The following is a 144,179-nucleotide window of genomic DNA, read 5'->3' on the forward strand; positions in this document are numbered from 1 at the left end:
TCTTGTTGGGGTAGTTTTCTTCCTGGAATATTCTGCTTTTCCTCTGACCTGCTTTTATTTGGTATTTCCATCCCGCATTTCCAACCCCTCTGAGCATGCTGCCTTTCTGTGTGAATTCACTCATTTAGACCCACTTGAACACTTGAATGTGCCAAAGAAAATCCCAAGGGACAATACCATTACTAAATGTGCCCCAGCACTGCATCTTCCCCCCTTTCTTTCTGTTTCTTTTTATGAGCTCATTTCTGGATTCACTGGGCTATTCTTGCTGTAGCTGTTTTAACCAACTTTAGAAATACATTTGAAAGCAATAGAGCTATTTACAAAGTGGATGAAGAAACAGAATGGGCTAAAGAATATACTATGTATGTGAACTTTTGCTTCTATCACTTGGCAAAGGTTGCAACAATGTTAGTTAGAAATAAAAACATTAACGGTGTTATAAGCTGCAAGTATAAACTGATACAGTGTTTCTGGAGGGTACTTTGGAAATATGAATCAAAGACCTTAAGAGCATTTAGTACATGCAATTCTATCTTTATGAATTTATCTGGAAGAAATAACTAAGCAAGTATACAAAGACTGATGTTAAAGCAGGTTTATTGCAATATTATTTGAGTAAAAATGGAAATAAACAGAATGTTCAACAATGGAATTACTTCAATAAAATAAGGCTCTATGTACATATGGAAATATATACAGATGTTAAAGGTATTGACTTAAAATTGTGTTTACAGTAATGGAACACACTGTTGTTATGATATTAAATAAAAAGGGCAGGTTTCAGAGTCACTCAGTGTAGGATGTTCCCTTCTAGGTAATAAAGACATCTGCATGTGTGTGCCAGGGCAGGAAACGTGTATTCCATGTTTGATGGCATGCCTGCTCAGTGTCCGAGAAAAGGGAACTTGGGAGAAGTGTGAGGGACAATAGTAGAAAAGGAACAGGAAGAAGCAGGAACTAAAACCTTAACCATCCCTTGTTGGGCTTAGCTGTTGGCTTTGAGTCAATGTCCTGAACGGGATGGGAATGAGACACAGTACACTGCATTTACACCCGTGGAAGGACTGCTCTGGAGTCAGCACGCTGCTTGCTTGCCTACCAAGGGACCGAAATAGCATTACAGCAGACAGCTAGTTGCAGAAAGAGAAACCTCTTATGAAATTCATACACAAAAAAGGCATGGCTTCTCTGACCTGTTGATAAAATAACTCACATGGCTACCCAGCAGGAATAGGTCAACTGACATGGGTATGAGGCAAATAAAGTGATTTGGAGTAAGATGTGGACTTAGGATAGGGTAAAAACTTCAGGACCATTTTTGTAATTTATTGATGAAGAACATCCTTCAGCCAATGGCCAAGGGGCTGGACAAGGGTGGGCGTGGCCTTGGGTACCAAAAAGGTACGCAATGGCACCCCTTCTCTTTCTCCTCTCTCACCTGGATGCTGGATTCGATTCCTGTTCCCCGTTCGTGCAGAGGACTGTGATCTGTGAATCGCTCTTTAATAAAGAACCCAATTATTATACTTAATTCTGAATAAGTGTGGAATTAATTTATTTGCGTTCCCCTTCAATCTATCACTTTCATTTTCTTAGGTTTTGGATAATAACCTCAGAACAGTGCCTTTATGATCAGAAAGGGAGAGTACAGCAGACTAGCGGGCTAATGGTCCCCAAGGAAGCAAGTCTCTCAGTGTTCATGCCTGTATTGTTTATCTATAACTTTTGAAACAGAGTCCTTCAAATTGATCTTAAAGCAAACAAACAACCAACCAAACATTCTCTTGCAGTCCTGAGGGCTATCAGTGTGAAATAAAAGGGGTTGGAAAGGCCAGGCTCCCAGGCGGGATCTACTTCTGTCCACTTCTGGGTGTTCCAGGTGTCCCTGCTGTGGCAGTGTACTCTTCCCTGTTCTAATAAGGTCATACTTAGGAGCCTGCTTCACTCCAGTACAGTGACACCTTGGCTAGATTATATCTGAAAAGTCATTATTACCAAATAAAGCAGTGGGCTGACCCAGGAAAGGCCCGTAGGCCTTGAGTCCTGGGCCCTTGCGCTGGAGTGCTTTCCCTGGCACATGAAGAGGTTTGGATGGAAGTCAACTGAGACAATAAACTCATAGGTCAAAAGGTTGTTCGGGTTCTGGAGATCCCAGTCCATGATCAATCAGTTGGCCTAATTGCTTTGGGTCTGTGGTGAGAGCCCAGCATTCTGAGAACAAGCAGCAGAGGCGGAGAAGTGAGAAAGGGACTGGAACCTCACAATATCCTTTGAGGATACACCCCAATCATCTAAAACTTCCCAGCTCTCTCAATACTAGAGCACTGCAGACCAAGCCCACACACATCCCTAAAGAGGAGAGGTAAGCTCCAACCTGTAACCGCAAATGTAGCTTAGAAAGAACTACAAAATTAGTGAGGCCACTCCACCACGGGTGGTCCAGCTGGGCAACCCTCAAGCCCATCCTTATACTGATTCTACTCATCTGACACTACCTCCGTGAAGCCACGCTGCTTCCCAGGCAAACCACAGCGCTGTAAGAAGCTGCATAGTCTTGCTTCTAGGGGGTAATGCATTCGGAGATAGCAGTATCAGAAATCGAGTGGGTGTTGGTTTTCCCAAGGTAGAAACACAATTAGGATTGAGGTTCTTCCGCCTGCCATTCCGGAACCATGGATGTAACTAGAATTGAAAAGAACCTTAGAGATAACACAGCCTGATATCACCATCTCACAGACAAGAAAACCGAAACACTCAAATTCAGAGTGCCACAGGAGAGGCAGGAGAGGCTGATTCTATGTTGTCCCAAGTCACATGATCTAATATGAGGCTACTGATGTACTGTGGAGCTGGTTCGTGGTCACACAGTTACTTGGTGTCACTGTCAGGGCTGGAAATCAGCTGTCCTACATCCTCATCTACAATTCTCTTTCTTTAGAGAGGGTGACGAATGTACAGCGTGGGTCACTTATTCACACATTCGCTGAGTATCATCCCAGGAAGTGTTCTTTGACCCGGAGTGGGGTCCCTTTTCTTTCTGAGCTGTGAAGTCTCTTTTTCTTTTATCCTTTCCTTCCCTAAATCCCCTAGCCCTGGAAATATGAGTAAGAACTCCTACCCCTCCCCACCAGCCACTTCATGTAAGATGGATTAATGAGGTTATGTCTCCAAAGAACTTCGAGTTCCTTGGAAGAAAGGCATCAACATGCGGAGTGGTTGTTATTGCGATTACTTCACTGAGTAGGGTTTCACAGCTGTCCTGACGGAAAAGGGGCCAACAAAACAAAATGCCAGCTTCCCCCAACAGAGGAGCAGCTGGGGTGGATTATAAACGAGACCTGTGTGCCCGGTTCCCTTTTCTTGTCCAAGCCCATCAGACTTTCTCAATGCCCAGCTCTCCCCTTGACAGCCCAGCAAGCTCCCTGAGCCAGACAGGTGTGGGCAAAGACAGCCTCTGAGCTCCGTGTGCAGGAGCCTACTTGGCAGGGCCAGAAAAACCTTATATTCTGAACCAGGGCCAACCCATTACCAGTGCTCAGTAATGCGATGGATTTCTCCAGCAGTGACTTGGGGTAAGTAAAACACTCTCGTTGCTCAAACTTCCCTCCACTTTATGGGGCAGGAGGGACAGGGGAGGGAGAGGAAGAGTGTGTGCAAGCTCAGAGAAAGGTTATGCTGCCAGGGCTGCTGCACCTCTGCTCACCTCTCCTCTTCCTTCATTTCATCCCTCACCCTCCATCCTTCCCTTTCTCCTTTTCATTTTCCTCCTTCCCTCCCTCCCTCCCTTCCCTTTCAGTTAGCACACTTGTATTGAATATTATGTCAGGCACCATGTGAGAGTCTCAGGAAACACAGACAAACAAGATGTGGTCCTTGCTCTCTGGAAAAGGAGCAGTAGAGAATGGAGCAGAAACAGATAAATAGACAGAAACTGTCATTCCACACACCACACCCTGAGCCACACTGCTATGGCAAGTACATGGTACACAGAGACACATAACAGAGATACTTACCAGGTTTTGAGAGGGTCTTGGGAGGCCTTTAAGAGGCCAACTGTCAGATTCAGTGTAGGGAAAAGGGCAGATTAAGCAGCCATCCCTCCATTGGTTCTAAAATAGCATAAAACCGGCTTGTGTGTATAGAAAAGTAAAACAGACTGGTAGCTTTGTAATAGTATTGGCTGCTCTGACCTATTGTTATTCTTCTGCGTACATACAGTCTCGTGTCAAGCACAATTGAAAACTTTAAACATAATTGCTTGTTCAAGCCTCAGCAACAATTTTATAAAGAAGATTTTATTACTAAGCTAATTTTGCTGAAGATGAAACTGGGGCCCAGGTAGGTAACGTGACTTGGTTAAAGCCACAGCATTTGCAAATAAGGGCTTCATGTTTGTCCCCACACAGCTTAACCACAGAATACATACCTGGAACCCAACCGGGAAACCCATCAGCCTAAGACCCACCCACAAGTACCTCCACATATGTGGACTCTGGGATGATTTGACTGTCCCTAAAGGTCTCTGCTAGCAAGGACGGCACTAAGAGCAAGTCCCAGAAAATGCTTACTAGCCAAAAACAACATTTCCCCATATCCAGGAAACAGGGCTTTCCTAGTTTCTTGGGAAGAGCAGGTGTGCACACCACACATTTTCTTCAGATCTGATGACTCCTTCATGAGACAGTGCCCTTGCTTTAAAAGTCAAAGCTTTGTCAACCTATTTTTTTAAGATTTTGCTAAAGTATAACATAGAATTATGAATATTTAAAAGTTACAACATAGCATTTTGATATACAAAGATATTACAACATGGTTACAATACTCTCAAACTGATTAACATAGTTATTGCCCCACACAATTACATTTTGTGCATCTCCGTGTGTGTGTGTGTGTGTGTGTGTGTGTGTGTGTGTGTGAAAGAAAGAAGGGGAATCTTACACAGAATTAAATTCACAAATACGTTGGAAAAAAACAGTGTCATTCAAGAAGAAAGTTAAGTGCCTAGAGAGAACTTGACTCTTTTATATTCTAACTTCTCTTTGTTCTCAAACTTCCTCTAACCTTGTCTTGTCTCGCTAGCTAGATTACAAGGTCCTGGAGACCCACAATCTGTTTGACTCTTTTTCTGTCCTCAACAGCACCCAATCCCAACCTCTTCTTGTGCTCCAAGGATTGTTCTATGTCTTTAATAAAGAGTTCGGCCCAGCACCCGTGAAGACATCTAAGGAGACCACACAGATTTTTGGCGAATGCTTTTTGGTCTGAAAACAGAAGACTCTTGACCAAAACTCAGGGTTGGTTGATAAATGAAATCCAAGTCAGAGGTTTCCAACCAGTTTCTAAGACATTGCTTCAAAACCCTGTGTGTTTTGCCCGTTCAACTCTCAGTGCCCATCTCTTTCAGCAAAAAATTTATCTTCGGTCTCCTTGGCCATGGTGCTATCTTCCTCTAGAGTTTACTAATCATAAGACTTTGCGCCCCAAGTACCAGTATTTTGCTGTGTGCTATATTTTGGGGGCATGTGCGTCTGTTTTCATGAATTCCAGACATTGTCTTTAATGTACTCCAGTAATCTGGCTTGATTATTGTCTTTAGTGCTTCCTACTTAAGCAGACGTCCTTTGTTGATACACAGGATAAAAATTTATTTATCATAAAAACCAATGATTTGAGAGCCTTTCGTTCTCATATGGTACTGGCCCCAGTGTTTTGAATATAGCATTCAAATGAACTCAGCAATACTTCTATAGAACAGAACTTATTCTCCTGTCCGCACCACAGTGAGGGATGATGCTAGGGCTCGAGTGAGCCTTCCTCCCTGTTAGTTTATAGGATGCACCCTTCTGTTCACACATATTTTACCTAAAATGTCTGATTGTCCAGAGTCGTTCTCATTTAGTTCCCACAGACACAGGGAAATGGCGGGCACACACAAATGATGTGCCTACAGGCCCAGGCACCATGAGCACGGGCTCTGGTTTGTTGGCGACTGTACTCATCCTTTCTGGTTTGAATACTGCAGTTAGAGAAGGAAAGATGGGGCTGTTCCTGGCTGCTTTGCTGCGTACATCACACCCCAGTGACAGAAGTGAGCAGGCATCTAAGAATGTTTGAATGTCATTACCCTGCCTTTGTCAACCTCCAAGATCACCCCAGTGACATGATGCAGGATAAGAGGCTGACTCGCCTGCCACAGAGCTCACAGCCGTCAGTGGTGACTTCATAGTGTACTCAGGCGTGTGTAACCCAGTTGTCACTCCCGAGACCTTTCTTCTTCACGTGGCATTTCCTCTAAAGCAAGTACTGGAGGACAGGGACCTGGAAAGCTGCCCTGCTGGCATTCAAGCCCACAAACAAGGAGACACAGCTCTGGGACTTGGCATCTAGTTGAAGAAAATGCCTCTGCCAGATTTTTCCAGGTTCTGAGGCATGACTGTCCACAACGGGAGCATTAATCCCTCAACCCCTAGCCATCTGCACGTGGCCTGGCTTTGAAGTCCCTGATGGCGACTGACTTCATGTGCTGATTGTTTTCTATGGTGTCTGATGTGAAAAGAACCATGGAAGCTGACACCCAGAAATAGTCCAACTTGCCATGGCTACCATGTGTCTAAGGACTCTCCCAATCAAGCCTTCTGGCTGTCGTGTGCCTGCTTATTGCTCCCTGTACGCCTCACCCCGTCCATTGCTCTTGCTCCTCCCTCAGCCTGGAAACAAACAGAAAGAGAACAAACTGAGCATCTCAAGGCATCCTTTTCCTCCTGTAGTCTCACGGAGCATCTGACATTTGAACAAAATGCACAGCTGTCCATGCCTTCCTGGTGCCCATTATGCCAGCATCCGACTCTGGAGGATGAATTGAGCCTCAGAGCTCAACTCTATTCCTGTCATAGAGAGTTCTGTGTCCCTTACAATCTAAGACCCTTTGAAGAAGAAAACACATCTCATCTTAGGCTTCCCCAGAACCTAGCAAAGTCCCTGATGTATAGTAAATAGTAAAGATACATTGGCCTTGAAAAGGCCAATGAATAAACAAGGCTTAATTAAATCTCGTTCTTCATAAATCCAGGAAGAGGACATGAAAATCAATTATTTCCACCAGTTTGAACTGTTCTGGATAAATGGCTCTGGAAGCGAGGCTCACATCCTTAGCTAAAATATTCTTGGCAGACTGGCTTGGTCTCATCCTCCTCGTTTCTGGGCCATGAAGCACTTGGCTCACTAAGGGCTTAGGAAATATCTGACAAATGGAGGAGAGATCAAAGGGTTTCACTTTGAGCTGCAGGAGCTTGGTGGCACCCTGGGAGAAGGTAACTCTCCGATCCAGAGCCTGGATAGGCAATGACAGATAATTCTGGAAGAATTGGGAGCCCCAAAGCCTCAATGCCCATCAGAGGCATTAGCCCTTCGGATGTTCCACTGTGAAAGGAGCTTAGGTAGGGACATCTCTATCCTCTCATAAAGACTCTGGTGATTCAGTGAGTATAATATTTCTTATCATGCCATACCATATTACCATCACATTTGAAATAATGCTAATACGTTTTGCTATTTATTTCTATATCCATGATAAGTTTTCTAGTAAATTTATAGTAATATTATTATAGCATAATAGGAAAATAAAGGGAAATCACTACTGGGTTAAAATAATTTTAATTTATTTTATTATTTTATGTGTATGGGCATTTGGCCAGCAGTAAGGCTGTGTGCCATGTGCATGCCTGGTGCCTGTGGGGGCCATAAGAGGGCATTAAATCCCCTAAACTGAAGTTACAGATAGTTGCAAACCAAAGTGTAGGGGCTGGAAATTGAACCAAGTCCTATGGAAAAGCAGCCAGTGAGTGCTTTCAACCTCCAAGCCATTTCTCCAGACTCCATTACCAGGTTTTGACATTTAAGAGGATTTAGAGGTCCGGAAAGATGACTCAGTAAATAAAGAGCTTAGCGGGCAAACATAAGGAACAGAGTTCAACACCCCCCAACACCCCATATGAAAAGTAAACGTGTGGAACATATCTATAATTCCAGTGTGGGGGAAGTGGACACAAGAGGTTCCCTGGGGCTTGTGCCAACAAATCAGTAAGACCCAGGTTCTGTGAGAGACCCTGTCCTAAGAAATAGCATGGAAAGAAATAGAGACTTATAGCCAGTGCACATTTGTGCACTCACACAAATGTGTATGCACATGTGCTACAATACACAAAACACACACACACACTTTGCAGCAAGGCAATAGTTTTGAAAGCTAGCATGCTAAGAACGAATTCCTTGAATTGTGTTACTGTCTATTTAATATGTTAAGAGTAGTCTCAAAGGAATACATGCAATTTTACACAAATTAAAAAGGGGAACATAATGGTGAAGAAAAGAGGATGAGCAGAGGACCAAGAGAGGCTCCTAAAATACCTGAGTATGTCTTCTCTGGGTCTCCAAAGCCCCTAGAGTGACAAGAAACAGTCAATGGGTAGGGACTAGGGGGAGCACAGGAGCTGTTGGACCTCCTCTTTGGTTAGGACAACGGGACCTGGAAACCCACAGAAGTCTGTGAAGCTCAGCACTGGTGCAGACACCAAGACAGGATAGGTTTCTGTACCGGAATCCTCCTTGCACTTTGGCAGTATGGACGCTGCTGTGAGGAGTCTTGGCCACCAACTTCGAGGACGGTCACCCTCCAAACCAGGGCAGAAATCTAGTGCTCAAAGTTTCAGAAATGGCAAAGGTTTGCAGGCACGTGTGGGGAGGGGTGGTGTTGGGGGGTCTTCCCCACAAGAGTGGGTTGGGAGAGTGGGCAAGTCTTTAGGGAGGAGCCCCTGGATAGAGCGAGCCAAGCAGAAATAGACCGAAAGTACATCAGCCACAGATGTCAGCTGCAGGCGCCAGCTGTGGACGCCAGCCATAGGGTGGTGCCAGGCATTCCTCCGCAGACACCAGGCACCTCACACCCAAGCACAAGTGCACGTCCAGGACGTCCAGGGGCTCCCTTCCCCCAACCCCACAGACCGTAGGACCAGGAAAGAGGGGCGAGGAAAGAAGTGGGCCCCGAAGCACTGAGCTGAGAAATCAGTGAACCCAAAGATTCTAAATGAAAGATTGGGTTTGCAATTTTAAGTTGATTTTAAACTGAAGTAGACTAAGTAGTTACTGCTTCTTTTTATTTTTATTTATTTTATTTTTTTTCTTAAATCAAGTGGAGGGCTAATGTGGGGAGAAAAAGACCAGATCAAATATATAAAGTAGCTAACTGTCCTCATGTGTTGTGTGAGAGATTTGGGGATGCTGCACTCCTAGGCCATGGGGCTCAGTAAGGCTATGGCGGACAAATGAAGGGAGTTGGAAGTCCACCCGAGATCATGCCAATGCATGCGCATTTCTAGACTCAGCCTTCTTTTCTGCTTGTCCTTTCTCCGTCTCTTTTCTCTTGCTTGAGGCTTCTCTCCCCGCTATTCTTTTTTTCTTTCTTGCTTCTTGACTCCTTTTCTCACCTCTTCGAAGACAAAAAATGCCTCAGATGGGCACCCTGGCTCAGAACAGCTTTCATGTGAGCCCTTTGGCAGGTAGAAGGAAAAAACCGAACAGAACTGCCTGAGAGCGCAGCAAACATCTCTGTGAAAAAGTTACAGGTGTCCCGAAAGGACCTGACAGTATTACACATCAGACAAGTCATTTACACTTTAGAATAATTAAGGAACCTGAAGGGGGGAGACGAAGCTTGGAGGAGGCCTTTGCAGTGCGTGGATGACTATGCTGGTGAGTGGCAGAAACCCGTAGGAGCTGAGCGAGTGGAACATTCCTGGTGCAGTACGTTAACTCGAGTAACCTAATATAATAACCGTAAGGAAAAAGCAAGTCATGCTCCCCAGAGACCATCTATAGTCACAGAGAGAAGATGTGGAACTTGAAGTAAATAGCTAATTGGAATGATCTGAAGTGTTTGTACGAATCATAAGGGCTCCATTTGGAAATATGAACTATCCTTGCTTTGAGATTTTTCACACACACAAAAATAATCCTGCTTCAGTGACATTTCTGAGCATTTAGTAATGGATAAAGTCTTGGAAAATAGGAAGAGAGGTTCAAACCGAGCCAGTTCAGGGTCCATATGCAGGGCATGGACTAGCAGGTTGTGCCATGCCCTGCCCTGCGTCATCTGTGGCTTTTCTTAGCCTGATGAAATTTTAACTCGGAATAGTTAACGTTTTACAATGAATTCAGTTTGACACAATTACAAGCCGCAGGGATGTGTGCGGATGGAAGTCTTTGAATCTAACGGGTGTCTTCTCTTAGAAAGGGTTCTTTGAACGCCATAATCCACCGGTTGATGACAGGAATGCATGAGTTGAGCTCCTACTATGTGGCAGACACGCCACTAATAATTCTATGTGGATTAGGTCATTTAATATTTACTAGAATTCTGAGTCTCAAAATACCTTCAGTTTACAGATAAGGGATCATTTAGTCGAGCTCCTTGAGAGACTTCCTCAACTACGAAGTGCGATACCTCTTCTCTCTGAATTTCTAGGTAGAGAAGCCCCACCCACGCCCTAGCATGGCCCATCTCAGCGGAGCTCCTTGGTAGACTGTATTTCTTTTCTTTTCCTTTGTGTGTATAGTGTGTGCACACATGTATGTGGGGGGATGCATGCTGTGTTTGCATGAGTTAGAGGCCAAAAGAACCTGGCACTTCCCCGACCCTTGAGACAGGGTTTCTCACCGAACCTGGAGCTAGGTTGGCTGTAATCAAGCACAACACACGGAACCTTGCCTGGCTTTTTACCCTGGCGCTAGGGGTTCCAGTTCATGCCTCTGCACCAAGTTCTCTTGCCCCCTCCGAAAGACATTGAACTTACATTTCCGTGTACAGCCCAAGTCTTTGTTAGAGTTACAGTCTGCTGGTGAATGAACCATGCGTGAATCTTCTGTCCAACCCAGGTGAGAAGGCAGCATCAGACAGAGAGAGATAAAAGGATAACAGACGCTGCGTAGGGCTGGGACACTGAGTTTTGCCCTACAGGTATGAAACGCAGGGAGAGTTCCCCTCATATTACACAGTAGCCACCCACCTCTTCCTGTGCCATTGCTCTCTGCTACTGCGCGCTAGCCCGAGGGCTCTAAATTATAACCTGACCACGACTCTCCGCTCTGACCTGGGGGAGTCATCTAAATTCTCTGAATCCTAGGTGCTATGTGTCACCGACAGCACTGATTCTCCAGGTAGAGAGAAGCTTACACGGTGTTCATTTACGGGAATCTCGCAGCATGATGCACACACAGCACCGAGTAGGCATGGGATAACCATGTCCAGTGGAACATCACAGGCATGCCAGACATGAGGAAATTTCTGTCTGAGATGTGAAGCTACCAGCTGCTGAGGCGGGTTCCAGAATTCACATTCTTATTAGTTCTTTCTCTGAGTTAATGGCAGGACTTCAGGCGTAGAGTTTACGGAATAAGCGCTTGGTCAAAGTTTGTTGATTTTTTTAATAGGATTTTTTTTTCTTCTGTTTATATATTCTTTATGGAATGATCAAAGCTACTCCAAATAAATACTCCGGAACTAATAGTGATTTATTATATAATCTTCAGACATGGAAAATAAATGCTACCTTTGTAATGGAAGTTGAACAAGCCTACATTTGGTGGAATGACCCCTTAAGGGGGTCCTACCTGACTCGGCTCTGAGGGGGTGAGGAGCTGATGCAATGCGGGAAAGCCAGGACAGAGAAGCATGGCTGTCTAAGGAGTGCCCCGCCATCCTACTTGCTGTGGTTGAAAAGCAAGACTCAGAGTCCCAGCTTCCGACTGCCAAGATCCTGTCACTCTTAATGTGCTCACTTCCAGCTGCGGCCCGCAATGCCTCCTCAGACAAATTATCCTGCAATGATCGATCGTGTCCTGCTCCCTTTAGAGGGCCTATAACTACATTTGAGGGCTGGACAGAAATGCTGACTGACAGATTATACTTGTTGGGGCCAGAAGACTTGAAATGCAACATCTCCCAGACGACTTGCCAGTGCCGAATGTGCACAGGGCCCACACCTAACAACCGTGTCAGTGTGCCTGGACACTCAGCAGCCTCGCAACTGTCTGCAGCCTCTAAGCTTCAGGCAAAAGTCCCCTCTGGGTCTTCATTTCTAAAACACCACACACAACCCTCACACAAGCCAAGCACGTGGCTAATTATTTGTCCCTATTTAGCTGGAGGACATGCTCCACAGGACAAGGAAGGGGTGTCTGTTCCTGTAAATGCAGCTCCACCCTATGTGTGCCCTTGGCCTATGACAAGTGCTTAATTTATATTTGTCAAATGAATTGGGCAACAATATAATGTGGTTTCTCCTCAGTCTTTCTCAAGGGAGAAGGAGTCCTAATAGAAATGATCAGGTGATAACTGAAACTCCAGAATATATGATTACATGTCCATCAGAAGTAAGAGAAGGCTAGAGAGAGGGGTTATCCAGAAGAGCACTTGCTGTTCAGGTGTGAGGGTCAAAATCTGGAACAGCAGAACCCATGCAAACCCGGGTGTACGGTGGCCTACACAGAACACAGGTGAAGACGGAAGCTGCTTAGAGCACTTCACAACTTAGACGAGCCAAGTTGGTGAGCTCTGTGCTCAAGAAGAAACCCTGATTCAGTATCAAATTCTCTTGATAGAGAATGATCGAGAAAGACACAAGGAAACCTCAGGCTTCCAGAATCACATGTATGCACACATACAGACAAGCACATGCGTGAAATAAAAAAAATAGTAAATATACCTCATGTGTAAGTTTTCCTTAAGGAAATATGAGGCACATGGAGATGCTTGTCTTACCAATATAAAAAAGTGTTCTTTACTCTAAGGTTAGGTTGTAGTACAGTAATTTATTATCTTTATCCAGTTATAAAATATCATTAGAGATAAAGAATAATGTGCTTTTTTCTCTGTTTAATTTTGCTAATTGTATCCACTGACTGATTTGGAGAAGCCACATGAGCCACTTTAGTAACTGATATGTCAAAAAATGTGGTTTAATCTCACAAAATCCAAAAGATTACTGTTTATATTTTGAAACATGGAAGTGATTTGATGAAGATTCTAGAAATATTTTGCCTCAGATCTTGACCAAACTAGTTTAAGCATTCTTCCTCATTACACTAGAAGCTTTCCTTGCTACAACGTGTAGCCATGAACAATATGAAGCATATGACCATGCTAAAAGCCTATAATGTTTCCTAGTGGCACGGGTGTGGGTTTGTTGTTTGTTTGTTAAACTGTTTGATACCCATGTCTCTTGGATAGATTGCAAGCAGGAGTTGTCAGTTTGATTCACGTTGCACACCCAGTGCCCAGAACAGTTCCGGAATGTGATGAGTGTTTAGTAAGTATTTGATAAACGGATGAACTGATTGAAGTCACGTCACAGATCATAATGACCGTGCAAACACAACTTAAAGAGGAAGGCATGTTAAAGATGGTTGGTGTCCAGGACATAACCCTTCATAAAAGAGAGGTCTGGAAACGGACAGGCTTAGGAACAATCCAAGTCCACTCTTTCCTGGACATATTGACCTTCCCAACCCTGAACCATCGAACATGGCCGAGCATCTTCAAGGTTCACTTTTGGCATGTGGAAAGTGGAAACGGTAATCACCTCATAGATAATTACAGCAAGGTCAAGAGATAAAGGTTGTAAAGGGATTTGTGAAGTCTCTAAGAAGAACCAGACTACACTGGATGTGGGGCACGCAGGCCTGCTAATGACATAGAGATTAAGGTGCACTGAGCCCTAAGCTTGCTCTGTCTGCTGAAGAGTCCCTGAATAGATGCTCATGGTCACAGAGCTGTAAACACTTCTGAGAGCAGGGGGCTCATCACCTTCTAATAGGGAGTTTTTAAACTGTATACTCAACTATAATGAGCAATAGTGATGGTTTAAAATTATCTGTCTCCCTTAGAAAAAAAACCCTGCCATATATGTCTTCCTTTCCTGTAGACAGAGGTTAGTCCTCTCTCCCAAAAACACTGGGTGTGCCCAGGGATTTGCCTTAGTCAATGAAGTCTAAGTGGATATGATGCATGACACATCGGTGTAGAAACCCGAGATGCATTGGCATGGTTTGGCCTGGCATCCCTGAAGCTTCTGCCCTCAGTTATGGGAACGGCATGCCCTACTTATATATACTCCTCAACCCGGGGTTCTGGGATGAAAGTACACATGCCTCCAGGTCAAGCCCAGGCAAGCCCAGCAGAGCTACCACAGACCGCAGCCTTCACAAAATGTGAGCACAAGTGTTTGTACAAGCTGCTGAGAAGCACAGGTGGTATGCCAGTTCAGCACAAATATGCCAGGAGCCACGTCTTCCCACGTACTTTGAGACTGAAGCATCTGTCTTCCCTCAACTCTTGGGGTGCTCCCGATAACGTCATGTTTGGGAGCCACTCTGCTGCAGCATCAACACTCCCTTCCCTCCTTCCTGCCACCTGTCTGTAAGGACAGGGTCTGAATAATGCTCGCACTATAACTCAGCTAATAGCATTCCTGCCTGTCAGCTAGGAGGAGAAGAAGAGACAACCCTCTGCTCTGGAGACGGTGACAGCGTGAGGAGCTGCAGAGACTGGATTGAATCGGAGGCTTTGGGGCCACCTGACCTTGGCTCTCCAGCGCTTTATTGGGAATGTGATAGAATAATTTATGGCTGAAGAAGCGAGATAAAGCTATGGAAGAGCATACTCCATTACAGGCCAGATGGTTTGAATTTGTGTATGGTGATTTTTCGAGTTTCTGACAGAGCCTAATAAGTCTGTCTGTGTTAGCTGTTAAATTATTATTGGCTAATCAATGCCCAGCACTCTGGCTGATGACAAAGTCTAGAGGCACCGCAAGGAGCTGGAACACTCTTCATGGTCACTAGTAAATGCCATGCCTCTGGCTCTAGGGGACAATTTACTTTTTCCTCACTAGCAATGCAGTGACAAAGCCAGAGCTAGCACGCTTCAGTTCTGGAGAACAATGAATGGCCTCTGGACACTTGGTCTGAGGTCACATTCAAGGTTAACATGATTTTACGTAAATAAAAGAAAAATCCTTAAAATTAGTTGGACCATGCCATAACTGCAATTATCTCAACATAAATGAAAGGCCAGATCTACTTCAATAAAGATGTCACATCTAACTTGATATTTTACATTTGTGTCTTATTGAAATCAGTTTGCAAATATGATGGCATATATTCAAGCTGTATAGCGTATGTTGTTATATGTGCATGTAAACGTCTCTAGAGGGTTACCATTATTGGGCTAACTTACGTATTTATCACCTCACATAGGTAGCACTGTTGAATGAGAACATTTAAAAGTTGCTCTCATACCAAATGTTATAACATGGTATCGCTTAGTTGACGCACTCTGTCTTAGACCTTCTGAACTTATTCGGTGTCACTACCATAGTGTGTCTTTAATGTCTTTCCATTCCCCCCCCCCCCCCCCCGAGCTCTAGTAACCATTCTTCTCCACGCTGTGAGTTGAACCTTTTCCGGTTTTATAGGTGAAAAGATCATGATTTTTTTCTGTGCCTGGAGTGTTTCACTTAGCACAGTGCTCTATAGCCTCATGCACGGTTTCACAGAACTGTGTCCCTCTTCTGCAAGACTAACATTCCGCCCTAAGTATAAACACCGCCCCCAGTGGACACTTGGGTTGCCTCCGGATCTCGGCTGCTGTGAGCAGCACGACACTGATGATGGAATGGTCGGATCGGTTTTATTTCCTTTGGGTATATTCCCAAAAAAAAAAAGGATTGCTAGATCATAGGATCGTTGTATTTTTAATTTTATGAGAACCTCTGTACAATTTTTCATAATATAAACTTACATTCTCATCAGCTGAGTGTGGCTTGGTGGTGTGTGTTTATAAAGGAAAAAAAGGATAGGAAAATCATTTCATGATTATTATTTATGACAGAAAATTTGTTCCTCTTCTGTCTTTCTGGGGTTGGTTATACTAAGATGTTGGTGGATATTGTCTTTGTAGTATAAAAACAAAATCCTGAGAACTTCAACATCATAGTCAATAGTGCAGAAGCAACCACATTTATGTATTCGATTGGACCTTTTGAAAAGCTTAGCGTTACAGAACTTAATCAACTGGAATCAATGTGCTTTTCTTCCACTGTTCCACTGTCAGCAGATCCAGAGGTGCAAGCACTCATCTCAGGCAACAGATGTGCAGTAGGTTTCTCGGACACTCGCTTCATCAGCACAAGGAACTTGGGACTATTCCGTACACTCACACACAATGAGATAGTGATATTCAAAGCCCAAAGTGTGACTCCCAATCTCTCTTGAAAGGAGAGGTCTACAGTCCTGGAGGTAGCCGTGCTTAACTCCATCCCCACAACTCCCAGACAGACGTATAAAATGGGTAAGTATCCAGTTACCCTTTGCAAAGAGACACAACAAGCATGGCTCACAGCGGCTTCCCTTGCTCTCTGTGATAGTGCAGCTGTCTTAAACATGGCTTAGAGACTAAACTCCCCACCCCTTGTAGAAGGGTGCAGAGTATTCTGGCTGACGGTCATTTATGCTTTGATACAGTCCCTGCTGTAGATGTCGTAGAAAGGTCATTTGCACTGTTGAATCTGACATCTCGTTGGATAAAACCTAGAAATAATTTTCCCAACCTTGCTTTTTCTTATCAAAATAAAGACCAAAAACTCTTGATTACTAGTTTTTTAAAATTATTTAATATTCTATTATTCTCTTTTAAAGTAAATGCAATTCTCCTTTTTAAAAACACTATCAAACATACAAGAGTTTACTGAAAATCGAACTCTTTCTCCCCCAGAAATATAAATATCAAGGTTCTGGGACCCTGGATTGTTAAATTTCAAACCTGGGGCAAATAGCTGAATTGGCTACTTAACTTATCAGAGTGGACCTGATCTCCAGGTTCTCCCTGCATCCCTTAGTCCCCACCTGTTACAGGGTATGGGTGGCTACCCTGCCGCTATGCTACCCTGAACTCTGCAGCCCAGGGGCTGGGCTGCCCTTTCTCTCAGAGGCTCTTTCCTATATCCTCCAGACATTTTGGTTTCCCGCCCCTTTAGTGCCTTTGACCTCTTGGCTGCTGCACGTGATTCCCCTCTGTCCCCTTCCCTTCCCCTCTCCCCACTTGGCCCAGCTCAAGTGGTCATGTCTGCTCTGGACCCTCCCAGATGGCTCTGCGGTTACAAACTTTCTCCCACAGACCCAGGAGCAACCGTGGCCTCTCCTTTTCTAATCCTTTCCTTCATCTGCGGATAAAGGCTCCCAGGGCATGAAAATGAAACGGTGTGAAAATCTAAACTGCTATTGCAGTTTAATGCTTAGAGCCATTGCACTTAAAACTTGAAGTTTCCTCACTAAAACTGTGACTATGGTAAGGATGTCGCTGTTAACCTCTCCTTTCCCACATTGTACTGAAGCCATAGTTAGTTCAATGAAATATGCAATCCAGAGATGACACGACCCTCTGCGGAAAACCAGAAAGAACAAGAGAAATGCCTGAAGCAACAAGGAAGCTAGCACGAGTTTGCAGGGCAGGTGGTTGTCCTAGTCAGGATGACGATTGCTGATGGAACTCCATGACCAAAAGCCAGTTGAGGAGGAGAGGGCTGTTTGGTTTACGTACCCAGAGCCACAGTCCATTGAGGACTCCAAGGACTCAAGCAGGACTGGAACCTGGAAGCAGGACCTCAGGCAGAGGCCATGGAGGCGGCGGCTTACTGACTTGCTCCCCATGGCTTGCTCAGCCTGCTTTGTTATATAACCTAGGACCACCAGTCCAGGGGTGGACCTACCCGTGGTGGACTGGGCCCTTCCCATCAATTGATAATTAAGAAGGCATTTTCTCAGTTTTGTTTTCTCGTGTCTCATTTGACAGACTCTAGCAGTGCCAGGTTAAAACAGAGTCGCCAGTGTAGTGGTTAACAGATAACCACTTCCAATTTCCAAAGCAAGGTGTGGCCTTCCTCTCTGCTAGCAACACGAAGGTGGGTTTGAATGTTAAAGCAACACCATTTATATGATTCCCCAAATGAAATACATGGGCAGAATTTCTGGTTTTCTTTTCATTGAAAAAATTTCTTCAATTTTATTATGACCATGTTTTCCCCTCTTCGGACTCCCAACCTCATGCCCTTTCTATCTCTTAAAAAAAAAAAAAATAAGCAGAAAAAACCTGGAAAAGCCATGGGGTATTTAGGACTGGGTGGGCTGTTTTGTGGGAGTCTGAAGGGGGGAGGCTGAGAGCAGGTGTGAACAATGGAGACCTAGCTAGGGAAGTTTGAAAGTTCCTTGAATTATCTAGGTTGGAATGCTGAATATTGTCATAATACCATTAGCATAACTTGATACCTTAATACCATTAGCTTGAGGACGAAACGAAAAATACATAGAACAATTCTTAGTTGGGTCATTGTTTTATTGATTCTTTGTGTTTTTGAGTTCCTTGTATATTCTGGATATCAATCCTCTATCAGATGTATAGCTGGCAAAGAGTCTTTTCCACTCTACGGGCCTTCTCTTCACCTGATTGTTTTCTTAGCTACACAGAAGCTTTTTTAATTTCATGAGATCCCACTTGTCAAATAGATTTTTATTCAGAAAGTCTTTTCCCTATAACTGTATCTTGTAGGGTACTGCCTATATTTTCTTATGCAATTTTCCATGTTTCAGCTATTTCATTTCAGGTCTTTTTGGTTCATTTGAAGTGGATTTTTTTTTGTGCAGAGTGATAGACAGGGTTCTAATTTGATTCGTTCACATGTAGCATCTTTAAAAAGATGTCCAACATCTTCAGCAAATATGAAAATGTGAGCTGAAACTACGTGAGCTTTTATCTTACCCCAGCCAGAATGGCTAAGATCAAGAAAACAACTGACAGTAAGTGCTGGCAAGGATGTGGGGAACCGGGACCCCCATTCTCTGTTGATAGGAAGTCAAGTGGATACAGCCACTATGGAAATCAACATGGGTAATGCTTAAAAAGCTACACAGACATTTATCACGTGACCCAGCAATAACACTCTTTGGTTTATGGTCAAAGGACTTGTACCATACTCTATGTATTTGAACAATTCCCTTGTCATGTTTGGAACGTCCTTTCTATTCTGAGTTTCCATGATGGGAAGATATTGGTCTGGAGGTGTTTCCTTCGGTTGAATTCTCTTTTTTCCTAATAATGGTTTGTGTTACATCGGTTCCCTTTCTGTTGCCGACTCGAGCACAAATCTCATGCAGGCATGGTGGGTAATCCTTACAATGTGCTGTTAGACTTGATTTGCTAGTGTTTTTCAAAGTGAGGGCTTTCAAATTTAATTTCATTTACTTTTAAAAGAAAATTACAGCTGTGAGCAAGGCATTATGGGCTTGTATTTCGGCAAGGTTATTAAATAGTCACTGGAAGGAAAACTGATTAGTGGAGTCAAATTAACACTAAGGAGGTTCTCAGCAGTACGCTCCTATGCCCTGGAGTTCTGACTGGCTTTCCTAGACATGCTTATGAATGAAGAAGACATGCTTGCCACACTTTCTGTTGAGAGGCCTTGGAGACATCTAATGTTTGAAGAACAGAATAAAAATTCCAAAATAATGATGATTCATCCTTTCAACTCCAGCAGTTGGGAGGCAGGGTCAAGTTCAAGGTCAGCCTCAACCACCTGGTGATTCCAGGCTAGTCTATGCAACATGAGACCTTTTCTCAAAAAGAAAAATGAAAAAAAAAAGTTCTGTCAGCCTGCAATAATCAGGCCATGCTAACAAGATATGGTTACGACTTGGGATTCGTAGAGATATTTATGGAAGGAAGAGGGGACAGGATTAGCAGTCATTCCCTCAAAAAGAGAGGGGTGGGCCGACTACAAACCCGACATCCAGAGGAGGACGATAAGCGGACGTGTACGGACTCTGCAGCGTCCTTGGTGCACATGTGCACACATGTGTAGGGTGTGAGGCTTGCTTAGTGCTGCTCTTGGCTCTGTGGACCAGTCAACATCTGGAACGTTTATTGCTTGCAGCTCTGGATGCCAATTTTTAAGTGACATCCTGGAGCTCGTCCAGAGAGAGTGACCAGGACAAAGAAAGGGCTCAAAATCATGTCAGGCCAGGAAGTGTTGAAGGAACCAGGGCTGTTTAGCCCGGAGGAGAGGAGATTAAGTGAAGGGATTTTATAGTGGTTTAGAATCAGGCTAAAGTAAAAGTTGTCATGCCTGCATGCTTCTAGAGCAGGGCAAACACCCTGGAGGTGGAAATTAAACAAAAGGAGAGGTCAGCTCTGTGTTAAGGAGATAACGTCTGTAACCCTGGTGGGCAAAAACCTAAAAGGGGGCTTTTTGCCACCTCAGTTCCCCATTTCTGGGGCATGATTTCCCATACTTCCACGGTTAGCATAGGAATGCTGGGGCTTACACCTGACACTAATCAGACCAATGATTCTCCTCCTGGGATTTGGGGGCTTGGGGATGAAGAAGAGCTAGGCTGCCTAGAGCTGGAGCACTAAGAGACAGAATTAAGGAAGAGGTTTTTTTTTTCCTTTTAACACAAGCAGAAGAAACATAAAACTAGAATATAAAAGGAAAAGAGAAAAGGACGGGGGGTTAGGAGGGAGAGGAGGAGAGCTGAGAGGAGGGGAGGATAGACAGAGGGAGAGGAAAGGGAAGAGGAGAGGAGAAAGGGAAGCAGAGGGAGAGCGGGGAAGAATGTGGGATAGCCCTGTGCTTCAATCTTCCCTCCCACGATCCTTCCCTGGACTCTGCACTATCACTGGATTGATCCACTGACTGGCTAGTATCCCCTCGCTTTCACTAGAGTTGAAGGTTTTCTTTTTTTAAGATTTATAATTTATTATGTATACAGCACTCCTTCCATGTCTGCCTGCATGCCAGAAGAGGACATCAGATCTCATTATAGATAGCTGTAAGCCACCATGTGGTTGCTGGGAATTGAACTCAGGACCTCTGGAAGAGCAGTCAGTGCTCTTAACCTCTGAGCCATCTATCTCTCCAGCCCCTGAGGGTTTTTATTTTTTATTTTTTTTTAAAGTAATTAACTTAGTGTGAGATTTGGGTTTTGCTTCTACCGCATGGGCTCTGGGCATGGAACTCAGATGGTTAGATTTGGCAGCAAGTGTCTTAACCCTCTGAGCCATCTCACTCACCCGAGAGCAACTCTCTTGGATGGCAAGGAGCTCTTCATCTCTGGAGATGCTGGAGAGAAGCAGGGCTGCCGCCTCTCACCAAGAAATCTGTGAAAAGAAGGGAATAAAAATAAAATTAGACATCATGATTTGATGATTTTTTAAACTAAATGTGTTATCATAGTTTGGATGTGGTGGGAAATACCCAAGGAAAACAGGTTAAATGAAGAAATGGTGCATTTCAGCTCAGGGCTTCAGAAGTTCGGAAGCTTCGGTCTGTCATATCCAAGAGGGTACGGCAACACACACACACACGAGAGAGAGAGAGAGAGAGAGAGAGAGAGAGAGAGAGAGAGAGAGAGTCTGGAGACAGAGAGCAACAGAGACAGAAACACACAGACAGACAGACAGACAGACAGACAGACAGACTGCCCTTGTACTTCTTCCTCCCTGCCCCCTCCCGATTCTGCCAGGTACCACCCAATTTCGAGGTCTCCTCTAATTAGCTAATCCTGTCTGAAACCCTCTTCACAGACACACCCAGGGTTGAGCTTTTCCAATTTTCTTGCCACTTCCCAAGCCAATCAAATGACAATCAGAATTAACTGCCACACTGGGTTAATTTTGCCCTATATCTTATTTTCTCTGCTTTAAAATACATTTTGCGCATTTAACATTTTAACTCAAAAAATGGTAGGAAAAGGATTCTAGTACAGAAAGAAGTTAGACTAAATCAGTAGGTCTCGAAAATCTGGATAGATTTAGAAAATAAGACTCAAAGGTCATGACCTTGAATATTTGGATCCAGTTCATAGTAGAAGGAAGCTCGAATTTTGACACCTATTCAAAGTCCTCTAGATGTTGGGCTAGATGGCAGAAGGCAAATCCCCAAGAATGGACATCCTCAAGAGAACCACGGCTGAAATCGAGCAACGCCTTCACTTCCACATCGTGGAAACTGGCAAGCTTAGTTAAGTGGCAACAGAGAGAAATCTACAATGCAGGCAAGGTCACATTCTTGTTCTCACTGATTTTTATAAATTACAAAATTTTTCTTAATAAAAAAGTGATAAAAACAATAGTCAAGTGTGGTTCTAGACTGCTTGGCTCAAGTCTTGATTCACACACTAAACTGTTTCTCTGTTTCCTTATCTGTGTGCAGTGTGCAATTAAATAAATCAATGTATGTACAGTAGTTTAGACAGCGGTGAGTGTCTAATGGCCAAGGCTTTGCTGGTGTTCTAGTTTTCCCCTGCATTATATTTGTGAGGACACAGTTGCTGCAGACTTACAGGAAGACTTCAGATGGTGACTAAGTTTCGGCAATCAAGACCAGGGATGGAGTTCTTCCCACTCCCATGAGTCTGCTTGGGCCTCAAACCGCGATGTTCAAGACTGAAGTCACAATGTCATCCCTGGTGGGCCACCCTGGATACATGCTCAACAAGCAACGTTTTGGTAAGAGAATCCTGAAGATCAATTAACCTTTGTAGGCAGAAAAGTGCTTGCACACTTGCTTACTTAATGAGAAGATGGGGGCCAGGAGGGAAGGGGCCTCGCTCCGCTACTCACTGACCTTTCCTTGAGGATTTTCATCAAGTATATGTTAAGGAGCAGACCTTTCAAGGAATGTCTCAGGACATGGAGAGATGAATGGGTCAATTGGTGCTCCAAGTGTAAATTTACATCTAGTAATCCCTTTCAAGATACAACTCTTGAAAATTTTATATTAAAAAATATAAACAGAAAAATTGGAGCTAGCCACAAAAGCAGACGTCATGTTTTCTGTGGACTAGAGAGCTACTTCCGATCTGGCAGGGGGAGGTTTCAAGGGTGAGCACAGGAGGACAGTGCACAGTGGGCAGACAGGGCGCTCAGCACTCCGGAGCTTTCTTTTCCTCTTCCCTGCTTCAGCATCATTGTTAGCTTCCCCCAGCCTCCTTCCTCTCTCATTTTTGAAAGGGCAATTTGCCTCTCTTTTGCCCTCCATTTTCTTCCCTTTCCTCTCTTCTCCCCCTCATCTGGTTTGCCTCCTCCTCCTCCTCCTCCTCCTCCTCCTCCTCCTCCTCCTCCTCCTCCTCCTCCTCCTCCTCCTTCTTCTTCTTCTTCTTCTTCTTCTTCTTCTTCTTCTTTTCTTCTTCTTCTTTTTCTTCTTCTTCTTCAATTCAATCTTTTTCTTTCTCCTATTCCTTCTTTAGCCCAGTCCTTTTTTTTGGTGGAGGAATAGTTTGGAGGCTAAAGTATTAATCAATTAGTTAGTTAATTAAGTTTAGTAATATTTAGGAACTTCACACTATGTACCAAGCACATAGTACCAAGCCTTCCTCTCCAAAGTCAATTGCTATTTTGACCTCCAGAATTTTTCACTATTGTGACAAAATTTTTGATAAATCTTAAACTTCATTGTGATTAAGAATCCTCTAAGTATTCTTCATATCTAAGTTTTTTGTTCAATATTATGTTTCATACTTTGTGAGAGTCACCTACGCTGCTGTGTGTAGCAGGTACTATTGTGTCAAATGAAGTTTTTTATCTTAAGGAGGAATAATTTTTCCCTTCAATAATTATTAACCAAATTAGGCTGTCTTCTGTAGAAGGTCAGTTCAAGGTGGTCCATCTACCCACAACTGACATGTGGCAATTTCATGTGGGCGAGCCAACACTACTTAGTGAGGATAAAGAAGTTTCCTGGGCTGTATCCTTCCGCCTGTTGACTGAGCTAGGAAGGTGTAGATTGAGGGGGAGGGGTTGGAGATGGAGGGGAAAAGGTTGTAGATGGAGCTAGGGGTGTTATAGGTTGCCGGAGGTAGGAGTTACAGATAGAACTTGGTGAGGTTTGTAGCATGGGGTTCTTTAGAGTGGGCTCTCACAAATTACCCACATTGCTGTCCCTACTCATTTTTTTCTGGTCAGATAGCTCTACCACTGAGCCATTGAGGACCAGTGAACCTCTTAGGAATTCACTGGTCATACTCCACAATTCTTCTTGCTAATTCTTTCCTACCACTAGAGGTCAGGGTTCAGTTATTACTATTGAGGACGGACTAAGTATGAGGGGGCAATTAGCAACAGACCTCTGTGAGGATGAACTGAGCTGTGAGTCAATTGGAGAGCAAGAATGGAAGGCTTGAGCTACCCAGACAAATGGGTCGCCAGAAAAAGACATTCAAGATTCACCGCCACCAGCAATTGCTTTTTTTTAATCTACATGCTTTGTTATTTTAATTGGCATAGCCATTGTGTGTAACCACAGAATAGGCATTTTGATTTATTTCTTTTAGGTCCAAGAATGTTTGAATTGTAGGCATTTTCACTTAGAAGTTCCAGAGATTCTTGGATCCCAGAGTTAACTGTAATAGTAACAATATCAACAACAATAATCTGATCAGGGAGCCAAGGGAGAGATCTTAAGCAAGATTCTCCCAACAACTGAAAGTGTTTTGTATGTAAATAGTAACTATCACTATTTTATAGACCACACTTGGGTACTCTGAAGCTTACTTCTTAGATATCCATTTATTAAATCCCATAACTCTTTATTCCATTGCCCCCAAATTATCCAGAGCAGTACCAGCAAACTACAAGGCTTATTACAGAAAAGCAAAATTTGGAGATAATACGGGTCAGTCATTTTCAGAGAAATGTTTAAGTCTCTAAGCCCTGGGTTTTGTTAAGCCTAGCCCAGTAGCTCTGGGTATTAATTGATAAGAAGTAGATTTCCTCTGGGCAAGTTAGACCACAGCTTCTGCCAATCCTCTCACCAGATTCCTGTTGACTGGACACTATGGGTGTACTTGTAACTGACTGAAGCTCCAGGAACACTGTGGGGAGTTCACTAGTTCCCACACCCCTCATGGCACCCATGAGAAAACTGAGAATCATCTAGTTCTGTCCACTTCTTACACACACACACACACAGCTAAAATGAGTGAAAGTTGGTTTACTGGGACCAGGTGCTTGATTGCCAAAACACTGACCCTGCCATACCCGGATTTAATGGGTTAGATTGTTTCCACCTAAATTTAAAATGGCACTTAAGCAGGAGATTTGCTCTCCTCCAGGAAGAGAACAGTTTTCTATCTTTCACGATGAAGAGTCTGTTGCTATGGACACCACATGTTTATTCCACATGCCGGCGAGCCGTAGGACAGTGTCCTCAGTAAACAAGAAGGAGCCGTTTCTGTGCGGTGAGAAGTGAACTACCAGTCATGGTGCTGAGGGGAGAAGGCATTGCCTGGTGCTGTAGAAGACAGTAAGTGATCTAGGAGCGGAGGCTTTGCCGAGGAGAGTAAGAACTGCAGTCTCCTGGGCAGTCACAGGAGTACCTTGTTCAGATGTCCCTGAGGGAAGGAGAGCAAGGAGAGCTTTGGGACTGCTTTCTGGCCCCAGTTGTTCTGACATCTTTCAGGTCTGCCCAGGTAGTTCAGTTATTTGAAAGACTTTAACTAAATGAATGACGGTATCCTTAAGTTCAGGAAAAACCAGGCAATTGCTACCAGAACAGGCTCACCTAGATAGCAAAGAGGACCCTGAGAGAGACATGCATGGATCTACATAGGAAGGAGAAGAAGACAAGATCTCTTGAGTAAATTAGGAGTGTGGGGATCGTGGGAGAGGGTAGAAGGAAAGGTAGAAGAAGGGAGGGAAGCAGAGAAAAAAAAACGGATAGCTCAATAAAAACAATAAAGTTTTTTTTTAAAAAAAATACCTTAAGTTTTTAATAACTGAAAAAAAGTTAATTCTACCTAAATACTTTAATTTTTAGGTCTTGCTCCATATTACACTTTAAATTAAGGCTCTTCTTTTAATAGCTCTGTTTTATATTTTAAAATATTCTTAGAGTATCAGAAGCAAAAAGATCTACTATCATGTTTCTGTGGCTCTAATAAACACAGAGTCTATTTTTGCAGTAGCGACTACAGAGCGACTTTTGGAAATGTGTGTGGTTTCAGCTCTTGGGTCTGGAAAAGACTAAGTCCTTGCACAGCTGAACAATGGGATGAATTGTCTCGTATCCATCCAATTCATGAATGAAATGTGAGAAGACTTGAGGATTGTGGTAGTGTGTCTTCAGATAAGTTGTAACTTTTGGGTTTTGACTCACCTGAGTGGGAAACGTTGATATGTGCGTAGTGTGACTAATGACCGGGTCACATGACCCCTGTCCATTACATCAGTTGACACTAGGCAAAGGTTTGAGGACGTAGATGTTCCTTTAAGGTTGTGTGTCCTTTGTGTAAGTATCACCTTAAAGTCATTGAGTCATTTACGTGGATCTGTTGTTTGACATGTGGCATGAAGGATGGAGATTGTTGCCATGCAATGGAGATATTAGCTGCAAGTGCTTAAATCCCAACATTTTATTGAGAGAGAGAGTCAGGAGATGGTCAGAGTAAAGATAACATTGTCCAGTGTGCTCACTAGGAAGCGGGTATGAGGTTCTGATAGTTCCCTTCGGAAAACCAGAACCACAGTCAGAAGACTGTCCACTAAAAGCTCTCAACGCTGAAGAGCTTGGCCTAAAACACCGCTTTCAATATTCCATCCTCCAGTGTTCTAACCATCGTGGCCAGTGTCAGATGTTTTCCTCCGTAGGTCCAAACTTAAGGTCACTGGGAAGTCAGAATAGAGAAGCAAGGTTTGTCCTTAAAGACAGAGGGTCAATTAAAAGTCCATCCTCTGCCCTGGGATTTCAATGGAAACACCCATTTCCTAGCATCTTCTTTGAAATCTGTCCCTAGAATGGCTAACAAGTGGATGGAGCCATGTTTGTATAAAATAGGAGTATATGGTACATTCGCAATGCTGAAAGGCTCATTTCTTTTGCCTCTACAACTGAGCATCTAAACCACAGCACTAGTTAACTTCTGACCTTTTGACTTATAACATTCCAATTCAAACCCCCCAAGTCTTACCTCACCAGTGTATAAAAAGGAAGGTTTAACCTGTAATGCTTTTGTCTTTTGGTGCCTTCATACATGGGCACAGGAAACTGGGAGCATGAATCAAAAGATATGAACCAAATACAAGGTTTATGGACTGGTTAAGGATATGAGCTACTGACAAAGGCTGAGACCACGTCTATTCCTCAGTGTGCTTCAGGGAGGCAGCGAGTGTGATTTCATGCCTGGGTACTCTCTGTAAGACAAAGCGGGATGCCTTGGGGCTCAGCTGGTCTAGCCAAGCTGAGACACAAAATTTCCCCGTTGATGATAGCAAACAGCTGCTTAGATATCCAAGGATAGGATACCTAAGGTGCGGGAGGGTCTCTGCCTCTCTTCCAGCAGTGGAGGGAGAAGCCTGCAAGGATCTTCAGCTCCAGTGTGGTGCAGGATGAGATTCCCTCCCAGACAAAGAAATAGCAATGTTGGAGCCCAAAATGGTCAGCATATTTCACGGTGGTCAGAATCATTCACTGGCCAGCATGTAAAATAGCAAATGTGCATGTCAACACACCCAAGTTTGTTCCCCGTTCACATCTGCCGGTGGAGTCACCCCTAGGATGAAGGGGCAGTTACACTAGTGATCAGAATTCCAATGTGCAACTTGTATCGAAACAGGATCTTACTGTCAGGAAAAAGAAATCAAAAACTTATTGAGTACCTACTATGTGTTAAGTATGATTGTAGACATAAATAATATAATAATGCACAAAGTCCTTTCTGAATTTATAATCTAGTAAATTGGGGGTATACTGTTTACACACTGCAGCTCCTGATGCCACTAGGATAAATGAAGAGTGGCTGGAAAGATGGAGGAGCAAGATAAGTTTTTTTGTTTATTTGTTTTGTTTTGTTTTTAATTAATTTTGAGGGATCACACTACAAGGGTGAGGAACAGATACCGAGGGACTGGGAGGTGAACACAATTGGGGTACAAGATGTGAAATTTCTAAAGAACTAATAAAGAATTGTTTTTAAAAAGGATAAGTCAATATTGAATGAATATTTCTACATATAATTGAAACCATGAGTGAGCAGAAATCTTATTAATCTGTGCTTTTGCAAAATGGCCTCTCCTTGTGTCTCTCTTCCATTCCCCTCTGTTTTTCTCCCTCACCTCATAACGTTCGTCTGTTGTTGTTGCTGCAGCTGCTGTTGTTTCCCCTACTGGTTCCGACCTAGAATATTTCTCTTCAGAGCATGGGCAAGAGCTCTCTTGCTAAACACAAACAGACAAAGCCTTTTGCCTCCTACGATCCTGGGATGGGAGCTCTCCATTTCATCCCAACAGCACCTCACCAGAGGATTTAAAACACTTGCTCTGCCCCATCACGGGACAGAAGCTCAGAGGTCAAGGACAGACGTGACAGCCTCCTAGTTAGTCATTGGTACCAAATTCCAAAAATATTGGGCTACAGCTCCAACCCAGCTGGAGCACATGAAGAGTTGGCAAGAGTTCCCAGGCTTCTCCAGGGAAGGAAAGATACATGGATCAGTTTTAGAGACAGAGTTGTCTCCCAAACAGTAATCAGATTCCTGTCTCGCATCCCACAGTCCCACAGGTGTAAACCACATGAACAAATGTGTGCTTGGGGGTAAGGGTAGGGGTGGCGGGGAGGTGATGACAGCTCTGGATTCATAACGCATCATCTCAGGTGGCAGCTGCGCATCTGTTACATATTTTGAAACCTTCCTCCCTTACCAGCACAACTATTTCAGCAGATAATATCTAGGCCTGATGAAGGGCAAGTCATATGTTACCCAATGGCCTGAAATGGCATAAGGAGATGGATAAGGGGAAGGTGTTGGGGTTCAAACTTGTATTTTACCTCCTGACTTTCAAAACCATTGAAGTGGCAGCTTTGATTCAGTCTTGAGAACTGGACTTAATTAATGGGAACCAGCTCTCGATGTGGAGTTCTCTGAAAGGCTCTTTGGGTCCCTGCTTCCCCAAAGCCGCTTCCCAACCACGGGGATTTGAACAGTTGCAGCCCTTAGGGGCTCCTACAAAGCACTTCCAGCCCATATGTGACTAAAAGCGATAATCCCAACACGTTCTGCAAGAAGAAAAATTGTGCTGGGAACAGCCAGTGAAGCATTTGCTGAGTTTTAGTAGGAGGTGTGAAAAATATGTAACTCTACTCAGGGTCATCCTGCTGGCCTCACTGCTAGCCCCAGCATGTGTGAAGGGAGGGGAGGAGGCAGCCCTGAGCTCAAATCCATCTTTCTGTGACCCCATTAATCTCTCCTCTTCCTGAAAACCAACTTATCTTGCAATTGGTTTAAAATCTCCCATGGCTGCAAATAGGGCAATGGGGTGACTGCCACACTGATGGGCGTCTGCACTAATTAGAAAAAGATGGTCCCCCTGGGGGGGATGCAGAAAGATGCCCCCTCTGGGCAGACCTACTAGTAAAGGCAAGAGGTGCCTTCGTTTGGGCTGAAATGGGTCCATACCGCGACTCTCACTCAGCAGCTAGAGAGAGGGCTCCATTTCTGGCCCTCTAGGTTCAGACAGACTGAACAATGTCCAGTGGCCATGGTAGCAAGGCAATGAACGCTGTGGCTCAGCAAATTGGAACCACCCAGCTTCCAAAGCGAATGCACTGTCTTCCAAACAAATTCCCTCCCAATTAATACCCAACATTCGTAACTCTCTGCATTAACAAATACCATACACTCAGAAATCCCTTGGAAATACAGATGGGCATCAACATGAAACAAGAGACAAACAACAATGATGTCAGCTGCGATGTCTCATGCAATTAGGTTATTATCAGCTTTTCTTGTGTGTGTGTGTGTGTGTGTGTGTGTGTGTGTAAGCAAGATTTCTATATTAGACATCTCCTTAATTGTTTCTACAATTTTTTGAAACATGCTTGTATTTTTTAAAATTTTTCCCTGAACCTAGAACTGACTGATTGGCTAGACTAGCTGACTTTTTTTCTTTTGCCTGAAGGTATGCTTTCTGCCTTCAGATTTCTCCTGTCTACAGCAGTAATGCAGTAACAATGACAGCAACGGTTGATTGAGCAGTTCCCATGTGCTATGTACTGGGGCAAGTGTTTTCTGTAGATCAGTACCTTTTAATTTGTCACAGAGAGTTTGTGGGGTTGATATCATTACACTGGCTTTGAACCATGTTTAGTTAGACGGGGTGAGGATTTTGGCTCCAACACATGACTTGTGACAATGGAGTCAAAATCTGACTGAACCTCATCAGTCTGGCTCAAGAGCTCACATGTTTAGTTACTGTTCTGTCATCTCGATGAACACATTAATGAAGCTGTCTACTCTCTGCCTGTCCCTTCTCCACTGTTCCATTTACTCATTTCCCCGAGAAACGTGTACTGAATGCCGGACATGGACTTCATGGTCTGAAGATCAGACCACCAACAAGCTGCACACTCTTACATTTGTAATTGTGAGCCTAGCCTTTAACAGCTGAGCCATCTATCTCTCCAGTCCAAGCTGCAAACTCTTAAAGACATGCTGAGCATACTGAAGAGACACACTAGCATACTGGCAATTGGGTTATATTGTTTCATATTCAAATTATCTGGAATGTCTATATTGCAGTAACGTCCTAGTCTGGGAGCTATCCTTCTTCCGTGCTCTCATTAAAAGAACAAACCTATGTGTCATATCCATTTCATATTTTTTCTGATGGCCACAGAAGTTTAGAACAGAGTAGAATATGACCCACAACTTCAGAATGCAATAGATCAGGTACCTCCAATTAAATATTGTGGGGAATCTAAGCCAGGTACATAGAAGAATAAGTTATTGATAATAGAATGGCTGGAAGTTGGTGCTTCAAAATCTACAAGGTGAGGAGGTTCTGACCTAGCAAAGGTTCTGACATGGGCCTATCATGGGAGTTCACGGACCGTTAAGCACTTGCCTTGCTGTTGGGTAGATAATTTCTTGGTTGACCATATGACAGATGATTGACAAGGCATAATTCATGTGAGTAGCAAAGAATTAGCAGTCTTGTTACCAGGTTATAACGAATGACTGGAAAAGGATTTTAGTAGGGAGGTGTCATTCAATTCAAACACAGCACAGAAGGTTGATGCTCTGACGTAGTTTGTTTTGCAGACGAAATGACTGTGGTGCTGTTAGGAGCAAGGGTCAAGGCCTCGGTACCCCCTTCCCTTTCTCTACGAAGGCGGCTGGTAGCCACTGGAGTTGTACTACCTGAAGGTTGGCTTTGGAAGTTTTCATCAAAAGAGTCAAGAGGAAAGTCTGCATGAAACCTAGGCAGACAAGGCCCCTGGGATCCTGAGTTTCCTGCTGTGGCTCAGGGGTGAGAGAATGAGGCCATGGCCGAAGCGAGGAAAGGTGAACAGGGCCACCATGACTTTGAAGGGTAGCATGGGCGGTCAAGTTTGCTATCTGTCCAGAGTTTCCCTTGGTGGAAGGTGTGAGAGCCTTATCGCTATCAAGCAGCTGGATGGTGTTCCAAGCATTCCGCATAGCAATGCCTGTCTTTGCTTTCATCCAGCATGATTTGAGCCATGCGGTCTCCAATAATACACTCTAGAGCATGCTTATTCTCAGCCTGATGCAGTTTCCACACTGGAAACAGGAGTATAATGGTGGCTGAAATGTTGAAATGAATTAAAATAATTATAAAGAAGCAAGTAGTTACTCCATAATTATCATAGAATAGAATCAGACTGTGGCTACACAGGAGGAGAAAAAGTCCTATTCTTACACTGCAAGTTTAAGGCAGAATATTTAAGCAAAAGGACTGGATAAAAATGGCGATGATACTTCTTTTACTTCGTATCTGGAAGCACAAATAGACTGTGGCTTCTGCAGTTAGACAAACACGGGTCACTGGAATTCTGGATTTCTAAAATCCTAACTAACTGTGATTAATACATTGCAAGTGCTATTTAAATTTTGAAAACCCTTTAGTGTCAGTTTCTGTAATATAAATGATAATATCAACCTTTCGTATTGGTTCCATAGATCAAGGAAGAAAACGTAGAGCAGGCAAGGAGGCTGGTGCCTGGAACACAGTAGGCCAATATTATGTTCTCATTGAACAGGTGAATGGGAATGAATTACATGTCTTTATCTAAAAGTGGTATCGCTGTCAATACTTGATGGGTTTCTGAGAGACCTGATGAGATGAGGCACCAAAGAGTCCTTTGCATTTGCAACAGACTGATTCTTATTTTGGTAAAGTGCTTGGAGTAGAGAACCTAAGGCAAGAAGAGACAAAAACAAAACAAAACAAACAAAAAGCAGCTGGAGTCAGAGAGGCAGAACATTTTCACCCCTTTCTAAATTAAAACAAACAACGTCATTCTTCTGATGCAGACAGCACATCATGCAGTACGGCAGCCGACACATCTATTTCCAGCTGCCTGCAACACCTGCAACACCGGAGATCCACCAATGACCAGCCGGGTATCGTGTGTGGTTCAAGACTGAGAGATGAGCTTCCCTACATACACAGTGGGTAGCCATATGACAGACTATGTATGTCTCTCCATGTCAGTGACCAACTGGGATAGCAGAGGCTTTGCCAGGAAAATGCACTGCCAATAGTATTGTTTCAAGACTGTCTACCAAAGTGAGTTCAAGAGGGGGTTACCCCACACTCCCACCTTAGAATGTTTTCTTTTCTTCAGTGAGGTTCTTAGAAATTCAATCTGAGGGTTCATTCAATTTCTGTAACACAGAATTAGGGCATTCGTCTTTAAGTATTTAAAGTGATTCTATAATAAAAGACTGATATTGGGAAAGGTCATTGAGACATAGGTTTAAAAATGTTAGTGAGTGTTTTTTTACTAGGCAGAGTTTATAATACATTGTACAAAATACTTTAAAATGTGTGAGGGCATCCAGGTCATTAATAGTTGTCAACCAATCTTCCGCTTTGCATTTGATATGTGCAATGTTGAGTTCTGTATGCTTTTACTTGACAGCATCTCTTTATTTTAGAGGATATTATTGGTTTTAGCATCCCAGGATTTATAGCTGTTCCTTCAACAGCCTTCTGTATACAAATAAAAAAATCCAAACCAGCGTCCAGAGAATAACTTATTTATCATTGTCTGATTTCAGTGGCCTTGTAGAAATAAGTCTGTTAGCTGAAAGTATTTGCAGATCTCTTGAAGAATTTGGGAAACAGAACATACTGGGAGCCCGGCAGCTCTGTTGGGGGTACCTTGAGTAACCACAAGACCCACTGATGAAGGGCATCTGTTGTTCTGATTTCCAGGCCTTTCCTGGACAAGGTGGCTGCCACTGTCTGCCTATGGCCATTAAAATTTATGTTAATTAGTCCTAAATATTATTAAAAATCAGGTCTTTTGCTCACAGTAGTCACATTAGGCATCTACGGAGAGTCAAGGATGAGATACAAGGAGGTGAAAGCTTGCTTTTGTCTTCTTTGCTAGAAGAGGCAGTTGGTAAATGAAAGACCCTCAGGTGGGCACGTGAGGAGAGGTGTCCAGAATTAAGTGTTTGCTCTCTCATTTGCCATCTATATGACTTGGATTTATTCAAGGGATATCCTCTGTGCCTTCGCTTGTCCATCTATAAAATGGAGCTAACTGTACCCACATCACTAGTGAGGGTTATAAATTACACACTGGATAAGTCACTTTTGCACTGGCACACAACAGATGAGGATACTGGTGATGGAGAAAGAACACGGGATTCCCCAAGAGAATTTACCCCAGCTTTTGAATCGCCTCCCACAAAAGAAAATATATGTTTGTTTGAGCAACTCTGGCAAGAAATTTTCCAAACATCTCCTGTGGGTGCACACCTCTCTACTAATCTATAACAAATGTCACCCATTCCTTCATGACACCATTGCTTCCCCAACACCATACACTCGGATCATTGCCTTACTTCACCCTAGTTTTCAGAAAGAATACGAAAACTCACCAAATAACTTGTCAGGTGTGGAATCTCAGAGTTAATAAAAAGTTGCAATCACACTGAAATGAAATATTGTCTTATCCCCAGGAGGGAAACCATGACACCAGAGCCAGTTTGTAGCTAGTGCACAATAATTTGGGATGGAAGCAAAACATCTCGTCCAGGGACCACCTCTGAATACATCTTCTCTTTCTCTGATTTCTCTCAGACAAGACACTGGGTAAAATCCCCCTGGTTGTAAGAAGGCCACAGCAGCCACCCCTGCCAAGACCCACACACCTGCGCTTGTTCTCTCTTTCTCTCACACCAACCACACTGCAACATCTGGAGAAGTGGCTTAAACTCAGCATCTTTTCCTGTTTGAGGGCGCAGGCTCCCATGGACCATGATGTCAAGTGTTTCTGCTCAATCGCTCCACCCCCTGCTGTCTCTTCCGTTAGTGCTGTCATTCTCTTAGCTGGAGAGTCGATGGCCAGCCTGGGCAATAGGTCTGCTCCCAGACAGTTTTGGTCTTGGATATAAATGACTCATAAATCATACCTTTATCGCAGTAATCACGTTCCCCGGTGTCTAGCAGGTGTGTTGCCTAACGGTTTGCGATCCCTCTGGCTATGGAGATGACTGTCAAGCGCATATTTGTGGACCTCTTGTTCTGAGTGTACCACTGCCAAGACTTTTTTCTTTCTTGTTCTAGCAAGCTGATGTTGTTGTCTCAGGCAAAGCCAGCGTTAAAGATATACAAGCAGCTTTCAGATAATCTAACTGCTTGATGGGAATCTCAGTGTGAGGTTCTGTGGCTTTGTTCATTACTGGACAGCTATTTCTATATAATCATAGAATTCTTAGTGACCGAGGAAAAATATTGCATTCGTCCAGCAAGTGTTATAGCTGCCTCACCAATGATATTCTGTTTTTTAATACGTAGGATTTTTTTTGTTATGTACATATGCATGTCTTAGTATGTGTACCCATGAAAGTCACAGAGGAGGATGCTGAATTCTTGGTAGTTAGAGTTACAAGACATTGTGAAACACCCAACATAGATGTTAGGAGCCAAACTTTGGTACTCTAAATGAGCAGGGAGTACTCTCACTGCTGAATCATCTCCATTCCTGACACGTGGTATATTACTTAACTCTCCTGAAAGCCTCACAAGGCAAATACTGTCTTTAACCCTACTTCAGAAATAAGGAAGTGAGGCTATATGAATTTAAAAACAATACCACTTAGTAGTTATTGAGGCCTGATGACAGGCCCAGGGGTTTAAAATATATTCTCATTTAGTTCCTGGAGTTCTTCAGTAAAATAACTACTAATCACATGCAGATATTTAAAATTACATGAAGCCAAATAGAATGAAATTTAAAATTCAGTCCATGGGTTGTATTAGCAGCATTTCAATTATTCAGTGAGTAAGTGCATCCAGTGGCTACTGTTTTCTACTATGCAGATATGGGACGTCATCACCATCACCCAATACTCTGTTGGCCAGTCCTGCCCTACAATAACGCTGAAGGTAAGTAGAGTCATTAAAGTACCTACAGTAAGGAAGAGAAAACGGAGGTTTTGGTTGGATATGTAACTTGCTGAGTAAAGGCAAAAGAGTTAGTGGTAGCCGGGCGGTGGTGGCGCACGCCTTTAATCCCAGCACTCGGGAGGCAGAGGCAGGCGGATCTCTGTGAGTTCAAGACCAGCCTGGTCTACAAGAGCTAGTTCCAGGACAGGCTCTAAAGCTGCAGAGAAACCCTGTCTCGAAAAAAACCAAAAAAAAAAAAAAAAAAAAAAAAAGAGTTAGTGGCTTAGATCCGAGCCACAAGATCCAATGGTACTCCATGACCATTGAAGATTTCTCCACTGGGGTAGGAGGCTCCCAGGCAAGAGATGTCCTTGAGAATTCACAGATAGCTGCAGGAGTCTCACCGGATCCTTGCCAACAAGCTCTATCTCTGGCACTAAGCATGCAATCTTCATCCCGGTCATTGTCTGGAGTTAGTTTTCTTCTTTGCTTTTACTGGTCCATGCATGCACTTCTGTAGAGTCTCGTTACCCCAGTGGGAGCCCTCCTAATGCTCATCCTCCCCCTTCTGCACGGGATTGTGCTGGCCTCATCGTCTAGCAAGATTGGCCTGCTTGCTCCTAGAGACTCCCCCCACGCCTTCATCATTTACTCAGAAGGCTCCTGGAGGTTAGCTCAGTCCCGAATAGTACATTGAGCCTGTGATTCTGGAACATGCTTGGAGTGCATGAAGGATGCAAACTAAAATGGTTTCTCATCTGTTGTTTTGCAAAGCTCTTTCTGTTGGCTCAGGACCCAAGACCTCCTCGGTGGCCCAGAAGAGGGGTGTGGCACATGGCCAGTTTTCTCTTCTAATTCCATCCTTGAGCCTCCGATCCTTTTCTCAGCACCATTAATTGGAGCCAAAATTGTCAAGAACTCAGTGCTCACGGCAGTGAAAACGTTGCCCTGGGATTTCTTAGAGTGGCAGAGGACACTGCTCAGAGCGTCCAATAGTATTTTGAGTGTACCCAACCTGAGGAGGTCTGAGAATAACATCTAAGACTCCTTCATCCTCTACGGCCCGTCAGTAACTCTGAGAAGTACCTCCTGTGGGTCCCTTCACGTATTTCTCACAAAACCTTTGAATGGCGTGTGCTCTTTCCACCCCACTTACAGGCAGACAACTCAAAGCTCAGATACATAATTTGCTTGAGAATGCATGACTCTTTGTAAATCAAGGAAGCTTGGTATCTCTGACAAGTTTGCTCTGTCACCTCCTATTTGATATGATTATATAAATAAATCATCGTGTATGCTTGAATATTGAGGAAAATGAAATTGTTAAATGCTAAGACTATCCTCCAGGACATATATGAGAAATCTAAGCTACAAATTACCAGCCATGTAAACATATATTTGGTTATTTTAAACAACTCAGCTTGAAAGAAAACATGAGTTTTAAGAATTATGTTGAGAAGTATGAAACAGTCCTCAAATAAAAGCACATTTTTATACAACAAATTCATAATCATCTGTATTACTTGTTGGTCATAATTTTTAAGCTAAAACCACCAATGGCTTTGACTCTAAAAAGTGTTCAAAGTCCAGAAGAAGAAAGCAAGTTCATCAGAAAGGGTTAAGAAGGAATGTGTCCTGGGAACTGACAGTGGGGTTAAAATCAATGGAATTTTAGTTCTCTTTAAGAGAAATTCAAATATGAAACTCACAGTACCTATGAATACTTCCATTCTGGTTCCCGTTTTCATGGACCCACGTGGCTCCAGAATGAGGGGATCATATATATGTAAAAGGAAGCTTAGTCAAAAAAGAATGGATACATTTCCTGTTGGGAACACTTCATTTGTGTATCCATTATACCAGTGAGAGTCTGAAAATGGGTTCTTTGGGCCATCTGCAGAGATATACAGCTAGAGACTGTTTTCAATGGTAAAGGGGAAAGTAGGTAGGCATGCATGTGATAGGCAGCTAGCCACAGTGCCATGAGAACTGTCTAAACTAGCACAAAATGAACTCTGGTAATCCACTATGTAATTCAAGCCATTGTCTTCTTTTTTCTCACTTCTCTGTCTGATGTTCAGGAGAAATGAACAGAGAGTTTGTTCAGTGTGGGATAGGACAGACTTCTTTGGGTTTTGTGTCCTAGAACCAAGGACAGTGAAACCAAAACCATTTTGGGTTTCTGTTTCTTTATTCAGAATTTCACCTAGGGTCTTTATGGATACATTTTCCCCTGATGGTGGCCCTGGGAAGTCATCCTCTCCTCCTGTGTATGCTGTCAGGTGTATCTCGGGATTGATTTGAAGAGGATGTCACTGGAGGCGGGCCCCTTGACCCTGATGCATACATTGCTAGTCCTGGATTTGGGTCTGGCAGGATCCAAATGCAGGTGAGACATTCACTCAGGAGCATCACACACAAATAACCAGAAAACGTGACACTGCTGAGCAGAGCAGACTCATTTAATTATGGGGTATTGCTCTCGTTACACTGAGCTAGAATGTCAGTTGATTGTGCATATTACCTTCTATGGGCCTTATTTTCCTTATCGTCTGTCTGTCTGTCTGTCTGTCTGTCTATCGTCTGTCTGCTTATTGTTTTTTGTTTTGTTTGCTTTATTTTTTTTATTTTATTATTATTATTATTATTATTATTTTTTGGTTTTTCGAGACAGGGTTTCCCTGTAGTTTCTAGAGCCTGTCCTGGAACTAGCTCTTGTAGACCAGGCTGGCCTCGAACTCAGAGATCCGCCTGCCTCTGCCTCCCGAGTGCTGGGATTAAAGGCGTGCGCCACCACCGCCCGGCCTTTTATTTTTATTTTATTTATTTATTTATTTATTTATTTATTTTGAGACAGGGGTTTTCTCTGTGCAGTCCCGACTGTCCTGGAACTCACTTTGTAGACCAGGCTGGCCTCAAACTCAGAGATCTGCCTATCTCTGCCTCCTGAGTGCTGGGATCAAAGGCGTGCACCACCAAAACCAGGCTCTTTATCTTTTATTAGGATGTGTGAGAACTGATGTCAAAGTTGGTTTTTGTTTGTGGGTTCAGTAGAGGGTGTGCTGGATATAGAGGGGGGTGGTGTGTGTGTGTGTGTGTGTGTGTGTGTGTGTGTGTGTGTGTGTGTGTGTGTGCGTGTTCATGGGTATGGGTGCATGAGTATAAAGTTAATCTTGGGTCTTGGGTGTTGTACCTCAGGTGTCTCCCACTTTTTCTTTGAGAAGAGTTTCTCACTGGCCTGGAATTTCATCAGATAGGCTAGGTTAGCTAGGTAGCTAGATTCTAGGGATCCATGAGCCTTCAGCTCCCATCTCAGCTATCGCCAAAATTACAAGCATGCACTGCATGCCCAGCTCTTTCTGTGGTCTCTGCAGATGGAACCCGTGTCCTTACACGGGCAAGGCAAATGCTTCGTTCACTAGATTTAGCTTGTGTGGGTCTGTCTCTCTCTTTTCATTGGTTAGTTTGAAGTGATGAGAAAGAAACAGTTTTCTTTTCCTTTCTTTTTGTACTGTTGGGGATCAAGTCTGGGGCACTGCATATGCTGGGCAACTACTTTTCCATGAGCTGCACCCTAGGGCAGGGTTTCAATTAGATGGCTGGTAAGGTTCCTTCCTGCTCTCCGTTCTACAGTTCCTTGGCCCAGTAAAGAGAGCAGTGGATATATTGGACCAAAGCAAAGCACTGAAAAGAGGTTTGAGTAGGACCAAATTTTGATGGGCGTATTCGACCGGTACACCTAAATAAACAGACCAGCTCAAAACAGCAAATATGATTTAATGATTGAAAGACGGGGGAACTCATGCGACCAGAGTAAAAGTTCCGATGTCCAAACGGGTCAGGCAAAAACCGCGCGCAGAGAGAGAGCCCGCCCACCTGGATCACCCGGTTTTTCTACCTGGCCCCAGGCGGCCACACCCTTTGGCTGAGCTTCCCCATCAGAATTTTTTATGCATTTTGCTACTGTTCAACCTTTCTCTCTTAAATCTGAATCATGCTTGAGGCAGGAAGTAGGGGCAGATACTATTTTCTTCTTTAAGAAGTGGCAAATGCTTGGAGGACCGGTTTGCGTGAGCAGCCAGCCCATGGTGTGAGCAGGGTGAGACCGCGCCTCAGAACTGCCCTCTCTTGCTCTGGGTCTGCCTGCTTCCTCGTCATTTCCAGCACCGGCACTTCTCGTGTTCCTACGTTTCCATGAGCTCCAGGGTTCTGGTATGGCTCTCTCTTTCCTTCTCGTTCAGTGTGTTTTCCCTTGTCCCTCTTAGCCACACGCATCCATAGCTGCATTATATTCATGTGCTCCACAGACATAAAATAATTTCACAAATCTTACAAAGTCATCTTATATAAATGAACTCATTACCATCCACGTAAAGCATACTTATATCCCAACACTCTCTGTTTCTGAAGACCACTCCATAACCTTACTCAAGAAGATAGTGGAGAAACCTGACAGTCACTAAAGACTCCTCCAGAAAGTTAGTTAAAAAACTATGACTTCTATACCCTTCTCTCCACCTATAAGGGGCTTCCATTTTATCCACATTAATATAGTAAATTTTTGTCTCATAATTACCTAAATCACCTATCAAAGAAACTATAAAAATTATGTCTCTTAATCATAGTAACTATAACAGAAAAACAATCACTACCTTTATTTTCCCTATGCACTATAAGTGTTCAAATTATTACATTCAATACTCATTACAATCCTACCATGTGCTTGTCATTTCTCCCATTTTCCAGATGTAGAAACTAAGAGGCTAAGCAAATACCACCAAGCTAATACACAGCAGAGCCTGGATTTGAACTGTTTTCTCTCTAGATTCAAATCTAGTTCTGTTCTAACACCCTTCCTATCTTACGGCTAGGACTTCTCCCATCACCAAGGTAGACTGCCAGCCTTTTTGGCATAACACACATGTGCCCTAACACATATGTGCCATAACATACCACTCCTTTGAAGCTTCATCTCTTGCAATGCACAGTCCCCCATGTGCATGCTGTATTTGTTCAGAACCTACCGTGGGCTTCAGCATCTGCACCTCTTCCTTTCTTTGGCATTCTCTCTCTATGCACCTTCCTTGGTAGGCAGGTCATATCCAAAGTTTGATTCTGTCATTTTGGTTAAGTCTAGGAGAGATTTTTCTATAGGTAGCCAGCCCTATAACATCTGCTGATTAGTTCTAAATTTGATTTTAATTGGAAATCACTTTGATGATATTTTAAATGCAAATATATTATACATATATACATATATGCACATATATATAAATAAATAAATATTCAGTTTTTAGATGTATGCAGGCATAGAAATCATCCTTGATATTTTTTGTGACATTATCATAGTAAAAATAAAAGGAGTGTGTGTGTGTGTGTGTGTGTGTGTGTGTGTTGTTTGTGTGTGTATGTGTTTGTTTTTTATATGTCATGTTTTCAGAGCCCCTTTTTGGCTTGTTAGCAACTATCTCCAAAATAAGATAATGTCTACAAAGAGAAGGGTATGTTTTCTGCAGTAACAGGAGTAAACACTCCAAGTCTTCTCTCTGGTTAAAATAAGGTAGCCGGACAGGAGTGTGTGTTGTGTGGTTATACTACATAAAGCTTAAAAATGGACCACATTGATTTTTAGTGATAGAAACTACAGGAGAAGCTGCTTCTGGGGGATTTCTCTGGGAGAAGCCTGAACAAATTTGTAGTTACTAGAATATTCTCATTCTAAAATGTTCTCATTCAGGGCAGCAAAGTGGGCATATCTAGGAATATGAACAAATGTGTAGGATTGAATATGAAAGTCTGTCAACCCCTACACTTTAGGCTTACAAAATTCCTTCCTTCCACGTTGTACCTCTGGCTGCATCTCAACCTGTCAATAAACCCAGCAAAGAGCCATTGACTCACTCGGAAATCTAAGGATGCCACGATAAAGCTTTACGTTAACATGGTTTAGGGTGGGCTTCACTCTAAGTAAAAGTCCCTGGGAAATGGGAAGGACCATGGTTTCATGTCCTCAGGTTGGAGCCTTTCTGTTCACAGAAGAATTCACTCCAGGCTAGCATCCCCTCTCCCTTCCTCGCAGCTCCCCAGCACAAGAGTGTGTGTAAGCTACAATCAAAAGGCCATTTTCTTCCCTTCAGCAACAGTAACACAAGTGGCTACATTTCCTGATTCTGGATTAAGTTCAAGATTTCCAATACAACTGGACTCGTTTCTGATTAGAAAGTTTGATATTTATCATGGACTTCCCTGTCTTCCATAACCAGTGTGAGAGAGATTACAAAAAAAAGTCACCTGAAAGGGACCATTCTTTGATTTAACAATTAACCCCATCTGGGTAAATAATACCACGCGGTGCATTTGAGCCGTTGCTGTCGGGCTCTGGGTTCAGAACTCAACACGGCTTCAAAGTGGCGTCCGAGAAACGATGACAAGATGCTACAGAAATGGCTTTTTATGTGGAATATAATGCACATCTCATGTTACATGGTACAGGAATGAGGAGAAGGGGGCTGGAAAGACAGTAGGATAGAGTGTCTGGAAGTACTTACCTGGGGAAACACAATCTTGGTTTGGTTTGGGCCCTTAGGCCTACAAGGGCCGTATATGATCTAGAAACTTGAATATTCAAAAACAACTTCAGCGGGAGTTGTCAGGTTTCGCTCGCAGGCAAATAAAAACAAAATTCCCTGGCAGGCATCTGAGGAGTCCAGCGCTGAGGTGCTTCTGAAAACCCGAGCTTCGCTCCCGCTTCCATCAGATAATTCCGTTATACAAAGGGGCATATGTCTTTTAAAAGTATCAAACAGCACATTAGAACCGTGAAAGCCCGTCAGTCAACAAATCCTCATGATAAAGATCGATCGATCTCTGCAGAATGGGAACACGCAGACCAGGTCAATCTGTCAGCAAACCCATTCACAAATCTATACTCTGAATTGAGACACGAAACTCTAATAAGCCGAGATTACTTTCCAAGAAAATATTTGGGTACCCTACATGTCCAGGCCTCTCACCTGACTGCATTTGCCGTCCCCTGGGAAGACCAGGCTCAGGGCCTGGTTGGCAGCCAGCTTTGGTTACTTCTTAGAAGTAGGTTCCTCCTTGATTTCTACGCAGCTGTATCACTTTTTAGTAAATAGCACAAGGAGAAATTAGTGGGGGAACCGGCTTGAGACACATTCAGCTCCAATTTCTTGGGTGAAGTTCCTATTGTTGCTGGGAAAGCCTTATGGGAAAACCAGGGGCCTGGGATCTGCTTCAACGACCAACTTTGCCAAGCCTCTGCTGGAACAAAAAGGTGCTGTCGTCAAGTCTCTGTTAGTGGCGGATATTTCTAGAAAACCGTAAAGGAAAGAAAATGGGGATGTGTGTTTAGATCATCTACCTATATGACCTTTTAGGACCTTATTTCACTGTAGTCCTGGACCTGTGTTCCGAGGAGCACAAGGGGTTGAGAAGTGATCGCAAACTGAGCTTCTACTTCTGTGTGTTTTATAATTCTCCAGCAATGTTGCCTAGCAAGGACGAGCACCCCTGTTATAGATGGGATAGAAAGGTAGGGGACACGGCCTGGCAGGGACCAGGACCCCTATTATAGATGGGATAGGAGGGTAGGGGACATTGACTGGCAAGGATGAGCACCTCTGTTATGGGAGCGTAAGGGACGCTGCCTGGCAGGGACCTGCACCCCTGTTATAGTTGGGATAGAAAGGCAGGGGACACAGCTTAGCAGGAACCAGCACCTCTGTTATAGGTGGGATAGAAGGGTATCGGACACAGCCTGGCAGGGACCAGAACCCCTATTTTAGATGGGATAGGAGGGTAAGGGGCTAGTGCTTCTGACTCAGGCAGAGAACAACTATTAACAGTGATACTTCATTTTGTTTTTTAAATTGAAAACCAACTCTTTTCTCATACAGTACATCCTGACGATAGTTTCTCCTCCCTCCACTCCTCCCAGATCCCCCCATCTCCCTTTTCCCCCAGATCCACTACCCCTCTATCTCCTTTCAGAAAAGAACAGCCCTTCAAGAGACAACAACAAAACACAACAAAGCAAAGTACAATAAAACAAGACAAAAAAGCCCTTGTATCCAGCCTGGACAAGACAACCCATTAGGAGGAAAAGAGTCCCAAGAGCAGGCAAAAGACACACACACACACACACACACACACACACACACACACACACACTGTTAGGAGTCCCACAAAACACCCAGCTAGCCTCCCTCATATCTGCCCATCAGAATAACTGCTAGCCTTCACCATCACTGTGAACTTCATGCTTCAAGGCCCCCTACTTATTACCCCCACTATGTGCTAATTAAAGATTGGGTTAACCACTCATTCTTCTGCATGTCATCAGAAGGGCTGGCTAAAGGTGTTAGATGGGTAGGGAAGAGTTGGAAGAGAGGGGTTCATACATGCAGGGTGACTGGGAAAGCCCAGACTAACCCCAGATGCACCCACAGTTCAGAAGCAGAGAAACAGAAGAGTCTCCATCTTGACTCCCTGGAGACTTCTTAAGAATAGGCGGTCAGAATACAAAAATAAAGAGAAAGGTCAGGGCGGAGACTCCCTTCTGGAAGGGAGGGTTTAGTTTTGGGGTGGGGAATCAAATGCAAATGTGAGAGTTGGGGCAATATAATCTACCCCATGGGATAGAGTCTATCTTCTGTAAATTCCAGAATAATCCACCACCTGACAGAAGAAGTATGAAGATTAAAAGGAACAATGCAAAGGACACATCCAGCTGACAACCTGGTGTCTCTTTCAGTCTCTTTTCAGGCTCTTCTTCGGGAATTCTTCCACAGTGACACCGACCCACTGGCCTCATAAAGGAAAAGGAATCTCTGTCAGTTGAATGAGGGATTTCACTACGGGTTGTGATGCAGCTCCTGCTGGGGGACAGAGCAGATATCAACTGCCCCATTCCTGCTAAGCATGGGAACACCATTGCCTGTAGTGTGGAGCTGCGGGCAGGCCTGCTTTTCATCCCGCCCAGCTCCCCGCACGGCTAGCTTTACACTCGAAATAACAACACACAAATTGTATTCTTTTAAACACTGCTTGGCCCATTAGCTCCAGCCTCTTACTGGCTGACTCTCACATCTTGATTAACCCATATTTAGTAATCTATGTAGCATCACGAGGTGGTGGCTTGCTAGGAAGATTCTAGCCTACGTCTATCTTGGGTTGGAGCTTCATCGCATCTGACTCACTTCCCTTCTTCCCAGCATTCTGTTCTGTCTACTCCACCCTCCTAAGGGCTGGCCTATCAAATGGGCCAAGGTAGTTTCTTTGTTAACCAATGAAATCAACACAAACAGAAGACCCTCCCACATCAATTGCCTGAGAAGATACTTAGAGAAAACAGGACTGCTTGGTTGTTTCCCACCATCACCTTGTGCAGTGAAGAGTTCTGAAGTTCATGGGCCTCTCTCTGGGCCTATGGTGTCTTCTTCCTGGGCCTCACCTTGAACTCATCAGTCCGCTAATGAACCTGTTGCCTACGATCCTGAATGATGGACAACATCCCTGTCTCCCAGCTACCAGACCCTCAGAACGCACAAGGCCATTTCTCCTTGGTCTCATTTTCAGTTGTCTCCTCTGCGTCACTGCCAGGCTTACATGTATGGTTTGCACTAGTGAACTCTCAACAGTGTGGTCGTCTGCCCAAGGCCAGCATAAGGGTAACAAGAGTTGAGCTGCCAATGCAGACAAGGGAAATGCCATATGGTCCTGCATATTCCAGAAATGAGGGGGTCCTAGCAGAACTTCAGAGCACCCTAACTTGGCATGCAAACGGCCTTCCCTTAGGAAATCTCCCTGCCTCTCTAAAGTGTGGGGGAAGTTGAACAGCTAGTGGGTTGTTCTGAGTTGATGGGTGAAAGCAGTTTGATCTGCTTCCCATTCACAGAAAATAGAGTCACACAAGAATTTGGAATGGAGCAGAACCTGCTAAGGTTGAATTGTTTCTTTTTCTTTGTTTCCTGAAGCAGCAGCCATGTGCATCTTTAGTGTAGTTTGGATTACAGTTGCATGTGACATGACTGTTGAAGGGGCCTGCCCTGGCCCATGGGATCTCATTTTTACTGAATCTTGGGTTTTCCTTGAAACTACATTCCATGACCACTGTGGAGGACCAGCCTCAACAAAAATATCTCTTGCCAGGGTAAGAGTGTGAGAATTTAGAAATATTAGTAAAGAATATAAAGATGCATGAAAAGTAATAAGACAGAAACTGTAGAACAGTACTGGAGAGCATTCCAGTGAATACTAAAATCGCCCGCATTTATTTTTCCATAGCTTTTATACCCAATGTAAAGGGGGAGAGGGGAGGTAGCAAAAGACTTTATTAACATGATACAAATGATAACTCAGTCAATCGCTTTAACACTTTGAGACATCAAATCATTAGGATTCTGTTGTTTAGGTAGTGAAGCTACTCTAGACCAGAAGGCAGCCACTCCCCAGGTGACCTCATAGTTACAAAAGAAGGAGCAGGAATATATTTGCATATCCTGACCACCTGTCAGGATCGAATGGAGCTATCTTAATGTCCAAAGAATCAAGCAATCACATCCTGAGTTGGCACAAGCAATATGCTTGCCAGTCACTGAGTGCAACCTCCAACTCCCTGACTGGCAGACAAGGTGGAAATGTGCCCACATTTCAGGGCTCTTGATTATCACATATAATACAGCAGTTTCAGCTGTGTGTCTTCCAGAGTGTTTTACTGTAAGGAAAAAAAGATTGACAACTCTAGCTGCACTTTTAGGAGAACAGTGCAGCCGATTCAATCAGAGTTGCAAAGAAGTCAAAATGCAGCAGCAACCAAAAGTAGCATAACTGTAGGCCTCGACCAGGTGGCTTAGCACAACCAGACAAAATTCAATTTATTTTCTTTTCTTGAAGTTGATATGCCCCTTACATTTTTACTTCTCTGTGATTACAAAAGGAAGTGCTTATAATTATTGGTTCTCCTTGTAATGATTATCACGTTTGATTTTTTTTTTTTTAATTTCAGTGCAAACACCTCTGCAAACACATTCCTTGTGGTAACCTGAAACCCCTATCTGGGTAAGATTCTGATTGATTTTAGCAGAACAAAGGGACAATGGCCTCTCATTTGAAACCCAGATGAGACATTCCCTATTTCTTTTTAAGCTGGGAGTGAAAATGGTTGGGTGGTCACTGTTTCAAAAGAAAAGAGGAAAAGCACAATACTGAACAGGGCTGATGTACAGTGGTTACTTTTCTGACCTGGAACTGGTTAACTGGGAATAGAAAAGTCACCCTCCGGTAGCCAGAACAGGGACCTACCGTCTGCAAACACTTACCCCCATCACCACTGCCCCAAAGAGGTGGCGAAATGCAGGGTCCCTCATTTTGATCTGCGTCTGTCCTGGTCTTAATTAACAGAGGGGGACAGGAAATGGATCAACACTGGCCGTGAGTAAGAAAGCCGAGAAGGACGGGCCCCTTCTGCTTTCAATCAAGAGAAAGTACAATCTGAAGTATCATCAGTGTCTCTCTAGAACGGGCAAAGCCAGGCTTCTGCGGGGAGTAGGATTCTCCACGGATGGAATTACACACTGACTGTGTGAGAACGATTTCTCCTCGAGAATACCCACGAACAGTGGCAGTGTGGGTAGAAGGAGAGCAAACAGACCTGGGAGATTTAGCACTGACTCTGACAGAGAAGTCAGCGCCATTGTCATGACCAACCCTCCTGTAAATAGTATTTCAGACTTATATTTCTTCCCAGTACCCAATCTGGACTTTCCAAAGAGTGAAAGGTTTTTGGAAACACCTTTTATGGAGACCTTTAGAACCCAGGAACTCAGAAGCAATTTGTCTCCCACCACAGGATTGTTTCTGTTGTACTAAGCACTGCTTGTAAAAGTATGGGCCTTCCTCCTGGCTTCGCAACATCTTGGGTAGCTACTAATAAGTTCTCAGAACTAATTTCTTCATTTCAATCTGCTAACCCAATAACCTGTCTGTTTCCTTTGCTTACACAGCAAGCCTCTGACATCCGGAAGTTTGGGCAGTGTTTTGCTGGAGGTAAGTTTGCATGTGCACAGTTGGTTTTTAGTCAAGGGAAGATGGGCCCGCCCCATGGTGATGCTGGTCAGATATGCTGCTGTGGGGGCCAGCGGGAGAAGGAACAGAAAAGGAAACAATCAGGTGGCGAGCCCCTTCTCAAGTCATGGCGCAAACGTGGCTATATTTATTTATTCCATTTCAAATAAGTTTCCGAAGCTAAAAACTGAGCATATGTAATTGAAAGCACACAAGCAGAAGATGTGCCACCTCGGTCACCTGCCGTCTTACCAGCCCCTCCTCAGATGGTCTTCTTCTGAGCCAGTTAGAGGCTGCTGCCTGTGATACTATGGGATGGGCTGGTGAGCAGGTGGCTCTGAACTCGACTGCCCAGCAAAGCACTAGCCATATCATTATAATACATCGTGGATATTTGAACCTGAACAGTGTTGCTATCGAAGCGGTTTTTCACTATTAGCCCAGAGTGAACTTGTAAGCACCATGTAGTTCATAGATTTCACTGAGTTCAAGGACAGCCTGTTCTACAAAGCGAGTTCCAGGATAGGCAGGACTACACAGAGAAACCCTGTCTCGAAAAATAAAAAACAAGACAAAAAAAAAAAAAAAAAAAAAAACACACAACACACAACATAAGCTGGATATGGTGTTTGAGGCCTGCAATTCTAGCGAATGGGAGGATAAGGCAGAAGGATTGCAATGAGTTCCTGGACTAGCCTAGGTTGCAGAACGGAGCCTGTCACAAGAAAGCAGAAAGAAGAACATTGAAAAGAAAACGCTATTAGAAAGACATGGTGCATACCTATCGATTCCAGAATCCCGGAGGCAAGCGCAAGAGAAATACCACAAGTTTGATGCTGGCTTGATCTAGCATGTCCTAGGCCATTCAGGGATGCACTGCCAAATACTGTCTCAAAACAACAACAACAACAAAAAACAAGACAACAAAGCAACAGCAAAAACAAAACCCACAAGACAATAGACTGCAGAAAAACGTTTAGGTGCCCCCACAATGTAGAGAGCTCTGACTTCATCAAGACATCCTCAGGCTGACCCCAGCATCCTCCTGGAGCATCCTGGGAGCCCAGCGTTTAACAAATAAAACATTTGTGTCCACTATTTTGTCTAGCAGAAAATAAAATTCTTCGGTGCTCTAAAATATCTTATTACCACAGCTGAGCCTAAATGAAGGTAAAACTTCACTTAAAAGGCATGCCCATCAATTTTTGGCAAATTTTAAGCAAAATTTATGAACTGTTCTCCAACTAACCCTCAGCCCCAATTTGCAGTGTTTGTCTTTGTGTCTGCAATGAAGGCCTGAAGTTCAGTTACCCACTATTCTCTGATTTTTTTGGTTTTTAGGAAAACATTTCCTTTATAATCCAAGGAAAAGTGGGCCTTTACTTCTCAGACTGAGTACAACAGCGTGAATGAAGAAAATGTCTAAGCAGATCTTATTTATTGGTCACAAGTTTAGTCCAAGGTAAAGAGGAATTCTCTTGGTTCTGGGACCACAGAACTGTGGGGGAACTTTTGGATGGAAGTCGTAATCCAACAGAGAGGGATAAAAGGAATTTAAAGGTGAATTTGGGGACTTTGGAAATTTAATAGTGTGATTTGGTATCAGATTTAAATTCTTTCCAAAGCCACTATGGAATCAAGGTGGGGGAGAGGCTACTTGCAGAGGTTGAGTGTGTTTACCAAGCCCTTTACTTCTCCCCAGCAAACACAACTTTAAAATCAGCTCTCTGTTTAAGGCACCATTGTGTTTTATTGAGGTGCATGCTCTAAAAATAACTGTGTACCTGTTACGACAGATTAAATTGCAGGGTTAAAAAGAGATATCAGACTACAGTTTTATAAATCTGCATATTCATCAACCAATCAGTTGAATTCTTTAATGTCAAAGAAAAAATCCTAAAGAATCGGTTGCATGCATGGTTTTAATTGAACATTCCTCCATGGTCTGATCAGCTCTGGTGGTATTTTGAAGGCGTCTTCTTATATTCCTAATGGGAAACTTCAGAGACAGGAGATTGGGGAGCTTGGATGCATCTAATAGGGAAACCAAAGTAGCAATGGGTACTTACTTCCCCCAGAGTTGAGCAATATGATAACATGGTTCTTCCCAGTATACCCATTTGGCAACAGTCATTTGTTCAGCCACGACAGCCATTACTTTCACCTAGAGCCCTGAGGCTACGACAGGGTACTAAACAAGAATCACTCTCTTTCCCTACAGTTCATACCACTATGGGTTGTAGTGATGAGCTGTGGGCCGGATTCCCGCCGCCCTGCTCCCTCATGCTTAGCTTACACGCAAAATAACAACACACAATTTGTATTCTTTTAAACACTGCCTGGCCCATTATTTCTAGCCTCTTATTGTCTAATTCTCACATCTCTTGCTTTAACCCATATCTAATAACCTGTGTAGCACCACGAAGTGGTGCCTTACCGGGAAGTTTCTAGCATATGTCCATCTTGGGCTGGAGCTTCATTGCCTCTGGCTCACTGAGGAGAATCATGGCAACTGTCCCAGAGAGGAGAGGCAGGGCAATTCCTTGAGCCATCTACCTCACTTCCTTTTTCCTGTTCTGTCTACTCCGCCCACCTAAAGGTTGGCCAAGGCAGTTTCTTTATTAACAAATGAAATCAACAGATAGATAGAAGACACACCTACATCAATGGGTCGTAAAAGCTGGCATAGTTTTGCTGAGTTAAAACTCCACAGGATTCATTTACTGAGGTTGGAAGCTCAGCTCTCCTCTCTCTCTCTCTCTCTCTCTCTCTCTCACACACACACACACACACACACACACAGGTTTTGCAGTCTTCTTGGCCTTACCTTCAGGTAGAAAGTCTAACACCAACCTCACTGACTTCCTCTAAGGGACAGCAGGGATAAGCATGCAGACTCACGGGTGCAGAGGATGGCTTCAATGAGCACAGTCTCATCACTTTAATTATTATTTTTAATTTTATGTGCATTGTGTTTTACCATGGGTGTTGGTTCCGGGGGAATCACAGAAAGTTGTGAGCTGTCCTGTGGGTGCTGGGAATTGAACCTGGGTCCTCTGAAAGCACAGTCAGTGCACTTAACCACTGAGCCATCTCTCCAGCCCCACTGTGAATGCTCAAGAATGGCCAGAACTCTCCCTTGGTAGCTGTTACTAGATGATATCCTGGCCAAATGTGTATGCAGTTTATGTTCAGTTGTGTTGGGCAAGTACAGCTAAAGCAATTAAATAAACAATGCATAAAGTTCTCTAGGGCTTTTTGGACTTCGCTGTGAGTTTCTCTTGGTAAATGTTTGTTTGTTTGTTTGTTTGTTTGTTACAGAAAGTCAGATACCTGCTCAATGTTTCAATAATTCAACCTTGACTAATTCCTTTAATGGGGTGTTTACTATCAGTGTTCCAGCTCATCAGTTCAAAAATATGCAAAAGTTCATGTATATACACTAGTAAAGATTAATTTTAGTAAGTGTTTTCAAGGGAATTCAAATTTGTTTCTTTCTGTCTCAATGAAGTTCACCTGTTGTTAGGTTTTGGGTTTTGTTTTAATGGCTTCTCTCCAAATGTACCCGTTTATCCTCTAGGGAGAGGGGTCACCCTGAGTTGGATGGCCTTTGTGTGTTGCATGCCTTGCACATCTAGAAGTACCCCAAATCTGCCCTTTCACTTCCAGCTTCTCTCCACTGGACACCAACACGTTGTTCTTGAGCAACCACTTTGCTCCCTCTGTACAGATCAAAGATCTACTTATAAAATACTTGTGTGTTTTTCTGAATTTAATTAATCCTAGATTTCAGTGGCACACAGATGCTATAGTCCCTATCTTTAAGGGGTAAGTCTGTAGAATACTGAATGATCAAATAAGTAATAGAGAAATAAAACTTCTCGAGAAATTAGGGTACACAGATTCACGTGTTTTATTTTAGGCAGTGCTGAAGCTGCAGTTGTCTCTGAATTAACATCATGGTGCTTAGGAAGGGAACACGGGATGCACTATCGTCAGTATCAGCATCAGCACCGTCAGTATCAGCATCAGCATCAGCACTGTCAATATCAGCACAGCATTATCAATATCAGCACCAGCACTGTCAGTATCAGCATCAGCACCGTCAATATCAGCATCAGCACCGTCAATATCAGCATCAGCACCGTCAGTATCAGTATCAGCACTGTCAATATCAGCATCAGCACCGTCAATATCAGCATCAGCACAGCATTATCAATATCAGCACAGCACTGTCAATATCAGCACCAGCACCGTCAGTATCAGCATTAACACTGTCACTATCAACACCCCCTGTGCTTCGCCCATCCACACAAGGCATTGCTAATGTAAAATTGCATGTGCCTTTATCAGAGCTCAATTGCCAGCTACAGTTAAGCAACTAAAATCAGTCAATGTCAAGAAATGCAGTTGCTATTAAAAATCGATCATGGCATTCTGTTGTTGTTTAGCAAAACCCAAATAAGTGATAGGAAATTTTTAAGTCTCGGAGAAATTTTGAGGGTATCTGTCCTTAAATTAGTCTTATGCTTCTTTGAGAATTTGACACATTTTAATGTCTATAGAGTAATTTTTAATTTTCCTGAGTTTTATTCTTTTATTCTCTCTCTCTCTCTCTCTCTCTCTCTCTCTCTCTCTCTCTCTCTCTCTCTCTCTCTCTCTCTCTCTCTCTCTCTCTCTCTCTCTCTCTGTCATTGAGGCAGAGTCTCACTGTGTAGCTCCTAGCTGTCCTTGTACTCACTAAGTAGACCAGACTGGCCTCTAAATCTACTGTTTCTGCCCTCTGAGTGTTGAGACTAAAGGCTTGTGCCAACATACCTAGCCAGAGTTTCACTTTTGAGAAAGCTGATAGCCTTTTCCAAAGTACTACTTCTAATGAGAGTTCTGTAATTGATATTGATTTATAATCAGCTGCTCTAACATTATGCATATTGTGGTTTTCTACTTTCACCTCGGGTATTTTCCCCTGAATAATTAATTGTTCTACAAGGCTGTGTTCAAGACAATAGGGACACAGAATAAGTTTATGGAGTTGTGGAAAGTAGTCAAATATGCCGAGGGGAAAGAGATGGAGAGATCCACAGAAACGCTGCGCTCGTGGATTTGGTATCTGATCATTTGTAACGGTTGCTTCATGAGTGTTAATTATGCACCGAACATTTCATCCACTTATTTACTATCTGTAACAACACTGAGCTAGACCTCATTACTATTACCATTTCGCAGATGGATATATTAAGGCTGGGGGGAAATCCAAGCAAACTTTCCAAGGTGACACAGCTAGTAAGTAGATAAATGGAACCAAGATTCAGCCTACGTTTGGCCTGACTTAAGAATACTTTAACCACTGTGCTTTCTTACAGAGGGAGGCAACATAACTCTGATCTCTAGGGACTAGGCTGTGGCAGAGTCTGTAAAGCCCTTGCTATGCAGGCAAGGTTTAAAGGTTTAAAAGTCTGGCTACTGCAGAATTGGGGTTCAGAGAGGATCCCTTGGGCTTGCTGGACAGCCAGCCTAGCCGAACCTTCTCTCCTGGTTCACCGAGGGATCCTGTCTCAAGAACTTGCAAGTTTCCCAACCATACGAAGAGATGGTTTCTTGTGCAATATTAATCCAACAATCACACCCTTTTATATAACAAGCCAGCTTCTTTTGGTGTGAAAATGGAATCAGATGAAAAGCGACGAAGGAGGTGCCACTCACTGCATGAAAACATAAAAGGAGGCAGAGAAAGTCTAGAGCAGGGTGGTTTCAGACTCGACATTGATACCCGATTACAAGTGTGTGTGTGGTCAGGTAAGCTATGTGGCCCCTGCCCTGGACTCCTGTCTGTCCTGCTGCCCCCGGAGGGAATGTGAGGAGCTTCCCCCAACCCCACCAAACTGTTTAGCTTCAGAAAAGTCAAGCTCATGTTTTCCCTAGGGGTCCTGAATACCTGGCATAGTGACCGGGACACAGCAGGCGTTGAATAAAGGTTTGTTGAATATTTGAAGGCAGTGGATGAAGAGGGTAAGGAGAGGGGAGAGAGAAGAGAATGTAAGGAAGAGAGAAAAGAGAGGAGAAGGGAAGAAAAGGAGGAAAGAAATCCATGTCCTTTAGCGTCTTGCCTGAATCCTCTTGGATGCGGACCCACCCTGTTTCCCTGCTGAGGCCTCTCTTTGGTGTACAAACTGCCGCCACCTAGACCTCCCACCTTGTTCTCAGCTCTGACCTCCCATTCTTCACTGCCACTCGCCCCTCCCCCGGGAGTAACCAATAAGGGATGAGGAGAGTGTGGCAGGAGATACAGCCGCCAGGGACTTTCAGGGTTGGCTCACTTCTCTGGCCTACATGAAACCAGCCTCTGCCCTTTATCTTCTAGGAATTAGCTCTTCCTTGAAAAGTTGTGTTCTGCTTCTCAGACAGACCCTTGAAATTTCCCCAGATTGCTGTTAGTCTCTTCATAAGAATCGGTAGTCTTCCTCCTCCAATCTCCTTGCTAAACATTCCAGTGCACTTGACACTTGGATATCTGTACACTTGTTTATTATGCATTGTCAGGTCCCTAAGTGTAAGGTTCATGAGAGTGGGACTCTGACGTCCATTCCTGGAGCACCACATCATAGTAACTGGAGCACAGATGATAGCAACAAATACTCCTGAGGGCCCACATCCAATCTAGAAACAAGTAAAGCTGATGGCTTGCTTTCAACGTGCTAAACCAAGGTATGGAGAAACTCACACCCCAAACCCCCCTCCAGTTGAGGACCCATGATTCCTGACCATGAGTCACCTGAGTAAAGGATGCCATCTTCCAAACCGTGAAGCACATAGGCTCCTGTGAGCACAAACCAAGGCCCTGAAGCCCAACGACGAGCCAAGGTCATACAAGCAATTGGGCCAGAAATTAGGATCCTGATCTCGACCACATCTCTTCTTCTTTTGGGTGTCGGCTATGCAAAACATTATCTTTGGAGTCGGTCCATATTTCATGGCTGTTTCATTCAAACACGAATGAGTAAGAGTCTCTCCAAAACAGCCAGACTTGTCCAGTTTCCAAAGCTGTGACCATCACGTGCACGAGGACAGGTGTAGCGATGCTCGCAGAGCCCTAGCGCAGCTCCCTTGGGTCGCTCTGGCTGCTTCCCTCTGTTTGCAGACAGAATACACAGCTTCTCCCAAACATCGCTGGTTACAGAAAGGAAAAGTTTGTGGGAAAATCGTGAGGACGGTCGAACGAAGGGTTAACACAATGAAAACAACCAAAAAAAAAAGGCAGTTTGAAATATTTTTCTAACAGTCTTTACACTAGAGTACGGTGGAGGGGGAAAGGCATTTCTAAGTGCTGTGCTCTTTAGCGTTAGGTTGTCTGCTTTTACAGGTGGCAAGTGTCCCTGAGATGTGAGGAAAAGGCTCACACAGAGCTGGAGCCTGTCTGCAGCAGAAAGACTTGACCCCTGCTCCCCGCCCTCCCCGCCCTCCCCGCCCTCCCCGCCCTCCCCGCCCTCCTGCCCATGCCTACAGCATGATCGCTCACAAAGTAGATGCTAAAATAATGTCAGCAGCTGCCTGGCCTAAGCTAATAAAACCGAGCACATTGAGAGTTAAGTCAGAAGGCCTGTCCTTAACTCACCCGCCTTGGGCCTCTGCATCACCTCCTCTCTGGCCTGAACCAGTGGAGCACAAACCAAATGGCTTTTCGCACCTCCTCTTGCTGGTGTCAGAATGACACCATTGAGTTCTCCTTCCCCCCCCCCCCCCCCCCCCCCCCCCCCCCCAAGGGCCTGACTCAGTGAGTTTAAAAGTCCTTCGCTTTCCCACTCACCACGTGTAAGCTTTAATTAACGCTGCCTCTGCGGAACACCACCACCACTTAAGAAAGCGGTGGAACATTTAGCCCAGTGCTATTTGGGACCCTGAAACGAGGGAGATGGGGGACCAGAGATGGTCACAGAGAATAGCAACCACGATAGCTCATCAGCACCCAGGTCTCTTTTCCCTCACTCCTGTGCCGGCTGGAAAGGCCACCTCTTTTCATTCTGAAGAGCTTGCATCCCTTCACAAAGTCCATCTCCAAAGCCACTCCTCTAGTGCACAAGCCTTCTATATTTTGATATCTCTGTGTAGATCAGGTAGTCATCTTTCAGGTCATATCTAGAACTCCAAGGGTTAAAGCCAGGTCCATGGTCTCAATTACTTAAAAATTAGATGATCCTTTTTAAAATTAAAATTTAAGAAAATGTAAAGTTAATAAAAGACAATTTTTAATTGTAGATTATTGTGTTAATTTAATATTATATTAAAATATATTTATATTATATATATAATGGAACATGTTGATGTATAATAAAAGACCAAGTGGAGTACTGACCTTGCAATTCATAACGGAGAAGTTTCAAAGTGATGAGGCCACCTGAGCAAGTAACAAGTGAGATTCTCTGCACGTTGTAGAAGAACCCTAAGATCCCATTCCTTTGTTCTTTGTTTATAGATCGTCTTTTTTTTTCTCATTAAAAAAAAATGCATCCTTACTTTTAAGGGACAAATTAGTAACCGTTAGACTCAATTTTTTAATTAAAATTTGTATTCTTGTATTTTATGTGTTTGGGTGTTTTGCCTGCATGCGTGTACAAACCTGTTGTCCACAGAGGCCCAGGGAGGGCCTCAGATTCCCTGCGACTAGAATTTCAGCCAACTGTGAAATGCCATGCGAGTGTTGGGAATCCAGCCTGGGTCCTCTGAAAGAGCAGCCCGTGCAACGAAACCCCTCACTGTTTCTCTATCCCCTCCACTCGACTTGTAAACCATTTTGTAAAAGTTCCTACAGATATACTTATTACTACTTCATTATAACCTGGGTTTCTCGTGTCATCAATGTCTTGGTAATACTGTGCACACCATGCACCTATTTAGCAGGAATCCCAGGTCCCAACAGCAATTTCTTCACTTTGTTCCGGAATGCCTTAATCAGATATCCACTGCAATGACTAAATCCCCCAGGATAAATCACATAAACAGAAAAACTGACCTCGATTCCTAGTTTCAGAGGGTCCGGCTCATGATCAGGAGACTCCATTGTTTGACAGACAGCCTTTGAGCAAAGTGACAGCCAGCGCTCTGCTCCGACCAAAGCTGCTCATAACTTGGCTGCGGGAGCATGCGTGGAGGGAGGGGGGGGAGGAAGGAGCTGGGTCCCAAAGACCTCTCTGGATAATGCTCTCCAAATAACCTGTTATCCAAGCAGCTTCTCTTTCCTAACAGATCCTCCACCTGGAAATAGCCCCATCAGCTGGAAACTAAGTCCTCAGTATGTAAACTTTTGAGAAACACTGAAGATGCAAACTACAACAACAGAAAGCGTCATTGCCGCCATCACTGATGCCCAAGGATTTGTCTCAAGAAAACGTTGTAAAAATCTTCTAGGTTGCAGTAAGAGAGACGAAAGCCAGAGGCAGGAATTAGAGAGGCAGAAAGAGACAAGGATCTGAGACCAGTCCAGGGTCATTTGTGGCTAGCGTGGATGGTAACCAATGATTTTGTTGAATACCTTAGAGCAAATAACCCTCTCTGGGAATAAAATTGACAAGCTTTTACAGTTTTTAAGTTTCCATTGTTGAAGTATTTTAAATGGGCAGGTTGAAAATGAACAATAAGGGTGGCCCTAAAAGCCATTTTAAATTATTAGTTTTGGCACAACCCATCCAAGTCTGAAAATAGGGCCTGTGAAGGGAATATCAGCTTGGGTTTTCTATAATAACAACAATACTACCAGTTAATATTTATGAGTGCTTATGTTTTACATATATTACCTACTGAATCTGAATTATTAAGTTCTAAGTAAATATATGTCACTTAAATTTTATTTAGACATACTGAATATTGTCACTTTGAGAAGATTGGTAAGCCACCTAAACTCCAACAGATTATTTTGAAAAATAAAAAAACATTTTAAACATGAATAAAAAAATCTAGCATTCCCTCTGAACTCTAAATTCCAGTTTCGGGGATGTTAATGCAAAAAATTTATACATATTTAATAATTAATTCTACAGAGACAGGATAATTAGCCAGAAGCTTGTGGGACAACTAGTCGTGAGTACACAGCAAGACAGTGGAAATGAGAAGCCCTGTCTTGACATGTGGAAGAGGTGAACCCTGTACTCATTATTGAATGCATACTGCAATGCTTTAAATACATTTTAAATATTATTAATGTTTTATGTTGCAAAATGTTTTAGTCATAGTCAAATTTTTAAGAAATACACTTTCAAGGAGAGACAAGATGTATTTTTATGAAAGTTTACTATAAGAAAATTCCCATTAGATTTCACAGTGAGAAGAGAAACTTTATTGTGAACATTGAAGCCACTTATGATTTATACAATATTAAAAGCGAATATAAAATAAAATTTAGGAGCCTGGAGAGACGACTGAGCACTTAAGAACACTGGGATTTCAATTCCCATCACCCACGTGGCAGCTCATTACTGTCTAATTCCTGTTCCAGGGCATCTGACACCCTCACACAGAGATACATGCAAGCAAAACACCAGTGCCTGTGGAATAAAAATAAGCAAAATAAAATGTTGAAAATGCCATACATTTAGAAACACCTTACCATTTGAAAGCGACCCCTCAGTCATAATTTAAATGGCTAGACAGAAGTGACATTAAAGTGCAGGCAGGATGGAATCAGAATTTGCAGTATGTGACTGAATAACTCTCACAACGTCAGGCTAAGACCATGTGATGCCCTCCCTACTCCGCAGGGCGTCAGTCTCCCCGACACACAGATAAGCACTGACTTATTGTTTCCCTGGGGTAAGCTGGGAACAGGGAGAGCAACTCTGAGATCTCTTTGCTCTGTGTGTGTTTGTTTGTTTGTTTGTTTGTTTTCCTTTTCCCCCATAATAATGATAGCTTTGCACACCATGAACAATGAAATTAGTTTTAAATAAAAAATCCTCTTGACATGTACCACTCCAAAGTGACGAGAGAGAGAGAGAGAGAGAGAGAGAGAGAGAGAGAGAGAGAGAGAGAGAGAGAGAGAGCAGGAAGTAGAGATGGAGAAAGGACAGACTAGAAGATGAGATGAAAGGATGAAGAGAAATATTACAAGTCAGGGAAAAAGAGCTGGAGTCAAGCAGAGAGCTTGCTTCCTCTGGGGTCTTTCCTGCCTAGATCCTAACAATCAGCAAGAAGCCATGTTCACACAGGCGCTCTGCGAAGCTGATTTCAGTAGCCGCTCTGGCACCACTTTCAGAATTTATTAGCTTCTGAGCAGGGGAAAGGATGAGACTCGAAGAGAAAGCCTATGACAACATTTATTCTGGACCTTGATCCCGTCTGAGGCCACACATCTGGGAAGGGAGCAAGTCAAAAGGTCCAGCTCAGTCATGCAGTTGTGGCAAAGGGCGGATGACTTTATGGACAATGTGAGCACAGACAGACAAAAGGTGGCTGAGCCTATGTCTTAGGGCAATCATACAGTCCAGAGAGATATTTTTCCAGTTCTTCTATTTGGAAGATGAAAGCTTGGAAGTAAATGAGAAGGGAAAGGAAACATTTGAAAGCACATTTCTTCAGGTTTTTATTTAGCTCCTTGTACAATTTTATCTCTCTCAAAGATGCTTGGCAAATCCACTTCTGATGGGTAAGAGCGGTCAGCGGTCCTGCTTGCATGCCTAGTTCTCAGATTCACCAGGCAGAGCTGAAGGAAGATGTATGGTGTAACCACGCAACACCCTCATTCTGGAGGGGCGATGCTTGAACAACTGCCGCTTGAGATGGAAAAAGTAATTCGAATGTGTTCAAGGGATCAGAATGCAACGATGCTGTTCATTTCATTCCCCTATTAGTCTGTCCCAGTAAACCCAGACCCCGCATGGTCCCTGCTTGCTCTCCCAGTCTCTCCCTGTTTTCTCCCTCCAGGGGAAGCCACCTTGTCCCGCTGGGCACTTCTGAACTTGTTTTCCCCTTTCCCATCCTGTTTCTGTGAATACCTCAGACCTCACTGATGAAGGGTCTTCACCACTGTGGCTCCTTTCCCACACTCGCCCAGCTTCCTAAAGGTCCTCTTCCGTGGTCTCAGCTAAAGAGCTGCCCCCTGTGGTTATGTCGTTTGTTTACATTTGCTTCTTTTATATTACCTTACGATTATCAAGGGCTGCAAGAACTTTATTTTTCTCCCAGTATCCAAGTAATGCTCGTGATTAAGGAGACACTTCACAGAGATACGCCACATAAACTACATTTGGGAAGTCTGAGTCTAACCATCCCAAGGAAAACAGCTCCAAACCATCTCAGCTCCTGAGATAAAATACAACAGCAGGCTGGGAAGGCGGCTTGGCTTTCAAGAGATCTTGTTGCTCTTACAGAGGTCCCAGGTTCAGTCCCCAGCACCTACATGATAGTTAACAACTGTCTTTAACTCAATTTCTAGAGGATCTGATGCTGCCTTCGCTGGCACTGCACACACGTGGTACACAAACATCAATGTAGGCAAAATACCTCTGCATATCAAATAACTCCTGGGTAGAAATGAAACTCCCTGAGAAAGAATAAACAAGAAGTATGAGTAAGTAAGTAAATAGATAAAATAGTAAAGGTAAATAAGTAAATCTTTTTTAATTATTTATTATTATTATTATTATTATTATTAAAAATTTCCACCTCCTCCCCACCTCCCATTTTCCTTCCCCTCCCTTCACTCCCCTCCCCCTCCCTCTCCAGTCCAAGGAGCAGTCAGTGTTCTCTGCCCTGCGGGAAGTCCAAGGTCCTCCCCCTCCATCCAGGTCCAGGAAGGTGCGCATCTAAACAGACTAGGCTCCCCCAAAGCCACTACATGCAGTAGGATCAAAACCCAGTGCCGTTGTCCTTGGGTTCTCAGTCAGCCCTCGTTGTCTTCACATTCAGAGTCGGGTTTGATCCCATGCTTTTTCAGTCTCAGTCCAGAAGAATGGATAAAGAAAGTGTGGAATATATACACATTAGAGTACTACTCAGCGGTAAAAAACAATGACATCTTGAACTTTGCATGCAAATGGATGGAAATAGAAAACACTATTCTGAGTGACGTAACCCAGACCCAAAATGATGAGTTTGGTATGTACTCACTCATAAGTGGATTCTAGACATAAATAAAGGACATTGAGCCTATAATTCCTGAACCTAGAGAAGCTAAATAAGAAGGTGAACCCAAAGAAAAACATATAGTTATCCTCCTGGATATTGGAAGTAGACTAGATTTCCAGGCAAAAGTAAATCTTTAAAAAAAAAAAAAAAAAACACTTGGACACATCTGAAATCCAGCAGAATAGCTTGTAAACTCTGAGAAGACAGTGTGAACGCCCAAGAGGTTCTGGCATGGTCCATTTGTACAGATGACAAATAGGGGAGAAAATGAGGGGTCTGAGGGGTAATCGTCGAACACATAACAATCAGCACAGTCCAGCTCCATAGGCTCAAGTGAAATTAGCAGTGTGATCACAGTCGGTCGTGAATCGCGAGCTTGAGAGGAAGACCTGAGTCTCCATGCTTCCCTTCTCAGCGGCAAGATGAGGCTACCGTAAGGACGATTGCGTGACTAGGGACAAATGCCGTGGCTCCTGCCATGGTGACGGACAGTTTCGTGGCTCAAGGCCCCTGGAAATTCCAAATTCATAGAGCTTGTGCAGCGAAGCAGATTCCTACTGAAACACAACGTTCAGCCGCCTCCCCCAGACGGTTTTCATCCTACTTGCTCTCTTTGGGATGGCACGGAGTTAAATAAACTGAGGGAAAATGAACTTTCCAACTGCAGTCTCATCTCTCTTGGCCTAAAAAAATGAAGGTTCTAGATAGGATGGGACTTCTTGAGAAAGAAGAGATAACATAATCTACAAGGGCTTTGTGGGGTAGTGAATGTAGAGAGCCATGGGCATGGGTTCTGTCTCCAGGAGTCCAGGATCTGAGACAACTTTTCAATGTTTGACCCCTTCTGTCTTCTCCGTGAAGAGCGCCACAGTTCACGTGGGAGTAAGGAACGTGTCTGAGGCAGAAAAGGCAAGTATGGACTGAGGAGCCAAACACTGAACTCTGGACGGCCAGAATGACCGAGAATGACACTGGAGGAGGTGTGTGCTAGAAGGGAGGTGGTCATGGAGAAAAGAGGGTGCACATCTGAACGAAAAGTCTCCTCGGACTCTTGGCTGACTCAAATGCACTGTGCTCGGTGCAACTCCAAGGAGGAGCCAGCAGAGAGCAGAGAGGAATATGTGGGTAAAGTGCTGGGGAGCAGACCTTGGGGCTGGGTCCTACCAAGTCAGAGTCTTGCTTTCTGTTAAAGGCCTGCTGTCTTCAATATAAGAACTATCTCCCAGAACTAATGGCTGTATCATTTTGAGTAAAAGCAGAACGAAATACGCCTTTCTGGATAAAGGCCTAGCACCAAGCCCCTATAAAAGTGAGATAATCTGTCAGTAATTTAGCATTTGCTAAAACTCAACACTCTAAAGAGGAAAAAAAATGATAAAACCCAGAACATCTATAGCAAGTCATCTTTTTCCATAGATTAGCATCTATGACTGAGCCCAGGCAATTGTGGACGCCAGACAAGCTCTCAACCTCTGAGGGGCACTCCTGGGTCCTAGTCTTCATTTTCTTATTTTGAGAAATGGTCTCACCAATGCCCAGGCTGACCCTGAGTTTGCAATATTCCCGTTCCTCCCTCTCCAGGAGCTGGCATTCACCAGCATGTGCATCTATAGAGCATACACACACACACACACACACACACACACACACAAACACACACAAACACACACACATCCACACAAGAAAATGACCTTTCTGTCAAAAGATGTAGTCTTTGGAAGATGACTCCCATAGAACACAATTGCAGTGATAAAAGACCTTAAAATCTTTTCAACAACGATGCTAAGGAATTTAAGGAAAACATTGGCTTGGTACTTCAGAAATGGGGAGTTTCAGAGAACGATGACAATCCCGCAAAGAACAATTTGAAAATCTTGCTACTGGAAACTAAACACAAATGGGCTTATTGGAAGGCTGAGCCGCAGCCCAGAAGCCACACTAAACAATCAAAGCATAGACAAAGAGCAATGAAAATGAAAGACAAAGCCTTGGTCAGTTGCTTGATGATGTCAACCATACTTTTGTACAATTAGAACCTAACGAGACTGGAAAGAAAGTGAGGCAGAAACTTCCCGACATCTGATGACAAACAAAAATCACTGGTCCAGGAAGGTAGACAAACCCCAGAGATGAACGGAGGGAAAACACAAATTATAAACTGACCACAAATTCAAGCTATAGAAAGGTACCTTAAAAGAAATTAAAGGTAAAAAATTATAAAGGAAAAATGATAAGAATTATGACTGACTTCTCCTAAGAAATATAGAGACCAGGTGACAATGGTACAGTAGTTTTAAATTTTGAAAGGAAAAGTACCACTCAAAGTATATTAATTCACTAAAAATGTCTTTCAGAAGGTAAACTTGGGACTGACAGTACACCCCAGTGGTGGTATACTTACTGTGTCAAAGGAACTTGGTTTAGCACCCATCACTGCAAAAAAAAATTAATTAACAATAGTTAATAAGGGTTTCAGATCAAGGAAAGTAGTTCTGAATTTTAAGAGAACAATACCAGCTGAAAAGTAGGTTATGGTAGAAGATAAAAACATTGGAAATGGCAGATATGTAAATAAAATACTTATTTTTTTTACTAATATATTTTTTAAAATTCTTGAATTCTAAACCCAAAATAATAGTAGTGAATTGTGACGTGACAGGACAATAATGTGAAGAGTGAGAGGTTTGCATCATTTTAAGGTGATGTCATATTAGGTTAAGAGTGTCTATATCACCTTAAGAGACTATTAAGTGAAGGATCGATGATCCATACCTGGAAAAAACATAAAAGCAAACACACAATCCAATCCAAAGAGCTGTCCATCAACAGATAATAAAGGAGGTTAAATGTTACTAAAATATGTTTGGTTATTTGGAATGAAGGAAGAAAGGAGGAACTAAGAATTAAGGAATAAGTGAGACTGATAAAATGGTGGAATTATCCCAATTGTGTATACACACACTCATGTGCACCTTCATCCACGTGCACACATATCTATTATCTACATAGAAATAAATAAAACATCTTGAGATGAGGTCATCGAGGATCAGGATGGACCATAAATCCAACACCAGGTGTTCATAGAGGAGAAAAGCAAAGGGCACCAAAGAAGGAAGAGAAGCATGAGATATATCTTCCTGTCAACCCCGACATGGAATGACCTCTTCCAACCTTTAACTCTAACTCCTGTTCCCCAGAAATGCGAGAGGATGTGCTTCTCTTATTTTTAAGACCTCCTAGTTTGTGGTACGTTCTTAGAAGTTCATGTATCTGTCATATTCTAAGATATTTTTGTTTAGACGTAAGGAGCCCCTAAAGGTTTTGCTTGCCAGCCTGAGACATTATTGGGAGGTGATGGGAGCTCTGGAGATGGAGCATCATGGGAAGGAGCTAGGTGACTGGGGATGTCCTACGTGGGGTTATATAGGGGCTCTGGCCCTGGCCCTTCCTTTTCTGGATGCTACAAGGTGAGCAGCTTGCTCCGTCATTTACTTTCTACCATGAGGTGCTGCCAAAACACAAGAGGTGAGTCAACCATGAGCTAAGACCTCTGCAACCGGGAGCCAAAATAAATCCTTCCTCACTGAGAGCTGACTGACTCAGTACCCTGCCACAGGGATGAAGAGTTAATTAGCACACGATGTCCTCATGTTCTTTCTCACACTCCCACATTTGCTGTGACAGTGACACTCACAATTAAACTGTGAGTCCCAGCATCCTAGACGAATGCCACTAGATATTATCTCCTGAGGCAGACATGTGAATCGTTCATCTCATCTTGCATCATCTTCACTGGAAAAGAACAGTGTAGCAAGAGGATGTCATGAGGAACTGAATCTTTCATAATACCACTACTTATCCTAATAAGGTTACATTGGTATTCCCTTCTAGCTACACACATACATGTACACATATGTATAGAAGGGATTCATATGCACTTCTCGTAAGAGGCATGTCACCCTGAAGTTTTCTCGTAAAGAGTCCTCTAAGATAAAAGCACAGTTGGCTTGGTTGCATGGATCACTGCATCTTTCGAACCCTGATTCTTGAGGAGAAGTAATTTTGCGTATTTCATACAAAAAAAAAGCAGAACTTAGTTTTAGTCTGGTTCTTTGAGAACAGATCGTGAATATTGTGTGGACATAGCATATATTAATGGAATGGTTCAGTCATGTAAAATGGTAAAGAACAGCACATGTCTGAGTTGGCATGCTTCTGTGTAAAAACGCTTAGCTCAAAATACAATTAGGAGACAATCACTCACAAGAAAACAATGGACTGTGCCAAGGGTGTGTTTTCTCCAGCCTACCGAGAACCCACTGTCCCATTTTGTTGTTGTCAGCTACTTGTGGCAAATCTGGAGAAAACTTTGGCCAGAACTTTTCCCAAGGGATGAACGTGAAACAATTGCAACATTAAATTCACATTTTATTGTTTTCCTGCCCCTGCCCAAAGCAGACACTGAAAGGCTATTTGCTGATTCTATTTTCCTCTTTGATACTTAGGAATGGAGTCCTAAGTCCTCACTTCTAGCCTTTCAGGCTGCCTAATGAAAGAAGGCAAGTGTCTGGCCAGAAGCTGAAGTCCCCTGGGGTCTGAGGTGATTACTCTGTGACTTATCCCCGAACTCTCATTTCTTCTGCCGTCACTCAAGTCTGGTCCTTCTTGAAGTAGTCATTCCCCATAGCAATGAATCAAAGAGTCAACATCAACCGTTGTGCAAGCCAGACCCACAGCCGTTGGTGTTGGGCAGTTCTTGGCCTACATAGCCCTTTTCCTTAGTTTATAGCTTAGAAGTCGGCTGTCTGGGTCCTTCTGGCTCTCCCATCGGCTTGAAAACATTGACATTGGTCCCTGAGAACACTTGTCAACACTCTCAGAAAAATCAGGCTGCACATCATGAACTGAATGAAATAAAAGGTGACCCCATCCTCTGGTCATTAATTCCATAGTACAATAACTGCTATTTTGGAATAATGGTCTAACGCCAGGAAGTGTGCTAGAGGAGTAACTGTCACCATCTCCTTTAGTCCTCACTCTGGCCCTGTGTACCTGTCTTCATTTCACGAACAAAAACGCACGACCCAGCTAGTAAGGAGCCAGGAAGGGCTTCCGACTGAAATCCTTCCCGCTTTAAAATTATGGCTAACTACCCACCTGGTGCTGCTGGCCCACTGAGACCAGGACCACCGGAAACCAAGCATTTCCTTTCCCCTTCCACTGTCATTATCCTGGCACACTGATGGCTTTGCATTCCTGACCCTGGGCAGGAGCAGCAGATAAGCTGCCTTGGCATGAGATACCTTTGACCTAAAGGAAATTTAAAAAGAGAAACGCTGCTCCTTAGCGTGATGCTGACAAGCATTTGAATTCCCCGGGGAAGGCTTCCACACTGTCTGGTAGTTAACATCCCCACGTCCTAAAAGCCTTCTTTATGTGTGACTTTGTCAAATGATGCCTGCTTCTCTAAACTCTTTGGCCTGGCTTCACTTGTTTACTTAGGATATCTCTCCTTGAATTATGGAAATCCTATAGATAGCCCACCCTGTATAGTTACAGGTTGGCATTTGACACCATGCGAGATTCCTACAAGGTGACTGACTTGTTCATGTACAAAGCATCTTAATCTTCAGCGTCAGCCTTTCTTTGCACATCTCTGAAAGCTGTTTGATTCTGAAAGCAAAAATGAAGCATTCATGTCCTCTCTAAGTATGAACACAGTGACCTCTGACTGTTGCCAGTCTGCATGTCAACACCCCTCAGAAATCAACAACTATCACGTGATCACCTCTGGAGGGTAAAGGGCAGTTGTAAGATCATGGAGTTCCTGTGGGGCTACTTCACATCCCAAGTATGCTTTCCCTTGAAAATGACATCACCAGACAGATACATTTTTTAAATATTTGACTTTCATTTTGCAAACAATTTTCTCAGAAATATAAAGACAGAAGTACTCTGAATCTCAAATAAAAATATTTCATAAGCCACAAATGATATAACGATAAAATAACATTCTAATTAATTGGGTCTAGATGGTTTTGGTGCAGCAAGGCCACAAAACCAGGCTAGAAACCATCAGTGTACAAAGGCAGAATTTTTGTGACTTAAAAGTCATCGAATTCTGTCATAAAAGTTGAAGGTAAATCAGCTTTGCCTTAAAGACAGATTTTATGCTTCTCATTGAGAGCACAGAGACAACGGAAGTTAAAATTTACTCAGAAACAGAGCAATCCAAAGATATGAGTTAAGACTGAATCCACAAGTGTCCTCCGACTGCCGGTGCTTGATGACATATGTCACCGAGGCAATACTGTAGCCACTTCTGTAGGCTGGCTGGGCAGCCTGAGGAAGGGCGGAGTTTCCCTTTGATCAGAATTACTTCTCTGTGAGACTTAATTAGAAGTAATAAGTAATTCCTCTAACAGCTGAGCCTGAATTCTAGTTTGCAAGGAAAATAAGATATTATATTGTATGCATGTGTATTCCAAGGTAAACTTTTCTTGTCGTGCATAGAGTTAGGGCAAATGCACTACATTTTTATTGATGATGTCCTATGCACCACATTCTGTATTAGAGATTCTTTAGAGATGATAGCAGACATAATTACAATGTCAGATCACATTTACTGAAGAATTATTATGGGCCATGCTATGTCTCAGAACTTGACAGGTAATTTCTTTAAAAAAAATTATTTATTTATTATGGGTACAGTAGTCTCAGTATTCTGTCTGCATGTATGCCTACAGGCCAGAAGAGGGCACCAGACCTCGTTACAGATGGCTGTGAGCAACCATGTGGTTGCTGGGAATTGAACTCAGGACCCTTGGAAGAGCAGGCAATGCTCTTAACCACTGAGCCATCTTTCCAGCCCCACAGATAATTTCTTATTTAAAATTTTGCAACAGTCCCACGAGACGGTCTATACTGTACAGCATGCACGTGAAGAAGCTGAGGCTAAAGAGACTGAAACTGCAGGTAAGGAGCAAACAGAGCCAGGCTCCAAACTTGGGCAGAGTAACACCAAAGTTAAATTTCTTAAGCACCTCAGCCAATCTTGTTCAAGTGAGTCGAGATCTCGGGACCTGTCCGTTACAGCTGTTAATCCGGAAACTATCTGAAAAGTTCACAAAAAGGGGATGCACGGGAACACAGAGGAATAAGCTACCCGCCTTTCCAGTGTCAGGCTAGAGAAAACTTTTATCACAAGGCTGATGCATGGAGAGTGGGTAGCATCCTTAGACAGGCAAGCTGCTGCAGGCTGCTGCTGAAGGCCGCTGATGAAGGCTGCTGATGAAGGCTGCTTACGGTCGAGGAAAAACAATGAGCACAGGAGCAGCTGGCTGTGTGAGACCCTGGGGCCTGTAACGAACTTTTGGATTGCGAGGCACATGCAAACGGAGGGACAGGAGCCAAAGAGGAAAGAACATCACACGATAAAAGAGGCGACATTTTCTAAACTCTGGGAGCTTATGAGTGCTTTTGTAATGATTTACATGACCTGTGTACTAGTTACTGTGTCACAGAGAAAATGCCTCGCAGAGCAGTTTAGGGAAAGGATTTACTTTAGCTCACAGTTTCGTGTGAGAGAGGCACGGGTGAGTTCGTGGTGGTAGCAGTGGCTCTTCCCATGGTGCAGTATCATATGGTAGCTTGCTCACATCCCTGTGACTAGCCAGGAAATGGAGATATCAAGTTGGAGCCAGAACTGGGCTATAAACCTCAAAGTCTGCCCCCAGTGACCCATTTCCTTATTCTAAGCCCCACATCCTAAAGGTTCCGTAACAGTGACGCCAGCTGGGGACGAGCTATTCAGGTACAAGAGCCTCTGTGGGACGTATTACATCCAACTGCCACAGAGATGGTGGCACATCGTTGCTCCACCTCTTTCCTCACTGGAACAAGATGCTTTTTCTTTGCTCTCAGATTTTCATTTGTATCAGTCTCCATCGATCAAAGAGGAGGACCACGGGTCTCCGTAGTTCAGACAAGCTATGCCGCTGTGCCTTTTCTGATGAGGGATTTCCGTGAGTGTGGACCACTTTCTGCCTGAACTTCCTGGCCTGAGTTCCCCGTGCCCTCCCCCAGTGGTCTTGCTCCTAGTGACTTAGAGATTGGGCTTTCTGCAGGAAACCCTTCCTGGGATCCTGGCTCTGAAGAGGAGGCCTGACTACCTGAGCATCTGTGTATGCCAACAGATATTTGTGTTCCACAGCATTTGCAGTGATTCCACGTAGCTGCTGGGGGAGGCAGACTGCTCTGGCTGGCAGTCTCGTGTGCGGGTTTCCTCTGGTCTGTCGTGTGCTTGCTTTCACCATCCCCTCCCTCTCTCTCTCTCTCTCTCTCTCTCTCTCTCTCTCTCTCTCTCTCTCTCTCTCTCTCTCTCTCTCTCTCTCTGAAGCTCACGATGCCTCTCCTATGAGCAATTCACAGTCAGTGACCATGATGAGCATCAGGGTGTCTGAGGTGGTTGTGGGTCCAGAGCCACTGGGGTCTGTTCGTGAGTGGGGTTCACTGATGGTACCAGTCATGGATGTCTTTCCCTGGCAGAGATATTCAGGGCAGATAAAAAGGGGGAGGGCACAGCAGCTACAGCAGTGATGGTGGGCATCCATGATCATTCATGGGAGAAGTTCACTGGCGTGCATAGCAAATGCTGGTTAGGGATTCAGAGAGTTGTGGGGGTAAGGGTAGAGTAGCCCTGGCTTTTCCTTCCCTTAGTTATTCTGTTTACCAACTTGCTCAGATGTTCTTCCTTCTGCTATTTTACCCAGAATCTCCATTACTTCTAAACAAAGAGAAAGACAATTTTAATATCATTTTAAATGAAGAAGCTAAATATAGGAAATCAAGTCATTAGGTTAAAAGTAGGTTACAGAATAGGTTTGGAACTTGGGAAGTCTGTCTCGAGTCTGTGAACTTAACCACTATGCTGTTGCCCTTCTTCTGTTGGCTTAGAAGTAAATTCCTAAGAAATCTTAGTATCACCTGACATGAGGCCAATAGCTGAACACCTAAGGGTGATGGGACAGCTCATGAAGGACCCCTGGTAGAGCTGGGTTCTAGGCTCTGTTCTGCTGCTGGTGCTTCAGATCTGTGTACTCACTCAGACATATTTCTATTATTCCACTCTCTGTTCTCTAATGTATTGTTTCATGCCTTGCTCTGTTTTTCTTTACTATTCCAGACCTTATTGGCATAAGCCATGTCCGAATTGCCATATGCCAGAGTCTTCACGCAAACTTGACCATTACTACTTCCTAACAGTGTTACAGATTTTAAAGTCAGTGGATTTCCTAGTCCCTTATTGTTTCATTATTTTAGTGGTTCACATATTTGAAATTTCAAAAGATATCATTACAGATGTCTTTATATAGTCAATATTTTCCTCCTCGCATATATAGTATATTTATATATAATATTTATCCAGCCTTTCTGATGCTCCTTTTTAAACTCCAACTCTTCTGTTTAATCCATCTAAATAATTTCTTTTGCCTGAATAAAAGGCCCTTGAGTATTTCCTATAGAAAACATCTACCAGTGACTAATAACCTTGGTCACTTTGGGAAATACACTTGTCTTTTGCCTCATAGAAGATTTTCACGTCCCCACTTGATCCTTCGAAGAGACTTCTTTTTCTTCTCCCTTTGAAGACGCCACTTCATTATCTTCTGGTTCTCATTGTTTCTCCTGAGAAATCAGAGGTGAATCGCTTCTGCTTCTCAGAAATCACTCTGATTTTGATTTCCTCTCAGCCAAGGCTTCCACAGTGTTTGGGCTGTTAAATTGCTGAAGTTGGATGATGCCATGTCTGCATATGGTTATTTGTGTGTTTATACTGCCCGAGGTTTACTGAGCTTCTTCAATGTATGAATTAATGTTTTTCCCCAGTGCTAAGAAACGCTTAGCTGTCACCGTCTGATGTTCTGTGCCTCCTCTCATGTTGAAATGCCACTTCCACATATAGTTGAGTGGTTCCTATTTGTCACCCATTAACAGCCTTTCCATTCTCTTTCCTGTGTTTCAGTTTGTGTTATGCTGCTGTTGATCTAACTGTCAGGTCAGGAATCCCTTTCATCTGCCACAATCAATCTGTCACTAAAACCGTTCACTGAGTTTCCATTTTGTTGGGGTTCTCATCTTAAAGCCATCTCTCCTTTTCTAGAACTGTTGTTCATCTTCATAGTTCGTAGGTTCACTACATTTTTATCTATATAGTTTACTTGAGTTCTCACCTTTTACAGAGAATAGATTGCCATGTCCTACAAATCTTCATTTTCTGACAGGCAGTGCATGTCTTGAGACTTTTTTTATTAATGAGAAAACTGATACATTATATCATTATATATCTTTATCCAATATGTAATCAATATTTACTGAGTACTATTATATATTTAGGAAATATGTTTCGCTAAGACTAGAAGAATTGACGGCAGTGGCTAAGATACAGGGGTTTCCCCTGCTCGGTGGAGTTAGGTAATTCATGATGTTTCAAAGCTCGGTGTAGACACACTCAGATCCTTTGGATCTTTTTTTTTTTAATGTACCTTATCTGTCTCCTAACATTCATCACATGAGGCATGGCATTCCAGTGTGCTTCTCCTCAGTCATGAACACCACAGCAATCCCAAACTCCACACTCCAGGAACTGTGGGAGAATGACTACCATTCTATATATTCGTTACTGATAGCAAGAGACACTCAGGAATTCAAATAACTCAGTATATTTGGGATACAAAGGAGCGAGTGGAAAATGGGGAGAAGTCAGAGCATAAACAGGGTTGTCCTGACACCGAGGGAGTCACTAAGCCATTTTAAGCAGAGGAATTGAGAAGACTGGTTTTATTATGAAAAACAGCAACAAGAAAACAGAACGAGACTGAAGACAGGAAGATTAACCTCTGTCTAAAATTAACCAAACACTTCAATATGGATCCTGAACAACAAACTTCAGTGTTACTAGGAGTTATCTGTGCCTCTTGCCACCAACAGAAATCAGGTATTTCCACATCACATTTCCACCACTGTGACAACATGAAATAATCTTCACACTGACTGCTACTTTGAAATGACATCGGCTATTCAATCTCACGCTGAATCTTGTGATTTAGCGATCAGCTGTACACACACAGAAACACACACATAGGTACATACACACACACAGTGCCCGTATTTAACTCATAAACCATTTGTTTCTAGGGCTGAAGTTTCTAAGGCTATAGTCAAAAACCAGCACTTTTCTGGTATATTTGAAACCCTAGGTTTGGCCCCCAGCATCAGAAAAATAAATCTGCTTTTAATCTTATAAGCTTGGAAATAATTTGATATTCCAATAAACATTTTGGTTCCTTATAATCTTATGTATTTTGTATGAATTTGAGACCGCAGTGAGTTCCACCAGCACTGAAGGGGAGCCCATGGTATAAAATGAGCCTCTGCGCTGGAGGAACCCAGACAGTGGTGGGGAGACAGCAGAGGGATGACGGCAGTGGGAATACTTCAGTCAGGACACAATGAGTTTGGGTGAGAAAAGCCCAGTGCTCTCCCGCCTGTGACCCTGGGCAGAGCCAGGGCAGGATGCGGATGACCTGGGCCTGGCAGCTTCTGAGACTTTTTCTGGAGTGTTCCTGTAAAACAGCAGCCACATTGCCACATGTGCCTGGAATTTGATTTCCAGGCCAAGTGTCAGCCTTTCCATGCTAAGCCTCCCTCAGGTTTTGGCCCAGGTTCCCAGGCTGTCAAGGCCTGGCCTTTTCAATACCTTGACCACCTGCCAGCGAGAACATATTCTGGAATTTTGGCTACCACTTCTGAGTCACATCCTCAGCCACAGGTTTCCACCTGCAGCCTTGGGAGGCCTGGACTGCAAGTGGCCTGAAGACAGGGCTGGTGACGGCCCCTCCCAAACAGGGCAGCCTGTCCTTCTTAAAGATGGGCCAATTTCCACTTTGCTTAAAAAGTGACTTTTCTAAGAGTAAGTCTGAGTCTTTCCCAGCCTTATCTAGAAATATTAGGTTCTCCTAAGTTATGACTTTTCTCCCCAAAAACTAACAACAATTTACCACAGGAAACGGTGTGGGGAGTGTCTTGGGCAATGGAGGATTTCATTACAAAGTCGTTGCTTGAGTTCCTTAAGTAAGCAGGCAGCTATTATCTCTGAGATGTGGTCAAGCTCACTCTTGTCTTCCCAGCCTATTCCTTCTTCAGAACTGAAAAGAACCCCATTAAAACCTTGTTTGGAGAAACCGCCCCACTTCACCCACACAGAAAATGAGGGAAGCCATCAGCATTCGAAGCCAACATTAGATGTTCGTTGAAGTGAAATGTGTTGTGTGGCTGGCAACAGGTGCACACCCTCTGTAGTGATGAGCTGTGGGCATGCCTGCTTTTCATCCCGCCCGGCTCCCACATGGTTAGCTTTACACCTGAAATAACAACACACAAACTATATTCATTTAAACACTACCTGGCCCATTAGTTTCAGCCTCTTACTCACATCTTGACTAACCCATATCTAAAAATCTGTGTAACACCACGAGTAGTGTCTTACTGGGAAAGATTCAGCATGTCTGACCTGGTGTCTGGCTCCATCGTGACTGCCCCAGAGAGGAGAGGCATGGCGACTTATTAACTTCCCTTCCCAGCATTCTGTTCTGTCTACTCCACCCACCTAAGAGCTGGCCAATCAAATGGGCCAAGGCAGTTTCTTTATTAATGAATGAAATCAACATAAACAGAAGACTCTCCCACATCAACCCTCTTTGTTCACCCTTGCAGTTCTTAAGTCAGGTTCCAGATATCTACAGCAACCATTTATCTGTTCTTACATTTTCTGGGGCTAGAGAGAAGACTCAAAGGTTAAGAGCACTTGCTCCAGGTTTGATTCCCAGCACCGATGAGGTGGCTCACGAGCATCTGTAACTCCAGTTCCAGGGAATCTAATGCCCTACTCTGGCCTCTGTAGGAGCCAAGTATGTGCACTGTGTTCTTACATACATACAGGCCAAACATTCATGCATGCAAAATAAAAATTTTAAAAATAAAATTTTCCAATATTTTGAGAGAAATGCACAACACCATTCAACTAAAACCTCCTTATTACTAACCAAACTTCCTTTATGTTAGTTATCTGGCCGTGAAAGACAAGTTGATAATGGACGCAGAAAGAAAAACTATGTCCTAAGACCCGGCAAACCGGCTTTGGAGTTCACACCTAATTAGAAGATAACACTGTGCAACATCCGGGAGGACATGGACCATTTTAAGGTCTAGATCAATGAATAGTAGAGTGTAATATTTATTAGTGTGCATTTGATTCAACAGTTATTTATTTATTTGTATTAATTAAAATTATTCTTAGAAATTCTGTACACGTACATGATATATATATATATATATATATATATATATATATATATATATACTCATGCCTCCACATCCTTCCCACGAATCTCTCACATTTGGGGATTTTTGAGGACCACTTAACCAGCGCTATCTGTGTGACTACAGGTTAGGAGTTACCTCTGGGAACCTGGAAGTTTCAGCAGTGGGTACTTGGGGAGCCCTGCTAAGGAGAGGGAAGAGGGGTTATAGGAAACAGGGAGTCAGGGACACCACAGGAAAACCCACAGAAACCACTAGCTTGACTCATGGGAACTCACAGAGTCTGTATCAACAACAAGGGAGCATTTCCAGGTTCATCCTAGGCCCTCTGCATGTGTATGACCATTGTGTAGCATGGTCTCTATGTGGGACTCGCGACAATAGGAACAGGGGCTGTCCTCAATGCTCTGGCTGGCTCTTGGGAACCTATTCCTCATGTTGGATTGGCTTGCCCAGCCTGAATACAGGGGGAGGTGTCTGGTCTTATGGCAGCTTGATAAGTCATGCTTGGCTGAAGCTCTTGGGAGTCCTGCCCCTTTATGGATGATAACAGAGGAGGGTTGGATGTGGAAGGAAGAGAGAAGGGAGAACAGATTGGGAGGAGAGGACGGAAGAGAGGCTTTGGTCGGGATGTAAAATAATCATCAATCTTTGGGTTCAGACTGATGATTATCTTAAATATCACCATAGAACCTTCATCCAACAACAGATGGGAACAGAGGCAGAGACCCACATCGGAGCACTGGACTGAGCTCCCAAGGTCCAGTCAAAGAGTGGAAGGGGTGAGAGTATGAGCAAGGAAGTCAAGACCGCGAGGGGTTCACCCACTGAGACAGTGTGCCTGAGCTAACGGGAGCTCACCAACTCCAACAGAACTTGGAATGAATGATCATGGGATCAAACTAGTCCCTCTGAATGTGGTTGACAGTTGGGGCAGACTGTGTGGCCAATGACAATGGCAATGGGATGTGTTTCTACTGCATATACTGGCTTTTTGGGATCCTGTTCTCTTTGGATGTATACCCTGCTCAACTTAGATGTAGTAGGGAGGGCCTTGGACTTTCCACAGGGCAGGGTGCCTTGCCCTCTCTTAAGATTGGAGGGGGATTGGAGGGAGGGTGTGTGGAGGGAGTGGGAGGGAAGGGGGAGGAGGGGAGGAAGTGGGAATTTGGATTGGTATTTTTTAAGTAATAAAATAACTAGATAGATAGATAGATAGATAGATAGATAGATAGATAGATAGATAGATAGATAGATAGATGATAGATAGATGAATGTAATTTTCGTGGTAACGGCAAGTATCGTTTCCATTGTAGAAAGACATTTGTCCGCGTTGCAGAGCAGTGGGGAAACTACTTCTCATCCTCTTTGTTTAGAGTCTGTTGCCTCTAGGCATTAAATTTTGTCCATCGGAGGTGTATTTGTGCAAGATTTTCAACATTTCATGTGAAGACCTTTTAGACAATATATAGATAGAAGAAAGAATAGAGAAGAAATGGAAAACAGAAATTAGTTAGATGCCTATAATACAGAATAATATTTTATGCATTTTTACACATCCCAGATTAAATGCAGAAGTATAAAGAATTATCTTTACATTTTAAAATTAGTAAATAAAAATAAGTTTCCAGCTTTTTCTCTCTAGACTAATCTCATTGTTGGCTTCTACCATCCCAGTGTGTTGTGGTAGATTCCATGACCTCATATTATGTCAGGTGGATTCAATCAAGCCTGACTTACCTTAGATATGGGTACCAAACATTTAAATCCTCATAATGTAAACAAATATAAACAAAAATTTCCCAGGGCATCTGTCTCTAATACATTAAAGACTGCCAAAGAGAAAATATTTTAAGCTAACTCAATCACATTTTAATGAGTCCCATATTCCCACCTAGATGGGCTTATCAGCATCATGTCTCCAAAGGAAGTAGAGTTTTAACTAACGTGTGTCAAATAAATGGAGACAATCAAACCAGATAATCACTTTGGGAACTGAAGGAATTATTCACTTGGCCTAAACTGTTTGAATTAACCTCATATTTGCTAAATCTAAATACCTTTTTGTCCCTTAGAATAATTATCAATACCAGTTTAAATAAACAGTTTCAAAAAATGCCCCAAAGTCTATAATACGCAGAAGAAACATCACTTTATTAGCAAGTCAGCTGAGAACTAGACAGGACTGGTTCTTCTCAAATTTTCTGTTTGCTCATAATTAGTATTTTGGGGTCTAGAGTTCACTCTTAAGTACACACACACACACACACACTCAAGTTAGTTGTAATTTTCATAAATAGTAGCCCTGAAAATTGAAAACATTTTGTAATTTCCCTTTCATGAATAAATTCAAACTTCTGGTTTTGAAAATAGAAACAATAAAAACGGTTATCAAGAGCTCTCTATATGGGGATTTCAATATCCTGCCAATCTCAGTGCACACTGGCCACCACAGCACTTTATTCTAATGGAAAGTGATTTCACTTAGGGCTTTGCTTGGTACTTGATTTCCTAAGATTGGTGGATGATAATCTTGTGTACTCTTACTGAGAAATTTAAGAGATTTTAAATGGGAAGTGTGTGTGTGTTTGTGTGCACACATGCGAGCATATGTGTGTGTGTTTCTGTGGCTTTAAAAATCATTCATACCATTTATAGCATTTAATCCATGCTATTGGAGGCCTCGAAATTTTGAGACTGTCTTCTAACATATCTTTTGTATGATTCAGTTCAGAAACAGCTTCATCATACAATGCATGTGCTTTTAATGAAATTAAAAGTTAATGAACTAAGAAGTGGTTTATAACTCAATTTTTAAACAATATTTCTTTAATATGTTGTGAGATGTTCAGAATAGCGGATTTTTTTTATTTATTATTTCAACAAATAAATGAGGTAAAGGCAGGCCGAACCTATTTTATTGATGAGAAAATGAAGTTGCATTTTGTTAAAATGTTATGTTTTGAATCTCATAGCTGTTCAGTATTAAATTTAGAAAGTCTTTTCAACTAATTGGGAGTGGACCCGCTGAAAAGCAAAGGCAGGTGTGTGCAATCTTGGTGTTCTATTGCAAGGATATTTTCCTGCAGCGTATGAATGGGGCAGGGGTTGACTTAGGAGGACCGCTATCTGACATTCACTCTTCATTTGCTCTTCTCAATGTCTCAAACTATTCCAGGTCCCAGAGAAGAGGGAGAAAAGAAATTGGTAGCACTATTCCCACTGTGGATGCATTTTCTTCCATTTGTTCTTGAAAATTCAAAATATCTTGGAAGAATACATTTTCCACTCTTTAACTCTGGCCCAGTGTGAGAAACCCCAGTCAGCAGAGCCGCGTGAGGAGAATTTGCATGCAGTGGTCATCGGTATCTTTAATGTAGTTTCGGGGGGGGGGGTGCCACATTTTCCTCTACTGGTGGCTACCTGGCTCAGTTATTTAACACAACTTTTTAGCAGACCGTAGGATACACTGAGAAATTCTGTAGGAATATATGCAAGCCCCAGTTTTATTATGCATAGCAAAGCGTGAGCCTGGAGAAGAAGCCACACTTTTTCGTGGAATACAGCATAGTCTTTGTAGACCTTCAATAAGTCATTTCAGTTGGCACCTGATGTTTTATCTGCAAAGTGAAGATACCACTATACAATAACTTTATCTCATATCATTCCTAAAGTACCATTGATCATGTAGTTTTAATTCTTCGTGCCTTCTTATTGATGTCTGGCGAATTTAAGAACTAGACATTTCCATAACAGCCTGATCCCACTGTAGGGTCTTCCTGTTTTCAGATACTGGGAGCACTTTGTAAGACAGAATGAACCGAAAACGTCAGGGACAGCCATTCAGGATTGAAAGGAATATGTGTATGCATATACATATGCGCATATAACAGCAGTTCATGAAAAGGGCCATGTTTGGAATAGAGCGACGAGCGGAATCTGTGAGGGTCTGGTGGGGGCAAAGGGAAGAAAGAGATAATGGAGCCATATTATCATCTCAAAATAAAAGGAAATTTTAAAAACCTTCAAGTTGGAATGGAGAATCTCTGATGGTTCAAACTGCTCCCTCAACATACAATTTTAAGAATAAGTAGGTATAAAATGTAACTGTATTCTTTTCATTAGAATAACAGCCTCAACTGAAAACCTTTCCTCACAGGTACTTTGAAAACTCACATTCAGGGACATTCCTCTGGGAAAGTGGCTCTTTGGGTCTGCAGTAATAGTATTCTGTAGATTTTCTAAACCTCTGTCTTATTTCTCTGGACAGCCTTTTCCTCCCTCAAATGGAAAACCAGGCACGAACTTCTGACAGTTAGTAATTCCAGCACTTCAATAGATTTGCAGGTGTCCTAATCTTGTCTGACAAGTAGAACAATCCAATTTTTTTTCTTTTTTTCCTTTTTTTAGGAACTTAAAGTCTCAAAATCACATTTTGTAAAACTATGTGGCCCTTGAGCCTTGCCTGCCTGTGTTCTCTACTCTGGCAGTGGGGACACTGGCTGGGCCCCTTCCCCATTCCCACCTCTCCTCAAACACATCAGACATTGCTGTGGAAACAAATAAGTACCAATGAAGGTTCCTTTCTGGCTCCAGCATTGCTCCAAACACCCAGGCTATGGCATCTGTTTCCCTATGAACTTCAGGGAAATTACTAAAGCTGCATCCCGGTTGTTCTAAGTGAGCTGAGACTACAAACATATTGTGATTCTGCCATGCCTGACAAACAGCAAAGACCAAACACGTTTCACTGGGAAATTGAGCATTTTAGCAAAAACAAATTCATCTAAATGTGACCTGAAACTACAAAGCAACCGAAAAACCAGGGAACCATCCCCTTTCGGTTGACAAGTACACATGTCTTTGCTTTTCGGATGGCAAGGGCAATCGTTTTTGCCATTAGACAATTTTTTTTTTCAAGAAACAGCTGTCCGGTTTGGAGCTGTCATTCCTGTGTTAGAAACCTTAGAGATGATAGAAACAGCAAGCTTACTTAGGAAAGTGGGGCTGTGACGGCAGGCAACCCGAAGCCAGCTGTAGTTTTGATGGGGGTTGGGATTACTTAATGGAAACTCAGACACTGAGTTTCCTTCTGTGAGGGGTTTTCTTAACACTTTCCTTATCTAAAAAGCAGACCCTCATAATTAGGAATCCTTTTTAGATGTCCCGTTAATGGCCATCGACCTGGGGGCGGGGGTGCTGGTTAACTCTTTACTGACTCTGAGTTTTAGAACAAACAAGAAATAGGCAGGGACATTTACAGATTATAGATAATAAATGTTCATGCTTGTTTATATTGTATTTTACAAAAGTGTTCTATACCCTGTATAACATGATAAAACCTATCCAGCCAATTGTGAGGCCATCATTATTCTTACTCGGTCATTGTGAACCCAAGAATGAGAGACACGTGGCCACCTTCCAGCAGGTCCGAATTCTCTAATTGCACCTTTAACGGCTGTAAAGGTCATCACCTGTTCATACAAACCAACGCTTCTAGCTGGAGCCAATTGCTTCACCTACCAGGATTTGCTCTTTAGGGTACGAACCGTGGGTTTTGTTTATTTATTTATTTTTACATACATAAGAGATAAACTAAATCCTGAACGTTTCCCAAAACGTTGATGCTTTGATTTACAAGACAGAACTTTTTACCATTACATTGGCCCAGACCCTTTGACTGGCTAAGTCATGGGTCTGAAAGAGAACCAAATATTATTATTCTACGACACGGAACTAGTATTAAACTGACCCCCTAAGTTCTTACCATTACACTCTTATCAGAGAAGGTGATTTTTGCAGCAGACAGTGATTAATTCAGAGACCCCGGCACCCATCCTTGCTGCTGTAAAACAGCAGTTTGCTAATGAACTAATTAAGAGTATGAAGTAAGGTAAACTTTATGCTTGTTTTGTCCCTAAATATCTGAGGTGCTAAATAATTATGGCATTGACCCTTTCAGTGTGTGCAGGGAATCGGAAAAGACTGCATCGCAGCTCGTTCCATAACTCGTGCAAACCTCTTGGCTGTTTAGTTCCTCCCATCTTTCCTACTCAGAAGAACCTCGTTGTCTCCGCTTACAGATAGCAATCTCAGCTGAGGGTCCACTTTTTGAACTAAGAGATTGGCATCTCCACAGGCAAGTTATACCTTTCTGTATAGAAAAAAAAAGAAATACATATAAATGTAGAAACTGCAGTCTTTTTCAAATGGTTTTTGATTGCCCTAAGTCTTTATCTTGAACGTCTTAAGGGCCTATTTAGAACTTAACTGTCAAGTGCTGTTTTTGGATGTTAGCACAGAATCGGGTTGTAGGTTGTAGTTCACCTCGTCTGCACCCATATGGTTGTGCCATGATTTTAATGGTGGGTGTCGACTCTGATTGGCAGTTCTGGCCCATATCATTTGTTAGAAACTTATAGACACCTGGCCTTAGAGATCTTTTGCTTAGGTTCTAGAAATAATGTGTTATATGTGTCTTGCCCCTAGGGTTTTAAATAAGGTGTAAGCTCTATCCTGAACTAGGTGTGGCTTTGGTTTCTCATCTCTGCTTTCCAGATAATCCCTATGAATTGGTCAGCTCTGACATGTAGAGGAATACCTACTTGTCCTGTTTGTCCTGTTGTATTTAATTGAAACCTTCCATCTTTCAAATGAGAATTTGTTCTCCAAAAAGGCAAAAAGGAAAAAAGGGATAAAAAGCCATGGACATCCAGCCAGTGTGTGGCAGTCAAGTTGGAAGAATACAGAAACAATGGCCACAAAACATAGCCAAGAAACACTGACTTCATTTACAAAAATTAAATCAAGACCAGATAAGCAAATTAAATAGACCTATAACTACTAAAGAAATAAAAAGTCATCAAAAGGTTCCCAACCAAAAAAAAAGCACAGAATTCTACAAGATTTTCAAAGAAGAACTAACACCAATACTCCTCAAATTGTTCCACACAACAGAAACAGAAGGAACATTGCCAAACTCTTTTTACGAGGCTACAATTACTCCGATACCAAAAGCACACAGATATGCAACTAAGAAAGAAAATTACAGACCAATCTCCCTCATTAACATTGATGCAAAAATATTCAATAAAATACTGGCAAACCAAATTCAAGAACACATCGAAAAAATTATCCACTATGACTAAGTAGGCTTCATTCCAGAGATGTGGGGATGATTCAATATTTGAAAATCTGCCAATGTAATCCAGTATATAAACAAACTTTTTTTTAAAAAAAATGATAATCTTATTAGATGCTGAAAAAAACTTTTATAAAATACAATATCCCTTCATATGGAGAGAGCAGGGATACAAGGAACATACCTAAATACAATGAAGGCAATATACAACAAGCCAACAGCCAACATCAAACTTCAAAGCGATCCCACTGAAATCAGGAACAAGACAAAGGTTGTCCAATCTCTCCATATCTATTCAACATAGTACTTGAGGTTCTAGCTAGAGAAATAAGACAACAAAAGGAGATCAAGGGGATCCAAATCAGAAAAGAAGAAGGCAAACTCTCACTAGTTGCTGATGATAAGATAGTTTACATAAGTGACCCCAAAAATTATAGCAAGGAATTTCTACAACTCATAAACACCTTCAGTAATGTAGCAGGAAACAAGATTAACTAAAAAAAATCAGTAGCTGTCCTTTATACAGATGATAAATGATCTGAGAAAAATCACCCTTCACAATAGCCACAGACAGCATAAAGTATCTCTAAGTAACTCTAACCAAACAAGTGGAAGACTTGTATGACAAGAACTTTAAATCTTTGAAAAGAGAAATTGAAGAAGACATCAGAAAATGGAAAGATCTCTCATGATCTTGGGTAGGTAGAAATAACACAGGAAAAATAGCAATCTTACTGAAAGCAATCTACAGATCCAATGCCATGCCCAGCACAATCCCAGGAAAATTTTTTACAGACCTCTAAAAAATAATACTCAACTTCATATAAAAAAAAAACAGGATAGCCAAAATAATCATGTACAATAAAGGATCTTCTGGAGGCATCACAATCCCTGAATTCAAACTCTACTACAGAGCTACAGTATTGAAAACAGCCTGGTATTGGAAAAAAAAACAGACAGGAGTACCAATGGAACCAAATAGAAGACCCAGATATCAATGCACACACCTACAAACACCTGATTTTTGATAAAGAAGCAAAAAATAACAAATGGAAAAAATAAGGCATATTTAACAAATGGATAGCAACATGTAGAATTAAAATAGATCCATATCTATCACCATGCACAAAACTCAATTCCAAATGGATCAAAGACCTGAACATAAAGCCAGCCACACTGAACCTCATAGAAGAGAAAGTGGGAAGTACACTTGAATGCATTGGCACAGGAGACCACTTCCTAAATATAACCCCAGTAGCACAGACACTGAGAACAACAATAATAAATGGGACCTCCTGAAACTGAAAAGCTTCTGTAAAGCAAAGGACATGGTCAACAAGACAAAATGACAGCCTACAGAATGGGAAAAGATCTTCACCAACCCCACATCATACTGATCTCCAAAATATACAAAGAACTCAAGAATTGGTCATCAAAAGAACAAATAATCCAATAAAAAATAGAGTACAAACCTAAACAGAGAACTCTCAATAGAGAAATCTAAAATGGCTGAAAGACAATTAAGGGAATGTTCAACATCCTTAGTCATCAGAGAGATGCAAATCAAAACAACTCTGAGATTTCACCTATATGAATGGCCAAGATCAAAAACACTGATGATAACTTAGAGAATATGGGGTAAAGGGAACACTCCTCCATTGCTGGTGGGAATGCAAGCTGGTTCAGCCCCTTTCGGAAATCACTATGGTGATTTCTCAGAAAATTAGGAAACAACTTTCCTCAATACCCGGCAATACCAGTTTTGTTTATATACCCAAAGGATGTTCAATTTTACCACAAGGACATGTGCTCAACTATATTCATAGAAGCATTGTTTATCATGTTTATCATAGCCAGTACCTGGAAACAACCTAAATGCCCCTCAACCAAAGAATGGATAAGGAAAATGTGGTACATTGACACAATGGAGTACTACGCAGCAGAAAAAAAATGACATCTTGAAATTTGTAGGCAAATGGATGGATCTTGGAAACATCATATTGAGCAAGGTAACCAGACCCAGAAAGACAAATATAATATGTACTCACTTTTAAGTGGCTTTTAGACAAAAAGTAAAGAAAAACCATCCTACAATTCACAATCTCAGAGAACCTAGAAAACAAAGAGGACCCTAAGAGAGACATACATGGATCTAATCTACATGGGAAGTAGAAAAAGACAAGATCTCAGGAGTAAACTGGGAGGGTGGGGATCATGGGAAAGGGTAGAAGGGGAGGGAGGAGGTAGGGAGGAGAGCAGAGAAAAGTATATAGGTCAATAAAAAAAAAAAACAATCAAAAAGTTGCACAACTTCTAGACCGGAAGGTGATGAAGAAATTATCTCGGAGTGCTTGATGCATACGGGCCCACATAGCAGGCACTTAAAGAATGACTGGCTGACTGGCTGTAGAAGTGAAGTGACTGCTGCTTCCGATGCTCTTTAGTTTCTCCCCCTACTAACTGCTACTCATCCTTTACAACCTGCTTTAAATAAGTGAAATTCAAAGGCTGATGAATCGCTTCCTGTTGCACACAGCGGGCTGCATATACGCTCTTTGATGAAACTGTATTGCGGGTTTGTTTTCGTATTTGTTCATTCCTAGAAGTATGAAATTCTCCAGGTGGCTTTCCGTGCACCTCATCGGTGCATTTTCAAAGCCTGCTATAAAGCAATTGTTCAATAAATGCTAAAGGAAAAAGAAAACTGCTTTTCTAAGGGAAGAAGTCTATTTCCCTTAGCTCTCTCAGCAGAATTGTTAATTAATAATAATGTTGTCTGTCTTCTCTCTGGCTATTATTTCCTGGGGGAATGTGGTCTGGCTCTCAAGTCTTATTTCTGCTCACCAATAGGTCAGAGAAAATCTCTATCTCCTGCTATCGCTCTAAGGGCTCCATATACCACAGGTTCCTCCCAGTCTTATAAGTAGAAAGCGTCTCTTTGGGGACAATCACAGTTTCATTCGCAGGTACCAACCAGCAACAGAAGCACTGCAGTGGTGACGTGGTTCCTGGACATGGGAGACTCCAGCTCTCAAGGAAGGCCTGAGGATTGTTGGCTAAACGCAGCAATGATACTAATTCCTCTGTGTTCTGACTGCTTCCCCTGACTAGGCATGGCCTAGAGCCAAACTAGCAGGGCTCAGACCTCACCTCTGCTCTGACCCACCTTGTGTTTGGTTCTAAGATTTCTCATCTCTCCACGCCCATCCCTTCAGCTGACCAATGAGGACAATATTAGTAACTGTCTTCCAAGTGTTTTTGTCAAACTCCAACAGAACTCTCTATACAAAACAATATGGCCCAATTTCTGGAAATAAGTAAATCTTCAATAAACACTCATCAAAATAATGGTTACAGAAGATAAGAGTAATACACTTGTGTATACCTATACATATATGCAGGCATAAATAATATATATACATGCAAAAATACATATATATCATTGTGTGGATGTAGAAATAAACATTTGTGTCTACATTTATGCAACACATGTTGTATTCTCATAGCAACTAAACATCTCACTTAAATTTTTACCATAATCATGACAATCACAATTAAGGGTCAGTGAGATGGCTCGGTGGACAAAGGCACTTGCCATGCGAGCCTGAAGGTCAGAGTTTGATCTTCAAAACCTGAGGAGTTGGATGGAGAGAATTGACTTTACAAAGTGTCCTCTGGCTTCTAGTCATGTTTTCTGGCAAACATGCCTCTACCCATACTCTGTTTTGTAATTTCTTTTAGAATCGCACAAACAGTAACTTCTTCTTCTTCTTCTTTCTTCCTCTTCCTCTTCCTCTCTCTTCCCCTCTCTCTCTCTCTCTCTCTCTCTCTCTCTCTCTCTCTCTCTCTCTCTCTCTCTCTCTCTCTCTCTCTCTCCTTGAAGCATATTAACTGAGCACTCACTGAACACAAACCATTCTTGAAGAATCAGAAATACAGGAATATGGAAGACGGAGTGACTGCTCTCATGCAGGGCAAGATGCAAGCTGCACGCAGCATTTCTTCTGCTCAGGTTGGAACAGACTCGGTGCCAATGCTAAAAACAGCTGGGACTGGTCTTATTTAACATTCCCAAAAATAAAATTTAATTAAAATAACATTTTCAACTAACCTTTGTAAATGTGGAAAATGCAAAAGCAATAATACAAGTCATATTGTGATCTCTGCTCAGATTCCCAGGTTGGTGATTCCTTTGTTTCTAACACTACGTAAACTTCTGTACTTAATAAAGATTCCTAACAGAAAAGAAAGTGATAAAAATCAGCAATGGACAGAGACCATTCCCTTCCATGTGAGCAGGGGAGAAATTCATGCTGACCTCTTGAGGGAAAACCCATAAAATACCCACAGCACTCAAGCTGCAAGAGCCTCATGCTTTTCACACAGCAGAAACTAGGCTAAAAGAGGGCTCAGCGGTGATGGAGCCTGCTGCCGTCTCCCACTGCAGAAAGAGGCTATGGCCGGTGCTGTCCTCCCCACTGTACATGGTCCATGGTGGGTGCTCTTCTTTCCTATTGCATAGACGGGCCATGGCCAGTTCACACACTCAGGGCCACATTTGGGAGCAATAATTATGATTTCTGAGCAAATGCATATTTAATTCTTTTAGTGCCTAGCCCTTACAACAACCCTAAAGAGCAATTACTTACTATTCTCTCAATTTCATAAATTTGGAAATAGAGACAGAGGAAAATTTAAAACTTGCCAATGTTAAAAAGATAAGTCAAGTCCTACCGAAGGAAAGGATGGAGTTGGGATTTAAAAAAAAAGCAGGTCCGGAACTGTGCGGGAGTAACAGTTCCGAGCACTGTCTAAACACCCTCAGTCTTCTCCACCTATTTGTGATTCCTCGATGTAATACCACTTCCTGACATCTGCTTTGAACTTTGGCATCTGTTTTTGAATAACTATTTCTCTTATTTTTATCAAATGAGATATTACTGGGGGTCCCTTTCCCCATGAAAAGAATCGGTCTAAAGATCAGTTCCTTTTTTTCCCTAATATCTTCCAATTCATAACAAAATTCAATTCACAAAAAAGCCCATGATCAGAGCACTTAAGAATTTGGACTCCAATGGACTTCAGTGTCTTGCATGATATTTGAGAATAGAAACTAGCTTCTCACTGTTTGTGTATAAATATTCTCTACAGCATGGTTTTTCCTTTGGGTGATCAAACTCAGTGGTATTCATTGAATGTCCTCCAATTTGGCTTTTTTTTTTCCTCTTGGAGTCTGTGAAATATTGTGAGATCTCTCACAGTCTGGCGGGGAAATGAGTGAACTTCTATTAGTTGTACGTAACCCCTGAGAACAATCCAACCACCTCTTTACAGGGCCACAGAGTCTGAAACTTCAAACTGTTAGTACAGACAGCATTAGTTCTTTATCAAATTAATGATATCCTCAGTCTTAATGCTTATCAATTACATAAAGTAGTGCTTTTTGTTAGTTAAACATAACATTTATGTGTTTGTTTTATCATATACCTACATTATATATACACATATATAAATTATATATACAGAGTATATATATGTGTGTGTGTACTGATATATATATATATATATATACACATACACATACATATACAGTTCTGGTATTAGGTTTGGCTTAATTAAATGTATTATTTGATTCTGAATCATACCTTGAATCACATGTCTGCATAGACAATATATTATTAAGAATAATAAGAGAATATAATTTCTAAAGTTGTCAATCTGCTCCCTATATTCTGTGAAAAATATATTCTTGGGGATTCAGCTCTCCCACATCTGTACACAGATGCAGATTTTGGCAGTTCCCCATAGCAGTTCCTGCCATAGACAATCTTTTTAGAGGACTCTAGATTTTATTATCAGACGCGTGTTGTGGAGATGTGAGTCCTAAGTGTCTGTAGCTGCTCATACCTCAGTTACTCTAACTGCACTTAAAACATTATTCTATTGCTATACCAAAACATTGGAATGTATACAGTTTTAACAGTTAAAGCACAAGTCATCTTTTATGCTAGGCAAAACATTGTTAAGTAGAAATATATAGAGACAGATACACATAGGGAAAGAGAGAGAGAGACAGAGAGAGACAGAGAGAGAGAGAGAGACACACAGAGAGAGAGAGAGAGAGCCCTGAGAGCACTTGTACAGGAGCCTCTGAACACTGAGGGTGTCTATTCCTCTGATGAAAACCTCTATTTGAAAGTTTTATCTGAAAGAGGATGTAGAGTTAGGAAGATGCCGTGAGTGTCCTAGGAAGCTGACTCAAAACATGAAACTCGGTGGTGCTATTCTCTCTCCCCTCAGCGTCTCCTGCAACCTCTCCTAGAAATGACTAACTTGTTCTTATTGCCTATAACAATTCCTTCAGCATTACCTACATATTGTAAAAAATATTGATACTTTTATCCTTCTTTGTATTGTATTTGAATTTTTACTTGACTCTGTGAGCACATTTATAATGAGGTCATAACATCCTTTGCATCTCTGTAAGTTCTGAGGATGTGTCTATCCACAATTTTCAAAGTTATATGCCACAGTTTTAAACTTCATATACTTATTATTTTTTTACTAGGTGCAGATATGTGTGTTTAATGCTTGGTGCAGATTTGTGTGTTTTATAGTGTTAAGTACTGTATTCAGTATTGTTCCTTTAAGTGTTTGGCTTTGTTTTAACATGCACTTATGTTATTTCTGGACAAAATTGGCTCTTTTGAAGTCTGTTTTGAAATTTTTTGAAGGCTAGGCATAGACTATATCTCACGCTGAAGACAGCTTAGCCATATCTCTGTGGTTTACCTACAGATGATGTGGGATGTACTCTCCCATATATGTGTTGCTTTTATTGATTGATTAATAAAGGTGTTTCAGCAAATGGTTCAGGCATATTCCTAGTTAGCTCTTATATCTTAAATTAGTCCGTTTCTATTAATATGTTTATTGCCACGAGGCTGTGGCTTACTGGTAAGGTTCTGACATCTTTCTCCTTTGGCAATTACATGGTGTCTCCTTGACTCCACCTACTCTTTCTCTCTCTGTCTCTCCTCAGATTTCCCCCAGCTTGGTATTCAGCCAGAGACTGAACTCAGTAGAAACCATATGCAGACTCCTCTACAGGGCTCTCTGTTCTCACCACACTGCTTTCCTTTAAAGCTTCCTGGTTTGTCCTACTGTTTGTCACTGAAAGCTCCTGCTGGGCCTTGTGGAAAAGTTCCAGTTAGTACTATCAGAGCAAGTGGAGGAAGCTGAGTATGTCTTACCACCAGGAGTTATTCTTTGAGAATGAAGAGTGATAGGAGGAGGCCACTTGCTTGTTCCCAGCTGCGCCCTGTAAGAACCACACAGAAACTGTACTAAATAAATCACTGCTTGGCCCATTATCTCTAGCTTTTTATTGGCTAGCTCTTACATCTTAATTTAACCCATTTCTATTCATCTGTGTATCATCACGTGGGTGTGGCTTACCAGCAAGGTTCTGTCTGGCATCTGTCTCTGGCGGAGCTACAAGGCTTCTCTCTGACTCTGCCTACTCTCTGTTCCAGCATTTCAGTTTATTTTTCCCTGCCTACCTCTAATCTGCCCTGCCAGGCCTAAGACAGCATCTTTATTAACCAATGGTATTCATACCATACAGAGGAGAATCCCACATCAATGAAGAGCTATGAAAGGCTCTAAGGGTGGGGGGTGTTTGTACATCTTCAATACAAGCAACCATAGGTTCTATTTAGAAACTTCATAATGTCCTTCTCTTTTTCTATTCCTTGCTTCTCTCTCCTTACTCCTTTGTTCTTTTCTTCTTTTCTTCCTTTCTTTTTCTTTCTTTCTTTCCTTCCTTCCTTCTTTTCTTCCTTTTTTCTTCCTTCCTTTCTTTTATTCCTTTTTTCCTTCCTTCCTTTCTCTTTCCTTCCTTCCTTCTTTCCTTTTTAGAGTGGCTGGGTGGGAACTGGTCCATATCGTTAGGACTAGGCTTCCCATTGTTGCACAATAGAATCATTTGAGATTATAGGGTCAAAGTATGTCTCCCAAAAGGATGCCCTAGTCTTCAGGATGTCACAGTTGTCAGGAGGAACCAACCCTGCTGATGGCTTGGACTTTTAACTCGCAGAACCACTAGACAATATGTCTGAGGTTTAAGCAACTTACACCATGGTACCTTATTATAGTAGTCCTATGAAACTAATACACAGAGAAAACTTTATTAAAAATCAATACCAGTTTCTAGCCTCAGAGGTTCTGATTTAATTGGTCTCTGGAAAATCAAGTCATCTTTAGAGCTCTACAGGTGCTGCGCAAACAGCACTGAGAAGCTCTGCTGGAGGACTCGGCTGGGCTCTGTGGAGTCTCACTGCAGCTCCCAGTCCTTCCACCTCACTCTTCCCCAGCAGATACCCCTGGAGACTTTCCATTTCTTCAGTATTGCTCGTTTTGAGGAAATCATAAGAAATCGAATGATGCTTTCTTTATGTGGTTTCTTATATAACAAAGCCATCTAGAACTCAGCATTTCTAGACCCCAAGAATTAGTGTGTGAAATGCCGTTGTATTACAGCCACAACAAGCTCTCTATTAGCTTCATGTTATTCAGGCTTTGTCCCATAGTTTCTATGGCCAGAGGACAGCCGCCAAACATTCGCCTCTGTTTCCACTAGAGAGCTGTTTGTGCTATTGATGTCTGCTGGCTCACACCAACGGAGGCTCTGGCTCTTCAACAATTGTTATTTTTGGGAAGTTCTCCTGGACCCCGAGGTTTTGTTTGTGTCTAGGATTCCCAGCCCTTTTCCATTATGTCCTCTGACCCCATGCACCTGTGTGGGAACAGAGACTCATATTAACCTTCGCTAGCTTAGGCAACTGAGATTCCACACCTCATCATGTCTGGATATTACTTCTAGGAAACATCCTTGCCAAGGATAAAAGGCTAGCATGAGTCATTATCACTTTTCTTTGATTAATAACTGACCGGGGAGACTGATCATCTTAAGATCCTCGGAGTAGCATTTCCTGTTGTAAAGATGTCCCAGAAGACATTGGGAGTTTAAGGGGTAGCAAGCCAAATATTCAACAGAGAGTTGAGCTCATCAGGAAACATTTTGGAACGTTTAACCGCTTCCAAGTTTTTCCTTTGAATCAATGAGATGTTCCTAAATATGGCAGAATGTGTGCCTCCAAAGAGACAAGATTCTAAATATGGCACAAGGCACGTATGATGGCCCACACCTGTAACCCAAACACTGGGGAGGCAGAAGCAGGTGGATCTCTGTGAGTTTTATGTCTTTCTGGTCTACATGATTTCCAGGACAGCCAGAGATACATAAAGCAGCCATGTATCAAGATAAATAAATGAGGTGTCACATCAACCCCTATAGCATCGACCCCATGACCTCTTCTGTTCACGCATCACCAATTCTCCTGACACTTTTGCTCAAACGCATATTTCTCTGCCATCCCTTTCCATGTCTACTTCTGAACAAGTTAATTCAGGAAATATTTTCTGAGCACCTCTTAGAGGTTTCAGGTATTTCCCAGTGTTAGAGATGTGATTTCATGATCTTCCCTTCTTAAAAAGGCAATGAATAAATTACTTTACAATGGTGATTATATATGGTGATTTATATAAACATAAGTAAAAATACATTAAACGTAGGAGACACTGGAGAATTGACTTAGTATTTAAGAGTACTTGCTACTCTTCCAGTGGGCACAGGTTTGATTCCCACCACCCACACAGCAGCTTACAACTATCTGTACCTCCATTCCTAGGGAAACTGATGCCCTCTTCTGGCCTCCCTGGGCAGCAGGCATGCACATGATATGCACAGACATGCACTCAGGCAAAACACAAGTACACATTTAAAAAAAAATAAAGGGAAACTATTTTAAGGATATGAAGAATAAGAAGATGTTGTTGATATTTTGTTTATAATGAATAGAGGACAATCCCCTGACAGGTTAACACAGCAACAAAAAAGTAAAGGTGGAAGCAGAGTGAGCCATGTGGACATCTGATGACAGGGTATCCTGTACAGAGGACATTGGATAGGCCATGGACAACTCACGGAGAGAAGTCCAGAATCTGCTCATTCTTATTCTTAGTGCCACTTTCAGTACTTGAACATTTAATCATTTATTTTAATGGAGAGAGAAAAAGTAAAAGCAGAATCCTAATTAAGCAAGCATCCAGCTGTGCAGGTGATTGTGTGCACTGGTTAAATTCAGCTCTGATGGGTCAGTTCCCAAGTCACAGCAGTTGTGAAGCAATCTTTAAGGCCAGCCTTTTTATTTACTACTGGAAGTCACACTCCCCCTGCAGTGTGTGACCTCTTGAATCAGGGCCAAAAACTGCTGAAGAAGAAAAAAACCAAAAATTTCTTTTAGGAGAATGAAAGAGACAAAGGACCAATTCCCTATGGAACATTTAAGAGTGGGAATAAACATGGCCTTGGGGTTTGTGTTTTTAAGGGGTGTGAATTGTGTGCCTCTGCTTCTAAACTTGTTTCTTTGGCTCTTTTTCTTGTTTGGTTGCCTTGTCCTATTCTGATTTGTTTGTTTTTATTTTATTTTGTTGTTATTATTCCTTAGATGTCTGTCTGTTTTACAATAAGAGACAGAAAGGGTGTGGAGCTGGAAGGGAGAAGAGATGGGGAGAAACTGGGAGGAGCAGGAAGAGGGAAAATCATAAAAACAATATATTGTGTGAAAAACATCAATTATAAAAGAATAAAGATAAGAAAAATTAAAGAAGAGTTGGAATATGATTGTCATAATCAGAACCTGGAAACAACCTAAATGCCCCTTGACCAAAGAATGGATAAGGAAAATGTGGTACATTTACACAATGGAGTACTACACATCAGAAAAAATAATGACATCTTGAAATTTGCAGGCAAATTTTGGATCTAGAAAACATCATATTGAGTGAGGTAACCCAGACCCAAAAGGGCAAATATAATATGTCCTCACTCATAAGTAGCTTTTAGACATAAAGCAAGGGAAACCAGCATACAATTCACAATCCCAGAAAACCTAGACAAAAATGAGGACCCTAAGGGAGACATACATAGATCTAATATACATGGGAAATAGAAAAAGACAAACTCTCCTGAGTAACTTGGGAGCATGGGGACAATGGGAGAGAGTTGAAGGGGAGGGGAGAGGAAGAAGGGTAGCAGAGAAAAATGTATAGCTCAATAAAAGCAATAAAATAATTTTTTAAAAAGGAAGAAAGAACCATATCAAAATTCACGTATAAAGTTAAGAGTCACTAGATCATCCAACCAAGCTTTTGAGACAGTATTTGTTGGGGAACGAATGAGAAGACTCCACCCAGTTTCCCCAAACCATGCTTATGTCATCCAAGGTTCTTCTGTTTTCTACTGCCACATAACTCGACGTCCCAACACTTAAGCCAGAAACCACACTAATCATATATATTTTTCTTGTAAATATAATTTGGATAGAATTCACATGAATGGTCTACTTCTGCCCTGTGTATCACTGACTGGGGCAACTCTGCTGGGTACTGAAAAGCCCATTCAAGTGAATTTACTGTCATGGCTGAAAAGTCAGTGCCGATGCTCATTCAGAGCTCAATCGGAGTGTTCTCAGTCTTCTCACAGCACATTATTTTGTTTGAGCATGACAGAAAAAGAAAATCGAAAAGAATGATATCATTACAGCTGCTGAAACTCATGTGACATCTCCGTCCACACCCAGAATCAAGAAGAGAAGAGATGGATTCAATAGTTTTGTGAGAACATGAGAGTCTTGAAGGACACGTAGGCTAAGAGACACTAAAGGCCATGTTTGTTGAAAGGAGCTTCAGAGGCATGCTAATTCTATCTAGTGGCCATTATCTCTTTAGCACCACAAGCTGAAGACGAGTCTGACATGTATGAGTTTAGCCTGACATGGAGAACTTAGAAGGACTTATCTCATTCATTGCCTCAACTGAGCCATTTCTGTTCCTGGGATCATTTCTTGAAACATTAGAAGTTTGAGATCATACTCAGAGACAGAAGAGACAATACAGTGTTATAAATATTTCTAGCATACTATAATGACAGACATACATCTTTAAGAAACCAGGACATATTTCTAGCATACTATAATGACAGAAGACATCCTGAAGAAACCAAGTTGGAGAAAAAAGGAGGAATAAGAAATCACCTGGCTGATCATATATTGATTATCAAGCCAATTGGTTATTTATTCAGCTTATCTAGAATATTCATTTAATTCAAACCTCTTACTGCATATGCAATGATTTTCTTGACATAATTATAAGATTTCAACTTGTCTTAGAAGTGTTAAATCTGATTTATTTGGAATAATTTACTTTTGAAGTGGAAATAACAAGAACATTAAACCTTACAAAAATTTGTTACCTTCAGATACGGCAAACCAAGTACAAAGCATAGTTTTAAGATATACTAAAATTTATTTTTGATTATGTTTATGCACATGTGTCTATCCATGAGTGTGTGCATATCAGTCCAAGCACCCAAGGAGACCAGAGAAGTTATATTTGATTAGATTGTGAGCCACCTACTTTAGTTGCTAGGAATTGAGCTCAAATCCTCTGAAAGAGTAGTACATGCTCTTAAGTGCTGATCTTTCTCTTCAGCCCCATGTCAATGTAGACAGAAGTTTCCATCCCACCCAGTCTTGCATATGTTCAGTCCCCAAAAAACACACAGAGGCTTATATTAGTTATAAACTAATTGGCCTATTAGCTCAGGGTTATTATTAACTACCTCTTACAACTTAAATTAACCTATAATTCTTACCTATGTTTAGCTACATGGCTTGGTACCTTTTATCAGTAAGGCATTCTCATCTTGCTTCCTCTGTATCTAGCTGGTAACTTTGTCTCTGCCTTTCCTCTTTCCAGATTCTCTTAGTCGGATTGCCCTGACTATACATCCTGCCTGGCTACTGTCCAATCAGTGTCTTATTAAACTAACATGAGTGACAAATCTTTACAGTGTACAAGAGCATTATCCCACAGCACATTGGGAAGTAAATATACAGAGAATGGAGATAGATATACCAATCATTTAGTGATGCTAGCAATCATAATGCTAGCCATGGCAAAATAGTGAGACCTATTAAGAAAAATCCTACTATTCCATGGATTTCATACCATAAAAATTAGCACAAGAACTGTAATATGACTAATATGATTAATATATCACAGCACAACAGATGCACAGGCATAGTTCCATATTTCAGAACAGTTAGTAAAGGCTTTTTCATTTTTTCTGTTGTTAGGGACTCACTCGTGTTATGTAAGTGCTCTACCTTAAATTGCTCTTTTTGACAGAAGGGGACATATGAATGAATGTGACTTCCACTCATGCACTGACTTTGAAGAAACATCAAGGACATTATGTTAGTAACCCAAAATAATGCTGTTGTGTTTATTGATTGCTTTGCTTGTTAATTTTCAGCTTTTCAGTGCAGCATCCAAATGTCTTTTGTCGGTGGAGGTAATGCACACCTGTGATAGGAGACCTATGAGATTGTTTTGCCATGCATTGGCTTTTGTGCTTTTATTGCCTACCCTAGGAATGATTGCTGGAATACAAAGGGAAGCGTCAAAGATGCCCTGTATGATTGGTAAAACTACCAATATTACAGCAAAACATATTAACAAAGTTAATCAAGAGATGGGTGAATTGTGGGCCACAGTTTTATGAAATGGAGCTACTATAGATTATTTGTTGCTTAAGCATAATCTCGGTTGTCAACAATTTCCTGGCATGTGTTTCTTTTGTGTGTCAGATTTTTCTCATTCTATTGATGGTCAATTAATGATTTGCACAAAGAGATGGATAAAATCTTTTAGTGATCATCATGACTAAGATGAGCTTCCCCGTTCCTCGGTCCTCGTCATTCTCTCTACTTGGCTATCTTGATCAGATTAGCTAGAGGCAATGCATGCCACCATAGCCTCTGTTACAGTCGCTATTTAAAAAAAAATACTTAGAGGTTCCTGTGCACATAGGTAAGCACAAGGAAAACCAGGAGAAGTTAAATCTGCAGTCTTATCTCTGCAAAGGAAGGAGATGTTTACCTATTTTTCACCCAAAATGCTGGCAAAGGATGGAGTTTACAGCCCATTGATCTTCTGCTACCTGTAGCGCCAGGTCTCCCATGAATCCCCCAGAAAGGTATATTTCTTTATGCATACCCCACCCTTAGATCTTAAGTGTTGCTTTCGGTATACAAAACCTGTCCTTACAGAAGATGTCACGTGTACTTTACGACAGCCTACATAACTTCTGTGTTATCTCAGGGCCAGGCCAATTCTGACTCCCACAGGCACTGCGTTTACCTCAGTCATTCTCCCTAGACCCTTATCTTTGGCATTGCTTCTAAATAAAAAAATCTTCCTTTTGAAAGAATCAATATGTTCTTCGGAAAGAATTTCAATGTAAACATGTCTTAAGCTTTGTTATATGCACTAAGTCAATTATCAGATTTTTCTTCCCAAAATTCTGCTGTGCTTAAACATGGTGAAAATAGACTCTAGAAGCTTGAATCAGTCTAACCAAGTCAGGCTGAACCAAGTTTCATTCTTGCTTCTCTGCACCATTTTGCTGCCAGTTGTAATACTTTCAGGGACCTCCACATTCTTCCATAACTATTATTGCTACACACACACACACACACACACACACCCTTCCTAAGTTCATTTGGTGTTGCATGTATGTGATAGATTTACAGCTGAGTCCTTGGAATTGGATAACCTACTGGGGTCTCAGACCTAGAGAAAAAAGTCTCTGTCTCTCTCTCTTTCTCTCTCTCTCTCTCTCTCTCTCTCTCTCTCTCTCTCTCTCTCTCTCTCTCTCTCTCCCTCCCTCCCTCCCTCCCTCCTTCTCTCTCTCTCTCTCTCTCTCTCTCCATCCCTCCATCCCTCCCTCTTTCCCTCCCTCCCTCTCTCCCTCCCTCCCTCTCTTCCTCCCTCCCCCGCTCTCTCTGGTTTTGTATTTGCTCTGTTGTGTGAAAATGTCCTGCAGAAATGACAGGTTGAGATCAGGTTCTTCCCAAGACTGCTCGTTACGTGTGGCAGTTCTGACTGTGACCTCTTTTCTCATCTAGAGCACCGCTCCATCCAACAGTGTTTTGTGGCATTGATTCATAGCACTGTTTTCCTGCAGCTGAAGACTTTAAAGGCTTCCAGCAGAACATTTTTTTTTCTTGAACATAACGTAGGTGATATACTGCACCACACCGCACATACTCGCTCTCTGGTTATCTAATACAAATGATGGTTTCATTTTAAGTGGAGGAGGTTGAGGTTGGTGGATCATAAAATGATTTTACACTGAGAAAATACAGCACTAATTGAAATAAAATTGAGTGCCTATGACAGAAACGAGAGCGACTGGAGGATTAGTGATTCAGAAGAGGGGCACAGAAAAGCTCCGACATTTTCCTTTTGTCTGTGTTCTCAGAAGCCTGTCAGACATCAAACGGAAGAAACTTCTGGATTTATCTATGGAAGCAAAACTCCCCGAAGATTAAGTAAGTCTGAGAAGGATTAGCGAGACAACTGCTGCCCAAGCCTGTCTACACGATTTATAAAGAAAGGTCACTGATTTTTACTTTAATAAAAGATTTTTATAGACGAGTCCAGACCTGTTTGAATGTGAAATCTTTGCCGTGGAAACCTGGGACACAGTGACCTCCACAACACACCCAAAGTGGGGTTTTCTGCTCCATGTTCATGCGTTTGCTCTGTTCGTTAAGGTGACACGCTCTGGAGGAGCAGATGAGCTCGGAGGAACTTGTAAAAGGCGGTTCCTCTCCGCCTTTCTCTACCCGGAAGACACAGTGGCAGCCCTCAGCCCCAGCCCCAGCCATCTGGGTCAGGACTTTAGCTTGTGAAGGAAAATGGTCCTCACGTGGCCCCGCTGAGATGAGATGTGGACTTTGTAGCGGTGACGATCTCAGGTGCTAACCTGGGTTGATAGGAGTTGATCCAAGAACACATACAGAATCACGCTGATAAAACGAGTCTTTCTGTTTGGTGGTGAAGGGAAAATGAGGCAACACTCACAACAACTGTGGAAGAGAAGACATGGGCGCTGAGGAATCCTTGTTCTGTTGGGGGAAAGCCCAGCCAGCCCCACACAGACGCGTGGCCAACCAACCATTTGTAATGCTTCCATGTCCGATGTGCCAGAGACAGCCACTTGGGAGTAGAAGAGAGACACTTTCTGGAGACCCAGAGACGGATGCCTCCTATCAGAATTGTGGAACAGTCAGCTGACAGTGATGGGTTGTGGTAGCAGATGATAATTTCAACAGCAAAGATTTGCTTTTCTTAGAAGTTATGCGTCAGGTATTGCTCATCTTTACTTCCTGCTGATGTTCTCAGCCTGCTCAAGATGCTGAGGCTGACCCCAAAGCACTATTTATCTTTCGAGAAAAGACGAGGCAGATCCCTGTTCTGACAAGGCCCATGGCCAATGGATGCAGGCCCAGGGACTCCAGAGACACTGGGAAGTATTTTAAAGAACTCACGTACGAAACGTTGATCCAATTAATCTTTATCAATAAAATAAAAATCAGGAGCCAATTATTGGGGTAAGAACCTGAAAGATCAGAGAACCAGGAGCAGACAACAGTTGTCTTCTTCCTCTAATGTTCCTCTGTCCAAAAGGGCCAAGATCCTCTCTCAGGCCTGTCTCCTCTCTCTACAGTCCTTCAAACCTCTATGGTCAGCTCGTGGCTGGCCCCACCCTCTGACTCCAAGTGAGCTTTATTTGTCGGAACACAACCAAAATATCACACAACACACATATGCCAATTGTTGTTCTGAGTTGCTGAGATAAATACCACTCCCATCCCTAAAGAAATCATATCTAGAACCTCATCAGTCTACAGGTCTTTAATCAACATACCTGACTGGGAGGTGTTGAACGGGTCTGGGAAACAACAGCTGAAATCTATGAGTTAATTGCAAAAAGTATTTTAATGTAATAAAAGAACATTCTTAGAAATATAACGGATAATTTATCATTTTAAACAAGCAGCTAGGCTGTTTTTATTCTTGGACTCGGAAGACAGATGGAGCAAGGAAGAAAGCCAAAGGGTTCTTAATGGCCCTGTTCACAAAAGCCTCAGTTCTTAGAGAATCAACAGGGTTTCCACATTAGATAAAAATTTTGAAGGAATCAACAAGAAAGAGGGTCAATAGAACTTTTACTGCCTGTTAGACAAAGGTGTCCTAAATGAAGCAAAGAGGTTGATGAAATAAACAAGAAGGGAAGGAGAGTAGAGAATGGGTGGATCACAGCCACAAGGTTATACTCTAGCCACAGGGGGATTTAGCAAAGGAATAGCGTGAGGGTCTTGTCTGAGCACCCAAGAGCCATGTGGAGGTGAAGTGAATATTCAGATTGTTCCAGCCTTCACTGTGCTAAGCATCTTTATGCTCTAGGTCCAAGTCAGATGGCCCAGCTGAGGACTGACTTTGTATCTCGGTGTCTCTGTTACTCATCAAACAGAAGTGATGACATATCATACCTTGAAGAAATTACTCTTGTTGGCCACACATCTTCCATAGGCCCCCAAACAACACGGATTGATTCCATTGCTCTCGGTTGCCCACCAGCACTAGGTGGTAGAATCCTATTGGGGAAGACACCACATGACTCTGAATACAGGGCATAGAGAGCTGAAGCTGAAACAGATCTAGACGCTTCCCTCCTGCTGTTAGAACTCATATTGCCAGAACATACTGCGTGGGATACTGAGAGAGAAGTCATTGGTTGTGTTACCCAGCCATGAACCTAGAAGTTTCAGTAATGACCTACTAGCCAAGATATGTTCACTGGCACAACAGTGGTGCAGCTGTTTGGAGGGTAACCAAATACTTTCTCAATGAATATGAAGCCTGGTACATGAATAATGCATGCCTTGTACTGAAAACTTGCAAAAAAAAAATAAAAATAGACTATGGCTAGAGAAATTACAGGCCCTGGTAGAGGTTCTACTACTGATGATTTGCTAAATGGACATATAGTCCTAACTGCCTTCTAAGTGTTTCTGTGTTTAAACCCATAGACTAGTGCTGTTCTCAGTCTTGGTCAGAGAAGTTTCTTTTGGCAATGGATTGTGTTTAGTTCAGAGACACACAACTGGTTAAAATGCTGAGAGCGAGTGACTCAGCAGTACTTTGTGTGCTCAGCCCTGCATGGGACATCTGTATCATTGCCTCAAGGCATAGGGAGCATCAAAGAAGAGTGGGGAGTTGGTGAACAGGGGAGCGCTATGAGAGTTGTTTCCTCATATGGCATGGCTGTCGTAATCACGAAGTTCCAGAAGCTGTCCTTACCTGTATGACAAAAACGAATATATTTCTCACAGTTAAAGAGAATCAATCCCTTAAGTCTCAACTGAGACTTTGGGGACTCTTGAACTTGGACTAAATGAATTTTTTTTATCGTGAGGTAGGCATAAGCTATTAGGACCAGGAGAAAATTGCAGACAGTTTGAATTCGAAAAAAAAAAAAAAAAACCTGCCACTAGGGTCCCCAGCCACGGTTGCTGGACATTCAGGAGGTAGGGCCTAGGTAGCAGGAGTTGGAAGTCACAGAGTGTGAGCCTTTGATGGTGACACTGAGCTTGCTTCCTGTCTCTCTCTGCTCCTGGTCTACTGTGCTTTGGCCAGCCTCTGCCCTGTGTTCCTGCCATCATATTGTGGATGGAGCTGCTCTGACAACACTTCCCCCTCTACAGTGAAAGCACAGAGAACGGGGACCAGAATGAACCTTTCCTTCCTCAAGCTGTTCTTGTTGAGACTTTTGATCACAGAAATGTGGAAATAACCGATACAAAGGTCGTGTCCATGATGGCGAAAATGACCTCAGAGGGCACACGCTAGGCAGTCAGCACAGACTCATTTTAAAGCTGACTGTAGAAATCGTGGAGCAATATCCTCAGAGCATCTTTTAAGGACATAAGTCCATTTCTCCAGTGGGCATGCTGAGTACCAGAGAGGTTGAACAACCAATTCAAGTGCACTGGCAGCTAATGGATGGCAGCTTGGATTCCTGTACATCCCCTCTAACCCTAAAGTCTATGGGCCCAACTGCTTGGCTTCACTCAATATATAAACATGTTCCTAAGCATCAAGCAAGCTTCCAGCCAAGTAGATTTCCATACAAACACACAAAGTCAAGAATGAAGTTCAATACATTTGAGAGGCTGCGTGCCGTCTCACCATAGCAACCTCCTGTTAATTAATAACGCACAATTGTGAGGAAACTACTAACTATGAGAGATAATGAATAAATAAATGAAGGGAACTGTGAGTTTGTGTTCAATTCTCTCAGTACAATAAGATTAAAGAATAAGAAACTCAATTTCAGTCACTAAGAAAATACAGGGAGTAAAGAGTGGGTATTTAGATTAAAATCACCACTTTGGGTCAGTTTTCCTATATGGTCAACCAAGAACCTCCAAAGAGACCTACTGGCTGCATGTTTGATGAGACCTACTGGCTGCGTGTTGGATGAGACCTACTGGCTGCGTGTTGGATGAGACCTACTGGCTGCGTGTTGGATAAAACCTACTGGCTGCGTGTTGGATGAGACCTACTGGCTGCGTGTTGGATAAAACCTACTGGATGCGTGTTGGATGAGACCTACTGGATGCGTGTTGGATGAGACCTTCTGGATGCGTGTTGGATGAGACCTACTGGCTGCGTGTTGGATGAGACCTTTTGTCATGTCTTTTCATGAGGCTAAGATCCTTGTACAAAACAAGGTCAGTGAGGTCTCTGAGAAAAATACTAAAAACCAAAAGTTATGTGCTGTGCCTGTGTTGGGAGAAAGGGTCTGCACGAAAGCTGGTTCCACAGCTCACCAGACACAAAAATTCTTAGAGATGGCTTTATTTCCACACGCTTTTCTTCCCTTTTGAAATTCCTTGTTTTCTCTGCCCACTAGACATATTTCCATTCACTTTTCATAGCTGTTAGCTCTGTGGCCTGAAAATCTGTTTTGATTTATTCCCCTTACCCCCTTTGTTTTAATTTTTTAGCCTATGCAGTTTTCCAGAAACACTCTTCTGTAGCTATAAGAATATACGCACGCCTTTAATCCCAGCACTCGGGAGGCAGAGGCAGACGGATCTCTGTGAGTTCGAGACCAGCCTGGTCTACAAGAGCTAGTTCCAGGACAGGCTCTAAAAGCTGCAGAGAAACCCTGTCTCAAAAAACCAAAAAAAAAAAAAGAATATACAAGTTATTATGAATGGTAAGTTCGGGAACATGCCCTTAAAGCCAAAAAGTCGTATACACCACTCAGATATTCATGTCAGGAAAGAAATAGGTTTTAGATGAGTGAGCTATCAATTTTATGCTACTAGATCTAGGTGTTTGTTATAACAGAGATAACCTTTAGAATGAGGCTTGGAAGACTTCTAGAGGGGCCTAATAAGCAAAGTAAATAAAATAAGTAGGCAGGGCAAAGAGTAGGGTGAAACGACCTGTTCAGAGATGTTCTCAAAACCATGCCACACTGCAGCTCCAACTTTTAAAGAACTATTAACCTATGGGGAAATTTACACTTGTAAAACATCCCTTAAATCAAACCATGCATGAATTACAGATTCAGAAATTGAATCTCTCATAACCAATGCACATATGTTCTACCACGCAAAGTCAAGTGATTTTCATGTTGTATTTTAGGTGGTGGAACTGGGGAGTTAGAAGAAATGTCATAGTCAATTCTTCTGTACAACAAGGAAGTTGAATCCCCCTTGTAAGTCAAGACATTTTATGTTAGTCCCTCATGTCACCAAAGTTCAACCAGGGTAGGGAATCTTGCATAAAATAACAGATCCCCTTGAGTCACGTTGGTATTGGCAGATGACCAGAAGGTTTCAGTGTTTTAGTCAATATTGGCAAGCCAGTGAGTCAGAAGCATACAAGGGCATTGGCCGGTAATTGTGTGTATGGGGTGGTGATGTAGGTTATGTGTGTACAGTGTGAGCAAATGCGTATACACATGTGTGGACACCTACATGGATCACCCTTAGGTATTATTTCTCAGGAGCCATTCACCTTGTTTTAGAGGCAGCTTCTCTCACTGGCACACCAGTTAGGCTGGTTGACCAGTAAGCCCTGGGAACCTTCTTGTCTTCACTTCTCCAGCCAGTGTGTGTGACCACAGCTGGCTTATTTGTTTATTTTGGTTTTTGTTTTGTTTTGTTTAAACACTGGCTCTGGGATGCAATTTGGGCCCTCATGCATGTGGGCCAACTACTTGACTCCCCAACTTCATTATTGGGTGACTTTAACTTAAAATTATAAAAGAGCAGGATTGTGAAGAAAGTAAGAGAGTTAAAGGAGACCCCAAAGGATGTTGCCAACTGGCAACAATGCCCTGGGATAAGCTGAACCGAAAGTTGGGACACAGGAAGAAAATTCCATTTTGGCAGCTTGGGCAGAGTCAAAAAGTTGTTTCTAAAAAGCAAGATAGCGCAAACCTTAGGCTCCATTTTCTTCTGAACTCCACTCTCCAAGGCTTCAGAGAGGCTGTGTCATCCCACCAGGCATTTGAGAAACAGAATCTTCTCGGTGGCATTTCAAATCCAGCTTTTTACCCAAATGGACACTGTACAATTCAATCAGTTGTTTAACAGAAAGCCAGGTAATGGCTAGCAAAACTGACTCTGCTAATGAGGTTACTGAAAGAGTCTAAATTCATAGATTAAAAAAATAAATAAATGAATAAACTTAAATTATACTGTGATTGGATCTCAGGGTGTAAATGAGTTCCACAATGAAGCAAACTGATAAAAAAAAACCACCTTGAGAAAGAAAAGTAACAAGGCATCAAGGTGTTCTAGAGATAGCTGAAGTCATTTGTGCTGGAACAATGACCCAGTGAAACTCTCCTGATCTAATCTGGTGCCCATTTGCATGGTAAAGGCCTCAGGGCCACCACTCCCTTCTGCAAATCCTGCCTTTTAGTGTTTTGGGTCACCAATAGAATAAAAACACAAAAATTAGCCTTTATTCTATGACTTAACACAACTCCAGTACCCCACACTGGTTTTATTTGTGTGTGTGTGTGGGGGGGGGGGGGGGGGGGGAGTTGGTGCTGGCAGTGGAAACGGAAAGTGGGAAGCTATGAGGTCAATGTTTTATCCTTTGTTCATCCACTACAACTCTTGGTCTGTTCTTAGAAAACAGTGAAGCAAAACAGACCAGCTAAAGATGAGCTCTAGTGTCTGGGTGCTGGGTCGGGCTTCCAACCCAGAAAATAATAAGGTTCCAACGGACCTCAAGAAGGCAACATGTTGTCACCTATGTATTCACCTGCTGTGAAGAAAGACCACACTGGGCCCTAAAGAGAACTGCCTCACAACCAAGAGGATTAACGCATGGCGGGATGGAAGAGACGTAGGCTCTCTATACACCACCGGGCAATGTCTGCGGCCTGTGCAGATGGTCTCAGAAGAGCGGCTAGTGCTGAGTCCCCTTTGGAACAGCGTGCTTTCACAGCAGTAAAGTCAATTTAAGAAGGAATGTTTACTAAAGGCTCAGACTTCTGCCACTTTACAAGGCCTGGCTCTAAGGCGAGCAGGTACAAGTAGAACAGACACAAATAGAACGACCTACATAACTTCAAAGGGGAGGGCAGGGCAGGCTCCAAAAGAACAAAGTGTAGTGGCTTGGATTCCTTCCCTCCTTTCCCACTTCCTTTCTTAGGAAAGCCACTTAAGAGGGAAGTGAAATTCCTTGGTGACAAAAGAGGGAGAGGGATAAATAAAAATATTTCCCAAAAGGTTGATGGACTAGGTGTGGTAAATGAAATTATGCCGGGTGTTGATTCTGCAATCCTTTGACTGGGCTTCCTTCCTTCCTGTTGCCCTTGAACTAGGTCATTACTTCTTTGCCACCACAGAAAGAAAGCAGGAAGGGACAGCAGGAGAGGATAGTGTAAAAGCCACAGGGTTGTCCTGTGTAGCAAGCCTAGTCTAGGTCCTGGAGGGTCTTTGAGTATTATGAGATCTTCTCTGTAACTATGGAAACAATTGCTACTAATTGAAATCAAACAGCATGGTACAATTTCAAATTTTTAAACCAAAATCCGTTTACAGAAATTCTTAGCCAATCAAGAAAAGGACAATCTGCTACAAGTGAAATCCACAACTAAAAGTTATCAAAACTCTGGGGTGGGGGGGAGATTCCATTTAGAGGTTTTTATAAATTATATTCTACACTCTTTTATTCAGGAACTATGAGAAGCAGTGATATCTTGGCAGCACTTTCTCAGATACTCCTCATAAAGCTGACTTTAAAAATAGCTTTTGGTCACGTTGACCGCTCTAAATTGAGTTTCTTCTTATCGGTCTCATGAAAACATTTCTAGAAGCGGTCCAACTTTCTATAATTCTGTGGTATTTATTGAGCAGTTACTATATGCCAGCTATTTTTCTCAGCCCCGGGGGAAATAGCAATAAATAAGAGGTAAGGCTTCTGCTCTTGGGAAGTTTCCACTCAGTGTGTGGCTCAGAAAGACATAACTAAGAAAACCGGCATAAGTAACTGAATTCAAAGAGAAATGGGTGCTATAAAACATCAGACAAGGCGATGTAAGAAAGAACAAATGGAAAGTCAAGGAAGACCTCCCTCGCAAAGATGAATTGAGCTGAGGTTTCAGCTGAGGTAGAAATGTTCCTTTAAAAGTTGTTCATGGCAATGAATGGGTATGGATTCACCAATCTAAGTCCAGCACTTGGGAAACTGAGGCAACTAAATGGTGAGTTTTAAGTCAGTCTGGGCTCCATAGTAAGATTATCTCTAAAACACAGTTATCAGATAGACACATGATAAAACAAAAAATAGAGAGAATTAGTTCTTACAGAAAATAATAAAATTCATGGTATTTTCCGATGGAGAAAAGAGGTGGGCAAAATACAATCTGTCAGTCAAAACATGCCCACCACTTACTAGCACACATAAAGCCTTGTAGAAACAGCCCACCCACCCATTAACGTATCTCTATGGCCACTCTATGTTCAAAGGCAACAAACAGCTGAGAGAGACTTTGTTGTCCACACAGCCCAAACAATTTAGCTTCTTTACAGAAAGTGTTTGTTTATTCCTGGATTAGAATATTGTGCATTTGCTCAAAAGAGATAAAGAGAAGTCCAGGGAAAGGCTTAGATTTCTTGCACGGCACAAAGACCTCGCAAGGGCTACTGATCCACAAGGTTGGAATTATTGGCCAAGTAACAGAGCAGGGTGAAGGGGGCTGGTCACAGAGAGAGAGACATAAATGTTCTGTTTCGTTGCACAGTTCCTCAGCAATCTCACAACTGCAGAATGGAAAGTACTAGTGTATTTTAAAAAGTCTTGAGTTTTTTTTTTTTTTTTTAGATCTTTTGGAATCTCAAGCCTATGATCCCATGACTACATTGGCCAAGACGACTCAACTCAACTCGACACATTCCAATGAAAATAAACCATCCCGTATTAATTGTTGTTCCTTCATGTCACTGTCTTACCTGCTAGCCTAGTGGAGTGGCAGGCAAATTGTCACCATGCACCTACTTACACCTGCTTCTCATTGAGTATCTACTACACAATTCATGATTTTTAAAGAGTTGGGTTGGTCAGAAAGATCCTGGCCACATGGAATAGGGTTGTTACAAAATATTCATAGCAGAATCTCCCACTCAGAAGGACAATATTTCACCACTCAGTTGAGTTGAGACGTTCGGCCCTTTTACTTCCAAGCCAGCTGGTCATTTAGCCCACATTCCGCGCACAGGAAATGTCCGTGTATCACAAACCTCACTAAATAACTATGACAATAAGCTCAAGAATGTTATGGCCAAGGACACAAACAGCAAAGGGATTTGGGGAGTTGTCCAGGGAGAACCACAGTTTGATTCTTGGTATTTCACAGTTCAGAATAACAACTAGCTGGTAAAGTGGCCATGGGTGATAACGCAATGGGAGAATGTCTGACCAAACTCTAGCTCATGTTACTAAGAAGGAGTGGATGGTAACAAGCCTCTTACCGTAGAGTACCGGTATCAGTGAGGACCATTCGGGGACAAGGAACAATGCATGTGGTTCAGCAAGTAAAGAAAAGTTATGTAGCAACAGTATAAAAGAGAGATGCTTGAGACACTGTATTTTTTTAATATTTTACATAAGAAAATAAGTCTACTTGTGCAGTATTAAAGATATTTCATACAATTCCTGCAGAAGAAAATTCCTGCTGGTTTGGGCCACGTTTTAGGCTGGAGCAAAACTTTTTACTTGAGGCAACTTGCATGAACTTGGACATTCATCAGACCTTAAAAATGGCCAATTACATGCTTTGTTGAGTGAATGAGTTTGTGTCCTGGCAAAAATAAAAATTTGTGCCAAGAGAAGGATGTGCTAGTGCAGCAGTGGGGTGGCCTCTTTGCCATGGTTTCTTCTGTGTGTCTAATTTAGCCTTACCCATGCAGCATGGCTCTCTCCTGCCTAAAGTAGTCACTAAGGGTGGGGGGGGGGTCACAAGAGAGGCAGAGACACCACACCAGTGTGACTTATTAATCACAGAACTTTTAGGTCTCAAGCAGAAGCAGCCTTGAAAATTTCCTAGCCACATAGTTTCTTAAAAGTCAAGAACTGAGCCATTCTGCCTAAAATTAAATCCCAATAAACCTTTGATAAAAAAGAACATTTAGACAGATGTTTGTGTGTGAGCACCTATGTGGTATGTCTCCAAATCTCAATTCTTATAAATTAAGTATATTTGATTAAGCATATTAAATTTATTTAATCTGATTAAGTTTATTAAAATTACTTTTTTCTTCTTTGTCTCTACATAATGCTAATTATAGCAGACATTGTGTGTGTGTGTGTGTGTGTGTGTGTGTGTGTGTGTGTGTGTGCTGGGAATTGAGCTGAGGGTCTTATCCATGTTTCAGTGTCTTCATTTAATTTAAACCACGGCAATGCTGTCTGACACAGGTCTTGAAATTCCCTCCTAAAGCACGTATAATCTGAAATTCTGCTCCTCGTGGCCTCTAATGTTACCTTGCATAATTAGAAGGCTGTTTGTGTTGATGAAGGAATCACCGCGGGTTGGGAACGAGCCTCCTCTTGAAGTCAGTGGGAAAGAGGGTGCTGCTGTGGCCTCAGCCCTGCTCTCCCTGGATGCCGTCATTTCCGGAGCCTGGGGTTTTATCTTTTGGAGAGGCTCAGACTGGGGCAGTGCCTCCTGCACATGCCTGGAATCAGCTGAAGGCTTTGCGGGTGAGCAAAAATCTGTGGTCTCTCCTGATACATCACCAGAGGAACAATTGTTCAGTTACCCTCAGTTGAGTTACACTCCTAGGAGGAAGAAAAGTGTAACAGAGCCAGAGCTACTCAAGGAGCCAGGCTTAGTCTGAGCTCACTATGGTTTGTATTTACAATGTCCCTGAAGAACCCATGTGCTGAAGATTAATCTTCTAGAGGTCCTATTTGCAGGCTAGGGAAGACCCTCGTCTTTAAGAGGTAGGTTTAGTGTTGACCACTAAGCCGTGTTCTCAAAGGGGGTTATGCTTTCTAGAGGATAATAAGTAAGAGGATTTAGTGGGTAATCACTATGTAACTGTGACAGTAGACGAAGCTGGAAAGGTAAGTTTTTCATGATTACTTAATTCCATTTAAAAGAATATATAATCCCAGGCTGGGGGAGATAGTTCAGTAAGCAAAAAGCTTGCCTCCCAAACTTGAGAATCTGAGTTTGATCCCAGAACCCATGTGAAAAACCTATATGGTGGTATACACTTGTAATCTTAGCTCTGGGGAGGCAGGGATGGGAGGGTTTCTGGGGCTCCCTGACCAGCTGGTCTAGCCGAATTAGTGAGTTCCAGGCCAATGAAAACTCCTGTATCAAAGGAGTTGGACAGGATTCTGAAAGAACACCTTTAGTTGTACTCTGGCCTGGCCTCCACCTATCCATGCACACACGGCGTGTGCACCCTTCTTCACGCACTTGCATGCATACATGAATACATGCATATACACAATACACACACACACACACACACCACTTTTAAAAAGCTCCCTAAAGACATATCTTTCTTAAAGGAAATCTTGTATGTTTCTCTTGAAACAATATCAAAATTCACATTTTCTTATTAAACCAAGCCTGTGCGAGAAACTGTCAGAGGAAGATGGCCGCAGTTTACAAAGCTGCTTCTTTCTGTTGTGCTGTGTTCTCCTTATCAGTACCGGGAGTCCTCGAGTGGTTCTCAGTGAGTTGGAGTAATTCAGTAAGCGATTGCTGAACAAATGGTGTGGACATGAACACAGTAATTATGTGAGCATTTTTTAATAACATTTATTATCACCCTCTAGAACTAATGTCCTAGGGAATACAGTGGGGAGCCACATCAACCAGAAAACATACTTGAAGAAACAAAGACCTAACCCTTAGCATAGTTTATGGATTTCTAGAATTAATCCAGTAAGAAGGAGGACACAGGTAAGGCGAGAGGAATTAAACACTTCTAACCATGTCCTCCCTCTTGTTTGATTTGCACAGATACAGACCTATTATTCAATCCCTGTTTCTGGTTTCATCTGTCCTCAACTGCCCTGGCCTCTACTCTGGCATCCTCTTCCATGCTGCTGACTGGCCTCATCTAAGTATCCCTGATGGTTATTGTTAGGTTTGCACTTGTGACTGGGTAGGGTTGAATGCTTTTCTTTCTTACAAAGTACAAATTGTTGTACATCAAAGCTGTGTTTCCAAAAATTGAGGCTGTGTCAGATCTAAGACCAGGCCTCCACGCATAGTTAGATAAGACATTCTCTACAAGACTTCAATGTGTTGGTCCCATTCTGTTGCCAGATATTTGTGGCTCTGAGACTTTCATCTCTCAGCTGGGGAGTGAACTACACATAGAAATTTGTTCAAATTAGCAGCATAGTTGTCAAAGCTACCCCAAAACTATATGACTCTGAGGTGGAGATGGAAGATTAGTGGTCTCCAGCTTGGAGCACACTAAAGTATGTGATGGTTTTAAAACACTATCAATGTACTAAATGCTACTGAATTCTATACTTCGCAATGGCTAGTTTTATGTTACACAGATTTCACTTTAATTAAAAAAAAAATTGACCTCAGGAAATCTGCAACTAAAGCTCCTATCATAGGCTACTACAGAAAGAGGAGAATGCCCCGATAGCAACAGGTATACTATCATGCACCGAAAAGCCCATGGGATTCACTTGGCCCTACTTCAGTTTCAAGTTAGAAAATTGTCTTTGTTAAGAGAAAAAGAGATGTGGGGTCACTAGGTGTTTGTCATCATGACTTTCTTTAACTCATGTGAGATAATCTACTCAAAGAAGTTGCTGCATCTAGGATAAAAGCACAGAATGAAGACCCCGCTAGGACTCTGAAATATAAGGTTTAGTGTTTACATTTTTTAGATTTATTTTGTGTATATGAATGCTTTGCCTTTATGCATGCCTGTGCACCTTTGCGTGTGCCTGGTGCCCGCTGAGGTCAACGGGGAAGTCAAAGCACTTGGAACTAGAGTTACAGAGAGTTGTGAGCTGCTATGTGGGTACTGGGAACTGAACCTGGAGCCTTTGCAGGAGCAACAAGTGCACTTCATCACTGAGCCTTCTATCCAGTCTGAGATCCAGTATTAAAAACAAAACCAAAGAAAGCTTCTGCAAGCCTAGAACTAAAATAAGTATGGGCAATAAAGAGAGAGAGAAGGAATTGTTAAGGTTAGAAAAACTCAGCCGCAAAGAAGAAAAGGCAGTTTCTTCAGATGTGGGTATTAACCCCAGTTCAGCTGCAGTGTAAAGCAAGAAGCTGCAGCTGTGAAGGGGAGGATAGAGGGCGGACATGATTATGGTTTTAAATGTATTTCTATTAAATCATTACTGAAAGGGGCGGACCAGGACTAGGAATTCGCAGCTGGGAGTAGGGCATCGAGAACTTAATTCTCTCCTTAGAAATGGATTGCTCACTGGGTCTCCAAGTAGGTCAAAGGGGGCAACCCCTGCATCTGGAAGAGGGAGGACCACTGGAGACAGCTAGTGTGTCTGCCTGTCACTTTAAAATATGTTCCTTCCCTCTTGGTGCAGACACCTTTACAAGACACAAAACATAGGAAAGTGGAAGGAAGGGACCATCCTCTTCCCAGTTAAGCTGCTTTGATTTTTCAGCTTTAAGGAATACCATTGATTTTGTTACATGATGTTATTCTTTTTTATTTGGGGCGGGGGTAGCAACATTCATGGCATTCTTTGGATGCTAGGGAATTTCTTTAGGGCAGAAGCCATTAACCTTACATGTAAATTTCCTTTTTCTTTTCTACTTGACATGAAATAATTTTATTCAGTATGTAAACAGATAACAATATCTAATATTTATTGAGTGTTGGATGAAGTGCAGGTTCTTAGAATAGTATTAAGCAAAACAAAATGCATGCTTGTTCTTCTGTTTCATGCAATCCCTAGACAAGAAACAGAGAGAAAGAGGCAGGCGGCGTTCACTTCGTGAAAGAGCTACAGGAGAGTGAAGTCGCAGAGGGCGAGGGCAGGGATGGAGACTTCCCTAAGGTCTCAGATTTACTGAAAGTCTTTCTACTCATTAAGAGAAAACATTGCTTTCAGTTGCAAACCAATACATTCGTGGGGCTGGAAGGATGGTTCATTTGCTGAAGCAAGTGACATGCTTGCATGAGAATAAAGTCTGTCACCACCACAGCAAGTGGAATATGTGGTACAAGCTTTGAATCCCAGCTCTGGAGAGTCAGAGAGAGCGGGATCCTTGGTGTCAGCTGGCCAGTCAGGCTAACTCAGTTGGTGAGCTTCAAGCCAAGGAGAGACACTATGTCGAAGAAGTAGATGGTGTTCCTAAGGACGACCATCTAAGGTTGTCCTCTGGCATGCACACATATGCATGTATCCCCCAACATAGCCCCAGATGTACCCCACACACAAACACACAGGGATACATATGCACACACATATACACATATGCACAGAGACAAGCCTACAAGCACACACATTCTCCCTTAAGAAGAAATCATTGTATCTTATCCTTTATTATAAATCACACAGAAAAGCACATGTGCTCACCACCAGCAGACATTTGTGACTGCCTGACACCAAGAATTCATTCCTAGTTCAATAAATTCTCAAGTAGTAGATGGATTCCAACTTAGCCCAGCAAAAAGAAGGCCTTTCCCCGTTTACAGACAATGTGCAGACAGAGTAGCAGAAGCTCCTTGTACTGTTTACGCCCTAGGGAAGGATCACAAAGATGATAGGCCACATAGAATTTCAGTGATGAAGAAAGCAAACAAACCAGGTCTCAGCAGAGTGCTTCAATACTCCTGTTGAACACACAGGTGGGCATGTATCTGAAGTTAAAGTGTTTGGGATGTGTGTATGTGTGTGTGTGTGTGTGTGTGTGTGTGTGTGTGTACTTGCCTGTGTATGTGCTTACTGTGTATGTTTGTGCATATTCATGTATTGATTTTTTATGTGTGTATGTATCTCTGTGTATATGTGTACGCATGTGCTTGTGCCCCCCAGTGGCATCATGGGCCACGGACATCAACTCAGACTCTGGCTATGGCAGGACCACAGACCCAGACATGGTCCTTGGCAGCAGCTTCAGGACCTCTGATGAAGACCTGGCCCTTGGCAAACATGACCTTAGACTCTGGCAGTTAACAGTCCATTCACATCAGCCGGTTCTAACCCACCCTTGCCTCTTCAGATCGGATTCTCACCCCAGCCCATGATCCCATGACTCCGTCTCTCTCTTCCCTTTCTCCACCCTGTACTTGCTCACTATCACAGTGCAAGACCACCTGGTGCCACGGCTCTACGCTGGGTCACAGGTGGTGCTTGGTTGAGTCCTGCCCGTCCCAGCCACAAAGGATAGTGCAAAGCTGTTGCTTTTCTTCTCTTGTGCGCCCAAGCCTAGAATCCTCAGGTAGCACTTGGTATGATGGCACCAGAGGTGTTGGGCCACCCAGACCAAGAAGTCTTGGGGAAGTCATCTGTGTCCTCTGACGGCTCACTTCTGGAAAGGGCCAAACTTCTTTTTGTTTGTTTTTTAACTAATATTTTTATTTAATTTATTTTTTACTTTTTATTTTTATTTCTTTTTAAAATTTCCTTTAGTGGGAGGATGCTACAAGGGTGAATGGCAGATATGGAAGAACTGGGAAATGAGTGGAATTGGGGTGCAGGAAATGAAATGCCAAAAGAATCAATAAAAATTACGCTTGAAAAAAAGACTAACCATCACAGTTGGTGACGGTTATCTAAGAAGTGTGACAGAAAGTAAAATATGAAGCAGAACTAAAAACTGCTGATACTTATTCAATGTGCTTCTTAACATAAACACAAATTAACCATCAAGGAGTATGTGTCACATGAGCCCTGCTGCTTGAGGGAAGCCCCTGCCCCTTGATCACCTGGTCATTAAGCTACAGCTGACATAGAGAAGCACCTTGCAAGTGTGTCTGTGTGTCAGTATGTCTGTGTGTGTGTGTCTGTGTGTGTTTGTATGTCTGTGTGTGTGTCTGTATGTCTGTGTGTGTGTCTGTGTGTCAGTATGTCTGTGTATTTCTGTGTGTGTCTGTATGTCTGTGTCAGTATGTCTGTGTGTGTGTGTCTGTATGTCTGTATGTCTGTGTGTGTGTGTCTGTATGTCTGTGTGTGTGTGTCTGTATGTCTGTGTGTATTTCTGCATGTGTGTCTGTATGTCTGTGGGTCTGTATGTCTCTGTGTGTATGTCTGTGTGTGTGTGTGTGTGTGTGTGTGTGTGTGTGAGGCAAATGTGCATCTGTGTTAGTATATGCCACATTTGTGCAAGTGTCTGTGGAGGCCGAAAGAGAGCATAGGATCCTCTGGAGCTGGAGTTCCAGACAGCTGTGAGTCAGCCAGTGGGAGTGCTATAAACTAAACATGGGTCCTCTAAAGGGCAGAAGTGCTCTTAAACACTGAGCCTCCTCTCTGACCCCAGAAAGAGGATTTTGAAACAACAGAAGCATCTGTGTCTGTATATTGTGAAAGAGATAGGTCCTGCAATCAAGCCCAGGAGAATTTCTCAGAAACAGTAATAATATTAAGAATAGAAAGTCGGAATCCATAATCTCTGGACTAAATACAAAATGTCAGATTTTCAACAACAGCAGAGAGAGAGAGAGAGAGAACACCAGGAAAACATGACCCATTCTAAGAGGGGAAAAAAATCAGTCAATAGAAACAGACTCTGATTGGGCCCAGATGTTAGATTTAACAAAGACTTCAAAGTAGCTATTAAAATTATGTTCAAAAAATTAAAGGAAAACTATGCCTAAAGAATGAAAGAAAAACATGATGATAATTACTCTACAAATAAGTCATCATAATAGAAAAACAGAGACTATTTCAAAACCAAATGAAAAGTCTATGGTTGCAAAGACAAGAACAAGAAAGAAGGAAAGAAAGAAAGAAAGAAAGAAAGAAAGAAAGAAAGAAAGAAAGAAAGAAAGAAAGAAAGAAAGGGAGATAAAATTTTCATTAGATGATCTTAACAACAGATAGGAGGTGGCAGAAAATATTCCTCCTGACACAGTCTAAAGACAGGGAGAAAAAAAGATCAAAGAAAAATTAATAGACTTTAGAGACCTGCGGATGGGGTCCAACGTACAAATCCATGTATAATGAGAGTTCCAGAACAGGGGTACATTAAAACATTTGGAGAAATAATGGCTCCCAACCCTCTTAATTTTGAGAAGAAACAAGTTCAATGAACACAAGGCAGGCAAACTCAAAAAGTTACACACACACACACACACACACACACACACACACACACATTATAATCAAACCACTATTCTACAGAAAGACAAGGAAAACGATCTTGAAAACATCCAGAGAGAGGATTCGTCAAGTGTGGAAAAGCAGCGTAATGAGTCAGAAGTCGTCCATCAGAAACAAGGGAGTCAGGACATAGCCAAAGCAACAAAACGGCAACTGTCCAAGTTCTGAGTCCACCGAAATTTATAAGATTAAGATTTATCATAGAAAATAAAACCTAGAGCAATATTTTTGGAGGCCCATCCGAAGGACTACGAGATAGTCCTGTCTGCAGGGAAACACAGTAAGGTACCTCTAAAACATCTGAAGGGTGGGCCTGCCTCAGTGTGGTAAGTGTAAAAGACTATGGTTCTTTCTGCTCTTGTGACTTAGGTCATATTGCGTAAAGTAATAAGTATATTACAAATTTTCTTGGTCTATAGTTATGATATTCATGATATGAGCTAAAAGGTGAGAGAATAATTAAGAGCAGCAATTGGAGAGCAGATACTGTAGTTTGGGAAAATTAAGTCAATATTAGTAAGAAGTAGAATAAGATGAATTAAGATGAGAATTGTGACCCCCTTTTATTGAAAGGAACAAATATATTGAAAAATATATACCATGAAAACAACAATGTAAGAAAGCTGGTCCATAGTATAAAGTGTTTCTAAAACCTGAGAGATATTTTAAAAAATATTTCATGCACTCTGAAGGAATATTAAAGATGTATATTCAGGTATAATTTTGAGGCAATAATTTTAAAAAGTTTAAAAAGAAAAATTCAAAAATTCTGATTAGCAATTTTGATATGGCTATTTCAATAATAATATAGAAATTACTATTTGATTTTATGTATATAGGATATTATATAATTTTTATAGAATTTTCGCTCAACCCAACGATAGAAAACTACATGTATCTGTAAAAGTGCAGCTCATATGCTAGGGCGTAAATCCAGTCTTAATTAACTTAAATGTTTGAAATCATTAAAAACAGATTTTTCCATAACAAATTATGAATAATCTACAAAAACAAACTTGAAAACCCCCAAATTAATGAAAATTATAATTCTTGGATTAAAGAGAAAAATCAAGTATATTTAGAAAATATTTTGAACTCCATAAAAGTAAAACTACAACTCTGCGTTGTTTTAGGTAGCTGGAAGGTGACGTGTCATTGCTACTCATACGCAAACATGAATGGTGGCAGTCCCTTTATTCTCAATACCATCTACTTCTTGACTCCGTGATCATCCTTGCTATGTGTACAGGAATTTCGTCTCCTGATTCAGGATGAAAACTCCGAATAAGCATGGATGGTTGCCCTTCATACCCCCTTTTCAGCCTGCTGCTGAGCACAATGCCCCCAATAAGTTCTTGAGAGCCCCAAAGCTTTCCCTCCACAGACAGTGGCCACTCCATGGTCAGCTCAGCTGCTTACTCCTATGGTGGTGGACCAGAACACCCTACACGGTGGCCAACTTAACCCAAAACAGCTTCTTCAGTCTCCTCATTCCTCACTATTCCAGGGAGACCTCAAGCTTTTCAAAGAAATAAGAATCTTAACTTGATGCACAAGATGGTAGGAACCTATCAAAATGTTCGTTGTTTGCTTGTTTATCTTTACAAAGGAAATAAAGTACAAAACAAGCAGAATTTTTCCTATGTGCTTTCTGAACTGGGAATGTGTTAATTGGCAGCTATGTTTTTGCCTATAAGCTATGTTTGTATGTTTGGGCATAAAGAATAAGAAAAGAATAAAATGTCCTGACTGCCTTCAAGAAAAAGAAAAAAGAAAAAAAAAACACAAACAAATGAAAACAAACAAAAAAGTCATGGAGCCCTCTGGTGGTAGAATTACTACACTCACAATTATAAATTCCACAACATAAGTCTTTTGCTGATGAGGGGCAAAAACCCACACATGTCGTATTCAGAAGCTTGGCAACTTTTAATCCTCAAATGGGTCTTTCTTTAAAATGAGTGTAAGTGTTTACTTTATGTCATTCTAGGATGTGATGGGAGCAAGATTTCCTGGTAAGAGTTTTGAAGCTAATAAATATCTGTCCATACCATAGCGTGTCCTCTGTCACATCCAACTGAACCTCGGGTCAGAACTACTCTAATAGAAGTTGCCCCGCCTCAACCATGTTTTTCAAGCACTGTCGCTTATTTGGGAAAGTGGCTCCCACACTCGGCACCCAGCATCTAAATCTCTTTGTTATAAGGTAAACTGTTTTCTTGCAACTCTCAATTTAAGAATGTATCTTATACGGTGCAATGGTTTACTGACGTACATGGTAAACCACTTCCATTTCCTAGAAATCTGTCTTTTGGACAAGAAGTCAAATTAGCTTCTGTCATTGATGAATCAAGAATAATCACCTGTTGATTTTGACATTTATCCAGCCTCACGCTACAGGAAAACAAGAAAACACAGATGCCGGGAACACCAGCTTCCTCTAGAACGCAGCCAGTGAGGAAGCTGACAACCGTCTGACTACACTCTGGGAGCCTTCTTTCTCCTTTTTGAGCAGGTTCTATTTGAAGGCTATGGGTTTCCCAATCGCAGCTGAGAGGTATCACTTTCTGAAAGAGTGAATTGCTTCAAATCCACTGTAGGAAAACATTACTAGGTGACAGGCAAGGTCAGCCGTGGGTTAGACATGTACAATCCATATAGCTCCCAACGTAAGCAAACTTTATCTAACCATGACTGGGGTTATTTCCTTAAAACTAGATAGTTCTGCCACTGAAGCCATTTCTCCTCTTCAGATTCAATCACATAACCGCACCCGCTCTTAAAGAAAGCCATACCCCCATACCTCACAAAGGGGTATCTATTACCAGGAGTGCTAAGAAAATGTTCTTTTAATTAGATACATTTATCTTTAATCCCTGTTTTGACAGAAACGCTAACATAAACAAACACAAGCAATACCTAAAACCCCGCTCAAAGCATGGTTAATTTTTATACTTGACAGAACCACTTGGGGAAAAAAATCCCTTTGACCTTTCTCCATCCTCGTGTGATCTCACAATGACCCAACGCCAAACCCTAACGCAGAAACAGTGGCATCTGCTCCTAAAGCACCATAATGATCCTCACACTGCTCCTTGAAAGTGGCCATAAAAAGCCTAATGAGACCTCCGGGCCTCATGTGGAAGCAGCTGCAATATCAAGTTAAATAATTTCTGCAAGGACTGCAGTAATTATAAAACTGATTAAAGTTTACCTACACTTCATTCCTAGAGGGTTTTCACCGAGGACTTGGAAACCAGATGGTTCAAGACCAGGCCTGATGGATATATTCCATGAAGCATGTCCATAGTCTACAACAGAAATAACATGATCCTTACCGCCCATTCCTTCTCTTCAAACTGCACTTCAAAACCCCCCACAATGTAAGCAAAATTCAAATGAACACTCGGATATCAGGGCAAAAGCCAGCCTCTCCTAGTATTTTAAGCCAAAGCCCAGCAACAGAATTGACTTGCATGTTTTTAATGAATGCATTCACTTCCTACAGAGACAGTCAGAGAGAACCTGCACAATCTGGAGACTTTTAAATACCTGTTGAGGACCGAATGAACTGATAATGTTGCGACTGAAAGTGGGCTTTGGTGAAGGGTCCTCTGGAGAGAGAGTCTAAGGAGAGAAGCGCCCTCCATTTATGACTCAGACTTGGCCCTACCCGCCAACTTAAGAGCTACTTTGCCAAATTGTATTCCTGTGTTTCTGTTGTTGTATATGTTGAGATAGGAGTCGGATGCTTCACAACGTGAAGGTAACATAAGTAACTCAGATCAGTTCTAATTAACAACAGCTGGAAGGGGAAGATAAACCAAAGGCAGCTGGGAGAACGGAGGGCACTAATCAAGGGAAAATGGTCACTAATCAAGGTGACGTTTGTAAGTGGCAGACATGGGAAGGTGTGAGGACCACTCCGATAGCTGAGACTTGATTCTCAATGCTCAGAAATAGGAAATGGCAAGTTCTGGGTGTAGTGTGGGAGTCCGAGGAGAGAAATGCAATTGATAAGGAAAGGCTAGGGCTAGAAAACAATGCTGGCAAGCAACCAGAGCAAGGGACCCTTTCCCCAACGTGAAAGATGTCACTGTGGTACTACATTTGTTCCTAGAACTAACCATACTGTGTGCTCACGTTTGAGTCTTCTCTATTGACCCATTCATGTACCTGTCTGCTTTGGGACAAGTATCATGCTGTTCTTATCGCTATAACCATGCAATAGAGCTTGAAATCAGCTACCGTCATGCTTCCAGCACTGTTCTTTTGCTAAGGGCTGCTTTGTTTTTTCCAGGGTCGCTTGTGCTTCCATTTGAACTTTTGGATTTTATTTTCCTATTTCTGTGAAAAATATCATGGGATTTTCTTGGGATTGTGCTGAATCTACAAAGCACTTTTGATATGACAGTCATTTTCACAGTATCAGTTCTGCCCACTCATGACAGGGTGTGAGGGTTAGAGACCCATTGTCCTAAAGATCTCCAGATGATAGATTAGGAGCTGATGAGACAAGGAAGGAGGCAGAGAAAAATAAAAAGCAAAGAGCCATAACAATAAAAACGGGCTTACGGAGCCCCCGCACTGGGATGCAGAAGATGACCTCTGAAGAGGCACTCCTGAGCATCTACAAGCTGAGGCAGGAGCGCAAGAACACTCCACCCCAAGGACACAGGGGAGCTGTGCTTCCTAGATGAAGGTCCACACATGTGGTCCTGGAGTCTCCCAGCTCCCTTTGCTTCTTCCCTTTCTTCCTCAAACCTGCTCTCCTGGCTCCCTGGCATTTCTACGAACCTGTTGCCCTTCCTCCCATACATGCTTTTTCTATTTTGATGATGTTTCTGTTGCTTGGGTTGAGAATACCTATATAGTATTCCTTTCCTACACACTCAGAAACAAAATTAGGTGAATAGAGGCTGTGGGAATCATTGTAGTACTCACATTAATGAAGTGGTGCTTTTTCTTGACCGCATAGTATCTTCTGCTGATGGATTTTTTTTTTAAAAAAAAATTGTGTTCTTCTTACATAGCATTTCTCTGGACTGCACTGAAAACATATTGTCCCAGTATTACAGAAAGGGAAACAAAACCTCAGTAGGTTTCATGAAGTTATGCAGGGTTACACAGCTATATCCAGACCCAAGACTTAAATATTTACCTAATGACAAGATGGTCCATGAACATCTCCTCCACTAAAACCCCTGTACTATAATAATTAAAATCATGAGTGAGATGATGCTTTCAAGTATCTTCGAAGTGTATAAATATTATAGCTCCATTTCAAAGGCTGATTGTAATGGTTTCGTGTTCTGGTTTACTTACAAGTCACAAGCTTTTACACTAGGATAACCACCACAGAGAATGACAAATAGGAGGGAAAGAGAAGGGAAGGGAAGAAGGAAGAGAGAGAAGAGATGAGGGGAAAGAAGGACGAAAAGAAAGGGGGAGAGAAATCTTACTACGAGATTTCAAATGCTTTCTATGAAGAAAGAAAAAGTGTGGCGGTAACATCTGCATACCAAATTGAGTGGATCTACTTTCTACTTACGCCCTAAATTCAAGCAGAAGTCAGATTTCTCTGAGGTTCCCACTCACATGAGACAGGAACGTGGAAGAAGACATACTTCCATGACAGGCTGAACAGCTGAAACAAGAGGGGCATTGGTCCTACCAGTGGTCAAGACGCCCAGGAAAGCCTCGTTGGTGACCCACACTCTGTGTGAGGGAGCAGCCCTGAGCTGACAGGCAGCTTATAGGCCACCTGAAAGAGCTTTGTGAGCCACTTATGGCTCATGATAGGACAGGTAGGGGGTCACGAGGAGGGAGAGGAAGCAATAAAATCAATAAAACGCATGAGTGTCGTGGAGAGCTGGAGCTGCAAGAAGCCGAATTACACCACAGTGTCAAGAAAGAAGGAAAAGTTGAAACATTAAGAAACAGATCCTTTGGATTCACAGGGGACTGTTCAAAGCTGCGGAAGGAAAAAGACACCCTCCCCTTTTCCATTAAGTGGAGAAACGAAAGGAAACCAACAGAGAAAAACAGTTGATCACCAAACGGGACGGGGAGCAGTGCAAAAGACAGGCTGTATATACGGATGCTGCATAAAGTCTTAGGAGAAATTGAGACCGTCGGAAATCAGACAGCAGTAAAAGACTTAAGGCAAATAGCAAAATAAGCAAAGGGAAACTTCCCATGAAAGAACTTTTATTAAACATTTACAAGTTAAATTGTTCTTTTTAAACATTAAATGATTTGTCCAAAAGAATTCTATCACTAGGATAACAGAAAGAGATTAAGAAGTGATTATCGCAAGTTGGACATTCTAAAATCATTATATAGTAAAATGGTAAAGTTCTTTACGATTCAAAAGAAAAAATGTAAATAATCACTTAACATAAGACACTCTCTATGTGAACTTTATCTGCTGCAATGCCACCTTCACACTGAAAGGTGTTTGTGATGTGGTCTAGCTGGTAAAGGTGCTTGCTAAGCTGAACCCTGAATTCAAACCCTGAGATCCACAAGGTAGAAATCAAGAACCTGACTCCAGAAAATTGTCCCCTGACATGCCTTTGTACACACACACACACACACACACACAAACATACACGCATATGAATGAATGAATAAATGAATGAATGATAAATAAATAATGTAATAAAAAATTTCAAAACAGTACTTTTCTAAATTAATGCCAGCCCATCAGGCTCCTTATTAGTTTATTATTCTGCCTATCATAGATCATGAGCTAAGCAGTGGTTAAATGTTTTAACCCAGGCCCAGGTGAGGTGGTTACAAACACTTTGTCCTTAAGGAACATGTATATTTGTATATCATGGCATGTGGTACTGACCTTCTGGGAAACACAGAGTGATGTGGGAAGTCCTTCTGTATATGTGTTTCTTCTATTGGTTAATGAATAAGGAAGTTTCTTTGGCCTGTGATAGGGCAGAGTAGAACCAGGCAGGAAAACTAAACTGAATGCTGGGAGAAAGAAGGCAGAGTCAGAGATGCCATGTAGTCACAGGAGCAGTCAGGTGCTGGAACTTTGTCCTGTAAGCCACAGCCACATGGCAATACACAGGTTAATAGAAATGGGTCAATTTAAGATATGAGAGTTAGACAGAAATATGCTTAAGCTATTGGCCAAACAGTATTGCAATTAATAAAGTTTCTGTGTGGGTATTTCAAGTCAGGGCACCCAGGAACGAATGAGCAGTCTCTGCCAACAGACAGCCACTGAAAAAAAGTGAGCACCCAGAAATCGATTCACTCACTGTGGTCCTAGACAAGAACTAGGTAGGTGAAGAAAAGGACAAACGTTTCAAGATGATACTGGGACAATTAGGCAAATAACGTTTCTACCGAAATTGGGTGCCTACTTGAAACCATACACAAAACTAACTCCAAATTGATTTAAATGTTTAAGTATAAAATGAGAGTCTATGCTTTAACACAATAATAGCAGAGAATGTAATCATGACTATGGTATGCGTGGCCTTATCTTTGCTGACTCCAACAGCCTTTTCATTATAGGTGCATTAGGACACACGTCCAGGGACATCTGGCCATGGAAAGCATGTGAAAATGACTGACAGGTAGCACCTGCAGGCCAGACTCACGCTTTCCCCTTGACCCTCCCAGTCTTTCATTTCATCTTTCTTCAGTCATCAGCTGCTCACATCAGCTTCCATCAGAGAGAAGACCCAAGACCCTGGGAGATGAGAGATTTTGTGGTTGTGAAGAGACCACGATTCTGAATGATGATACACAACACTTGTAGTGTTGAGATGCCACAGAGATCAAGCAAATAGCCCAAGAGAACAGATACGCATGATCAAACATATAAAAGTCGTAAAGCCTTTGGCAATCAAAGGGATGCAAGTCAAAGCCACACTTCACATCTATGGATAGGCAAAAGGTGAAAGTCTAACAGCACCAAACACTAGCAAAACAAAGTGAAAATTTACACTATATTGTCAGAGGAAGTATTTTATAGAGTTTGTCATTAGCCACTAAATAAGGAGACATGAATAATACAGGATTCAATAAAACTAAGGGCAGATGTAGCCAAAAGGAACCATATGCAATACAGCAGAATATAGACCTCAAGCTATGCGCTTGCTGGTTACTCGTGTTTATTGAATTAATATAGAATGAGTAAATAAATTTGCAAATGATTTACAACTCTACCCAAAATCTATTCTGTTAATAAGCATAATACTGAATGAAGAAAGAAGTTGCATAAAAAATATGCAGCTTTAGTTGCACACATAAATTTTAAGAATAAGTAAAGCTAACCTATATCATTTAAGTATGTATAAACAGATAAAACAGATTTTAAAAAGCACCTTTTCTTTTAATATACCTGGATAATGGTTACCTAAAAAGTGGCTTGTGGGTACATAGATGCTTGTTCAAAACTGAGCTGGTAAACTGCAGCTGCATATTTCATATATATCTTAGTATATATTTAAATTATAATTAAGTATATAATATTACATATAAGTATATAATAAAAATTTAAATTTATATGTAAGTTATTTAAATTATATTTAAATATGTAATAAAACAATGAGGAAATTGTTAAATAATAATAATACAGGACCAGTGAAACAGTTCCACAGGTAAAGGTACCTCACCCTGGGACCCACACAGTCAAAGAAGAGAAAGGGCTCCTACAAGTTGTCCTCTGACCCCATATGTACACCCTGGCACATGCACGTGTGCACACACATGAAAATAAACAAGACAAAAATGAAATTGAAAATGTATTTTTAAACAAAAGAAAAACTATAATGACTATAGAAAAGTTAAATAGAAGTCAGCATAACGTAAGATAAGAAATTCAACACAGGAAATTAGGAACTATTATTTAAGGGAAAAAAGCAAGTGTGTTCAATACCGTTACAAAACAAAAACTTGTTTTCTTAAACCAACAATAAATTGACCGCTATTCATTGGATTTGATCAGTCATATTTGGAAATAATTCTACTTTCGTCAGACTTCAAAATTCCATCTGTTGGAAGCTCTTTGAGTAAAAATACACTGGTCTTAAGACAAACCAAAGACTAGCCTAGCAAAGAGTGTGTCAAAAACTGAGAACAGCAAAGAGGACATTCTAGGCGGGGAAAGATCTGGACTCATCCCAGGAACTGAAAGGCAACCTCCTTTGCCAAAAGGCACCGCTAGCATTCAGGGTGGCCAAAGGAGCAAAGATGGAGGACCAAAGACGACAGGGATTTGGTGTGCTGGCTGATCTCAGTTGTCAAGCTGAGGAGACAGACTTTAGCCACACCTTTGGAGAATTACCCCCCCATTAAGTGTCTTGAGGTAGGAAGATCCGCCCACAGTGGATGGCATCACTTCCTGACCAGGTGGTCCTGTGCTGTGTAAGAAGTCCAAGTGTGTCACTCCCTGCTTTCTGGGTGCGGATGCAACATGACCAACTGCTTCAAGCACCTGCCTTGACTCCCTGCCGGGAAGGATGACACCTGTGAATTGTGAGCTGAGATAAATCTTTTCTCCTGTGAGTTTCTTGTGCTGGGGTATTTTATCAGAGCATCAGAAAAGCAACTCAGTGGGACTTGTTCTTTCCTGAGATGCGAACCCTACGACCATTGGGAGGAAAAGAGGTTCTGTAGCGGGCGGGCGCTTTCCTCCCCACTGCAATGACTGGTATCCCACAGAAAATTCAGCAGAAAAGCAAATGAGAGCAGAAAGAATTTTCCAGGGTGTGATCTATTTGGCCTCTTTACTGTAAGAAACAGCCTGACACTATAACTACCTGAGTTAATAGTTTGCTCATGCTAACACAAAGAATGGGGCTTTGAAGTACAACCACAGAGATTTAAACTGCCCATTTTTCATATGCAATACATGCACATTTAAGTGTCACACAGACATTTAAAGAGACCGATACATGCCTGATTCTTTAAGAGAAATTCTGTATTTTCTAGTGCTGAAGCACACAGATGGTCCACATGCCACTTCAGGGTGTTTGCCATCGTTTCTGAAGCAGGAAAATCTTCTTTCCCTCACTTTAAAACAATACCAATTACAGGTGTAGATCAGGCTATTGTAGACCAGGCTGGCCTCAAAGTTCAAATTCACTAACTCTATGAAATTCTCTAGATATTTTGGAATTCATTAAAATTAGAGAAAAGTTCTATTCTCTCCAGAATGTAGATCTAACGTCTGTTTTCAAGCTACATAGATGAATTGAAAGAGAAGCAGGGGATTTACACCTCCGCAGTGGCTTAACCTGTGTTCTCCATCCTCTAATCACTTCAACTAGTTGTTCACATGGGTGAGGAGCCCAAGGGCTGTTGGCGGACTGATAGTTAATTGGCTGGTTAACCAAGCAAGTTGGATTTGTTCCCCTTCTTTTGGCCCCTAAAGTCTGATGGAAGTTAGAAAAGAATACGGAGTGTTAGGCAGCTTGGATCGCAAAGGAAAGGGTCAGCTCGACATGTGATATATCTATATATATGCATGTATATAATTTTACAAAAATTATAACAGAGACATAATTTGAAGAACCATTTTCAGAATCCTAGGTGTTCAGGATGATTAAATTAAATACTGAATCATTATTCATTCAAAATTTATATAAAATATAAAATCTATAAGTAGATACATTCAGAAATTGGTGTGAGTCAGTTATGCTATTAAATAGCAAAACATATTCAGAGAAAGCATATAGGAAATCAGGAAGGTACTTATACATTGTAAAACAATGCTTAATAAAATTTTTCAGAAATCTTATTTTATTTTCAGCCATAGAGATGAGACACTGAATAAGAGAGAAGATAAGTATGAAGATAAGTATGAAGAACTCCAAGTAGAGATTAGAGTCCATAATATTACATTAGGTTCAACTTATTCTATTTCCAATGACATTTCTCTTTCGTAAACAAACAATAAGTTAAAGTTGTGGGTTTTAAGTGTATCATTCAAAGAAATAAAATTGTGTATTTGGCTCTGAAGAAATGAATCATATTCTCAAAATGAAAACCACAATTTCATCACTGCTTCTACACGATGATCCTTTGATTTCTTATATTCATCATTGTTGAAAGGGAAAACAGAAGGTGGAAAGATAGTCAATTGCTTTTAATAGTAGTTAAATCTTGTTAAAGTCATAATGAACTATGATGGTGTTGGGAAAAACCTTTCATTACCTAATATCCTAAAGATCCCTCCCTCATGATAGCCCAGTGTTTGCTGGGTTCCATTCTAAATGCAACACAACCACTCTTCTTCCATTATACTATGCTTTGCAAACTGAGCACACCTAGATATTACACAATACCTATCCAAAGGCTTTAGAGCCAGCCTTATTTTCACCTTGTCCCCTCTAATCCCTTTACACATGTTACCTCTTTATTAACAACCTAGTCATATCAACTACTGAATATACTTATATCCCAGAAATAGTACGCTTCTTAGGTTGCTCCAGAACCAAAGAATGAACATATTGTTGAGGTAACAAAAGTAAATTCACAGTGAAAATCAACCATAATAACTCATCATAACAAACTTACAAGGAATTTTTACAATGAAGATAGATGATAGGTATGTAAATATATTGTAGAAGGAACAATGAGCTGCATCAGCGGGCTGCTTCCCGCTGCCTGGCTCACAGCCACTGGCTAGTTTTACCCAAAATAATTACATGGAAACTGTATTCTTTTAAACACTGCCTGGCCCATTAGTTTCAGCCTCTTATTGGCTAATTCTCACATCTTGCTTTAACCCATATTTAGTAATCTGTGTAGCACCACGAGGTGGTGGCTTACCAGGAAAGATCTTAACCTGAGTCTGTCTCAGAGAGGAGAGTCATGGCGACTGCCTGAGGCATCTGTCTGACTCTGCTTTCTTTCTCCCAGAATTCTGTTCTGTCTACTCCACCTATCTAAGCTGCTGTCCTATCAAAGGCCAAGGCAGTTTCTTTATTAACCAATGAAAGTAACACATAGACAGATGACCCTCCTCCATCATTATACAGATAGACAGACATGGGTTTTTTTTTGGTTTCAAAAAATATACTTTGTGAAATTCAACAGTCATTGAAAGGTCAAGATTATTTTTAAGACTCCATGAGTCTAATTCCATTTTTTAAAAAATCTTGCTCTCTCAATTCTCTTCTGTAATGTCCTTCTATTTCTTCCTTGAGTCCATGCAGGAAAGGGTGGGTTTCTTATACTAACTGTCATACAAAGAAAGTAAGAAAAATTTGAGACATGCAGTACAGTCACAGATTTAGAGTTAGTCTTGCCCTTCCTTCTCAAATATGATGCAACAGGAGCCATCCCAAGGTAAAAAACATACAGGCAAGGTTTGGGGGTTAGGGAGAAGGGACTCATCAAGAAGTCAACTTTGGCATGAGGACATGAAACTTCGAAGAGGAATAATTCTCATGTACCTACCCTTTTCTGTGATACTTCCCCACCCCATTTAAAATGTTAATACACTATACAAAAAATTAAAGAGAATTGTTCTTCTTTAGAAAAGGTCTCAGATTTTTTCAGAACACTTCCTCTTTATTACCTATCCCATCCTTGATCATGGCAAATAGTCAAAAGCCTAGGTAAGAGGACCTAATCTCTGGCCATCACCCTTGTGCCGCAAGCACCTTACTCACCAAGCCAGCACTCCAATGCTAGGCTTCTCTCCTCTTCCATTTCAAATTTGTTTGCATATGCTGTCCGGTCTTGTTTCTTAAGCTTCCCTTCCCATTCTCTCAAGCCTATGAGTTGGGCTTTACATAGACCTACTACCAGCTTGTTCTTGTCACCGTTTCTCAGCATACCATACATTTTTTTGCAATTTGAAGGAATTTCTATGGAACCAGTACAGTCTTGCCCAGAAGAAGTAGAAATAGGTGGGTCCTTAAAACAACAGAATTTTTCCAACTATTCCAGATAAGACATTTTCCAGAATTATTTCCCCGCAACTACATCTACTTCCAAGTAAGAAGATAGAATACTTAGTTATACTTGTTCGGCCTAATGAGAGATAAATGTGTGATTATATATATCCACTTTTCCTTCAAGTCTCTTGACCTTGACATGAAGAAAATTTCAAACCATGTTGTTTTGGGCAAAGGTTTCTCTTATCCAAATATACCTCCTGAAGCCTGTAGGAAGGACCTGCTGATAAGTGTTTCAACACCATGCTTTATTAAAACAACTTATTTCTGTTGTTTACTGTGTGCTTAGCCCCTGATGGAAAGCAGATCTTCACTGATGCATTTTTGTGCAAATTCCTTACCTTTCTGTTTATAAAAGAAAGTGAAGACCTTTCAGGGCTATTTGTCACCGTGCTCCAGTAGCCAACAATGAACATGGTCAACTGCTTCAGTTTTCTCTTCCTAATTAACTCTCCTAGAAGCAGAAGCTTCCCCCAAACACAAATCTCTTCCATTTAGTCTCACCCCCCCATCCCATTTAACTCAGCCCCACTTGGGTGCTGAGCATCTTGAAGCTCTAGAGAGGTTTGGAACTATCTTTCACACAAAGAGAGTAACTCAAGAAGGCTTTTGCAGGGCGAATGAATTATCTACTTCAGTTGGAGCCTTTTTAGAGGATTACAAAATGAAGGCTGTCTTGCCCAAACCCATGTATAAATGTTGAATCTTTTCCCAAACACACTTACTTCTTTCTTTCCCAAGGTGAGATCCATTTTCACTTAATCACTAATGATATTTCCCAGTCCTTGGCTGAGAGAGTCCAGATCACACATGCATACAATATCTCCATGTGTTAGTAATGGCAAACTTCACATAGAATCATTATTATTAGAAAAAGTAGTATTTTATTTTATATACTTGTAGGATACAGGCGTTTGTAACACAATTCGTTCCATAACAAACTAAACTGTAGGATACTTGGGTATCCTATAGCTATTATGCTGCTGTCCATTTTAATTGAGAGAAATTCTACCGGTAAGTTTGGGATGTGCTTGTAATATTGTAATATTGCAATTTTACTCACTCATGTGTGCAGGATTTCTGTGTGCAGTTCACAGGGGAAAAAGAAGAAAGGGGAAAGTTAGGCCACAAGTCCTAAGTTGCATTCTCTGTCAACTATGAAATTTGGGACACTCTTGACTTGAAATGGGAAATCTTTTGACCTGATGACTTTAGGAGAGTCTCCTCATAGTAGAGAAGAAACCTGGCTGTCTTCTCAGGCAAGTTCTTTCAGGATACTGCTAGGTCTATAACCTATGGGGGCTATTATGGGAGAAAGACTAAAGAAACATGTTATGCCTGGCTCTCCTCAAAACATGGTTCTGACCTTGCCTTGTAAGGTCAGTAGTTTACTGAATATCACTTTAACAGGAAGCACACCATTTCCCTAGGCTATATTTAGGGACCATCATTGGGCAAGTATCTCAGGACACAATTCCAATTCCATAATATTCCAAACTCAACCTGAATACCCAAACCACTGTGCGCTGTGCAGTCGTCTGATTTTTAACACCCAAATTCACTTTCATAGTGCTTTTTTTTTTCATTCCAATTACCCACCAGTTCTTTCCAATTGCCTGTAGTACTTACAACACAGTCCAGCTGTGAGGAACACTGAATTTGTTGGGACCATACAACATAGATTCAAGTAAACTGATTGTCACTCATCCTACTAACACTTGGTCACAAGACGCACCCAACTGAAGCTCAGAAGAGTTAATCTGCCTTCTGAGATTCAGATGCAGGGAAAGAAAGCCTCTCTTTCTTTATAAAAACTCCTAGGATCAGTGGTTAGGATTAGTAAATAGAGTCTGTTCTAAGTCAGGTTCTCTTTGGCATCTACTTATTGATTAACCAAGAAATTCAAGAGCAATGTTAAATTAGTTTGCTCAGTAAACCTAGGGATGAGACTCTGACCTTGAAGTTGAATGTGCACGGCCCTCTTTACAAGGGAACATTTAGAAGATCAGCCGGACCTAAGTACCGCTTGCTTGCTGTTTGTAAGTGGAAGGGGCGAAGGCACTGATTCTTCTTAAGTCTTGCAGAATTGGAAATGGTGACTCATCAGCACCATTCAGATTTACTGAGATACACAGAAGAAAATCCTTTCCAGGACGATCGAGCAGGAACTGAATGTAAGAATCAGAACAATTATTTACCTAACACTCTTGTGCAGAAGAATGATACTTCTTTTTTCCTTGGTGCCCTGCCTGGCTACATCTTTAGTCTAGCCTATACACACTGCCAAATCATAAAGTAGTAACTATGTATACATATTTTTTCGATGAGCCTTGAACTAGCCAAAGAGCAAAGGGAACAGAAAATACAAGAACTCAGAATCAGAAGACTCTAACTAATGACCAAACTTAAGTTTGCTTTTCAATACCTATTCAATGTAAACTCCACCTTCCCCGTGAAGGTACAGCCTGGAGTGGGTGTTTTTGAGACTCTTAATCAGGTAAAGGATGGAATTAAGAGAAGGTGAAGCTGCCAATGCTCAAATGCAGCAGGAGGGGAAAGGAACCAAAAGAAGTGCTTTTTACACAGGGAGGTGCAAGGCTAGTCAATGGGACATGCCAGGGCATAGGTAAACGGGGACTTGCTAGTCCTGCAAAGGACATGCATGTGAGGAGACATAGAGAATGTTCATAGGAAGGCAGGACTCCCGAGTGGAGGAGACCTGGCAAAAGAATACTAAGATTTCGGTACCGGATGATTTCTTTTTTTTTTTTTTTTTTTAGAAACAAGGCATGTTTTATTTATAATGGGATATGACAAGGTTACATAGTAGTAAATTCAACTGAGTGGCTTTTTGTTTTGCTAATGACTTTCAGTGGATCTAGTTCAGAACCCACTGCTCTTGTAAAGAAATGTAAATTAACAACCAAGAATCCATTCACCCGTAGAAACTACATTTTCAGGTACCAAGCAGGAGCGGACATGACAAGGCCCTGCAAACAGTGTTTGCTGAGGTAAAAGCACACCGCTCATGTGGGGGTAAAGCTTGCGACATCCTTTTCCTCTAGAAGGACGTAGGTTAGTTCGCACAAATTAGTTATGTGATGGAGTACAAAACCAAACTGTTAGTATACGTGTTTTGATTGATTTTTGAGATACAAATATCGTCCCTTAACTAAATTTATAGCTACTTTTTATTTAAAAAAAAATACACACAAACAAACAATTCAGCAACACTCTATGCAATGAAATGTTAGTAAGCAACCAGAAATGCTGAAGAGAAATGAAAGTGACTTCAATGAGGCCAAGTGACAGCACAGGACCGTGTTGAAGGGAGGAAAAAAGAGGGGGGATAACAAGCGTCACACAGACATAATGATGATGTCTAAGGTCAAAAACAGGAGGAGAAAATGCAGACCATCGATCCTGTTACTTCCAGGCATTCTGCTAAACTTCACTTTGTGGCGGTTGTTTCTGAGAATCAAGAACTGTAATATCCCCCTGAAAAGTTGAACTGTCCATGTCCCCCACTTAAAACACTGATCCGTTTTATGGTATTGTGTACTTAACACCTTTCCTCACAGCAGGGCGCTTGACTCTATGAGGTCAGGTTCCTGTTTCTGTTCAGCACTGTAGTTCCGACCTCTGGAACTTCCCCTGATGTTGTAAATGCTGAATAAATATCCAAGGGAGGGAGGTGGAAGAAAAGAAGGGAGGGAAAGAAAGGGGGACGGAGAAGAGCTGATAGCACGTAATTTTAAATAATAGTCAAGATCCCCAACTTCTAAGTAGCATAATTTGGTGTAAATAGTTATTTGCAAGTATTTTTGAGAGAGCGTTATTAACAGTGATGTACCCAGAATTTTGGGCATTCACAAGAGAATAACTCATGTAACTCATGCTGTGGAATAAAAGATTCATTTATAACATTTGGAAAATATGAGTCTATGCAGAATGCCAATTTAACATGGAAAAGACTTGAATTTGGGTAACGCTCAGACAAATGAACTAACTGAATAATAAGATAAAATAATGCAAAATTCAGTGAATATTTTGATATTAACTCTTCTTGGGTATTTACATTTGTTGTTATTGTCTTGCATTTCTGTGCTTTGTGTTTCATTAGAATTCTTGTAAAAGAAACAAATTAAACTAACATTACAGTAACCCTTAGAAGATGAATAAAGTATCAGGTCCAAGAGCAGTGTGACATTAAGGTATAGTCTTTAATTCAAGGGATTTGGGTATTTATTCCCAGCAATATCATCAACCAAATTTATAGGCTTCAATTTCTCCAACTATAAAAGGAAAGAATTGAATCATATTTTTACTCATTCAAATTATAATTTTTCTTATTTATAAAAATAAATATAAAATCAAGCTTCTAGTTGATTATAAATAGGAACATCAGGAAATCAGCAACACTAGTGTGCATTCTCATTATACAGAGATCTTTTTTTAAAATTTTTTTAAACAACACATTTCTATCATATTAGTTTCTTTACCCCAATTCTACACTACTCACCCAACGTCATGTTCTTTTCTTTTTTAAGATGCAAAAACCAAAAACAGAAAAAAAAAAAAAGCAAAGATAAATATCAACCACAGAGTCCATTTTGTACTCGCCAACTATAGCCGAGCATGCAGCTGCCCTGAGGGATGTCGATACAGCCAGTGTTGGTGTGGGAAGTCCTTCTGTCTATGTGTCACTTTTATTGGTTAATTGATAAACCTGTTTCGGCAGTGGCTTAGCAGAATAGAGCTAGGCGGGAAAACTAAACTGAATGCTGGGAGAAAGAAGGCAGAGTCAAGGAGAAGTCATGTAACCGCCTCTAGGGACAGATGCCTCCACAGGAACCTGTTGAAACTTTGCCAGTAGGCCACCACCTCATGGTGATGCACAGATTAGTGGAGATGGGTTATTTTAGGATGTAGAGCTAGCTAGAAATATGTTTAAGCTATTGGCCAAGCAGTATTGCAAATAATATAGTTTCTGTGTAATTATTTCGGGAGTCTGAGCAGCTGGGAAATGAACAAGCAGCCTCACACTACACAGTTCACTCCATTAGAGAAAGATAACTTTTCCCTCTCCTAGAAGCTATTGATTGTTGGTAGCCTATTGGTTAGGGCTGGGACTTTGTGTCTGCTTCCCCTTCTCAGTGCTGGTTTTTCTCTGGTTTGAGTCTGTACAGGTCTTCTGTAAGCTGTCTCAATCCCTATGAGTTCTTATGAAAATCATCCCTGTTTGGCTTTCTTGGAGCCATCTACCACCTCTGGCGCACAGAATCTTTCTACCTCCTCTTCCCTGTGGACCCCTGAGCCTTGAGAGAAGGAGTGTGATGAAGACATCCCATTCAGAGCTGAGCACTCCAAAGTCTCTGACCTGTGCACATTGTCCCCCCAGGGTCTCTGTGTACTGTAAGGAGTTGCTCCTTCAATGGGGGTTGAGGGATCCACCCATTGATGGCATAGCGATACCTCATAAGCTCTTTGGTTTCTATGCTCATTCAGCAGAATAACTATGGTATGCTTTCTCCTAGGACCCTGGTCCTCTGTGGCTTATGAGAGAAATGCAACAAACAACTTAACAAAGACTGTAGCAATTTTTTTAACTCTGGGTTTTATAAAAATGACATCAATCTAATTTTTCTTTCCATGTAACTTAAGAAATTATGTTTTGCTACTTGAAAATTTTATTTAACTGATCCTGAAATTTTAGACTTAAACAAATAAATAAATAAGTGGCCCTAAGGATTGATGGTGATTATAGAAACATTGGATATCTAGCAATGTGGTCACATGGCTACACCTACCTCAAGTGACCCTTGCCCCAATCCTGTAGAGTCTAAGTATTTTTAATCTAACTTTCAACAAGAAAACTGAGGTTGAGAGGACTTCAGAAAGATACAGCTAATAAAAGATGAAGCTAGACATTGCATCCAGATCTACAAACCTTGTTAATTATAATAATGATCTGCCTGGCCCTATATCCCCACTGGTGTTAGTAGAAGAATGGACAAATATATAAATTCAATCTGCTGAGTCTGTTTTTGTTAGTGGGGTGTAGATGATTTCAGGTCTGACCAGTTTGATCTGGATAACTAATTAAGGGGTTTATCTCTGGAGAAGCTATGTCCCCCTCTCTCAATTGTCAACTGTCACTCGAACTTCTTTGTCTAGGCGAGGGACCTCCTGGGGTTTCTTCCTCCCATCTTGCCATGTCTGTTGACCTCACCCGTGTTCTCGTCATGTACGTGTAGCCATTTCTAGGAGAAACTTTCGCAGCAGAGTTCCCTGTCCTCTGGCTCTTGCAGTTTTCCATCCTCTTCCATAGTCTCTCTTGAACCATAGAGGCTGAAGTGACTAACAGACCTTCTCAGCTGTGACACCTATGAACCGCCACAGTGACTACCACGGCAAGGTAGCTATACAGGTGCCATAAGTGGTACTCGCATGTCAGTGGCAGCCAACAGCTGTCTAGCTGGACATATGACCCACTCGATAGGACACAAATCATGCCTGCTACAATCCCACTGCTGGGGAGGGGAGGAGACAGGAGTGTTACTGAAGCCTGGTGATACCAGACGGTTTAGACTGCTTGGTAAGTTCCAGACCAATGACAGACCTTGTCTTTTAAATGGAGCCTAAATAATAACATCTGAGGTTGGTCTCTACCTTCCATGTACACACAAACACACCTGCACAAGCATGTACACAAAACACATGCATATATATTTGTAAAGCATTTAAATAAATACAAAGTTTTAATGGCTTAGAAAAACATAAGTATAATTTTCTAAGAATAAAAAAAACTAAAGTTTCCCAATGACGACTATTTATTCACTCCTCAGTTTCCAGAAAACAGAGAATTAGAGAGTTCTCTTTTTCAGAAAGCTTCCTAGAAAGGACTTCTGTCTCATCTTCACTTCCTAGCAGCTATTCAATGATAAAGTTAATTTTTCTTTGCTAGCAAACATTACAAGAAAAGTATACAACTTTTCCTTATATTGTTGGTGAAACTTGCTGGCCTTGCTTGTCTCTATCAGGAAGAAGTACAGGGCAGCGCAGATGGCAGAATGCCCCACAGCCACCTACTTCAGCAAAGCAGGTACCAAAAGAGTTTGTTTGGGAGGCTTTCCCGTGAATTCATATGCTCTAGGCTGCCCAGTTTTCACAGTTTTGGATCAAATTGGCTAATCTTGTATTAAAATATCTTTTCATGCCTCCTACCTGACCCACGGCCCAGGTCTCTTCATGACTTGGCTCGAATATCCTGGAAAGCCAGCTGAAATTCAGTCTCAGTTTGCAAGCCTTGGCAAAGCATGCACTCCTCCCTCTCCAGAGGACCCCAGGGCCCAGATTTTCTGTGTTTGTGTTGTAGGCTTTCCCAAGTACAGGTTGACGTCACCTTTCCCAAGGTTCCATGTCTATCATCCCTGATATTGGTCACTATACTCCAGAGAAAAATTAAAAATTCAGGGTCAATGATAAATATGAAATTTTCTATAACAATTTCCAAAATGGTCAGGGTTTTTTTTAACTCCCTCCCTTGTCACCCTGACCCTCACCCCAAGAGCATTCTTATGTGACCCCACATCTTGTGACATACTGAAGAGTTCTCCCCTTTAGCTCCCCTTCCTGCTTCCAGAGCCCCGCAGCCCTGTGGGAAAGTCTACCAGTGAGTACAGCTCGGGAGAGAATCTGCAAAGCGTGCCAGTCTCACAGTTAAAGAAGATGCTTTCCAGCATGGTGTCCCCTGGGCTGAGAGACTGTCACTCAATCAAAGCTCACAACTTACACCTGCTCTTCTTTCCAAAATATCTGCCGGCTCTTCAAGACAACACTGTACCAGGGACTATTGGTATTTTAATGTTACGACTGCAGCACACCCCAAAGTGGCTCTCTTAATGAATGACTCTAAATTCCGTGACAATACAACGAGGGTGAGCAGAAAGGAAAGGCGGGGGTGGGGGTAGGGGCAAGGTACAAGGCCACAAGAATATCAGAAAGCTGGAACAAGGGAACCCCTTCTGGTTACCATGCAGTTCAGTAGACTGACCATACAGATTTTCAAAAATCAATAATAAATAAGAATCTAATAAATATTAACGATAAAACTTCAAGCTGGAACTTCTGTTTATCCAAAGAAAAATGATTTCTTATCTCCAATGCACAAATAAAATGCCTCATGGATTCTAATTTTCAAAAAGGTTTTAGTTCAGATTTTTTTGTTTCTTGAAGGACTGATCCAAAATCTAATATTTCAAGAAATAAAATTTTAAGTAAAATTCCATTTTTTCCTAGTGAATTCCTAAATACTAAAGGAGAACATAAGGCTAATGGTGGTATATAGTACTTCTCATCCATAATTAGTAAAGGTTCAAACCGTTAAAATTTTAAATGCAACTCAAAAATATATGTCGGGGGGCTGGGACGATTGTTCCATGGGTAAGAACACTTAACTGTGCAAGCACAAAGACCTGAGCTCATATTCTAAGCATCCATATAAGAGTCTGGTATGGCTGCAAGCAAGCACTTGTAACCCTAACCCCAACATTGGGGGATGGAGACATATAAAGAGTTCATTGGCCTACGAGACCAAAATGTCAAACGTCTCTTTAGTGAGATATTCTGGCTCAAGGAATTAAGACAGAAAGTGGCAGAAGCCCCCTGGTGGCCTGTTCTGACCTCTACACAAAGATCTCTGCTCTTGTACAAGCATATACACAACAGGCACACATTCATATAACACACGTACATACAACACACACTATACTACATGCATACACACGCACACAACAAAAACTTAACATTCCCCAGAATGACCCTGACTGAAGCTGGATCATATGAAAGAACAATAAAAGATAAATATATTTGGGGCCTAGAGACATTTTTTTATGCCTAGTAGGCTCCACAGAAACCCTGACCAACTGGAAAAATATCATAACTAGGAAAGCATTCAGGCCTTTGGACACAAAGAGAACGGTATGACTCTAGATATGTGATCACCAGAGTGGGACTCCACCCACCTCTGACTTAGGTGGGCATGGCATACTAAGTGTGGCCTGCTATCAAAAGTACCCTATTATTTTGAATGATAAATTATATGCTCGTCCTAATAACCTAGTTACTTCAGTGATCAAATTCCACTTAATTTCATGGCATTTTCACGAGCAGAGTACGTCGGAGAGCATGAAATGAACCAGTGCAGCATTCTCCGTTACCGTGTTTGCTGACGGGATGGTCCATTGCATCACGCTATTCTACCCGGACCTCGGAGCAGGCGTCCGTTTCAGGTCTTGGCCGTGGTGGGGCTGCGATCTCTGTGTGTCTGTGAACCTTTGCCGTCTGGATTCTGAATTGCAGACTTTGTCCTGTTTTCCACTCTGCGATCGTCAGACTTTTGGAACCAACTGTGTGATTTGCCTTCGGTCTGATCATGACCTTCTAATGACAGAAAATAAATTATTAAATCCTTGATTTACCCCTCGTCCGCCCTGCCAGACTGCCGGTACTCATTTTCATTACACAGGCTTGGACAGATGGCAGAAGCAGCATTCGAACACGCCTACTAAATAGAAGCAGGTTTTTGTTCTCTAAAGGAGGGAGAAGCACTCAGAAAATTTTTGCCTTGTCGTTCCCCAGTTAACCACAGTTATTTCTTTGTTTGTTGAGACCAAGTGTCTCATTGGCCTGGCACTCACCCAAGGGCTAGCTTGGTTGGCCTGTCAGCCCCAGGTGTCTCCTGTCCCCACCTCCCCAGCACTAAGTTTCCAAGTGTGGCCCACCATGACCAGCTTCTTTTATATGGGCCCTGGAATCAAATACAGCTCTTTACGGTTGCAAGACAGGTACTGACTGGGCCATCCTTCTGGCCCCACAAAGATAGATTTTTATAGTAAAAAGGTGACCATGCCAGCTAGTGTAAATCCTGCTCATCGGGTCACTCTTTCAAACACAACCCGCGTCTTCCCCGCGTTGCCTGAGGCTCGCACCATTGGGTCCCCACGGTTCCTTCAGACCAACCCATCTATGAGTTGCTGCAATAGCTCTCTCCCATCGACTTCCGGGATTTAAGTCAGTTCTCTGGATTCTGCAGCCACAGAAACTGTCACTCTGAACAGCCCGAGTTTACTTAGCCTCTGACCAGTGTAAAGCCGTAATATCATTTTTCTTCCCATTTTTTCAGGGTGGGATAAGCAGTTATTGGCAGAGCTTCAAATTATCAAAGAGAACCCGGGATTAATTTCCGCTATTTGAAACATGGCTCGGCAGGAAGCAACAGCATAAAACCACCAAAGGCAAACACAGGATTTAGACAAGATGGTCCCTTTTCTTCCCCTAATGTCTCCTTAGACTAGTAATAAGCACACATTTAAAAACGTATTACCTTGCTATAATTAGAATTTTTATTTAATTTTTTTCATTTTACATACCAACCCCAGTTCCCTCTCTCCCCTTCTCCCGCCTTCTCCCACCTCCCCCCAACCCACCCTCCATCCATCCACTCCTCAGAGGAAGTAAGGCCTCCCTTCATTTTTATATGAATCTAAACAGTTCTGAAATACCTACTATCTTTTTCCCCATGTTCTTAGTGTTGCCTGCTCATGTTTCTAAACAAATGTTATGGCTCTTCATGCTCTAAGCACACGACACGAGGGAACTTCCTGGCCCTCTGTGTGTTGGGGTTGCAGTGGCTGTCCCAGCCTCGAGAGATTTGAGTCATGATGAGCAAAGGAATGTCTGTTGACTTCACAGGGTGTGTGAATGCATGCGGTCTAGATATATTCAACTTTCTAACATGCGTTCTGTCCATATCCCACATAGAAAATCTCCATCCTCTCTTTCAAACTTTTTACCTTCTCCTCTCTTGCTAGGACTCTTAGCTGGGGTCATCCTTGTAGATTCCTGGGAGATTCTCTTGCACCTGGTTTTTAGCTGGCCCCAAAATTCTTTTCCCTATTCATTTAAAGAGCTTCATTTCGCTGTAACTTTTTAATCTTCCCACTGAGAGACAAACTGATGCAGGTTTGTGTGTATAATTAATTTAAATTATTTAATTTCAAGTTAGTTTATTGAAAGAATTTCTATTGTCAACAGATTTTTCTTTGGGCAGCCAGTTCACAAATGATGTCATGGAGACTTATTATGAATTATGAACGCTCAACCTTACCTTAGGCTTGTGCCACTAGCTCTTATAACTTAAATCAACCATTTCACACTAATCTACATTTCTCCTCATGGCTTTTTAGCGTTCTTTAATTTTGTATACAACTCCCTCCATGTCTCTTTGGCATCTTTCTCAAGAGCCTAGAATCATCCTGAGTTTCTCTTTTCCCCAGAAGTCCTGCCTGTCTTTCCTTCCTACCTATGGGCCATTCAGCTTTTTATTACACCAATCACAGCAACACACCTTCACACAGTGTGCAAATATTCCACAACAAAATATGTGTGAAGGATGGTGATCATTTTTATCCTGTTACCTGTTCATACCTTAACACAGTCATCTTCAGCTTGCAGCAACTCTATTGAGTGATAAAGCCCTGAACTAACTAGATAGGAGTTGAGTTTCTGTCAGTCAGAGCCAGTAGCTGCAAACGACAGGGGAAAATACTGGCTAAGCAGTAAGAAGAAATTAATTAAGATATTGTCAAGAACTTCACAATCAATGGAAGACTGAGAGCTATGAAAGTTCCCTCATCTAGAATCCAACCTGCTGAAGAGATGAGTTCAATGACTAGCTCTCCAGTTACCAAAAGAAAGCTACTAGTTTTTATTTCTTCAGTTCTGGCTCATGGATCAAATTCGGATGTAGGTGCTCATGGCTGATATGTTGTGTGGCTGTAAAGAAAGTTGGAAAAGCAAAGCACTGGCATTTCCAGCTTCTACAGTAAAGACAGCCTTTGTTCTCCCCAGCACACGGAGGATGGAGAACTAAATATTCCCTTGACCTTTAACTAAGGATTTAAACACTGAACCGGAGAGAATGAAGAGCCAAAATAAATGAGTATCTATTTTCAGCGTAGCAATTCAATACATAAGTGCAGGATACATGTGGCTTCAATCGACTATGGCAACAAATACCCATGGTTTTGTTCATCCCTGTGTGTTTAACCATAGCTACTATTTGGAAAGTGAGATGCAGTTGTGAACTTTACACTAATTTTCATCTTCTTCCTTTACTGTTGACTGTAACTAATACCCTCTCTTTCGCTACACACACACACATTCACATGTGCACACTTATGCAAATGTCAGGGGTAGCATTTCCATCCCTGCATTCATGTGGAGTAACTAATTGTCATGGACAGAGGTGGCCCCAGAGTAACAAGCTCATTTGTCCGCCCACTTGGTGTCTTCCCTATGACTCTGTTTGCCCAGAGTACAGGTCGTATGTCAATGTTAAATCAAAGTATTTTATTTCAGGCTGAGGAGATGGCTCATCATGTAGGGCACTTGCTGAACAATCAGGAACACCCAAGCTCGAATTCCTACCAACCGCATTAGAAAGCCAGGCATGACCCATGCACCTGCAACCCTCCTGCTAGAGTAGAGGTGGGCAGGGGGCTCTCTGCGGCTTGCTGGCCACCAATGTAGTGGGGAAAAAATGGCAGTTCTCAGTTCAGTGATAGCTCTTGTCTCAACATTGTAGAAAGCACTAGAGGAAGACACCTGAGCCTGCTCTGTCTGGCATGCACTACATGCGTGTGTTTCCATGTACACACATGTAACCATGCGTATAGGTACACATAAGAGGGCAAAATAAAATGTGTTACTCCTCAAGGTGAAGTCAGAAAGCAACTTTGCTCCATCACAATGGCCCTTTAGGTATCCATTTGTAGGATATAACCGGCTGTGAATTGGGGTGTTTGGTAGCAATGAAGCCCAAAAGTGCTCCTAGAAGCTAAATTCTACAATTCGGTTGGGCCCGGTCTGAAAGTGTTGGGGAGGGTTGCATTGGGTACAGCCTCCTGCCCTAATGATTTGTTTTAGGACATGGTAAACTCTTAACAAATACTAGGTACCAGCTGAGTAATAAATAAATATTAAGAGATTCAATCAATGAATGAACGTTTCTCTTTAACTTAACATTGTTAAAGTGTGGCCAGGCCAACGTGTGGACATCCATCTGCCTTTGCAACTGAGGCATGCCTTTCCCTTTCCCAGACTAATGCTTCCACTGAGAATTCAGTTAATGGGTGAGAGAGGTAGCTAAGCTGTTAAAGGCTCACTAGGCTCACCACCAAAATTACAAGATGACCTAAAATACAGATTTTTATCTACTTTTGAAAAACATATCATTCCATTCACCTTTTGGAAGTTTACAACTCAACGGTTTTTTAATTCAGCTGCAGAGCGAAACCATTATCACCATTTCAGAGCTTGTTTATCATCCCTACCTAAAGCCCATCATAGATAGACACTGTTTCTTTCCCCACGGCAGTGATAAAGCACTGGCAGAAACAGCTTGTGGGGTTCAGCCCGACACGGCAGAGAGCACAAAGCGGAAGCAGGAGGCGGCTGGTCACATCGCAGCCACAGTCGGGACACAGCAGTGGATGCTGGGGCTTCACGTGTTTTCAATGTCTTTGTTCAGTCAGGAACCGACATCCATGGGGTGACAGTGCTGCCTCTGCTTAGGGTGAACCCTCCAAACATCCTCATAGAAACAACCAAAGGGTGTTTCCATGGTGAGTCTAAGCCTAGTCAGGCGGACACTGAAGACTAACCATACCACTAAATTATCCTGTCCTTCCTCCCAACCCCCCGTTCTAAGATATCCCTCCTCTACATTCAGTGTCAGTAAATTTGCTTATCTTGGATATTCCATAGGTGAAACAATAAAAATTGTATGTGCTTCATAACTGGCTTCTTTAACTCCCCAAAATTTTAGAAGTATTGCCTGTCTTGTGTCATTTGGTTTATAGCCAAATAATATTTCTTTGTACAAACAGACATTTTTACCTTCTCATCTGTTAGTGATTATTTTAATTTTCTGTTGAATCAGTTGGTGAGTATTTTAGTTGTTATTATAAATAACACTGTTATGAACATTACCATACCAATTTTGTGTTCTTCGATACTTCATATCTCTCTGGCATATTTCCAATTGGTACTGCTGGATCTAAAAGAGTGTTGGTGGCTGTGAATGAAATTGCAGGATGTGATAGTCACTCTGTGTTGGGCGAGGTTGTTCATTCATTATCAGATGCCCAAAACCAAAACCACACAGAAACTGTATTAATTAAATCACTGCTTTCCCTTTAGCTCTATCTATTAGCTAGCTCTTACACCCTAAATTAACCCATTTCTATTAATCTGCATATCACCATGTGGCTGTAGCTTACGGGGTAAAGTTCCATCTGGCATCTGTCTCCATCAGTGGCTACATAGCTTCTCCCTGACTCTGCCTACTCTCTCTCTATATATATTTCTTCCATCCTGGCTATATTCTGTTAAGCCACTAGCCAAAAGCAGCTTCTTTATTCTTTTTTTAATATTTATTTATTTATTATGTGTACAGCATTCCTTCCATGTATGTCTGCAGGCCAGAAGAGGGCACCAGACCCCATTACAGATGGTTGTGAGCCACCATATGGTTGCTGGGAATTGAACTCAGGACCTTTGGAAGAGCAGGCAATACTCTTAACCTCTGAGCCATCTCTCCAGCCCCAGCTTCTTTATTCTTTAATCAATAAAAGCAACACATACACAGAAGGATTTCCCACACCAACTCTGTGTTTTGGCTTTTGAGGGACTAAAAGTGCATTTTACTGGATACGGTGTTTACATTGGAAGGTAAAATGCAAAATCCATAGACAATGGAATATATCCATTTCCTAAAGTGGATCCAGCATTTACAGTCCCACGTGCAATGTCTGAACGTCCCAGGTTTCTATAACCACGCTATCTCTTGCCATTGTCTTCTTGTGGTCATTATCATTAGAGGAATCTCACTGCAGGTTTGAGCTGTTTCTCTGGTGGCGAATGGTGATGAGCATTTGATCATGGGCTTATTGGCCATTTGTAGAAGCCCTTTCAAAAGTATCTATTAAGATCCTTTGATTCTTTTAACTGGATTATTTGGGGTTGTTTTATTATTGAGCTTTTAGAGGGTCCCAAGTGTCCTACATATGGACTGCTATGCATAGGGCATTTGAAACCTATCCTCATGACGGTTTTCACAATCATTATGGCTACCTTGGAAACTGAAAAAAAAAAGTTTTAAGGAGGTTCAGTTTATCTGACTTCTCTTGTGATTTTAATTATAAGACTTTTCAGGTTCTAATAATTTCTAAAACTTGGCACACAATTGGTTATAAAATTCTTTATAATAATTCTTTTTTGACATTTATTTCTTATTCTTGTTTTGTGCATATGAGAGTTTTGTCTTCATATATGTATCACACCATATGCACATCAGTGTTTACACACACACACACACACACACACACACACCTAAAAAGATACAAAGAATCTGCTCAATCTGTATTATGACGCCTGCATGTACACATTTTGTATTGGGTAACCAACTGGCATGCACTTCCGGGGGAATAAGTGCTATTTCTCCCATTCTCAGAGTTAGTAGTCTGTGATTCTTTAAAAACAGCAGAGACCTTGTGAGCATTCCCCATTTCCTGTTACATGTCTATTGGTGTACTCTTTGTTCAGGTCATGTTTAGGCAACCATGTTCATGAGGTTTCATGGACATAATCTCATAGCAAACTTCTGGCTCTTATAGTTTTTCTGCCCTTCTTCCACAGTAATCCCTGAGCCTTCACTACAGGAATTGTATTGTTGATTTATCAGTTGGAACTGGGCTCCACAACTTTGCAATTTTGATCAGCTGCAGTTTTCTGTAATGGTCTCTGTAGGTTGCGAAGAGAAATTTCATTGATGAGGTGTGAGAAATATAGTTACTTATGGATATAAGGACAAATTTGAAGAATCATGGTTCTCAGTCTGTGGGCTGCGACCCCTTTGATATTAAACAACACTTTCACAGGGGTTAGATATCAGACATCATCCTATATATCGGTTATTTACATCATGATTCACAACAGTAGCAAATGAGCTATAAAGTAACAACAAAATAACTTTGTAGCTGGGGTCACTACAACATGAGGAACTATATTAAAGGGTCCCAGCATTGGGAAGGCTGAGAACTACCGGCTTAAAATGTTAGATTATGCTGGTTCAGTAAAGTTGAGGTCATCAGAGAGATTTCATCCAACAATTGATGTAAACAGATGCAGAAACCCACAGCCAAAGTTTAGAGAATCTTGGAGAATCGTTCAGAAGAGAGAGAGGAAGGATTGTAAAAGTCAGAGGGGTCAAGGACATCACAAGGGCATACCCCACAGACTCTACTAACCTGAGCTCATAGGAATTCACAGAGACTGAACCGACAATTAGGGAGCCTGCATGAGTTGACCTAGGTCGTTGGTATATATCTTATGGCTGTGTAACTTGATCTTCTTGTGGGATCCTAACAGTGTGGGGGGGGGGGAGGTTGCCTCTGACTCTTTAGCCTGCATTTGGGACCCTTTTCCTCCTACTGAGTTGTCTCATCCAGCCTTAACATGAGGGAAGGTGCCTATTCTTATTGCAACTTGATATGCCATGTCTGATTGATATCCCTGAGAGCCCTGTTCTTTTCTGAAGGGAAACAGAGGAAAGAATTGAAGGGCGGGGCTAGGAAGAGTGGAGGGAGGGGAAACTTCAGTAAGAATGTAATATATGAGAGAAGAATAAATTTTTTTAAAAAGTATTTTTCAACTCTAGATTCTGTCTTGATTCATCATTTAGGAACGTATTAATCAATTTATATATTTATAATATATATTATATATTTTTAATTCTATAATTTTTTATTTTTTTACTTCTAATTTCATTCCACATGGTCTGAGAATATATGTTGTAAGATACCAATACTTTCAGATTTAGTGAGTCTTGATTTGTAGTCTTGTGTAGGTCTCTCTTGAAGAATGTTCCATGTCTACATGGAAAGAATACACCTTTTATAGTTGTATGTGCTTTTCTATCATTGATTTATAATTTCAGCCAGTTTTTGTTCTATGAAGTGTCAAGAGTGGTATGGTAGAGTATTTAAATATTAGGGCTGAATTGTCT

This window comes from Arvicola amphibius, chromosome 11 (genome assembly GCF_903992535.2).
Source record: "Arvicola amphibius chromosome 11, mArvAmp1.2, whole genome shotgun sequence".
NCBI lineage: Eukaryota > Metazoa > Chordata > Mammalia > Rodentia > Cricetidae > Arvicola > Arvicola amphibius.